This window comes from Hypanus sabinus, chromosome 18 (genome assembly GCF_030144855.1).
Source record: "Hypanus sabinus isolate sHypSab1 chromosome 18, sHypSab1.hap1, whole genome shotgun sequence".
Lineage (NCBI taxonomy): Eukaryota > Metazoa > Chordata > Chondrichthyes > Myliobatiformes > Dasyatidae > Hypanus > Hypanus sabinus.
Genome location: NC_082723.1, coordinates 30,562,387 through 30,691,044, shown reverse-complemented (window position 1 = coordinate 30,691,044; position 128,658 = coordinate 30,562,387). Strand labels below are relative to the sequence as shown.

General features: G+C 42.5%; 2 protein-coding genes across 2 annotated transcripts; one reads left to right on the top strand and one right to left on the bottom strand.

The window, feature by feature from the left end:
- Positions 1-26,737: 26,737 nt before the first annotated feature.
- morn5 (MORN repeat containing 5) lies at positions 26,738-59,885 on the bottom strand. The gene is made up of 5 exons (XM_059993967.1): positions 59,784-59,885; positions 43,161-43,308; positions 41,049-41,157; positions 40,193-40,324; positions 26,738-27,951 (listed from the first exon to the last, which is right to left on the bottom strand). The coding sequence occupies exons 1-5, from the start codon at positions 59,879-59,881 to the stop codon at positions 27,842-27,844; spliced, it is 597 nt and encodes a 198-aa protein (XP_059849950.1). The 5' UTR covers positions 59,882-59,885; the 3' UTR covers positions 26,738-27,841.
- A 353-nt stretch (positions 59,886-60,238) lies between these two features.
- On the top strand, positions 60,239-78,844 carry ndufa8 (NADH:ubiquinone oxidoreductase subunit A8). Its single transcript, XM_059993965.1, has 3 exons — positions 60,239-60,513; positions 67,027-67,192; positions 78,576-78,844. Exons 1-3 carry the CDS (start codon positions 60,302-60,304, stop codon positions 78,711-78,713), a joined length of 516 nt encoding a protein of 171 aa, XP_059849948.1. The 5' UTR covers positions 60,239-60,301; the 3' UTR covers positions 78,714-78,844.
- The last annotated feature ends 49,814 nt before the right edge of the window (positions 78,845-128,658 follow it).

The following is a 128,658-nucleotide window of genomic DNA, read 5'->3' as shown; positions in this document are numbered from 1 at the left end:
AGTCACCTTAAAATTATGATCCCCTGTATTAGCCATTTCTGCCCTGGGAAAATGCCTCTGGCTGACCACTTTAATGGAATAAATTGTGGGCTTGCTAGTTTATAAACTCATGACTGAGCCAAATCCACAGAACTCCTACAAGTTCATGAATTATTCATCACTGGATATTTTTAGTGAACCACAAACTTCATTTCCTGATGTTTGCTCAGAATCAGAATCCTGTTTAATATCACGGGCATTTGTCGTGAAATTTGTGTTATGGCCTCAGTGTATTACAATAATTAGACCTATATAAATTAAATAAGAAATATATATTAAAAATTAAATTTAATAAGTAATGCAAGAAGAGAACAAAAATAGTGAGGAGGTGTTCATTCAGAAATCTGATGGCGGAGGGGGAGGAAGGAGTTCCTGAAATGCTGAGTATGTGTCCTCAGGCTCTTTGTACCTCCTTGCTGGTATCAATGAGAAAAGGGCATGTCCTAGATGGTGGGGTCCTTAATGGTGGATGCTGTCTTTTTGAGGCATCTCCTATTGAAGGTATCCTGGATGCTGGGGAGCCTGGTGCCCATGATGGAGCTGGCTGAGTTTACAACTTTCTGCAGCTTTTTTCCAATCCTATGCGGTGGCCCCTCTGTACCAGACAGTGATGTAACCAGTACATCTGTAGTAATTTGCTAGTGTCTTTGGTGACATACTAATTCTCCTCATATTCCTAATGAAACGTAGCCGCTTTCGTGCCCTCTTTATAATTGCATCAGTATGTTGGACCCAGCATAGATCGTCGGAGATGTTGACACCCAGGAAATTACAGCCGAACGCTGCCCTGAATTTCCGGATGAGGCGACCACATTCCGAAGTCTCAGTAGGGTGGAGCTCGCTGCAGAGGAGGGACAGAAAGTGTTTCAGACAGTAGGTCGAATGCCACTGTCTAATTTGTCCTGCAATGTATAATTCATGTGGTACGAATTAGCGTCTGTGTAGAGAAAGAAGCCTAAATTAAATGCTTCCATCTGTTTGGTTCATCATGACAGGAGCATGATGAGGGAGCTTCCCCAGTGGGAGAGTGGGGTTACCCCGAGAGAGAGGATTGTGGGAGGCCTCTGTTGTTATTGACAGACACCACAGATCACAGGCTCGTGCACTGTGGTGGTCTCCGAAAGGGCAATGGTGGGAATCTGATATTCTCCCCGAGGTGATCTAGTTTTAGGATGAAGGAATGTTGCTATAGACTGCTCCCTGTAGGGGAGGAGAGCCCAAATACCTGGCGCACACTTTGCCCACAGTCACCGCATTATAAGTGACCCAAAAGGTTCTGCAGTTGCTGGAAATCTTAGGCAACACGCACAAAACGCAGGGGGAGCTGAGCAGGTCAGGATGCTCCCAGACCTGATGATGGATCAGGGCACAAAAGTCAGCTGTTCATTCCCCTCCATAAATGTTGAGGTAACTGAGCAACACACACATTGCCGGAGGAACTCAGCAAGTCAGGCAGTATCTGTAGGGGAACTGAACACAGAACGCTACAGCACAGAATAGACCCTTCAGCCTAGAATGTTGTGCCAACATTTTAACCTGAGCCAAGGTCAATCTAAACCTTCCCTGCTGGATTACTCTCCACTTCTCTATCATCCATGTGCCTAGCCAAGTTTCTTAAATGTCCCCAATGTATCTGCCTCTCGTGCATTTCACTCTTACCTCTCTGAGTAAAAATCTCACCTCTGACATCCCCCCTATTCTTTCCTCCAATCACCTTGTATTTTTGTCCCCTCGTATTAGTTTCCTGTTGATATTTTGGGCCAAGACCCTTCAGTAAGACTCTTTAAAAAAAGTAACTGGGCATCCGTAGTGAGAATGAGGCAAACCGGACCAAGGATTGTAGTTAGCATGAGCGTGTGAAGTGTCACAGATTTTGGAAGGGAGGGACTGAACCAAGGGAGGACTCTCACAAGAAATGCTGGGGCAACTCAGCAGGTCAGGTAGCATCTATTTCGGGCTGCGACTTTTCCGGCGGGCCCCTTGTCTCTGCCTGCTCCTGCCCCACTGAACGTGTGTCCGCGCACCTCAAGATTTCCAGCATCTGCAGAATCACTTGTGCTTGTGAGTTGCGGGGTAAATTGTACCACCCCATCACCAAGAATGTAAGTGAGTCACAGAACAGGGCTGAATTGATGGGAAGGTGGGTGGGGGGGGGGGTGGTAAAACAAAAATGGGATCAGTGTGCACGGGAATCTGATGGGTAGCAGGAGCTTGATGGACCAAAGGGCCTGCCTCTATGCTCAATGACTACAAAGACTCTATAAAGCATTAATATCTGATGATCTGATAACAGATACAAGTTAACGTTGTTTATCAGCTACAAGAATAGGGGTCAGGAACCTATGTATGATGCGAGACAAATCACTGGAGGCCACGGCAGGATACTTGTGCCAATTTGTATCCAATCTGTGGGGACTGAAATCATTTAAAAGGGCCTCTGAGTAATGAATCCCATCAGCCTCTAAGCACAACTAGCTGTGCCCAAACAGCCATGGCTTGCTGGTTCCATCCAAGTATCCGCTCTGTAGAAACAGATACAGAACAACGGCAACGGGGGGGGGAGTAATACCGACCTGGCCCTGAAACAGCACATTAAACATTGTAGGATGATGTATTTTGTTTTAGCAGGGAAAAGCGGGGGTGGGGGGGGGGGTGTCATTCTGTCACAACAAGAATGTGCACGTTTTGAGTTCATTGGCTCAGTTTTGCAGGAGTCGTGTTGGTAGGTCACTTTGAATGGATTACTGGCAGACAGAATCAAACTGGGTTTCTTCTCTTAAATGATGTGAAGTGTGTTGTTTTGTGTCAGCAAAGATATAAAAGCACTATAAATCACAAAATAAATGACGCAGAAAGAAGGAATAACGAGGCCAAGGGCTCACGGGCCACTCAGAGGCCTGATGGTGGAAGGGAAGAAGCTGTTGATGAATCTTTGAGGACTCCTCTATCTCCTCAGTGATGTTGGTGATGAGACGAGGGCATGTCCCAGATGGTGAGAGTCTTTAGTGTGATGTTGTTTTGAAGACGAAGGTGTGCTCGATGCTGGGGAGGTTTGTGACCATGATGGAACTGGCCGAGTCTACAACCCTGTGCATTGCAGCCTCCATGTCAGACTCTGGTGCAGCCAAACAAAATGCTCTTCACTGAACATCCACAGAAACTCTTAAGTCTTTGGGGACACGCCAAGCCTCCTCAAACTGCTGAGGGAGAGATGTCCCCAGGGGATTTACTCAAACCACTGAGAGAGCTGTCTCTCAGTTTTGCAGGAGTCGTGTTGGTAGGTCACTTTGAATGGATTACTGGCAGGCAGAATCAAGCTGGGTTTCCAGTTTGTTCTCAGGGGATTTACTCTTTCACCCCAGGTCATTGCAGAACTAAAGATAAGCCGACAACCAAGATATGAATGTTCAAGCGGGTTGTAAATTCTCATATCTCCATGCAAATTCTTCAGCAGAAGACTTGCGTCTTCAGTTGTACCCTGACTAATGGTACGCAAGTCATTCTGTGCTTCACTTCTTGACTTACCTGTGCACCAGGAGTTAAGTTTCCATGGTCTTAAATTCATTTTTCAGCCTTCACTATCAAGGTCAGGAGTAATCGCCTGTCCTAAGAGCACAGCGGCTCTGAGCCTGTACTCATTGAAGTTTAGAAGAATGGGAGGGGGGTGGGGAATGTCATTGAAACCTGTTAAATATTGAGGAGGCTTGATAGAGTGGATGTGGAGAGGATATTTCCTACAGTGACCGAGCGTAGCATCAGCCTTACAAGAGGGAGATATTCTCCTCTGACCTCTCTCATTAACAAGGAGTTTTTGGCCACAGAACTACTGCTGACTGGATGGTTTTTGTTCATCACACCTTTCCCTGTGAACTCTAGAGGCTGCTGTGTGTGAAAATCTCAGGAGACCAGTGGTTTCTGAGATACTCAAACCACCCTGTCTGGCACCAACAATCATTCCTTGTTCAAAGCCACTTAAATCATAGTTTTTCCCCATTCTGAAGTTTGGTCTGAACCTCTTGACCATGTCTGCGTGCTTTTATGCATTGAGTCGCTGCCACGTGATTGGCTGGTTAGATGTTTGCATTAACGAGCAGTGTTTCTAATAAAGTGGCTGCTGAGTGTAAGTTACAATAAAATATATGAAAGTGCAAGGGAGGAACAATGTGGTAGTGTTCGTGGACTGTTCAGAAATCTGATGGCAGAGAAGAAGTTATTCTTAAAACATTGAGAGTGTGCCTTCAGGCTCCTGTACCTCCTCCCTGGTGGTAACAATGAGAAGAGGGTATGTCCTTGCTGGTGAGAGTCCTTCATGATGGATGCTGCCTCCTTGGTGCATCACTTTTTGAAGAAGTCCTTGGTGGTGGGGAGGGCAGTGCCTGTGATGGAGCTTGCTGAGTCTGATGCTGCTGGCAAAATAACATTATATGGAACTCTTACTCATTGCTTTGTGGAGCAGGGATACTGGAACTGGAATTGGAATTGGTTTATTACTGCCACATGTACCGAGAGACAGTGAAAATCTTGTGTATAGTTCACACAGATCAAATCATTAGACACAGCATTGAGGTAAAACAGGGTAAAATAACGGTGTGGAGTTCTTCTTAAGCCCATCACCCCTACTGGGACATGGGCCACCTACAGTAGCTCACCAGAGTTCTTTGTCCTGGGCCGAAGGTTGATCAGCCTTGCTTTCACTACACAATTTCAAATGCCTTCTAGGTGAAGATCCTTGCTCTCCCAGGGAAGAGATCTTTGGAGCTTCTGCTGGTGCTGCTGTGGCTCTGGGTTTGTACAGGATGGGATTGCTGGTCCCATGCCCCTCCCCACCTTTTCCAGCCAGGCTTGGGATGGTGCAGTTAGAATGAAGTGTTACAGAGAAGTGCAGTGCAGGCATACAATAAGATGCAAGATCAGAACAAGATCGATTGTGAGCTCGAGAGTCTACCTAATGGTAGTCAGGTAGAAGTGACACATATAGTCCAAATTAGGCCTCACCAATGCCCTGTACAACTTCAACATAACATCCCAACTCCTGTACTCAATACTCAGATTTAAGAAGCCCAATGTGCAAAAGCTCTCTCTATGAACCTATCTACCTGAAGCCTTTATCATGTGGTACACACTCCTCCAAACTTACCCTCACCTCCTTGATGGAAGATGGCAGCATCCATCATTAAGGACCCTCATCACCCAGGACATGCCTTCTTCTCAGTGCTATCATCAAGGAGGAGGTACAGGAGCCTGAAGACACACACTCAACATTTTAGGAACAGCTTCTTCCCCTCTGCCTTCAGATTTCTGAATGGACAATGAACCCATGTACAATGCCTCACTATTTATTTCTTTCATTTTGCATTACTAATTTAATTTAATTTTTAATATATATTTATTTTATTGTAATTTAGTTTTTATTATGTATTGCCACATAGTGTTGCCACAAAACAACAAATTTTGTGACACATGCCTGTGATATTAAATCTGATTCTGAGATTTTAGCTGATATTTCTATGTATCAGATTATGTCTGATGTTCCTCAGATCTGTGGTTATCCTGTATTTGACCTAGTGGTGGTGAGTAAGAGGATGGAGAGTGACTGGGCGGTTCGGGCAAAGAGGAAATAACACAGGCTTAGTATTAGCCAAGGTCCTTGTCAGCACTTCACTCATTTTGCCTTAAAGGAAATCCGTCTATCTCAACATTTCACGTTCAAGTTTATTGTTATCTGACTGTGCATATATATAAAACCAAACAAACAACGTTCCTCCAGAACATGGTGCACCGACAAAACATGTATTGCACACAGCACATGGATGAAAATATTACCATAAATACTGTAAGTTAAAAATATACTTCAAAGTGCATACAGTGCACAGCACAGGTAAACAGTGAACAGCTCACTAACCTAGTGATGAGACCTCAGTGGTGGCAGGATATTCATTAGTCTCTCAGCCTGAGGGAAGAAGCTGTTATCCAGACTGGCAGTCCTCGTCTAATGGTCCTGTACCTCCTTCCTGACGGTCGTGGGTCAACGAGATTGTGGGATGGGTGGTAGGGATCCTGAACAATGCTTCAGGCCCTTTGTATACAATGTTCCTAGTAAACGTCACAAGTAGGAGGGATGGAGACCCTGGTGATCCTCTTGGCAGTTTTTACTCTCCTCTGTAGGGTCTTTTGCCCAAAAGGTTCATAAGGAATTCCAGCAAAGAATTTATCAAAACTTAACACAGATTTAACCCTGCGACATTTAATGAATTGTTGTACCTCATTTAAGCGGGGTTTGCAGCTTGTCACACTACATTTAAAAAAAACACAAAGTTTACACAAAACAGGAGCAGAGAACTACAAAATTAATTTGTTTCAGCAAAAGGATGGAGATTGTTCGTCGTCTATAAAGGAGGTTTCACCAAGCTCATGGATTACACAAGCATAGACATGTCCTGTCATACAGTATATGTTCTTGTACATAGATGTTTAAAGCGTTTTTAATCCAAATTTGTTTGTTTAGCATGTGATGATTTAACATGTCTTGGCTTTCAACAATTACCATTACAACATGGATGCTACTTTTAAAATGTCAAGACACTGTTAATCAAATATTTATTGTAAGATATAAACTTCTGTAAGCACTTTTCAGTTTTTGTAACATTTATTGTCGTGCATTGTTAATGTATTATTTGTGTGATTAAACACAATAAAAAGTTTTATCACAATAAAAGAATTCAAGTTTCCTGACCATTTCAAGTTCAAGTCTATTGTCATTCAGCCATACACATGTAAACAGCTAAACGAAGCAATGGTCCTCTGGACCAAAGTGCAAAACACAGTACGTATAACTCTCACACAAAAATCACATTAAGTAATATTACCATAAATAAATAATAAGGAGCATTTATGATACAAGTTAAAAAACAGTATAACCCTACTGTCACTTCGTACATAGTGTGACCTGGGTGGTGACGGGGAGTTCAGTGGTCTCACGGTCTGGGGAAAGAAGCTGTTTCCCATCCTAGCGGTCCTTGTCCTAATGCTGTTACCTCCTGCCTGATAAGACCATAAGACATAGGAGCAGAATTAGGCCATTAGCCCATTAAGTCTGCTCCCCAATTCCATCATGGTTAATTCATTATCCCTCTCAACCTCATTCTCTTACCTTCACTCTGAAACTTTAATGCCCTGACTAATCAAGAACTTACCAACTTCTGCATTAAATATATTCAACGACTTGGTCTCCACAGCTGTCTATTGCAATAAATTTCACAGATTCAATGCCTTCTGAGTGAAAAATATTCCTCCTCACCTTTGTTCTAAGAGGATGCCCTTCTAATCTGAGGCGGTGCCCTCTAGTCCTAGACTTCCCACTATAAGGAACGTCATATGCACATCTGCTCTATCTAGGCCTTTCAATATTCAATAGATTTCAATGAGATTTCTTCTCATTCTTCTAAACTCCAGTTAGTACAGGCCCAGAGCCATCAAACACTCCTGATGTTAAACTTTTCATTCTGTGAATCATTCTCGTGAACTTCTCCTGGACCCTCTTCAATATGGGCACAAAACCGTTCCCAATACTCCAAGGGCAGTCTGACTAATACCTTATAAAGCCTCAGCGTCACATCCTTGCCTTTGTATTCTAATTCTCTCAAAATTAATTGTCCAGGATCCCTCCTGTCAAAGTGATCGTTGGACAGGTGGGAGGGATCCTGGACAACGCGAGGCACTCCAGATAAAGATCTTGGCTGGGTGGAAGAGAGACCCTGATAATCCTCTCAGCAGTCCTTGCAACCCTTTGTAGAGTCTTGCAGTCAGATGCCTTGCAATTCCCATACTTGGACGGTGATGTGGCTGCTCAGGACGCTCATAATGGTGCTCCTGTAAAAATTGGTTAGAATGGCGGGTGGATGCCTCATGCACCTCAATCTGCTCAGGAACTGGAGACACTGCAGTGCTTTCTTGACCACAGAGGTGGTGTTGAGGGAGCCGGTGATTCAGATTTGTCTTTAATTCATCGACATGAGAGAACAGGTCTCCAGCTGCTTGACAGCATAAGCTGAAGATGTGGAAGGATAGGCTGGCTGATAGAGCCTCAGCTCCTTTCAAATCCCTCTACCCGTCTCTGTGAGGGAGCCTCTAGCCTGTGGCTGGAGATGATGAAATGTGATAATGTGATATAAAGGAAGAGCACACTTGGAACACTGTGTACAAGTCTGGTTGCCTTACATAACAGAGGGATATGATTGTCATAGATCTAAAGATTGACTGAATTGGTTCATGGGATGATGGGTTTGCAGTGAATCAGAATCATTGATATACTGTTTGCTGTGAAATTTTAAATAAGCAGTGCAAAAAGAGAGGGAAAATAGTGAGGTAGACTACGTGGTCGCACCATTGTGCACCATGGTAGCGTAACAATTAGCACCACGCTGCGACACCCCGGAGTTAGGAGTTCAATTCCGGCATCATCGGTAGGAGTTAGTACATTCTCCTGTGTGCTCTGGTTTTCTTCTACAATCCACAGATGGGCAGGTTAGTGGGTTAATTTGCCACATGGCTGTGATTGGGTAGCTCATGTTCATTGGGCTGGAAGGGCCTGATACCGTGCTGAATCCCGAGATAAAGATCATCTTAACAGGCGGCCCTCATGCCTTGGTGAGATATGGACACACCTGTCCTAGCTTGTAAAGTCCTTTCCAGCAAATGAGATCAACAATGAGATCTATTTTGTGTCTGCAACATTTTGTGGACATCATGGTTATCCACTGCAACTACGGAAGAGTTCTACATGTAGCACCGGACCTGGACTTGGAGATCGAGAGAGTGGAACTGCCCCGGTGCAATGACTTTCTCACCTGAAAACTCTCTCACACAGGTATCGTGTCATTTTTGGATACCGTGGACAACCAACTGCTCTAAATAAGTAACTATGCACAGTGGGACAAGCAGCATGGAAAATTGATGTTTTGGGTCAAGCCCCTTCATGGATTGGGCTTAGTAGTCTAAGGGAGGACATTCCCTCTGACTGACGAGTCTGGAACAAGAGGTTAGATTCTCAGAATAAGGGGAGGCCAGTTAGAACAGACATGAGGAGAGGCTTCTTCATCCAAAGGGTAATGGAACTTTGAAGGCTCAGTTATTGAATTTATCCAAAACAGAAATCCATAGATGGACATTGGACATCATCTTAGAGTCATGGAGCACTATAGCACAGAAACAGGCCAGCTGGTCCATCCAGTCCATGCCAAACTGTCATTCTACCTAGTCTCATTTACCCACACCTGGACAATAACCCTCCGTACTCCAAACATCCGTGTACGTATCCAAACTTTTCCTAAACATTGCAGTTGAACCTGCATCCACACTTACGCTGGTAGTTCATTCCACACTCTCACCACCTTCTGAGTAAAGTGGCTCTCCCTCAGGTTCCCATTAAACATTTCACCTTTCACCCTTAACCCATGACCCCTAGTTCTGGTCTCATCGATCCTTGGTGGTAAAAGCCGGCTTGCATTTACCCTATCTATACCCTTCATAATCTTTATTCCTCTCTCAAATATCCTCTCAATCTTCCACATTCTAGGGGATAAAGTTAGGAATGACATGAATAAGATTGCAAGAGTGCAGAGAAAATTTATGAGGATGTTGCTGGGAGTGGAGGACCTGAGTTATAGGGAAAGGTTGAACAGTTTAGAACTTTATTTACTTTAGGTGGGACTAATTTTAGATCAATCCAGCTGGCAGAGACTTGAAAGGCCAAACAGCCTGGTTTTGGATGCTAAAATTCTAAGGATTCAGTTCAGCTATAGAGTTCAGAAGAAGTTGGAGAGGCCTAATTTTGTGTACTGTGTGTAGTTTTGGTCACCCACTACAAGAATTATATCAAAAAGATTGATAGAGTGCAGAGAAAATTTACAAGGATTTTATCAACATGTACAAACACGCTGGAGGAACTTAGCAAGTTGGGCAGTATCCGTTGAAACGAGCAGTCAACGTTTCGGGCCGAGACCTTTCATCAGGACTGAAGAAGGAGGGGACAGGGGCCCTATAAAGAAGGTGGGGGGAGAGTGGAAGGTGCCAGGTGAAAAACCAGTAAGGGGAAAGATCAAGGGGTGGGGGAGGGAAAGCAGGGAGGGGATAGGCAGGAAAAGTGAAGAAGGAATGTAAGGGGAAAGCACCATGGGTAGTAGAAGAAGACAGAATCATGAGAGAGGTGATAGGCAGCTAGAAGAGGAGGCAGAGTGAAAGTGGGATGAGGGAAGGGAGAGGGAGGGAATTACCGGAAGTCAGAGAACTCAATGTTCATACCAAGGGGCTGGAGATTACCCAGACGGTATATGAGGTGTTGTTCCTCCAACCTGAGTTTTCATATCAATGAAAAACTGCACACAAAGGGACAAAAAAAATGCAAAAGGGAAACTGTGCTAATATGAAAAAAGAAACAAATAATAATAATAATAATAATAATAATAATAATAATAATAATAAATAAATAAATAAATAAATAAATAAATAAATAATATTGAGAACGTCAGTTGTGGAGTCCTCGACAGTAAGCTCATAGGTTGTGGAATCAGTTTGGAGTTGAGGTGAGTGAAGTTATCCAGACCACAACCCTTGGCAGGCATTTCATGGAGCCTTCACTCTCTGTGTAAAAAAACCTACTTCTGACATCCTTTCATACTTCTCTCCAAATACCTTAACATTGAGCCTGCTTGTACAGGCATTAGCCATTTCCACCCTGGGAAAATTTCTCTGGTTGTTCACTCAATCTGTGCCTCTTATGAGTTTATACCCCTCTATCAAGGTATTTACCTCTGATAAACAGCATTAAATACTGTTTGAAATATTCCACTGTCAGTGAGGTTCATGCGTTGGCAGTTCAGCTCCATCTATACTCGTGAAATAATCTCTTTGGCTTGCAGATTTAAAATCATAGTCTATCAGGATGGAGGCTACATGTCATCCACCCCAGGACCACCAGATTCCAAAACAGTTATTTTCTACAAGCAGTAAGGCTGATCAACACATCCACCCACTAACCCACTCCTCCACACCCCCAATCACCACTACTTTATCATTTCCTGTCAGAGTCACCTTATGTACAGACACTCCTGTGCCTAGTGTCACTTAATGGACATACAATCAGTCTATGTATATTAGCTATCTTACTTGTTTATATTTATTGTGATCTTATTATCATTGTTTTCAGATATGGAATAACAATTATTTTGTTCTCCTTTACACTGTACTTAAAGTGACATTAAACAATCTTTAATCGTGAATCTAAATACTGTTTTGAAATTATCCACCGTCAGAAAGGTTCATGTATTAGCAACTCAGATCAGCCTTTACTAATCGGATTCATCTCTCTGGCCTGCAGGTTTATAATTCAGCTTCTCTCTGAGAGACAGAACATCACCGGTTACTAGGTATTTATGCCTGATAGAAGTCTCTTCTTGTATTTAATTTGCCTCTGTCAATTCACTGAAGTGGAAATGGTTAACTTTACAATTATTAGAGACTATTATATAATCATGTTAAAAGAGCTTTTTAATAATTGACACTTAGTCAATATGAGATATGTTTTGCACAGACTGACAGTCTAGCATCAGTCTCCAGGCTTCACACCGCAGTGTAAAACACTCCAAAAGACAAAATAGCCAGGCTATTGATTGGTGCATTACACCTGATTGTCATTAAATGTTACATTATTATTATCATCGCAATATTAGCTAGAGTGCTTGCACATAAAGCCACATTGATCATCATATTGATTGCTTGGTTTAAAAGGTGAGATTAGGGTCTGTTTAAATGTCTATAGTTCACAATGGGCACTTCAGTCTGAGAAAGATTATGCCGTCAACGTTAGACTAAAATGGAGCTCCAGGTCACCTACCCTCCAAGTGCTTCCCGCCTAGTCACTTTTTAAATAATTTTCCCAGCATTGGTTAAATTAACTACCACAACACTAAAACTGCATAAATGACAGAAACGTAGCAAACCTCCAGAACAATACAGGCCCTTCAGCCAACAAAGCTGCGCCAAACATACACTTACTTTAGAAATTACTTAGGGTTACCCATAGCCCTCTATTTTTCTAAGCTCCATGTACCTATCCAGGAGTCTCTTAAAAGACCCTATCAATTCCACCTTCACCACTGCCGCTGGCAGCCCATTTCATGCACTCACCACTCTCTGCATAAAAAACTTAACCTTGACATCTCCTCTGTACCTATTTCCAAGCACCAAAAGACTATGCCCTCTCATGCTAACCACCTCAGCCCTGGGAAAAAACTTTTGACTATCCACACAATCAATGCCTCTCATCATCTTATACACCTCTATCAGGTTTCCTCTCATCCTCCATCGCTCCAAGGAGAAAAGGCTGATTGCACTCAACCTATTCTCATAAGGCATGCTCCCCAATCCAGGCAACATCCTTGTAAATCTCCTCTGCCCCCTTTCTATGGTTTCCACATCCTTACTGTAGTGAGATGACTAGAACTGAGCACCATACTCCAAGTGGGGTCTGACCAGGGTACTATATAGCTGCAACATTACCTCTCGGCTTTTAAACTCAATCCCATAATTGATGAAGGCCAATGCACTGTATGCTTTCTGAACCACAGAGTCAACCTGCGCAGCAGCTTTGAGTGTCCTATGGACTCAGAGCCCAAGATCCCTCTGATCCTCCACAATGCCAGGGGTCTTTCCATTAATACTATATTCTGCCATCATATTTAACCTACCAAAATGAACCATCTCACACTTATCTGGGTTGAACTCCATCTGCCACTTCTCAGCTCAGTTTTGCATCCTATCGATGTTCTGCTGTAACCTCTGACAGCCCTCCACACTATCCACAACATTCCCAACCTTTGTGTCATCAATTACTTTTTAAAGATGCTTATGAATTTTGTGATCCTTTATCCCACACAAGCTTGTTTCTTTTCCCCCTGCACTTCTTCCATCACTTGGTGCTGGTAGGAGATGTTTCCAGCTGAATCTAAGCAGTCATTTGGGAATATCTGAATCAGAATCAGGTTGGTAATGACTAACATGTCCTGAAATATGTTGCTTTGTGGCAGCAGTACAGTGCACACATAAAATACGCTGTACATTACAATAAGAAATAAATTCTTCTTCACCCCTTTTTAAGAAACTCCTTGGTACATGGATGATAGAAAAATGGAGAGGCATGTAGGAGGGAAAGGTTAGATTGGCCTTAGAGTAAGTTAAAAGGTCGACACAACATTGTGGGCTGAAGGGCCTGTACTGTGCTGTACTGTTCTATGCTCTATGATACAAGAACCCTATCACCCTCTTTTACTGGGGCACAGCCCACAAACAGCAGCTCACCAGATCATCTGTCCTGGGTCTGTCTCTCAAGTTGCCCCCAGGTGTAGCCCACCCTCGTACATCTTCTAGATGAAGATCCTCCTTCTCCCGGGATAAGCTGTCCAGAGATTCTGTTGGCATTTCTGCCACGGTGGCCACGGTCTGACCCTGTGTTGCAGAAGGATGGGACGGAGAAGAGCTGTCATCATTGGAGACTCTATAGTCAGGGACGCAGACAGGAGATTTTGTGGAGGTGAGAAGGACACCCGCGTGGTTTGTTGCCTCCCGGGTGCCAGGGTCCGGGATGTCTCTGACCGGGTGCATGACATCCTGGTACAAGAGGTCATGATACATGTTGGGACCAACGACATAGGCAGGAAGAAGGATGAGGTCCTGAAGTGTGAGTTTCCGGAACTAGGCAGAAGGCTGAAGAACAGGACCTCAAGGGTGGCATTCTCAGGATTGCTGCCAGTACTACCTGATAGTGATGGTAAGAATTGGAGGAGATGGCAGTTGAATGCGTGGCTCAGGAGTTGGTGCAGGGGGCAGGGTTTTAGATTTTCGGATCATTGGGATCTCTTCTGGGGAAGGTGGGACCTGTACAGATTGGATGGGTTGCACCTGAACTCGACGGGGAGCAATATCCTTGCTGGTAGGTTTGCTAGCATGGTTCGGGAGGGTTTAAACTAATTTGCAAGGGGGATGGGACCCGGAGCAATAGGGCAGTGAAAGAAGTGCATGGAGTAAAGCCAGATCTAACATATAGAGAGGCTTTGAGGAAAGAGCAGCAGAATAAAGGGTATAAAGGTAGTAAGGTAGAAGGGCTAAAGTGTGTGTACTTCAATGCAAGAAGCATCATGAACAAAGGTGATGAACTGAGAGCTTGGATACAATCATGGAATTATGATGTAGTGGCCATTACTGGCTGGCACCAGGGCAGGAATGGATTCTCAATATTCCTGGATTTCAGGGCTTTAAAAGAGATAAGGGGGTGGGGGAAGGGGAGGAGGGGTGGCATTACAGGTCAGGGATATTATTACAGCTGCAGAAAGGGTGGGTAATGTAGCAGGATCCTCTTTTGAGTCAGTATAGGTGGAAGTCAAGAACAGGAAGGGAGCAGTTACTCTACTGGGGGTATTCTATAGGCCCCCTGGTAGCAGCAGAGATACCAAGGAGTAGATTGGGAGGCAAACTTTGGGAAGGTGCAAAAATAACAGGGTTATCACCATGGGTGACTTTATCTTCCCTAATATTGATTGGCACTTGATTAGTTCCAAGGGTTTAGATGGGGCAGAGTTTGTTAAGTGTGTCCAGGATGGATTCCTGTCACAGTATGTTGACAGGCCGACTAGGGGGAATGCCATACTAGATCTAGTATTAGGTAACGAACTGGGTCAGGTCACAGATCTGTCAGTGGGTGAGCATCTGGGGGACAGTGATCACCGCGCCCTGACCTTTAGCATTATCGTGGAAAAAGATAGAATCAGAGAGGTCAGGAAAATTTTTAATTGGGGAAGGGCAAATTATGAGGCTATAAGGCTAGAACTTGCAGGTGTGAACTGCAATGATGTTTATTCAGGGAAATGTACTATGGACATGTGGTCGATGTTTAAGGATCTCTTGCAGGATGTTAGGGATAAATTTGTCCCAGTGAGGAAGATAAAGAATGATAGGGTGAAGGAACCATGGGTGACAAGTGAAGTGGAAAATCTAGTCAGGTGGAAGAAGACAGCATACATGAGGTTTAGGAAGCAAGGATCAGATGAGTCTATTGTGGAATATAGGGTAGCAAGAAAGGAGCTTAAGAAGGGGCTGAGAAGAGCAAGAAGGGGGCATGAGAAGGCCTTGGCGAGTAGGGTAAAGGAAAACCCCAAGGCATTCTTCAATTATGTGAAGAACAAAAGGATGACAGGAGTGAAGGTAGGACAGATTAGAAATAAAAGTGGAAAGATGTGCCTGGAGGCTGTGGAAGTGAGCAAGGTCCTCAATGAATACTTCTCTTCGGTATTCACCACTGAGAGGGAAATTGATGACGGTGAGGACAATATGAGTGAGATTGATGTTCTGGAGCATGTTGATATTAAGGGAGAGGAGGTGTTGGAGTTGTTAAAATACATTAGGACAGATAGGTCCTCGGGGCCTGACGGAATACTCCCCAGGCTGCTCCACAAGGCAAGGGAAGAGATTGCTGAACCTCAGGCTAGGATCTTTATGTCCTTGTTGTCCACGGGAATGGTACCGGAGGATTGGAGGGAGGCAAATGTTGTCCCCTTGTTCAAAAAAGGTAGTAGGGATAGTCCAGGTAATTACAGACCAGTGAGCCTTACGTCTGTGGTGGGAAAGTTGTTGGAAAAGATTCTTAGAGATAGGATCTATGGGCATTTAGGGAATCATGGTCTGATCAGGGACAGTCAACATGGCTTTGTGAAGGGCAGATCATGCCTAACAAGCCTGATAGAGTTCTTTGAGGAGGTGAGCAGGCATATAGATGAGGGTAGTGCAGTGGATGTGATCTACATGGATTTTAGTAAGGCATTTGACAAGGTTCCACAAGGTCAGAAAGTCAGAAGGCATGGGATCCAGGGAAGTTTGGCCAGGTGGATTCAGAATTGGCTTGCCTGTAGAAGGCAGAGGGTCATGGTGGAGGGAGTACATTCAGGTTGGAGGGTTGTGACTAGTGGTGTCCCACAAGGATCTGTTCTGGGACCTCTACTTTTTGTGATTTTTATTAATGACCTGGATGTGGGAGTAGAAGGGTGGGTTGGCAAGTTTGCAGATAACACAAAGGTTGGTGGTGTTGTAGATAGTATAGTGGATTGTCGAAGATTGCAGAGAGACATTGATAGGATGCAGAAGTTTGCTGAGAAGTGGCAGATAGAGTTCAACCCGGAGAAGTGTGAGGTGGTACACTTTGGAAGGACAAACTCCAAGGCAGAGTACAAAGTAAATGGCAGGATACTTGGTAGTGTGGAGGAGCAGAGAGATCTGGGGGAACTTGTCCACAGATCCCTGAAATTTGCCTCACAGGTAGATAGGGTAGTTAAGAAAGTTTAAGTTTAGATGGGGTGTTAGCTTTCATAAGTCGAGGGATAGAGTTTAAGAGACACGATGTGATGATGCAGCTCTATAAAACTCTAGTTAGGCCCCACTTGGAGTACTGTGTCCAGTTCTGGTCGCCTCACTATAGGAAGGATGTGGAAGCATTGGAAAGGGTACAGAGGAGATTTACCAGGATGCTGCCTGGTTTAGAGAATATGGATTATGATCAGAGATTAAGGGAGCTAGGGCTTTACTCTTTGGAGAGAAGGAGGATGAGAGGAGACATGATAGAGGTGTACAAGATATTAAGAGGAATAGACAGAGTGGACAGCCAGCGCCTCTTCCCCAGGGTACCACTGCTCAGTACAAGAGGACACGGCTTTAAGGTAAGGGGAGGGAAGTTCAAGGGGGATATTAGTGGAAGGTTTTTTACTCAGAGAGTGGTTGGTGCATGGAATGCACTGCCTGAGTCAGTGGTGGAGGTAGATACACTAGTGAAATTTAAGAGACTACTAGACAGGTATACAGAGGAATTTAAGGTGAGGGGTTATACAGGAGGCAGGGTTTGAGGGTCGGCACAACAATGTGGGCCGAAGGGCCTGTACTGTGTTGTAATATTCTATGTTCTATGTTCAGTGGTTTTGTGTTTTTACAGGATGAGGTTGTTAGCCCTATGCCCAATCCTCTTTCTTTTGTAGCTAGGCTTGGGACTGTCCATGGAAAAGTTAAGAAATATATACTGTATATAAAAAATCAATTTAAATAAGTGGTTCAAAAAGACTGCAAAAATACTGAGGTGGTGTTTATGGGTTCATTGTCCATTCCGAAATCTGACAGCCGAGGGGAAGAAACTGTTCCTAAGACGTTGAGCATGTGTCTTTGGGTTCCTGTACCTCCTCCCTGATGATAGTAATAAGAAGAAGGCATGGCCGGGATGATGGGAATCTTCAATGATGGATATCGCCTTTTTGAGGCATTGCTTTTTGAAGATGCTGTGGAGGCTAGTGCCCATGATGGAACTGGCTGAGTTTACAATGCTCTGCAGGTTTTTTAGATCCAGTGCATTGGCTCCTTCACTGGGGTCTTTACATAGAAGTCCAACCTAAATGTTTAAGCAGGGACACCTGTTTCCATCAGTGGGCATCCTTGCACAAGGCCTCCTTGACAATCAAATCTGAGCAGGGATTTTTCAAGACTCTTTCTATGCATAAAAACCATTCTTAACCTGTCTCACCAAGGTATTGGATAATAAATCCAGTTAACCTTTGAGGTAAACTCAAGGACAGACATCTGATTTATGGGAGTGCAATGTTGTGGTAGAAAGTGGTGGGGGTGGCACTATGATAGTGTAGCGGCTAACATGATGCTATTACAGTTGGGGCATTTGGAGATCAGACTTCAGTTCCAGCGCAGCCTGTACATTCTCCTCGTCACTCTCCGGGTGCTCCAGTTTCCTCCCACAGTCCAAAGATGTACTGGTTAGTAGGTTAATCGGTCATTTTAAAATGTCCTGTGGTTAGGCTGGGGTTAAATCAGGAGTTGGTTCTCAGCTCATTTCACAGGAAGGGCCTGTTCACGCTGTATCTCTAAATAAATACTGTAACTGAATAGTTAAATAAGTAAACAAACATAAAAACAAACCAGACAAGGTTTTTATTTTATTTTAATGATACAGTGTGGAGAAGGCCTTCCCAGCCCTTTGAGCCATGCCCTCCCCCACCCACAGCTTCCCTGACAAACCCAATTAACCCTAACCTTATGAGGAGACAATTTACAATGACCACAGGGGGTCATGTGATTGTGACTACCTCAGGAACATTTACAATTTTACTGGGCTTGGCAGTTGGAGGTACTCACTATAGTCATGATTATGCAGGCTGTGGCTGACATCAGAAAAATGTCTTGATAAGGGCATAATTTTAAGGTGAGTGTTGGAAAGTATGGTGGGGGGATGTCAGAGGCAGGTTCTTTACACAGAGAGTGATGGGTGTGTGGAACACCCCGCCAGGGGTGGTGGTAGAGGCAGATACATTAGGGACGTCTAAGAGACTCTTAGATAGGCACATGGATGAAAGCAAAATGAAGGGCTTTGTAGGAGGCAAAGGTTAGATTGATCTTGGGGTAGGTTAAAGGGCTGGCACAACATTATGGGCTGAAGGGTCTTACAGAACTGTAATGTTCAATGCTCTGTATTTAGTATTCCTCTCTATAGATGCTGCCTGACTTGCTTGGTTCCTCGAGCATTTTATGCATGGTGCTCGTATAACTTGCAAGTTGGCTTTGCGATGTGGGAAGGTGATGGAGCATCTGGTAGTCACAGGGAGGATGTGCAAGTTCCAGGGGTCAGGACTGAACCTGGGGTGCTGGGTTTTGAGGCAGCAGCTTTAAGAGATTCTCAGATAGGCACATGGGTGATAGACAAATGGCGAGCTGTGTAGGAGGGAAGGGTTAGGCTCACCTTAGAGTAGATCAAAGTTTGGCACAACATTATAGGAAAAGGGCCTGTACTGTGCTGTACTGTACTGTACTGTTTGATGTCCTATGAAACATCAACTGTTTCACCTCCGTAGGTGCTGTCTGACCTAACGAGTTCCTCCAGTATAGCTTTTAATATGTAGTGCAAAGCAAGGTGTCAGGGGCAGCCATTATACCATTGGGTAATTAAGTGCAGAAGATTGGCAGTGTAATTTACTGCTCCTGTGAGTGAAATCTGCTCTGTGATTCCTCAGTATACAGGCCATCAATCTTGCTACAAATCCAGTGATATCACTCTGATGTTCGTATGTCCACTAAGTTGCTGAATCCTCTCTCCATTGTTTCATGAAATTTCTTACAGATTCAGTAGAATAATTGGCTAAAAAACAGCTATTAATAAGACCATGGACATGATTCACACAAATTTCTCTAGTACTAAGTTACCACAAATGATATTTATAAACCAGTGATATTAAGACCATAGCACATAGGAACAGAATTAGACTTTACAGCCCATCAAATCTGCTCCACCATGTCATCATGACTGATTTATTATCCCTCTCAACTCCATTCTCCTGCCTTCTCCCCATAATCTTTGATGCCCTGATTAATCAAGTTTAATATATGGACCTATTTCTTCTAGAGCAATGACCCCTCTCCCAACCCCTGAGCACTACGTACTGATCAGCTGTCTGTGCATGCATATTGTTCTCTCTCTCTCTTATTGTGAATATAATTGTGAATATTGTGAATATACCAATTGAAGTAATCTCCCACGTGTATGTTTTTATTTAATTGATACGTAGTTGTGCACAGACACAACCAATTGGTGACAAGTATGAACCTGAATGTCAGTACTTTAAATATCACGAACTGCACTAACAGCTACAAGATGAAACAGCGGGAGTTAAACAGCATGAGAAAGGCGAAGGACCCATGAGTAACAGTGAAAGACGCGCTGAATTTAAAGTGAAAATAATGTGGTGATGGCTTCAGTCAAGAAAGATAATGAATTTGATAGTGCTAATGAAGGCTGGGAGCTGTATATTGAGGGGGTTGAACTGTATTGCAGTACGAACAACGTGGAGGTGTAAACGAAAGCCCTAACACTTCTTCGCTTAATGGGTACAAGAATGTACAGTCTCTTATGCTACCCAGTAACCCTGCAAAGTCAGCAAACAAGACGTTCGATGAAACTGTTACAATCTTACAAAATTACTTGGGCCCTAAACCACTGGCAATAGCTAAGAGATTTAAATTTTACAAAAGGAACCAGCCAAAAGATGAAAGCATTTGTGAATACATTGCAGAACTGCGCAAACTCTCCCAGTACTGTGACTTTAGAGATGGACTTTCTGATGCATCAAGGGACAGGCTTGCATGTGACATACACAGTCAAAGCACTCAAAAGAGGCTACTGTCCAAGAGGCCTAACCTTAGAACGGGCATTGACTATTGCAATATCATTAGTGACTGCAGCAAAGGATGCGGCAGAACTACAGAAAAGGAAGTTAGAATGTGAAATGCACAAAATGTCCCTAAATAGTGCAAAAGGCCAAAGGTATTACCGATGTGGCAAATCCTCCCATAATGCAATGACTATTGATTCAAAGAAAATGTCTGGAGGAAGTGTGAATAGAGTGTGTGCAAGGCAGACAAAAAGCACAACTGAATGATAAGTCTCAAACACAAAATAAGCAAATGCATAAAGTTACTGAAGGTAAAACAACTACCACCAGTTTCTCCCAAACATTGCTACAGTGCTGCACCCACTGAATGCACCGTTACAGACAGGAGCAAAGTGGGAATGGTCAGAAAGATGTGAACAAGCAATCAAAGAACAAAGAGACTAATAACATCTGATGAACTGCTCACCCATGAAAACCAATTGCTGTTCATCAGACTAGCATGCGATGCATCTGCTTATGGCATTGGAGTTGTTTTGTCACACATTATGAAAGATGTATCTGAACACCCAATTGCACTTGCTTCAAGATAACTGACAAGCGCAGAACACAACCAGGTACAAATCGACTGTGAGGCCCTCAGCCTAGTATGGGGAATAAAGAAATTCCTCAATGGACAAAAGTTTATGCTAGTGACAGATCACCAACCCCTTGTGTCCATTTTCAATCACAGGAAGGGAATCCCAGTGCTGACAGCTACCTGGTTACAACATTGGGCACTGTTCCTAGGAGCCCACTCTTATGACATAGAGTTCAAGGGTACCAAACAGCACAGCAATGCTGATGGTTTGTCACGTCACATCTTCCACTATCAGCAACTGAAGGAGAAAGTCTTCATATTGTGACCCAACAGAAGTGTTCCACACCGCACCAGTGGACTAGCTGCTGGTAACAAATTCCAAAACACACAGGGAAACAAGAAATGACCTGACATTGTCAAAAGCCCATGAAATCATCATGCAAGGGTGGCCAGCTCGTAGTAACCTATGTTTTCAGGGTTCTCAGTGAGACAAGACCAACAGTTGATATGTCAAAGAACAGTGATGTGTGGATTTCGTGTTGTGGTTCCCTCTAAACTGCGCACCAGAGAGCTAGAAAATCTGCATGAAGGACACCTGGGTACAGTTAAGATGGAATCTCACCTACAGCTATGTGTGGTGGCCAGGAATAGATAAACATATTGAAGACTTGGCCAAAAGCTGTTCAGGATCCCAAAAGGTTCAAAATGCAGCCTCACCCATGGGATTGCCTTTCATCACCATGACAAAGAGTACAGATTGACTTTGCTGGGCCATTCATGGACTCCATGTTTCTGATTGCTGTGGATATTCACTCAAAGTGGCTGGAGGTCACAGCAATGAAGTCAAGCACCTCAGCAAAGACTGCCCTAGCGCTGAGGACAAGCTTCACTGGAAATGGCTTACCTGAACAAATTTTAAGTGATAACAGACCACACATCAGAAGAATTCTGACTGTTCATGAAGAAAAATGGCATCAGACATTTCAAGTCAGCTCCTCACCACCCAGCAATGAATGGGTTAGCTTAAAGGTTTATCCAAAACTATAGGAAGTCCATTAAAGCGAATTACAAGGAGGACATTCCTCTACAGCACAAGATGGACAACTTCCTTTTTCTGTATCAGAACTCTGTTCATGCGATGACAAATCAAACACCTGCAATGCTGTCCATGAACAGGAATCTGAGATCTCACATAGACCTCCTGAAACTAGATCTATGGAGAGAAGTGCAAAATAAATAGTTCAGCTAGTTGCCAAGTGAAACAACAAGGAGCTTCAAAATTGGACAGGAAATCCTAGGGTGTGGACACTTGGTAGGACAGCTACAAGAACTGGAACACTGATGTACACAGTGAAGATGTACACATAGTGATCAGACAAGGAGACGTCTTGTGGACCAGATACTGGATGCTCAACCGAAGAACACAACTGAGTCAACTGCATCCAACAAAACAGACATATTACAGCCACTGGACTTATCTCTCAGTGAAGATGTCACTGACAGCAGCATGACACCGGAAACCAGGAACGTTGTCTTAGACAAGACTGATGCCAAACCTGTTGCCACTCCACAGGTCCAGAGGTGCCATCTAAAAGAAACAGAACGCCATCTAAAATCCTGAATCTTTACAACTGTGAAGTTGGTTATGGACTGTTATTGTGGAAGCATTTTTATTTGGTTACATGGGTTCACGGAAAGGGAAATTGAATGTTTTATACATATATAGTTTTATGTTGCATTAATCTAAAGGGGGAGGAAATGTAATGCATGGGTCTATTTCTTTTAGAGTAATGACCACCCTCTTAGCACTACATATTGATCTGTTGTCTACACATGAACATTGTTCTCTCTCTCATGCACTCTCTCTCTGATAGCAATGTGAATACACCAGTTAAAGCTACCTCCCAGCTGTGTTGTTTTTATTTAATTGATATCTAGTTGTGCACAGACACAACATCAGGAACCTATCAACCTCAGCTTTAAACATTACCAATGAACTGGCCTCCACTGCTATCTGTGGCAATTGAATTCCTCCCTCTGGCTAAAGAAATTCATCTCTATCTTAGGGTTCCATATGATGACATATATGAACTTTGATCATAAATTTACTTGGAACTTTGAAGTTCTCCCAGGGTTAGCTACCTTGATTCAGCAGATGCACTGCACAGCGTTAAACTCACAGCGCACTGTGTGTGCAGCATTATTTTCTCTCCAGTTGCACAAAGCATAAAAAGATTAACATCATTCACTTGTCACAGCCAAATGCAAATCCCATGGCCCATTCATTAGAGCAAAGCATGGGCTTAGGCAAGTGTAGTACTAGTGTTAAAGCAGCTAGAAATGGTCAGGTCTTTCAACCGCTATTCAGGTGGACTGGTGAAAGACCCTGGTCAAAAATGTTTATTTTTCCATTCTTTAAAGCACCACATTTTCAGATTTTATTTAAAATTTGAGTACTTTTTTCATTCAGCCAAAGAACTTGTTGACTGTCAATTACATGCACAAGAGATTCTGCAGATGCTGGAAAGCTTGATTTTTAAAAATGATTATGTATTGCAATGTGCTGCTGCTGCTGCTGCATAACAATAAATCTCACAACACATACCAGTGATAGTAAACCTGACTCTGATCAGGGCAGATAGGGTTCATCAGCCACAGTGGCAGCTCATCTGGGAGAAAGAAAACTCTGATCTCAAACTTCCGCTGCCTTGTGCCTATACCCACTTATAAGGAGGGCTTCGAGAGTAAAGCACAGGGAAAAGTCTGAGTTGGGGTCCTACATGGAGGCTAATGCTGACTGGTGACTCCAGCAATGCCACTGGTGCCAAACTATATCAGCCTGTGCCATTCCTTTGGATTCAGCAGCTGCATGGAGTGAGGGAGCCTGCTGCATGGACAACAGTTTGCTCTCTATGTAGTACTGCCCCAACTTGCGTACCGGCTTGCTAATCACATAGACAGCTAGGACGCAACATCCATGGTCAACCATGACCACCAGAGGGCCTCGGTGATACTGATTCTGAACTCAGCAGGTCAGGCAGCACCTGTGGAGGGAATAAACAGCAAGTTTCAGGCCAAGACCCTTCATTTGCACACAATTATTGTGCATGTTTAGTGTTAACTAGCCATGTTCACTGGGATGGACTACCAGTTCTGCATTGACTGATGAATTGTCATAGAAGGTTCACGAGAATTACCGCATGAATGAAAGGGTTAACGCATGAGGCGTGTTGGATGCTTCTGAGCCTGTGGAGAGGAAGTTTCCTAAAGTGACAGAGTCTAGGACAGGGGTCAGCAACCTTTACCACTGAAAGAGCCACTTGGACCCGTTTCCCACAGAAAAGAAAACACTGGGAGCCGCAAAACCCGTTTGACATTTAAAATGAAATAACACTGCATACAACGTTTTTTTTGCCTTTATGCTATGTATAAACAAACTATAATGTGTTGCATTTATGAAATTGATGAACTCCTGCAGAGAAAACAAAATTACATTTCTGCATGCAACAAAAACATTTTGAACTCCGAAAAAAAGACGTTGGGTTGAAAGTTACTTTTAAGTAAAATATTCAATGTCTATTTGAGTCCTTCTTGTATTTATGAAAAACGCCGAACTTAAATTTTCCGCCAGCAGCAAACCAAAAATAACGTCAGCCAGCTGTCATCCTGAAAAATGAAAGGACTATTTCACTGAACAATGAAAAAATATGAATATAAGTAAAATAATAGGCAATTAAAATATTTATCATACTTGGTTAATGGGATTTCTGCTCCTGGACCTCAGCGCACAGCGTCTGCACATCAGGGCTGTATGATGTCACCTTCATCTTTACACAGGATCGCAAGCTGTCATCTGTGAGGTTTTCAATATCACTCCATTTGTGTTTCTGAGCAAGAACGGCCTTCTGACGGGCAACATCTTCAAGGTCTGCTGTCAAGCGTCTAAACTTGGACACCCATATGTCTTTGTCGGCTATGTCGGCCAGTTCCATCTCAAGATCAGGTTGACTCACACCTGCCAATGCAGTCGTATTCAGTAGGGAAGGATCGATGCTTAAGGGAGTGACCGGGAAGGATAATGTGTTTTTTTCCTCTCTGAACTCACAGAAGCGTTTCCCAAACGATGTTTGCATTGCGATGATTGCAGAATGTAAATACTCCGAAATTATCATGTCGTGACCTTGTTTGAACTCTCTCAAATTGGGGAAGTGAGACAAAGTGCCTTTCTGTAAATCTCTGGCAAGCACTGTCAACTTGCGTTCGAATGCCAAAACATCCTCCAACATGTGCAGGGCTGTACGTCCTTTCCCCTGAAGAGCTGTGTTCAGCGTGTTCAGGTGCGCTGTCATGTCTACCATGAAGTGTAGCTTTTCCAGCCACTCTGGCTGCTTCCAGACACGCGACAAAGCGTTTCAGCACCTTCCGTCTGGACAGCCAGCGATAAAAACACGTTGTAGCGGTGTCAGTAAACTGCAGTCAAAGATAGCTTTATTCGAACTAAACAGCCTTGCTTTTAAGCCTCCCTCAACCCAGCCCCCATGGACGCAGATGCTGCAAAAGACGCGTACTCACAAACCCCCGTAGGCTATCTCCCTTAGCCGGAATGCTGGCTAATTGTGAGCCGTTTCGGATGTGGCAGGAAATGTGTCGCTACACTTAGGTTGTACAAGATCACCATAATTACATTTCAAAAGCTAACAAACTAACATAAAATACATTTTAATTAAATACTGACCAATTATTTCCCAAAGCCACAGGGAGCCGCAGCACAGAGGTGAAAGAGCCACAAATGGCTCGGGAGCCGCAGGTTGCCGACCCCCGGTCTAGGATCAGAGGGCACAGCCTCAGAATGGAAGAACATTCATTTAGAACAGAGAGGAGAAATAATTTCTTTAGCCAGAAGATGGGGAATCTGTGGAACTCATTGTTACAGCCGGTTGTGGAGGCTAAGTCACTGAGCATATTGAAAGTGGAGTTGGGTAGGTTCTTGATTAGTAAAAGCATCTAAGGTTGTGGGGAGAAGGCAGGGGAATGGGTTTGAGAGGGATAATAAATCAGCTAAGGTGGAATGGTGAAGCAGAGCAAATTTGGCGGACCAAACGCTTCTATGTCTAATGAAGGCCAATACACCATTGCCTTCTTAACTATCCTACCAAGTTGTGCAGCAACTTTAATGGGTGTATGCTAAATCTAGCAATCACTAATTGTAATGTAGTTCAGAGCAGTGTGTGACCAGCTAGTCTGATCACATCACCAGTTGCTCAGTTAGTGCACCACTCCTAAACTACTGCTCTGCTTACATAACCCCTTCTTTGTAAAGCTGATTCTTTTATTATTTTGTAATTAAGCATAATAGATATTGTATGGTGAGTTCAGGGAGGGGTAGACCTCTGGTGACGAGGCTTGTTGTGTCAATTCTGAGGCAGCTCACTCACCTTTGGTCCCCACTGTACACTCAGCTCTCACCTGTGGCTCCAAGTAGCCATTTGAATGTGGCAGCAGCCCCACCTTGGTAGAGTGCTTTGTCAGGTGGGCTAAATCCCCATGAGATACAGACGTGCCTGTCCTAGCATGTGAAGTCAGCTTCAATGGACTAGGCATTCTGCAACAATTTGTGGTGAGCAAAAAGCATAATAAGGCATAGAAGTCACAGTTATCCACTGCAATCAGGAAAAAACCCAGTTGTGATGGCTGCTCGTACCACTGGATCCAGGCTTCCACATTCAAGACAGTGGACCTGCCCCAGTGCAACAGCTTTTACACTTTAAAAACTCTCCCAGATTTCTTTAAAACTGCACAAACCTGTCAGCGTTGGATGCGACGGACAACCAATCAACAGTCAAATATTGAGATGAATCGAATGCAATCTCACATAGTCACGAGCCCAATAGGAACACTTCAGTGCTTGTTTTTCACTTTTATTTCCAAAATAAGACCGGCAAGGCGTAACCTCCTGCCTTAAAATCAATCTATAGATAAAACCCATTTATAGATCTCATTCTAATTTTGTAACAACCATGAAGCATAGCATGTTTAAAATATAAATGATTTCAGTCAGATACAAGGTCCTACAAAATCCAGGACTAAAGAAGGCTGTATTGCATTTCTTGCACAAGTTATTTTTGTAACCTTTTGTTGAGGTACACAAGAATAGTGTGTCCCAAGAAAAAAGTCCTGAAATTCATTTTTTTCTTGACTTTTTATAAAGGTGTTTAAATAACTAGTTTGCATTTATCAATATTTATCAATACAATTTAGTTGGCAGAATGAGTGTAGAACACAAAAAGCCCAATTTAACATTTAAGCTTACAAATTAATAAATATATTTCTATATTACCAACACTTCTGTAGATTGTTTGTGAATCAACAGTGTTTCTACTTCCTAGTTGTACCAATAAAACAGGATACAAATCCTCAACTAATTCCTCAAAAGCTAACACAATGACAACATTTCAAACCAAATTGGAAATCTACTTCATGAATCACTACAGGTTTAAAAGACAACTCATTCAGACAGTGTTCACCTTCAAGTAGTAATCCTGTAGTGACAAGGCACCCTAAGCTAACCAAAATGGGTATCAATTATTACTTGAGGAAACAAGGTTTATACTGAAGGATGTATTTAAAGTAGGCAATATAGGGACACCAATAATAAAACTCCTCTATTTACTTATAGGACAGCTGTTAGTCAGCATGTACCAGATCAAAACATGCTCAGCACAATCATCAGGGCAGAAAATTGTGAAAATGAAAAAATTGAGTCATAAGGTGTATGCCAACATAGGAAATAATTCTAACTAATTCTCTAACACTTCCCAAAACAATAAATCATAATTTGTGAATTAGTTGTGTTTTGTGAGAAGGATTGAAAGTTGACCATTTCAGCGAGATTCACTATGTAATGTAAAACACAGCCTACACTGAAGGAATGAGGACTAGCTGTCGCAACTACCACGGAACTCAAGCGCAGTCACGAGGGGTATCTCGGCAGCTGTTGCTGGTGCAGTTCAGGCCGGTATCCTGTTATCTGGTCCCAGCCCTTCCGACAGGTGCGAACGATCCACTCGTGCTCATCATCATCTGAAAAATACAGGCAGAACATTTTCTTGTAAGTCGTCAAATGGAAATGGAATTTTGCCAGCAAAGTTCAGACTGTTGCCTGCTGCAATTAGATTTAAATTGACTCAATCCTTCAGTGGCAAACATTTGTATTTCTGCATGTGCAATCAGGAAAGGTTCCAATAATACACCCTTTGTTACTTTATGACTTAGAATGGGCATCATGTCAGACCACCACCTCATTGTTACATCAATCACATCTGCTTATTCGCATGTTTTGTTGCACGCACCATTCTTCTCAGGGTGGCCATCTACCATATTATAATGGCGGATGATAAACATATTTCAACTTCAGCAGAGCCTGGGTAGGATAATTGCAGGAGATTTTATGGCTAATTGGAATCACTGCAGCTGCAACCTCTTCAGTGGTAACCCATGGAACAAGATGAACTGGCCCATTGTTGTGAACAAGGCTTAAATCCTTCCCTGATTGTTGGTAATTGGTGACGATGGCCTTAACAACCACTTGACTAGCCTTTTCACACTCTACCTGGCTATACGGTCACCACATTAAATCCCAGATGCCCAGACTGAGTCCTGCCAGCTGCATGGGAACTAACTACTTTCCCTTATTCTCTCTCACCCTGTGACACTGGGTCAAACTCAAGAAATACATTTTATCACTTTTTAAAGCGCAATTAATGCTTGTGGCTTCATTTGTACCAGCGACCAGCCAACTATAATTAGCATTGAGCTTAACGGCAATTGTTTATAGATGGTAATTAAAGCTTAAACACAGAGCTTAGATGCTCTACATCTTCTCACCTTTTATATAATTTACTCTTTAGATAGCAGCTACATTTTCCCTTTTTAATATAACCCAACTCTGTAATCAACTGGAAATTGTTATTTGGCTGGAAGTTGATCATTGGCAGAATCTCAATCTTACCATCCTCACTCTGCAAGGAACAGATTATTTGATATTTTAATACATTTTTTCAACATTAGTAATAGGTAATCATTTCATAGAAAATGTGGTTTTACTACATTCTTATATTTGCTCTTTGTAATGTGTACATTTCTTAAAACAGGGTCTGACAACAAGAAAAACACATTTTGAAATAAATAAATAAATAAATAGATAAATAGGCAGATAAATAAATAGATTAAAATATATCTAATATACACATACACGCGTACATTCCTTAAGGTTGTCATGGTAAGGGGAGGGCAAGGTTGAAGTGGGGATAAGCTCTCAGTACCTATTAAATGTTCCCAATGGCGTGTGTCCCAAATAGCCTCTGACAACCAAGTCTAGCTCCTGATGTTCACATGTGGCTTAGCTACTAAGCCCTGTCAGAGAAAGGGGCAACTGGTGCCTGAAAGCCAGTCGCTTTGGGCAAATGGGGCTCAGCAACAGTGGCTGAAAGAAACTCTGATCTCAAACTTCCATTGCCTTGCAGCTATACCCACTGATGGAGAAGGCTTGGGAAGTAAACCCTGTGGAAAAATGCGAAGCTGGAGTCCTTAAGGCAGTTCTACGTTGAGATCCACAGTACAAATCCTGCGACACCACTGATGCCAAATTGTAGCAAGCTCTGCAGTTCCTGTGGATTTGTCAGCTGCGTGGAAAGGGGAAGTCTGCTGTGTGGGCAACACCTTGTTCTTCATATAATATTGTCCTGGCTCCGTAGACAGCTAGGGTGCAACATCCATGCTCAACCTTGATCAATGGAGGGCCTACACACACACACACACACACACACACACACACACACACACACACACACACACACACACACACACACACACACACACACACACATAAACACACACAATATTACTGTACTCAGTACCAATACAAATAATTTTCATGTCTAGTAATCTTAGTGATACATTGTAATTTTATGTTCCTACTTATTCTAATACTAGTGATAGGAATAAAGTACATCCACTGGTATGAAAGTAAAAATAAAACTGCATTAGATGGAATTGTAAAATAAAAAAAGAAAATGACAGAAATACTCGGCAGGTCAGGCAGCATCTGTAGAAAGAAAAGCAGAGTTTATGTTTCAGATTAGAGATCTAGTTTTGTAAGAAACTGTATCCCTCCTAAACAGAGCAAAAGGAATCATTGTTGAAAGATTTTATTAGATCATTACAAATAAATGATTTTTTTTAGAGAGAGAGACAGTATGCAACAAGCTCTCCAGCTCAATGAACCGCACCACCCAGCGACCCACCTATTAACCCGAGCCTAATCACAGGGCTATTTACAATGACCAAATTAAGTCAAGTCTACAGTCATTTAACTATATACATGTAAACCGTCATACAAGACAACGTTTCTCCGAACCAGGACGTAAAGCACAGTAATCCACATAACACATATGACACACAATAATTTATAAAAGTAAGTATAAAATCTACAGATAAACCACATAAAAATGACAAACTAAAATGCATTTAGTAACGTACAGAACAGATTAACCAGTGACACTTCAAATATGATGCCACAGGGAGTTCAGAAGCCTAATGGCCTGTGGGAAAAAACTGTTTGCCATCCTGACCATTTCTGTTTTTATGTAAGGGAATCTCCTGCTTGATGGTAGAAGGTCAAAGATTATGTAGGTGGATGGGTGGGATCCTTAATAATAGTAAGAGCTCTGTGTACACAGTACTCCTGATAAATGTCCCCAACTTCCAGTCCTACTTCCATACCAGATGGAGATGCAGCTTGTCAGGACGCTCTCAGTGGTGCTCCTGTAAAACACAGCTAAGATGGGGGCTGGAAGCCTTGCTTGCCTCAATCTCCTTAGGAAGTGGAGGCACTGCTGTGCCTTCTTGTACAGGAAGGTGACATTAAGGGACCAGGTAAAGGACTCTATGGAGGAGCGAGTTAGGTACACCAATTAACCTACTAACCGGTATGTCTTTGGACTGTGGGAGGAAACAGGAACACAAAGAGGAAACCCACACATTCACAGGGAGGAATGTACAAACTCCTTACAGCTGATGTCAGAATGGAACTCCGATACCCTGAGCTGTAAGTGTCTCACTAACCATTATGTTACGGTGTGCCCTCCTCTATTCATAAATCCTCACATTCGTAAATTAAATTGTCCCTCCTCTATTCATAAAGGTTGGTAATAAATTAAGTTCTGGTCACCGAATTATAGGAAAGATTTCAACAAAATAGAGAGATTACAGAGGAGATTTACTAGAATGTTACCTGGGTTTCAGCACCCAAGTTACAGAGAAAGGTTGAACAAGTTAGGTCTTTATTCTTTGGAGCATAGAAGGTTGAGGGGGGACTTGATAGAGGTACTTCAAATAATGTGGGGGATAGATAGAGTTGACGTGGATAGGCTTTTTCCATTGAGTGTAGGGGAGATTCAAACAAGAGGACATGAGTTGAGAGTTAGGGGGCAAAAGTTTAGGGTAACATGAGGGGAAATTTCTTTACTCAGAGAGTGGTAGCTGTGTGGAACGAGTAGAGGCAGGTTCGATATTGTCATTTAAAGTAAAATTGAATAGGTAAATGGACAGGAAAGGAATGGAGGATTATGGGCTGAGTGCAGGTTGGTGGGACTAGGTAAGAGTAAGCGTTCAGCATGGACTAGAAGGGCCAAGGTGGCCTGTTTCCGTCCTGTAATTGTTATATGGTGATGGTTATATAAATGATTATACTACCACATAAAAAGTTTATTTCAGGCCAGTGAATGAGACAGCAACCAGATTCTACAGCTTCCATGAAAAGCAAATGCAAAGCTGATATTTTAGAATTCAAGATTGTTTAATGTCCTTTCCAGTACACAACTGTAAAGGAGAACAAAATTATTGTTATTATGGATCCAGTACAGCATATAAATATCATACTAAGATAAAGAACACAGTAATAATAAAAACACAATAAATATAGAACATAGAACACTACAGCACAGTACAGGCCCTTCGGCCCACAATGTTGTGCCGGCCCTCAAACCCTTCCTCCCATATAACCCCCTACCTTAAATTCCTCCATATACCTGTCTAGTAGTCTCTTAAACTTCACTAGTGTATCTGCCTTCACCACTGACTCAGGCAGTGCATTCCACACACCAACCACTCTCTGAGTGAAAAACCTTCCTCTAATTTCCCCCTTGAACTTCCCTCCCCTTACCTTAAAGCCATGTCCTCTTGTACTGAGCAGTGGTGCCCTGGGGAAGAGGTGCTGGCTGTCCACTCTGTCTATTCCTCTTAATATCTTGTACACCGCTATCATGTCTCCTCTCATCCTCCTTCTCTCCAAAGAGTAAACCCCTAGGTCCCTTAATCTCTGATCATAATCCATACTCTCTAAACCAGGCAGCATCCTGGTAAATCTCCTTTGTACCCTTTCCAATGCTTCCACATCTTTCCTATACTGGGGTGACCAGAACTGGACACAGTACTCCAAGTGGGGCCTAACCAGAGTTTTATAGAGCTGCATCATTACATTGTGTCTTTTAAACTCTATCCCTCAACTTATGAAAGCTAACACCCCATAAGCTTTCTTAACTAACCTATCTACCTGTGAGGCAAATTTCAGGGATCTGTGGACATGTACCTCCAGATCCCTCTGCTCCTCCACACTACCAAGTATCCTGCCATTTACTTTATACTCTGCCTTGGAGTTTGTCCTTCCAAAGTGTACCACCTCACACTTCTCTGGGTTGAGCTCCATCTGTCACTTCTCAGCCCACTTCTGCATCCTATCAATGTCTCTCTGCAATCTTTGACAATCTTCTACACTATCTACAACACCACCAACCTTTGTGTCGTCTGCAAACTTGCCAACCCACCCTTCCAACCCCACATCCAGGTTGTTAATAAAAATCACAAAAAGTAGAGGTCCCAGAACAGATCCTTGTGGGACACCACTAGTCACAACCCTCCAATCTGAATGTACTCCCTCCACCATAACACTCTGCCTTCTACAGGCAAACCAATTTTGAATCCACCTGGCCAAACTTCCCTGGATCCCATGCCTTCTGACTTTCTGAATAAGCCTACCGTGTGGAACCTTGTCAAATGCCTTACTAAAATCCATGTAGATCACATCCACTGCACTACCCTCATCTATATGCCTGCTCACCTCCTCAAAGAACTCTATCAGGCTTGTTAGACATGATCTGCCCTTCACATGCCATGCTGACTGTCCCTGATCAGACAATAATTCTCTAAATGCCCATAGATCCTATCTCTAAGAATCTTTTCCAACAGCTTTCCCACTCAGACGTAAGGCTCACTGGTCTATAATTACCTGGACTATCCCTACTACCTTTTTTGAACAAGGGGACAACATTCGCCTCCCTCCAGTCCTCCGGTACCATTCCTGTGGACAACGAGGACATAAAGATCCTAGCCTGAGGTTCAGCAATCTCTTCTCTCGCCTTGTGGAACAGCCTGGGGAATATTCCATCAGGCCCCATGGACTTATCCGTCCTTTCCATCAGGCCCCATGGACTTATCCATCCTAATGTATTTTAACAATTCCAACACCTCCTCTCCCTTAATATCAACATGCTCCAGAACATCAACCTCACTCATATTGTCCTCACCGTCATCAAGTTCCCTCTCATTGGTGAATACCGAAGAGAAGTATTCATAGAGGACCTCGCTCACTTCCACAGCTTCCAGGCACATCTTCCCACTTTTATCTCTAATCGGTCCTACCTTCGCTCCTGTCATCCTTTTGTTCTTCACATAATTGAAGAATGCCTTGGGGTTTTCCTTTACCCTACTCACCAAGGCCTTCTCATGCCCCCTTCTTGCTCTTCTCAGCCCCTTCTTAAGCTCCTTTCTTGCTACCCTATATTCCTCAATAGACCCATCTGATCCTTGCTTCCTAAACCTCATGTATGCTGTCTTCTTCTGCCTGACTAGATTTTCCACTTCACTTGTCACCCATGGTTCCTTCCCTACCATTCTTTATCTTCCTCACTGGGACAAATTTATCCCTAACATCCTGCAAGAGATCCTTAAACATCAACCGCATGTCCATAGTACATTTCCCTGCAAAAACATCATCCCAATTCACACCTGCAAGTTCTAGCCTTATAGCCTCATAATTTGCCCTTTCCCAATTAAAAATTTTCCTATCCTCTCTGATTCTATCCTTTTCCATGATAATGCTAAAGGTCAGGGCGCAGTGATCACTGTCCCCCAGATGCTCACCCACTGACAGATCTGTGACCTGACCCAGTTCATTACCTAATACTAGATCTAGTATGGCATTTTCCTTAGTCGGTCTGTCAACATACTGTGACAGGAATCCATCCTGGACACACTTAACAAACTCTGCCCCATTTAAACCCTTGGAACTAATAAATACATAAGATAGCTTATATACTAAATATAGATTGATTGTATGTCCATAAATTGATGCTAGGCACAGGAATGTCTGTACATAAGGTGACACAAGGAAATGATAAGGTAGTGGTGGTTGGGGGTGTGGACGGGAGGGTTAGTGGGTGGAAGTGTTGATCAGCCTTACTGCTTGGGGAAAGTAACTGTTTTTGAGTCTGGTGGTCCTGTCATGGATACTACGTAGACTCCTCCCTGATAGGAATGGGACAAGCCATCCATGAGCAAGGTGTGTGGGACCCTTCATGATATTACTGGCCCTTTCCCAACACCTTTCTGTTATATGCATTGCTCATGAATTGCTCCTACTGAGGATGCTGAAACGATTACTATCGAGCTAAAAACACAAATCACCTACCATCTGGAACAAAAATATTTAGAGTTACACTAACACTGGGAGAAAAACATCATGGAAAATTAACAGACAAGTATTTCCCGTTTATTGGTAGGAAGCTGGAGTACTGGACTATATTTGAAATAGTTGAGCATCAAGTCCCTCAGCACCCTTCATCCTCTGATGCACTACCACCTAATGCATATACCACACCTCATATGCACCGACACTGACACAGTCACTGTCCTACTGTGATTTCACCTGCTCTGCAGTTACTTAGAAAAGTTTTTCTTAGCAAGAGTCACTGTCATTTTATCATTTCCTGACAATCACCTTATGTTCAGATACGTCACTTATATACCTACAGTCTATGCATATAAGCCAATCTTATGTATATACAGCCACACTGTTATTTGTACATTGTGTTTTATAGGATTGTTTTTATACTTATAGCTATTGTGTTTTTAAAAAATATTTATTGTGTTCTTTATGCTTATTGTGTTTCCATTCCGCATTCCCATTTCCCTCTCTCAGCTTATCTCCTTATCTACACTCATAACCATCCCCGGTGCCCCTCCCCCTTTCTCTTTCTTCCATGGCCTTCCCATCAGATTCCCCCTTCTTGAGCCCTGTTTCTCTTTCACCAACCACCTTCTCGTCTCTTTCCTTCACCCTTTCCTTCCCTCCCGGTTTCACCTATATTGTTGCGTTTCTCCCTCGCCTGCCCCTCCTTTTTACTCTTGATCCCTCATTTTTATTTCTCCAGTCCTGTAGAAGGGTCTCAGCCCGAAACGTCAACTGTTCTCTTTTCCACAGATACTGCCTGCTGAGTTTCTTCAGCATTTTGTGTGTGTTTTTTAAATGTTACATGAAATCCAGAATAGCAATCATTTTATTCTCCTTTACTCTCGTGCATTAAAGAATGAAAGTAAACAACCTTGAATCAAAACTCTTGGCAAATCAATGTAAGTGATTAGCATTCAAGCTGTGTATTAGACAAACATCTTTGACTCTTTGCTACATAATACTATTTTAATCAGAATTCATGCCTACTCTGAATTAATGGAAAATAACTGAGACCTGCTGGTGTGGGTTACCTCACACTGAGCTGCCAGGATGGCATGTGCATGCTTCCCACTTTCCCACCTCGTTGTTAGGTGTGAACTGATAACACAAAAGCAAAACCAGCAGGGTATCTGGATGCTGCTGAATGAAAGGGCCAGCAGACTATTTAACCAGCCAATCGCAATCAATAATTGACAAAAAACTCATAGAGAAGGATAACAAATGTGGGTGCCTGTAAGAAGGTTAAAAACAGATACTGATGAGAAATAAAGAGGGACAAAAGACTGGATGAGAAGTTAAAAGTAGTAAGGGCAGTTAGGAATTGCATGCAGGCAAGACACACCCCAATTCTGAACACTCGGAGGAAAGAGAAGTTGTTTGTTAGTCACTCAGTTTGTTAAGGCATTTGGAGTATTGGCTTTCTGTTTAATGAACAATAATGTACATATAGAGCAACTTACAACTCAGAAAATGCAAGGATGGCCCTGGGAATGAAAGGGTTATTGTATGAGAAGAGTTTGATGCTTCTGACCCTGTACTGATCGGAGTTTAGAAGATTGAGGGAGGATCTTATTTAAACTGATTAAAATATTGAAAGGCCTAAATAGAATTGATGTGGAGAGGATGTTTCCTATAGTGGGAGAGTCTAGGACCAGAGGTCAGAGTCTCAGGATATAAGGACATCCCTTTAAAATACAAATAAGGAGGATGGTCAAAGGCTGGTGAATTTGTGAAATTCATTGCCACAGACAACTGTGGAAGCCAAGTCATTGGGTATATTTAAAGCAGAAGCTGATAGGTTCTTGTTTAGTAAAGGCATCAAACATAAAGAGAGAAGGCAGGAGAATGGGGAAGAGACTCGATGGGTCAAATGGCACTCCTATATCTGCTGGTCATTTGTGGCAATTGGGTATCTCTTCCCAGCTAGAAATCACTGGCTGATTAGCATAGTAATATCCTTGACATCACTTCTCAAATCGACAAACTCAGATGCTGTGAAGAGTGAGCATTGTGAACCCTGACAACACCACAGTTTCCACCAATGATCCCACTGAGCTGCGCAGTAACTGAAATGCTCCTGTGCACATAGCCTTTGTTACCGTGCAGCTGAAATTTTCTTTTATATAATGTTAATATAAAGTGCCGCACAGTTTTTGGGCCACATAAAAATGTCCTGCTCAGAGCAATGGTTGGTCCGTGCAGCTGTAAAACTGGCCCTGCCCCTCCTAGCCAAGCACGATCCTGACTTGGGAAAGTGCCACCAGTCCTCATCATCCAATTCCTGTCACTGGGTGCAACTTGATCAGGAGAAATGCAAGAAGATATATTTTGACCATTTTTTCCAAAGGTAACTAGGGACGGTCAATAGATGCCAGCCTGGCCAGTGATGACTGTGTCTCATGTAAGTATAAAATAGAATGATGTGCCATTCAAACGTAGACTTTAGGGCAATCTGTCTGAACCAATACACCTTCTTGTTTTAATCCTGAATATAGCATGGAAAGATACTTTATAATCTCACTTGCATTTAAAGTCATAATATCATTGCTGCCAGCGTGGTGGTAGAGGCAAATACCTTACAAACATTTAAGAAACTCTTAAATAAGGCACATACTGCAGATGAAAGAAAAATGGAGGGCTATGTAGGAGAGAAAGATTAGGTTGATCTTAGATTAGGTTGGTTGGCAAAACATCATAGGCCAAAGGGCCTGTATTCAAAGAAGGCATGACAGTGGGTATATTTTATTAGGAGTTTGCAATTTCATAGTTCACCAAAGACTAGCAAGTTCCTACAGATCTAACTGGCTGCATCACTGTGTGGTATTGGTGGGGGGGGGGGGGGCTCTGCACAGGATTGGAAAAAACTGCAGAAAGTTGCAAACTTAGCCAGCTTCATCATAGACACCTGCTTCTCCAGCATCGAGGACACCTCACAAAGGCAGCATCCATCATTAAGAACCACCAACACCCAGAACATGCCCTCTTCTCATTGCTACCATCAGAGAAGAGGTACAGGAACCCGAAGTCACACCTTCAATATTCTAGCAACAGTTTATTTTCTATCATGTTTGCTGTTGTGTGCTGGGGCAGCAGGCTGAGGGTAGCAGACACCAACAGAATCAACAAACTGATTCGTATGGCCAGTGATGTTGTTGGGGTGGAACTGGACTCTCTGACGGTGGTGTCTGAAAAGAGGATGCTGTCCAAGTTGCATGCCATCTTGGACAATGACTCCCATCCACTCCATAATGTACTGGTTAGGCACAGGAGTACATTCAGCCAGAGACTCATTCCACCGAGATGTAACACTGAGCATCATAGGAAGTCATTTCTACCTGTGGCCATCAAACTTTACAACTCCTCCCTCGGAGTGTCAGACACCCTGAGCCAATAGGCTGGTCCTGGACTTATTTCCACTTGGCATGATTAACTTACTATTATTTAATTATTTATGGTTTTATATTGCTATATTTCTACACTGTTCTTGGTTGGTGCAGCTGTAACAAAACCCAATTTCCCTCGGGATCAATAAAATATGTCTGTCTGTCTGTCTGTCTCTTTCTCTCTGACATCATATTTCTGAATGGACAATGAACCCCCATGCACACGACTGTTATTTATTTTTTTTTGCAGTCTTTTTGCATTACTTATTTAATCTTTTTATATGCTATATATATTTTCTTGTTGTTATTTATATTTTTCATTATTTTGCACTGTGCTGTTGCCACAAAGCAACAAATGGCTAGTGATATTAAACCTGATTCTTTACTCTTCTATGTGTATATTTTATGTTCTGCCTATTAGATAAAAAACTACAGTTCTATATTGAGGCAGCTATGCAGCCCATCAGAAAAGTTGTCTCTTTCCCTGCGAGGAGCAAATTAAGTACTGTAGTGTCAAAGAGCAGTGGTTGTACACCCTGTTTATCAGCGAAAAAACACCAGTCTCTGCAGAGTACAGTTAGGCGGGTAGGTTAAAGGTTGAGGAACCTGTGCATCCTTTAAAGCCACTCCCAGACCAATGAGAGAGACAGCAGCACTCTATGCAAACCTGTTTGGTCTTTGGAGTTGAGCTAAGAGCTTCCTGAACGTTTCCTACCATCTGCTTCTGTCAGCTGCAAGCTGTGGCCAGAAGCCTCCGTGTTTCCTGTCCCTTGCTGCAACGTCCACACAGAAGGAGCTTGAGGTCTGTCTCTTTCATCCCACCCTTTTTCCTCGGTTCCTCCTGCCCACAGCTGTTCTCTTACTCTTCCTCTACAGTGCTGGCCTTCTGGCCCATACTATCTCTCTCAGGGGAATCCAGTTCCTCTGCACATTGGACACCAACCGCCTCTCAATTGTGTTTTTATTTTCCTTGAAGGAAGGTTGTGGCAGTATATCTTTTTGAAAACGCCCTGGCTATGGGTTTGACTGAACAAGCTGAAGGCAGTTTGATGTACAAAATTAATCAATCTTGTCAGGCAAAAACGGAATTAGGTAGAAATCTATTTAAGAGAAAGACACACATCAGAGAGAAAAACTTGCATCTTAACAATCCAATATTTTACTTTATTTAGAGATACATTGGGGAACTGGCCCTTCTGGCCCAACGAGCCACACTGCACAGCAACCCACTCATTTAACCCTGTCCTAACCACAGGGCAATTTACAATGACAAATTAGCCCACTAACCGGTCCACCTTTGGACTGTGGGAGGAAACCGCAGCACCCGAAGGAAACCCATACATTCAATGGGGAGGATGTACAAACTCTTTACAGATGGCACTGGAACTGAACTCCAAATCTAAACGGGTCAAGCTGTAATAGTGTTGCGCTAACCACTATGCTACCATACCACATAGTTTTCTGTTTAAATATTGATCTTTATTTAAACCACAAACTAGTAAACTATGACTACTGTTTATTTTGTTAAAGGGTGGCACAGTAGCATAGATGTTAGGGCAAAACTGTAAGATTGGCATTCAATTCCCACTACTGTCTGTAAGGAGTTTGTACATTCTCCCCATGACTGCATGGGTCTCCTCCAGGTGCTCTGGTTTCCCTTCACATGTGTTTAGGATTAGTGAGTCGTGGGAATGCTACAGTATGGTGATACTTGTGGACTGCGTAGCACAATCCTCACCAATTTGATGTGACGCAAATGAGACATTTCACGGCGTGGCTCGATGTACAAGTGACAAATAAAGCCAATACTTAATCTTTAAATTCTGCAGTATGCTTTATTGGACTTAAAAAGTTGCTTTCATTTAGAAACATTATTTGGTATAGTTCAATATTCTTTCCAAGTACTGATCTAAGGATTGCAATGAATCATGAAAAACTTGATTGAAAAAATGTGGGATGGAATAAGTGTTTACACAAGAGACAAGAAGCCAGTAGCCAAAATTTAATTGAAAGATAATTGTTGAATTCCAGAGTACTGATAACAATAGAAAACAATAAGCACAACTGGCTGGATGTGTTTCTGAGAACCTACCTGCATTACGAAGAAATTCACTGTTGTAATCAGTGATAACTCTTGTTTTTGGGTTGTAGAAGCCATCACCGCAGTCGTAACAACCAGCTGGAATTGTTCTTGGAGGATCTCGGTTTGTGAGCTGGGATCGACCTGACCAAGTGCAGAAACATCAGCATATTACCACAACTTCCATCTTTCTGGTATGCAGTATTACAGAAGGCCAGTAGCAAATTTAGCTTTAATGCAGTTGTCTAATTCTGAGATCAAAGGTTAACTGGTTTATGTGTTTATTTCTCAGCCTAAATAAATCCTTCATAGAGCAGGTATTTGTTATTAGGATGGGAAACAGCTTCTCACCCTGACTGTGAGCCTACTAAACTCCCTGCCACTACCGAGGTCTTATCACATATGAAGCACCAGCAGCATTAAACTATTTACTTTTTATCCCATAAATCATGTATCACACACAGCACATAAACCAAAATTTTAGCATAAATGCACCTTACGTTAAATGTAAATCTTCTAGAATATATTTATTAATTATTATTTCTTAATTTATTTTTGGTAATATTACTTTGTGTTTAATGTGAGTTATATGCTCTGTGTAGTGCACCTTAGTCTAGAGGAATATTGTCTTGTTTGACAGTATACATATGTACAGCTGAGTGACAATAAACTTGAACTTGAACTTTATAATTTTCTTTTTGGTTTAATAAATGCACAGAGCATTTATTTTGGCAATGATGTGATAGAGCATGTGAAATCAAGCATATAATAAAGAGTATCATAATTTTTATACAAGGCTCTACTTGTAGCACTCATTATTTGCTGTATGCAATGTAAAGTGTACTTCTGATGCTTTCAAGTAAAATACCTGCTGGTTTCAATCCGTTACATATTTCAGTATAAAAACGTCTGTCATAACCATCACAGTAGTTCCAGTATTCCTCGTATACTAAGCCGTCTGCAAATATATAGCTACCCTGAAAAAGAAAGCATAGCTAATTACCAAGTGCCAGAGATAGTGCAGGAGAACTGTTGCGTGTTTAATATTGAAGATTATTGCGTGGTATGGAAGCTGCAAGGCATCGGACTATAAGACCCTATAGAGGCCACTAAAAACAGTAGAGGAGGCCATGGATAGACATATCAGAATGGGAATGGTACGTGGAATTAAAATGTGTGGCCACTGGGAGATCCTGCTTTCTCTGGCAGACCTCTACTGTCAAGATGAAGCCACACTCAGGTTGGAGGAACAACACATTATATACCGGCTGGGTAGCCTCCAACCTGATGGCATGAACATTGACTTCTCTAACTTCCATTAATGCCCCTCCTCCCCTGACATATTTAGTTGTTTGTGTTTTTCTCTCTCTCTGCCCATCACTCTGCCTGTTCTCCATCTCCCTCTGGTGCTCCCCCTCCTTCCTTTCTTTCTCCTGAGGCCTCCTATCCCATGATCCTTTCCCTTCTCCAGCTCTTTCGTCAATCACCTTTCCAGCTCTTAGCTTCATCCCACTGCCTCTGGTCTTCTCCTATCATTTTGCATTTCCACCTCCCCCCACTACTTTCAAATCTCTTAGTATCTGTCTCTTCAGTTAGCAGGCTGAGGGTAGCAGACACCAATAGAATCAACAAACTCATTCGCAAGGCCAGTGATGTTGTGGGGGTGGAACTGGACTCTCTGACGGTGGTGTCTGAAAAGAGGATGCTGTCCAAGTTACATGCCATCTTGGACAATGACTCCTATCCACTCCATAATGTACTGGTTAGGCACAGGAATACATTCAGCCAGAGACTCTTTCCACCAAGATGCAACACTGAGCGTCATAGGAAGTCATTCCTGCCTGTGGCCATCAAACTTTACAACTCCTCCCTCGGAGTGTCAGACACCCTGAGCCAATAGGCTGGTCCTGGACTTATTTCCACTTGGCATAATTTACCTATTATTATTTAATTATTTATTGTTTTATATTGCTATATTTCTACACTATTCTTGGTTGGTGCGACTGTAACAAAACCCAATTTCCCTTGGGATCAATAAAGTAGGTCTGTCTGTCTGTCTGTCTGTCTGTCCGTCTTAACAACTACAAGCTCAAGCTATTCAGTCCGCTGTAAGTCATCCCTACAATCGCCAAGATCATTTTCCATAGTGAATACTGAAGCAAAGTAATCATTAAGTATCTCTGCTGAATCCTCTGGTTCCATACACACTTTTCCATTGTCACACTTGATTAGTCCTATCCTCTCACATCTTATCCTTTTGATCTTCACACATGCAAAGGAACTTGGATTCCTCGTGCAGGATTCCGTAAAGGTTAACTTGCAGTGGTAAGTGGTAAGGAAAGCAAATGCAATGTTCGCTTTCATTTCAAGAAGACTAGAATATAAGAACAAAGATGTGATGCTGAGGCTTTAAGGCATTGGTCAAACTGCAGTTGGAGTATTTTCAGGTTCCTTATCTAAGAAAAGATGTACTGGCATTGGAGAGGCTCCAGAGGAGGTTCATAAGAATGATTCCGGGAATGAAAGCATTATTGTACGAGGCCCTTTAGATGACTCTGTGCCTGTACTCGTTAGAGTTTAGAAGAATGATGGGTATCTCATTAAAATCTATCGAATATGTAAAGGTTTAGACAGAGCGGATGTGGAGAGGATGTTTCTACAGCGGGCAAGTCTTGGACTGGAGGGGACAGCCTCAGAATAGAGGGACATCCATTTAGAACAGAGATGTGAAGGAATTTCTTTTGTCAGAGGATGATGAATCTGTGGAATTCACTGCCATTGTAGAGTCAAGTCATTGAATATATTTAAAGGTTTTTGGCTACTCAAGGCATCTAAGGTTATGGGGAGAAAGTAGGAGAATGGGGTTGAGAGGGGTAATAAATCTGCCATAAGGGAATGGAGGAACAGAATGGCCTAACTGCGCTCCTATGTCTTATGATCTTATAATACTCTTTTCCATAAAATAATTTTCAAATCCCACCTTTATTACAGCTCCAGAGTCCCAGGTGGCAACATATTTGCTTCCATTGGGAAAATATAAGGTTCCATGACCGTGAAACATGCCATCTTTCATTTCTCCCTCATATCTAGTTTCAGTTGGGAGGGTATACTCCCCATATCCTTCCATCCTGAGGGAAAATAGAATAAGATCAATCTGTCAGGAGTTCACACTGGCATAGTACGTAGTTATAAAACATAGAATAGTACAGCACAGTACAGGCCCTTCGGCCCACAATGTTGTGCCAACCCTTAAACTCTGCCTCCCATATAACCCCCCACCTTAAATTCCTTCATTTACCTGTCTAGTGTTCATTAGTGTATCTGCCTCTACCACTGACTCAGGCAGTGCATTCTACGCATCAACCACTCTCTGATAGTATAATAGTGTTTCCTGGCAGATACCTTTTTGTAAATATCGGCAGTTTTCGCTATTTTCGCTAATTTTTCTAAGTTGAATTTTTGACACATTGAATAAACACCCTTGCACTGTAGGACTTTTCTTTGGTCATAACTCATGTATTATAATGTATTTTATAATGTGTATTATAACCCACGCGTCATTCTGGCTGCGGGAGCAGTGGACTGCAAGGAGATTACTCAAAAGTGGAGCTTCATGGGCATTCAGTGTCATTCTGGCAGCCCAACCAGCTCAGGAGCACTGCACAGCGAGGAGGTTACTTTCAGGTCAGCGGCACTCATTTAAAAGGTCAGCTTCATGGGTGTTCAATGTCATTCAGGGGGCCAGTCATTGGCAGGAGTGCGCACAGCAAGGAGGGTACCTGAAGTCGGTGGTACTCGTTTAAAAGTAGAGCTTCACGGACATTTGGTGTCATTCCAGTGGTCCAATCAACAGCGGGAGCAGTGCAGAAAGGAGTAAGTCAAAGTACAGAAGGGATTAGCAGAGCAGCCATTGTTGGGAGCGGGAGTGTCAGGCTTTGGCTCAAAGGAGGTGTTCCACAGGGGCCAGTGTTGGGACTGCTTCTTTTATGCTGTATATCAATGATTTAGATGATGGAATAGATGACTTTGTTGCCAAGTTTGCAGATGATATGAAGATTGGTGAAGGGGCAGTAATGTTGAGAAAACAGGAAGGCTGCAGAAGGACAGATTAGGAGACTGGGCAAGAGAGTGGCCAGTCATGGTCATACACTTTGGTAGAAGAAATAAATGTGCAGACTATTTTCTAAGCGGGAAGAAACTCCAAAAATCTGAGATGCAAGGGGACTTGGGAGTTCCTTGTGCTGAACACCCTAAAGGTTAACTTGCAGGCAGAGTTGGTGGTGAGGAAGGCAAATGCAATGTTAGCATTCACTTCAAAAGGTCTAGAATATAAGAGCAGGGGTGTGATGCTGAGGCCTCACCTTGGGTATAGAGAACAGTTTGGGGCTCCTTGTATAAGAAAAGATGTGCTGGCATTGGAGAGGGTTCAGAGGAGGTTCACAAGAATTATTCCAGGAACTAAAGGGTTATCATATGAGAAACCACAGGCAGCTGTGGAGGCCAGGTCGATGGGCGTATTTAAGGCTGAGCTTGATAGGTTCTTGATTGGCCATGGCATTAAAGGTTAGGGGAAGAAGGCCGGGGAGTGGGGCTGAGGAGAGAACAAAAAAGGATCAGCCATGATTGGATGGTTGAGCAGATTCGATGAGCCAAGTGGCCTAATTCTGTTCCTATGTCTTATGGTCTTATAATACCTGCTATTTTTCTCTCATCCATGTGCCCATCTAAGAATTTCTTAAATGTCCCTATTGTACCACCACCTCTGAAAGCATGTTGCATGCACCCATCACTCTCAGTGTAAAAAAACTTAACTCTGACATCCCTCCTATACTTCCCTCAAAACACCTTAAAATTATGCTCCCTCGTATTAGCCTTTCTGCACTGGGCAAAAGTCTCTATCGATTTTATCAATGCCTTTTATCATCTTTTGCACCTCCATCATGTCATCTCTCACCTCCTTCATCCCAAAGAGAAAAGCCCTAGCTTTCTCAATCTATCCCCATAAGACATGCTCTCTAATCTAGAAAGCATCTTGATAAATATCCTCTGCGCCCTTTCTAAATCTTCCACATCATAACTATAATGAAGCCACCAGAACAAAACACAATATTCCAAGTGTGGTCTAACCAGAGTTTTATAGATCTGCAATATTACCTTGTGGCTCTTGAATTTACTATCCCAACAAGGCCAACACAAAAAGTGCTATCTTAACCCTTGATTTCCTACCAGGTTAATTTCAGGCAGAGGAAGATTGGAAACAAAAGAGGCTACATAAGTAATGCTTTGTTAGTTCTTCTGTCGAGCCAGGAAAAGTAGGAATGTTCTTGGGCATTGTACAATGAATCTGAAGGCCACCGTTCCCCAGCTTCCTCACCATGAGGATCAGCATCACTCCAGGAAGCTAGCCCACTGCACTCCACTGCTGGAAAGTTACGAAAAACTGTATGAATCTTCTCACTAGCACAGTCAGGTGCATGTAGAGTGGTTGCTGCTGGAGATTATTGAGGCTTCCAAATAAAAATTACCTTACAAAAGAAGCAAAATAATCCCTGCAATAAATCCACTGCTAGCTGAATTCCCCTTTTCCTCTCTCTAACATAGTCTCTCCTTTAATCTTATGCTGAATTAATGGATTGGGAATCTTACAGTCACAATGTCATGGAAACCGGCCACGGCTCACCTGGTTCCCCACTGACTCATGGGCACACATCCATATTTTAATCTCGTCTTCCACCACGGCTCATAGCTTTCTATGCCTGGGTGCTTATTGGGCTCTATAGACACTTCTTAAATACATCACCAACTCTCCTTGCACCACTCTCTCAGGCAAGGACAGAGGGTGAAAAAGGACCCTCCAACATTTCAAGTTTATTGTCATCTGTCTGTACATATTTATAACCAAACAAAACAATGTTCTTCCAGACCATGGAGCACCCCCAAAACATAAATCACGCTAATCTAGTGAAGGGCACTTCTCTCGACGATATGGTACCATTTATGAAGATGCTCTTGCTCAGTTTAAGTTGCCTTACATTCAACGAACAAAAAGAAATGGCCAATGGATGGAATTTGTTATAAGGGAATGTTACATGGGAAGTTTGGACTGTATTTTATGAAACACTTCATTGTACATTCTGGTCCAAGCTAACGTTGAAGATGTGAATGACCCTCAGTCACGTGGGTCTCTGAGGTGAAATCCTATTGTTAACAACGGCCCGAAACATCGACAGTGTTTCTTCCTATGGATGCTGCCTGGCCTGCTGTGTTCCACCAGCATTTAGTGTGTTAACAACACTCTCTGGTGGATGACTAAAATAAAAATGAACTCTATACTTGATGTCAATTATACTCATTTTACAGATACTGCTTGTTACTATGGTACTTGGTGTGGATCACAGAGAGAAAAAGTTATCCTTAAAATCCTTTAAAAAAGACATTGCTGGCATGAGAACTATCAATAGACTCTGCTGTGCTGTTATTAAAGTTTGACAGTATTGAGTATTATTTTTGTTATTAATACTTATTTTGCACAAATAAAATATATCATGTGTCCTACTTTCTTCATTTAGCCACTGTGACTGACTGAGAAAAGGCAGATAAGGTTTGGAGAAACTACATTATTGTTAATTTCCATTAATACTCATCAGAACTAATTTTCTGATCTCCAAACATTTCATGAACATAAAAAAATCAAATGAATGGAAAACCAATATAAAGCAAAGATTATACCAATAATTCAAAAAAAAAGTTGTTCTAAATGATCTAAGCTACAAGCACCCAACATTACTTATATGGAAATGTGACATAAGCATTTGCATCCACACGGAACTGATTGTGGTAATTTCATTGTTTGAGATTACCTACTCCTTTGAAAACTGTTAGAATAGAACAAAATTACCTGATTCACCTATATAGCAGACTACATGAAATTCCTGTTCTTACCTTGAAAACATGTCTAAGCCCTTCATTCCACTCCAATCTCAACTACCATCATGGAACCTCCTTATGATCAAGAATTAACTAAATAGTTCTGGAGTCACTTTCCCTCCTGTATTATATTTTATACATTTTACATACTATAGATTAAAATAATAATGATCTAAGCTACTTGCACTGATATAGACAGCTCCCTCTCCTTTTTAATCTCACTTCTTTAATCTATTCATTGTCTCCCTTGCAGCAAGATTATGACTGACATTTCTGGGTGTATGCTATTGTTGAACTGCTCTGCAAGAGGATTAGTTGGGGAGAATGCAGAGCTGGTTTTCATACAGATCCTGGTCGTCCTGTAGAGGGAGCAGTGTTTTCTTCATTGGTTGACAGGAACCTTCTGCACACTAATAAGTGAAAAGTGCAAGGGTGCGCTGAGGAAAGGCAAAAGGTATTTGCTTTCCACCAAGTATAATATCAATAAATAGGAACGGGCACAGAAAGGCTTCCAATAATCTATGATTACTATCAGAAATATTAAAAGGATCAAACATTCATCCAGGTGTCCATATTAGTTAGATTGCTTCTACTCAGTTCTCGTATGTTAGGTTTCACTCATCACTATATAAAGCATACATCAGTGGACTTAAACACTGTCATTCCAGGAAAGAAGATGTAATGACCTTCAAAATTATGGAGTTCATCAAAATTATTTGCACCTATTTTATAGAAAAAATGTAAGTGAAGAGAAAGGGTATTTGGATCTGCTAATGCCCTTTATGTTGTACAGCAAGGAAAAGTTTGTGTAAACAAAATTTATCTTCAGTAGATGTCTCTGACATAACTGAGAAAGGATATTTTAGTGGTGCAAAGAAGGATGATCAGCAATGGGAAGTCGGGAGACACACAGCAATTGTCATTGAGGGATCAACAATGGAGAGGGTGAGCAGCATCCCCACCAGCTATGGAGGCTTCAATACACAGGGTTGAAAAGAACAGAGGGTTGTTGACTCAGCTGGGCACAGCCTGTCCACTATCAAGGACATCTTCAAAAGGTGGTGCCTCAAAAAAATGCAAAATCCATCATTAAGGACTCCATGATCCAGAACATACCCCCTTCTCATTACTACCATCATGGAAGAGGTACAGGAGCCTGAAGACACACATTCAATGCTTCAGGAACAGCTTCTTCCCCTCCTTCATTAGATTTTCTCAGAATTATGCTTCCTGAGTATTATGCTCTGTTTTACATGATTTATTTTTCTATTTCTTATTGTAACTCACAGTAATTTTCATATATTGCACTGTACTCCTGCCACAAAACAACAAATTTCAGGACATACATCAGAGATAATGACCTGATCCTGATTTTTCTCATTCAGAAAAAAATAAAAAACACATCCCTTTATTTCAATAAGGTAAAAAGGAAACTCCCAGACACAAATCCAGCTTCAAATCGTCAGATCCATGTCACTTTATGAATCCTTAACTTTGGTGGAGCAGGGGTGGGGGTAGGTGTTGGTCTGCAGCAAAGAAGCAGGTACTCCCTGGTTTTAACCAGGGAATTATAGACTGGTTAGTCTGATATCGGTGGTGGGGAAAATGATAGAGTCATTTATCAAAGATGTGATAACAGCACATTTGGAAAGAGGTGAAATCATCGGACAAAGTCAGCATGGATTTGTGAAAGGAAAATCATGTCTGACGAATCTTATGGAACTTTTTGAAGAAGTAACTGGTAGAGTGGATAGGGGAGAACCAGTGGATGTGGTATATTTAGATTTTCAAAAGGCTTTTGACAAGGTCCCACACAGGAGATTAGTGTGCAAACTTAAAGCACACAGTATTGGGGGTATGGTATTGATGTAGATAGAGAATTGGTTGGCAGACAGGAAGCAAAGAGTAGGAGTGAACGGGACCTTTTCAGAATGGCAGGCAGTGACTAGTGGGGTACCGCAAGGCTCAGTGCTGGGACCCCAGTTGTTTACAATATATATTAATGATTTAGACGAGGGAACTAAATGCAGCATCTCCAAGTTTGCAGATGACACGAAGCTGGGCGGCGGTGTTAGCTGTGAGGAGTATGCTAAGAGGATGCAGGGTGACTTGGATAGGTTAGGTGAGTGGGCAAATTCATGGCAGATGCAATTTAATGTGGATAAATGTGAGGTTATCCACTTTGGTTGCAAGAACAGGAAAACAGATTATTATCTGAACAGTGGCCAATTAGGAAAAGGGGAGGTGCAACGAGACCTGGGTGTCATTGTACTCCAGTCATTGAAGGTGGGCATGCAGGTACAGCAGGCGGTGAAAAAGGCAAATGGTATGTAGGCATTCATAGTAAAAGGATTTGAGTACAGGAGCAGGGAGATTCTACTGCAGTTGTACAAGGCCTTGGTGAGACCGCACCTAGAATATTGTGTGCAGTTTTGGTCCCCTAATCTGAGGAAAGACATTCTTGCCATAGAAGGAGTACAGAGAAGGTTCACCAGATTGATTCCTGGGATGGCAGGACTTTCTTTCATATGAAGAACGACTGGATTGACTAGGCTTATACTCACTGGAATTTAGAAGATTGCGGGAGGATCTTATTGAAACGTAAAAAATTTTAAAGGGATCGGACAGGCTCGATGCAGGAAGATTGTTTCTGATGTTGAGGAAGTCCAGAATGAGGGGCCACAGTTTAAGGATAAAGGGGAAGCCTTTTAGGACCGAGATGAGGAAAAACTTCTTCACACAGAGAGTGTTGAATCTGTGGAATTCTCTACCACAGGAAACAGTTGAGGCCGGTTCATTGGCTATATTTAAGAGGAAGTTAGATATGGCCCTTGTGGCTAAAGGGATCAGGGGGTATGGAGAGAAAGCAGGTACAGGGTTCTGAGTTGGATGATCAGCCATGATCATACTGAATGGTGGTGCAGGCTCGAAGGGCTGAATGGCTTACTCCTGCACCTATTTTCTATGTTTCTATGTTTCAGTAAAATGGGAAATTCAGGTTTCTGGTAGCAGCTGTAGGACATTGCACCAATAAAGTCTAAGGTCATCAGATCATCAAAGCTGAACAATGCCTCTCTGTACAAGATTTGTTATAAAGCAAAATTTGTATTAGCTTTCCTTTAAGTGTTAAGAGCAGTATTTAGGAATATAATAAATACCCTGGAATCAAGTGGCTTTATGAATTACTTGTTTGATTTAAGATAGCTTCTGAATGTCTTAAAATTCTACAGGCTCACTCTCAGAATCAGAATCAGGTTTAATAGCACCAACATATGTTGTGAAATTTATTGTTTGGCAGCAGCAATACATGATAATAAAAACTGTAAATTACAATAAGTATATAATTTTAAAAAGTTAATTAAAAAAGTAGTGCAAAAAGACAAAAAAAGTAGTGTTCATGGGATCCATATCCATTCAGAAATCAGATGGGGAAGCAAAGAAGCTGTTCCTGAATTGCCGAGCGTGTGCCTTCAGGCTCTTGTACCTCTTTGGTAACAACGAAAAGGGGGCATGTCCTAGGTGGTCCTCTCAGTTTTCTGTTATTACACATATAATCCAGATGATTTCTTGTTTGGTGAACTAAGATTGAGTTCTTCATTGTCGTGAAAACACTTGTTTAGGCAACTTCAATTCTCTGATTTAAATCGATTGTAGAATTCAGGAAGGGGAAGTTGAGGGAACACACACCAATCCTCATTGAGGGATCAGCAGTGGAAAGAGTGAGCAGTTTCAAGTTCCTGGTTACCATTATCTCTGACGATCTATCTGGGTCTAACATATTGATGCAATTACAAAGAAGGCACGAAAGTGCCATATTTCATTAGGAATTTGAGAATTGGTATGTCACCAAAGACTCTTGCAAATTTCCACTGATGTACCTTGGAGAGCATTCTAACCAGTTACATTACTATCTGGTATGGAGGGGCTGGAAAAAGCTGTGGAAAGTTGAAAACTCAGCTAGCTCCATCATGGGCACTGGCCTCCCCAGCATTCAAGACACCTTCAAAAGGCAATGCCCAAAAAAAGCAGCATCCATCAATAAAGACCCCCATCTCCCAGGGCAAGCCCTGTTCTCATTACTACCATCAACAAGGTGGTATAGGAGCTGAAGGCGCGCTCGCGTGCACACACACACACATACACGTTTCAGGAACAGCTTCTCTACTCCACCACCAGATTTCTCAATGAATGCTACCTTGGTATTTATTTCCTCTCTTTTAATGCTACTTGTTTAAATAATCTCCTTTCTTTATATATACTTATTGAACATAAGGACATTAGAAATAGGAGCAGGAGTAGGTCATTCAGCCCATCGAGCCTGCCCCGCCATACAATAAGATCATGGCTGACCTGTCGGTAAATTGAGCTCTATCTACCTGCCTTTTCCCCATAACCCTTAATTCCCTTACTATATAAAACCTAACTAACTGTTTCTTAAACATATTTAGTGAAGAAGCCTCAACTGCTTCCTTGGGCAGAGAATTCCACAGATTCACCACTGTCTGGGAAAAACAGTTTTTCCTCATCTCCATCCTAAATCTTCTCCCCTGAATCTTGAGGCAATGTCCCCTAGTTCTAGTCTCACCTACCAATGGAAACAACTTTTGTACTTCTATTTTATCTATTATTTCAAAATTTTGTATGTTTCTATAAGATCCCCTCTCATTCATCTGAACTCCAGAGAGTATAGTCCCAGGCGACTCAATCTCTCCTCATAGGTTAACCCCTTCATCCCCGGAATCAACCTGGTGAACCTCCTCTGCACTGCCTCCAATGCCAGTATATCCTTCCTCAAGTACAAAGACCAGAACCGTACACAGTACTCCAGGTGTGGCTTCACCAGTACCTTGTATAATTGCAGCATGACCTCCCTGCTCTTGAATTCAATCCCTCTAGCAATGAAGGCCAACATTCTGTTGCCTTCTTAATAACCTGTTGGACCTGCAAGTAAAACTTTTGGCGATTTAGTGTCATCAGCAAATTTTCCTATGCTACACTCAGTCCCCTCTTCCAAATCATCAATGTAAATGGTAAACAGCTGTAGGCCCAGCACCGACCTCTGCGGCACCTCACTCACGACAGACTGCCAACCGGAGAAACACCCATTTATAGCAACTCTCTGCCTTCTATCAGTTAACCAATCCACTATCCATGCCAATACACTTCTTCCGATTCCATGCATCTGTATCTTATTTATAAGTCTCTTGTGCGGCACCTTATCGAACACCTTCTGGAAATCCAAGTATACGACATCCACCTGTTCTCCTCTAACCACTGCTCTCATTATGTCCTCAAAGAACTCCAGTAAGTTTGTCAAACAGGACCTGCCCTTTCTGAATCCATGTTGTGTCTGTCTAATGGAACCACTCTTTTCTAAATGTTTCACTATTTCTTCCTTAATGACAGCTTCAAGCATTTTCCTGACTACAGATGTTAAGCTAACTGGCCTATAGTTGCCCGTCTTTTGCCTACATCCTTTTTTAAAAAGTGGAGTGACATTTGCTGTCTTCCAATCTGCCGGGACCTGCCCAGAGTCCAGAGAGTTTTGATAAATGATTACCAACATGTCTACTATAACCTCCGCCGATTCCTTCAGCACCCTGGGATGCATCCCATCAGGACTAGGGGACTCAGGCCCTCTAGTTTGCTCATCACTGTATCTTCAGTGACAGTGATTTTATCGAGGTCCTCACCTCCCATTTTGTCCATAACATCCTTCTTTGGCATATTAGACGTGTCTCCACTGTGAAGACAGACACAAAATAGTCGTTCAATGGCTCAGCCATTTCCTTCTCACCCAATACCAATTTCCCCTTATCGTCTTCCAAGGGACCTACATTGACTTTAGCCACCCTCTTCCGCTTTATATATTTATAAAAACTTTTGCTATCTGTTTTTATATTTTGTGCAAATTTACTTTCATACTCTATCTTCCCTTCCCTTATTTCTTGTCTAGTTGTTCTCTGTTGGCTTTTAAAGTTTTCCCAATACTCTAGTCTCCCACTACTCTTTGTGACTTTGTACAAATGAGCTTTTAATTTGATACTATCTTTTATTTCCTTAGTTATCCAAGGCTGGCTCTCCCCACACTTACTGTCCTTACTTTTGACTGGAATATACTTTTGTTGAGCACTGTGAAAAATCTCTTTGTAAGTATTCTACTGTTCCTCAACTGTCCAGCCAAATAGCCTGTGCTCCCAATCCATATTCACCAACTCCTCCCTCATCCTGTTGTAGTCTCCCTTGTTCAAGCATTTTTACTATTATGCATTGTATGTACTGCTGCCACAAAACAAATTTTACAACATATGCCAGTGATATTAAACCTGATTCTGATTCTAAATTGTATTTTCAATACTTAACATTCAAATATATCATAATTTTACATCTCAACCATCAGGCCCTTGAACCAGGAGGAACAACTGCACTCACGCTAACAATAAACTGTTCCCACAACCTATAGGCTCACTTTCAAGGGCACTTCATCTTGTTCTCTGCTTATTGATTTATTTTGTTTTGTTTTGTTTCTTTATTTTTATTACAAATGCCCACATGAAAATGGGCTTGTGTTGTATATGTTGTACATTGATAATAAATTTATTTTGAACTTTGAATGGTTATTGAAGTGATATTAAGTTTTTTAGCACACTGAGTTATGCTATAATCATCTCCCTCAAGTTGAACCTAGGTAAGTAGCACAGAGAAACAGATTGAAAGAGAAGCTGATAGACTGAGAGGAGCAGAAGGCTGGCATAGAGCATAAAGGACAACATTTATCTCTTGGTCTGAATGGCCTGTTCCTATCCCTGTGTAATAAAGGCATCCATTGTACCTACCAGGATAAAGTGAAGCAGTAAGAGGACTTTCAGAAGTATCAAGTGCAGAGGAATCTGAGGTCTCAAACATAACTGCGTGACAGATTGTTGGAAGAGGATGTTCAACAGCTGGAATCACTTCCCAGAAAGGGCCTTGAGCCAAGCACAATACAATTTAACAAACATTTTCAATGTTTATCAGAGAATGGTACAACAGGTAGTTTGGATAGATGAACACAGACTTACTTCAGTTGTTTAAATTTATTTTAATGAATTAACGACATAACCCTGAGAACTAGTGGAGAGGATGCTTCCTAATGTGGGATAGTCTAGGATCAGAGAGCACAGCCTCAGAAAAGAAGGATGTCACTTTAGAACAGAGATGAGCTGAATTTCTTTAGCCAGGGGGTGGTGAATCTGTAGAATTTACTGCCACAAACGGCGGTGGAGGCCAAGTCATTGAGTATATTTGAAGTGGAGGTCGATAAATTCTTGATTAGTAAGTGCATCAAAGGTTACAGGGTGAAGGCAGGTGAATGGAATGGAGAGGGATAATAAAACAGCCATAATTGACTGGTGAAGAAAACTCAATGGGTCTATTGGCCTGATTCTGCTCCCAGGTCTCATGAAGGTAAAGAAAAAGACCATAACTTACTGTAAGAGTGGAGTTAGCTTTTCTCTTTAAGTATTTACCGCAATTTCAGTAAATTAAAATAATTCTTATGAATTAATTTATTTTCAGTTTATGTTGATTTGTTCAGAATGGTGAGAGGATACTGATAAATCTGTTGTGGAATAACACTGTCATGATTTATATGACTGCTAAGTAAGGAAGTTATACTGTGGTTATAAAGAATGTTAACAGCTTCAAGATGGATGATAAGAGTTAAATCTCTCATTTAAAAATTCCAAACATTTGACAACTGAAAATATATTGCAACTAGGTGGTAAGCCTCTGAAAGAGCAAAATGGGGTGAATATTTTCACCTCCCAATCTACTGAAGTTTTCTGCTTACAATCAATTGAGGAGTGTTTGATAGCTCTGGGCCTGTACTCACTGGAGCTCTGAAGAATAAGGAAGCACATCACTTTAAAACCTTTTGAATGTTGAAAGGCCTTGAAAGAGTGGATGTGGAATGGATGCTTCCTATAGTGGGGGAGTCTAGGATGGAATGCGCAGCCTCAGAATAGAAGGATGTCCATTTAGAACAGAGATAAGGAGGAATTTCTTCAGTCAGAGAGTGGTGAATCTATGGCATTCATTGCCTCACATCATTGGGTGGATTTAGTGCAGAGGTTTTTTATTAGTCAGAGCATCAAAGGTTATGGGAAAAAGGCAGGAGAATGGGATTGAGAGGGATGACACAGCAGACTTGATGGGCCAAATGGCCTGATTCTGCTCCTGTCTATGGGCTTACATCAAGATGCATCACAGTGTAATCAGGCAAAATTTGAAACTGATACACAAAAGTAGACTTTTAAAAGCCACTAAAAAATCTAGGTAGTGAGGCAGAGAATTAAGAAGTGAACTTTAGAGGCTAGGTCCTTGCCAACTGGAAGTATAGTTGCTATTAATATTGGTTGTATTCAGGAAGGTCAAAGAAGATGGAATGGAGGGTCATAGAGATTTTAAACAGAGGAGATTCTGCAGATGCTGGAAATCTGGAGTCACATTCACAAAAGGAAAGGAATAAAGAGTCAACTTTTTGAGCTGAGAGACTCCATCAGTTTGTAGTCCTGAAGATCAGTGAGTGTTCTGTGCATGGATTTCCTGCTGCTATTGTATAGAGTCTACACGAGTTTCCAGCCTGAGAATGCCAAACCTTGAAATAAAAGTAGAGAGCTTTAAGGCCTTCCTGATGGGTGATATCCCCTCTGTGTACCTATCCAAATCCTCTTAAATGTTGCAGCTGGACCCACTTCAACCATTTCTAGCATCTCATTCCAGGTGCTCACTACCTTCTGTGTAAAGAAGTGTCTCTTTAACTCACACTTGTACCCCTTAGATTTGGACCCACTAAACCCGGAGGAAAGATTACAACCATCCACCTTGTCCATAGCCCATCTGATTTTACAAACTTCGGTGAGGTTACCCTCCAAGAAATACAGATTTACCATGAACAAAAGAGGTTCTGCCGAGATTCACCATGGACAACCTCTCTCTATAACTCAGACCCTCTAGTCCAGCTAGAACCCTCACAAATCTCTTCTGCATCCTCTCCAGCTTGACAACGTCCTTCCATTAACTGGGTGACCAGAGCAGTATACAATATTCTAAGTGTGGCCTCACCAACAGTTTATATAACTGCAACATAACATCTCTACTCCTAATCTCAAAGCCCTAATGGATGAAGGCCAGCGTGCTTAATGCCTTCTTCATCACTACGCAAATTGTACTCCCAAGACTCTCTGATCCACAGCACTATTCAGTGAATGGCAGGGCACTGACAAATCCCAAGGACAGAGTTAAGTCACTTAAGATGTATAGATAGCAATTTCTTCTCCCAGAGCATGCTATCACGAAAAGCAGAATCAGAATCTGTATATCATCACAGACATATGTTGGTGAAATTTATTGTTTTGAAGCAGCTATACATTGCAGTACATAGAAATTACTATAGATTAGAGTAATATATAAATATTAATAAATAGTTCAAGAAGCAAAATTGTGAGGTAGTGTTCATGGGTTCATCAGAAATCTGATGGTGGAAAGGAACAAGCTGTTCCTAAAATGTTGAATATGTTGAAATGTTCAAACTCCTGTATTTCTTTAGACAAAGGGTGGTGAATCTGTGGAATTCATTGCCACAGTCAGCTGTGGAGGACAAGTCATTGAGGCAGTGGTTGATAGATTCTTGATTAGTCAGGGCATGAAGGGATAGAGAGAAGGCAAGAGATTGGGACAGAGAGGGAAATGGATCAGCCATAATGAAATGCTAGTGAAGCAGACTTGATGGGCCAAATGGCCTAATTCTGTTCCTGTACCTCCTTATTGATGGCAGTATGAGAAGAGAGCATGTCCTAAATGGTGAGGGTCCTTCATGATTGGTTCAGTCAAATCCAAATAATTTTATTTATATACAGTTGCAAGAAAAAGGTTGTGGACCCTGAACATTCTCCTGTAAAATATCTTGATACAATTTTGAATTCATTGTTCCCCCAACAATTGCAAGCTGTCCAGGCCCTGAGCAGCAAATAAGTCCCAAACCATGATGCTCCTTCCAGCATGATTCATGATTGGGTTGAGGTTTTGGTGTTAATGCCCATGTGTTAGTGCCCATTTTCCTTCAAAAATAGCAGTGCACATTTCTGCCAAAAAGTTTAATGTCTGCCTCATCTGTCCACAGAACATTGTCCCAGAGGCATTGTGGAACATCCATATGGTCTTCTGCAAATTTGAGATGTACAGCAATGTTTTTTTTTTGGAGAGCAGTCGTTTCCTCCATGGTGTCCTTCCATGAACACCATTCTTGTTCAGTATTTTTCTTACAGTGGACACATGAACAGAGACTTCAGCAAGTTCTAGAGATTTCTGCAGGTCTTTTGCTGTTATCCTTGAGATCTTTTTCACCCCTTTCAGCATTACATGCTGTGCTCTTGCAGGACGCCCACTGCTAGGGACAGTAGCAACAATACTGAATTTCCTCCATTTGTAGACAATTTCCCTTACTGTGGACTGATGAACACTCAGAAATGCTTTAGAAATGCTTTTGTAGCCTTTTCCAGTTTCATGTATCTCTATAATTCTTCTTCTAAGGTTAGCTGAAAGTTATTCTGATCAAGGCATAGTGCACATAAACAGCTCTTTCTTGAGACGAGCAGGCTCCATCAGTAACTTTGTGTATCTTTTTTTTTAAATAGGGCAGGGTACCTCTACAACCCACACCTTCAATCTCATCTCATTGATTGGAACACTTGACTCCAAATAGCTTTTTGTTGAAGGCATTATCCCAAAGGTTCACATATTTTTTGAACCTAGACTGTGATTGTACTTATTGACGAGAAGTACAATTGCTTGTGAGTTATTAGTTTAGGTTAATTATTATTATGACTTAGGTGAAGATCAGACTACATTTTAACTAATTAATGCCAGAAATCAGGTAATTACAATGAATTCACAAACTTTTTCTCGCAACAGTGTCTGTATATACATTCTGAAGGAGTTGGATATTTTTTCTCAGGGTAGAGGCATCGAGGGATATCAGAAGAAAGCTGGAAGCAGATACTGTAGCTGCATAATGTGTCAGAGTGGGATTGAGTGCAGCCCTGAAAAGCAAACGGTTGACTCCTAGAGATACAGAGCTACACACTTCTACAACTACAAACGTGTATTTTCACATTTCAAAATACTTTACAAATGATTACAGACAAGAAAAAATCTGCAGATCCTGGAAATCCAAGCAACACACACAAAATGCTGGAGGGACTCAGCAGGCCAGGCAACATCCATGGAAAAAAGTACCGTCGACATTTCGGGCGGAGACCCTTCATCAGTTCCTCCAGCATTTTGTGTATTGCTTACAAATTATTCATCACTTTTGACGTACAGTTAGATAGTGGGAAGAAGCACGCATCAGGCACTTTACAACAGTAGAAGCTCCTACAACAGCCAAGTGAGAACAACCAGGAGTTTTGGGGAATCAATATTGCTCATGACACGAGAGATAACTCCCCTGACTATTCTACAGATAGTATCATGAGCTGCTGGGCATTATGTAAGGCCCCCATCAGTCCCTTCCACAGTCTGGCATATTGTCCATCTGACCACACAGTGCTCCCTCACTGCTCTGACAGCTCGTCGCTGCTCCCAAGGGTGCGACGCACCCTCAGTTATGTTCCTCCCAGCGCGCGGCACTCCCTCAGTACTATTCATTCCAACATGCGGCGCTCCCTCGGTAATATTCGTTCCAACGCGCGGCGCTCCTTCAGTATTGTCCATCCAAAATGCAGCGCTCCCTCAGCGCTGTTCCTCACAATACATGGCGCTCCCTCAATACTGTTCACCCCAATATGCGACGCTCCCTCAGTACAGTTCCTCAACGCGATGCTCCCTCAGTGCAGCTCCTCTCAGAGTGCAGCGCTCCCTCAGTACCGTCCCTCTTAGCGTACGACGCTCCCTCAGTATTGTCCCAAAACGCGCGACGCTCCCTCAGTATTGTTCATTCTAAAGCACAGCGCTTCCTCAGTACTGTTCCTCCCAATACGCGGCGCTCCCTCAGTACTGTTCCTCAACGCGATGCTCCCTCGGTGCTGCTCCTATCAGAGTGCAGCGCTCCCTCAGTACCGTCCCTCTTAACGTGTGACGCTCCCTCAGTATTGTCCCCAAACGCGCGACGCTCCTTCAGTATTGTTCCTTCTAAAGCGCAGCGCTTCCTCAGTACTGTTCCTCCCAATACGCGGCGCTCCCTCAGTACTGTTCCTCTCAATACACGACGCTCCCTTAATACTGTTCCTCTAAATGTGTGGCGCTCCCTCAGCACAATTCCTCGATGTGCGACGCTCCCTCAATAATGTTCATTCAGCTCCCTCAGTACAGTTACTCCAAACACGAAGCGCTCCCTCAATAATGTTCCTCTCAATATGCGACGCGCTCTCGGTACTGTTCCTCACAACACGAGGCGCTCCCTCAATAATGTTCCTCAATGCGCGGCGCTCCATCAACACTATTCATACGAGTGTGGCGCTCCCTCAGCGTAATTCCTCTCATGGTGTGGCGCTCCCTCAGTATCGTCCCTCTTAACGTGCGACGCTCCCTCAGTATTGTCCCCAAACGCGCGACGCTCCCTCAGTACTGCTCCATCCGAAGCGCAGCTCTTCCCTCAACAGACTCCCTGAAAGCGCCAGCTCCCCCAGACCACAACCTGCCATTGCGGTAGTCCCCGACGTAGCTGCTGCCCGTGTACTCCATGGCACCATCACCTCGCCAGAACCCAGAGCCGCCGAACAACAACGTTACCATGGCAACACCGGTACCCTTTGACCCCCAGCCTCGCCGTCAGAAACGAAAATCTTTTATTTATTTACACAAAAAATAACAGTAAATTTTAGAAATAGAAATTAAAATGTGAATTTAAAACAAAAAGCGTTTTAGAACGTCATTTAATTTAAATTTTGACTTCGTTCACCAGCCAATGATGGACAGAACAGATTAACCAATCAAATATTAGCTTTGGAAGTGTGTGTCTTATTAACCAATCGTGGTAGACATTGTGCTATACCAGTTTGTTATCTGGTTGGAGTGTATGCTCTATTAACCAATCACGATGGATATCCGGCAGGATCAGCCTATCACCAGGCTAGGGTGTGCGGCGCATGCGTGTTATAGCGACCTTGGGCCGATTGGTGGCGGCAGCGGCAGCGGCCGGGTAGTGGTGGCGACATGGCCACGGTGGAGTTGCCGACGCTGCAGGAGCTCAACGTGCAGGAAGTGAACGTGTCTTCGGCCGTGCTGAAGGCGTCGGCCCACCACTACGGCTCGCAGTGCGACAAACCCAACAAAGAGTTCATGCTATGCCGCTGGGAGGAGAAGGACCCGCGCCGCTGTTTGCAGGAGGGCCGCAAGGTCAACGAGTGCGCGCTCGAGTTCTTCAGGTAGCCGAGCCCAAGGCTGCACACAGTGCTGGCCGCTGGATTTAACGCGGCTCCCCACCCGCCCATCCTCCCGTAGGTTATGAGGTGTTCGTGGTCGGACGTGGGGATGTGCAGGCAGTGCCGTGGGGTGACAGTCATAGAGTTAGCAAATTTGCTGATCCCATTCACTACTTTATCAACAAGATTATTGATACAGATGATACACATCAGACCCAGCATCAATCCTTGCAGCGCACCATTAGTCACAGACCTCCAGTCAGAGAGACAACTGTCTACTACCACACTCCGGCTTGTCGCAAAACCAGCATTGAATCTAGTAGATTACCTCCTGAATGCCAAGTGGTTGAACCTACCTCACATACGGTACTTTGCTTAAGTCCATATAGACATCCATTTCTGTCGTCAACCTTCTCGGTAACCTCCTTGAAAAGTTCTCTGAGATTAGATTGACGTTACCTGCAATGTTAACTATTTCAAATCAGCCACTGTTTATCCAAATAGTTATATATCCTGTCCCTTATAATATCTTGCAATAATTTGCCCATGACTGATGTCAGGCTTACTAATATGTAATTTCCTGGCTAAATCTTTCTTAAATGATGAAAGAACTTTAGCACCTCACCAGTGGATAAGGAGCCTTTGAATATCTGTTGGGGCCCCTGCATTGTGGACCATCTTCTGAGTGAAGGAATGTCTCTCTGGTTCCTGTTAAATGTTTTCCCTTTCATCTTAAATCTGTCCCCTCCAGTTTTTAGTTTTTTTTTTAACTGAGCAAAAGGCTGTACTTATCCTATCTATGCCCCTCAGACACCTTTATACCACAGGAGAAGGAAAACTAGATTTTAAACCTCTGCTGCCTTGTGGCAGTTTGATGTTTCAACTTCACTCTGGCAACCTCTGCAATGGGACTGGTGCCAAGCCGTATTGGCATTTGCCCTTCCCTTGGACTACATCAGTGACGTGGAGATGGGAATCACGCTGTATGGGCAACGCCAGGTTCTTCAAATCTTCCCGCTGAGGCTTGTGCACTGGAGAGGACACAGTCCACCAGAGGTGCAAATCCATGTTCTACTGGGATTGATAGCTGCCTACTCCTATGTACCATGGGCACTGCTCTTACAGCTTGTGCCATTCGTTCAGTTCCAGTGCTGTCTGTATGGAGGCTGTGTATGTTCTCTCCATGACTGCATGGGTTTCCTCCCACAGTCCAAAGATGTATTGGATAGGTTAATTGGTCATTGTAAATTGTCCTGTGATTAGGTGAGGGTTAATTGTGTTTGAGGATTGCTAGGGTAGAGTGTCCTGAAGGGCCTATTCCATGCTGTATCGTAGATAAATAATGTTATCCCTCATCCTCCTCTACTCCAATAATTAAAGTCTCAATTTCTCCATAACTCATTCTCAATTCCTGGCACCATCCTCTTCCAGTTAAGTTCATTGTCATGTACCTGTACTTCACCACACTTGTGCACATTAGAAAAATATTCCTTGCAGTAGTTTTCAAATATTTACCTGATTACAAATGTGTGGAAATTTACAGGATGTGCTGAGCATGTAATTAGTAAAATTAATGTGATACGGAGATTTAAAAGTAGAGGGGTTTGCATAAACAAGTTATGTGAAACCTGTATAAAAGTCTGGTCGGACACAACAGAAGTAAGATGTTAATGCTAATTGCCAACATGAAGGATAAGATTGTCCTAGGGATATATGGATTTGAGCTTTGTTAGACTGCAGGGGCCATGGTAGCATAGAGCTCAGCATAGCGCTGTCACAGCTTGGAGCACTGGAGTTTGGAATTCAGTCTAGTGGTGGTGTCTATAAGAAGTTTGTATGTCCTTTCTATGAGTGTGAGTTTCCTCCTGGTGCTGTTTTCTTTACACAATTTGAAGACGTACTGGTTAGTTGGTCATTGTAAATTGTCCTGTGATTAAGCCAGGAGGGTTAAATAGATGAGTTGCTGGGTGGTGCGGCTTGTGCCGGGAAGGTGTGTTCTGAGCTGTATCTCTAAATAAGAGAGCCAGGGTTTGTTAGTGAAATAAGGGTTGAGGACAAGTTATTGCAGATGCTGGAATCTACAGCAAAAGCAGAAAAGTTGGAAGCCTGGCTTGGAGTACTGTGTTCATTTCTGGTCACCTTACTACCAGAAGGATGTGGATACTATAGAGAGGGTGCAGTGGAGATTTACAAGGATGTTGCCAGGATTGCAGGGCATACCTTATGAGAATGGGTTGAGTGAACTTGGCCTTTTCTTGAAGTGATGGAGGGTGAGAGATGACCTGATAGAGGTGTATAAGATGATGAGGGGCATTGACCGTGTGGGTAGGAAGAGGTTTTTTCCCAGGGTTGAAATGGTTATCATGAGGGGGCATAGTTTTAAGATGCTTGGAAATAGGTACTGAGGGCATGTGAGGGGTAAGTTTTTCAGAGTGGTGGGTGCTGGAATGCACCTGCTGGTGGCAGTGGTGGAGGTGGATACAATAGCGTCTTTTAAGAGTCTCTTGGATGGGTGCATGGAGCTTAGAAAATAGAGGGCTATGCACTAGGAAAATTATAGGCAGTTTCTAGAGTAAGTTACGTGGTCAGCACAGCATTGTGGGCCAAAGGGCCTGTAATGTGCTGTAAGTTTCTATGAGACTTGGCCAGTATCTGTGGAAGGAGAAACCATTCACTGTTTCAGGTCAGTGGAAGGGTTGCTCACTGGATTACGTCAAACCAAGTCAAGTTTATTGTCATTTCAACCATAAACTGCTGGTACAGTACACAGTAAAAGCAAAACAATGTTCCTCCAGGACCCTGGTGCTACATGGAACAACACAAAACTACACTAGACTATGTGAGACAGCACCAGGCTACACCAGACTACGTAAAACAACATAAAAATTGCACTAGACTACAGACCTGCACAGGACTACATAAAGTGCACAAAATAGTGCAGGGCAGTACAATAATTAATAAAAAAAGACACTAATGGGAATGGTTTCACTCCATTTAATGGCTCAAGAAGCAGAAGACATGGATTGAAAAGATGTGTTTTAAGGAAAAAGTGGTCTTAGTGTTTCAATTGTTTGAATCATGGTATAGCTGCATTGTTAATGATTTTAAAAAAAGATTTAAACACATTTGTTAGTGATCTTTGATTACACACCTTGGAACATGGAACAGCACAATGCAGGCTGTTCCTCTAACTTAGTCCTCCATTTTCCCACATCTTAAATGTCCCTAATGCTACATACCTGACACTTAGTGAAACAAAACTGGTGCTGGAAAGTTTGAACTGTTGAGAATTTTCTTTCTGCATAAATATGACTTAAAATGTGATCAGATCTTCACGTGCCCCAAAACTAGATAAAGATAACCCAATTAAATTAATAACACATACACATCATATTTAATTTATTGAGAAAATGATCCAATATTTACATGTATTGGAAAAAGTGTGTGAACCTTTGTTTTTAGTAACTGGTGTGACCTCCTTGTACGACAATAATGATAACCAAACATTTCTGGTAACTATTGATCAGTCCCGCACATAAGCTTGGAGGAATTTTAGACCGTTCCTCCTTACAAAACTGCTTCAACTCTGGGATGTTGGTGGGTTTCTTTGTGTGGACTGCTTGCTTCAGGTCCTTCCACAACATTTCTGTAAGATTAAGTCAGGACTTTGACTTTGCCATTCTATAACATGAAATTTCTTCTGCTTTAGCCATTCTTTGGTAGACTGACTTGTTTTTAGGGTCATGTTGCATGAAGCTCTCTTGAGCTTCAGTTTACAGACATGCCCTGGCATTCTCCTGTAGAGTTTGCTGTTACAGTTCAGTATTCATAGTTTCATCAATGCTGGCAAGCATCCTGATCCTGAGGCAGCTAAGCAGCCCCAAACCATGACTCTGCCACCACTATGTTTCACAGATGGGATGAGGTCTCGTGCTGCATTGCATGCTTTTTGCCAGACATAAAGTTTCTCATTTAAGCAAAAAAATCTATTTTAGACTCATTCATCTACAGAACATTATTGCAATAGCCTTCTGACTTATCCACGTGGTCTTCAGCAAATTTTCGATGGACAGCAATGTTCTTGCACAGTGACAGCTTTCTCCTTGCAATCCTGCCATTCATGCCATTGTTGTTCAGTGTTGCCTGATGGTAGACTCATGAACACTGACATTAGCCAATGCAAGAGGAGGCCTGTACCTCCTTAAATGTTACCCTGGGATTCTCTGTGACTTCCTGTAATATTACATGCCTTGCTCTTGAAGTGGTTTTTGTTGATCAAACTCTCCTGGGGAGCGTAACAATGGTGTTGAACTTCCTCCATTTGTACACCATCTGCCTGACTGTGGAAAGGTGGAGCCCAAACACTTTGGAAATGGTTTTGTATCCTTTTCCAGCCCAGTGAGCATCAACAACTTTTTTCCTGAGGTCCTTAGCAATCCCTTTTGTTCGAGGCATGGCACATTTCCAAAATCCTGTGTGGTGAAGATCAGACTTCGATATTGAAGACCCAGGTTTATGTTCTTTAAATAGGCTAAAGCCTCTCACACTCACATCTGATCGTCATTCCATTGGTTGAAATACTTGACTCTTAATTTCCCCTTTAAATGAACTGGTAATGATGTACTTTTTCCAACATGTAATATTGAATCATTTTTCTGAATAAATATGTTTGTTTATTTAATTGGTTTATCTTTATCTAGTTTTAGGCCTCACATGAAGATCTGATCACATTTTAAGCCAGTTATGTAGAAATAGAAAATTCTAAAGGGTTCACAGACTTTCTAGCACCATGACCTCTAACTTGCCTTCAATATATACCTCCAACCATGTTAAAATTGTGTGCCTTTGTTGTAACCATTTCAACCCTGGGGGAAAAACTGGCTGTCCACTTGATCTTTGCCTTTTAGATCTATTGGGTTTTATATTCCAGTCAAAATGACCTTGATTTTGCATTTTTGTTGTTCATGTGCCTTGTGAGCTCTGCAATCTATGTAAAAACTGGATTAATGTATTCAGATGTATTAGTAGATTGCACCTTTGAACAAATTTTGATTATCATTAGTGTTTCAATCTGAAATTAATTGATTTATAAAATTTTTCATAATCAGTTTATGTTGCTGTTGAACTACTTTGGGGGAATATGTTATAATGATCAAGTGCCATATAGTTGGGATGATTTTAACTTCAGTGCAGAACAGAGCCAGCTCAGTCATACAGCAGTTATACCCCAACCTGTGCTACACCAGCTCTCCTATGGCTTTTGATTGAGGCTGGCGTTCTCTGCTCAGAGGAGGATGGGTAATTTGAGACTAGTTAAACGTATTATGTATAACATTTTCATTCTTTGTTCTAGATTAGGTTCAGTCCGGGTCGCTTTTAATAGATTCTAAATTTTGATTCTTACCTAAATGGGTATATTATATTTAACATACAGTTAAGGCAATCCTTGCTGACACAGTGGCCATATCTCTTTCGTTTTTTGCACATTCATGCCATTCCACGAGTGTCATGGATGACTGCTTGATATGTGTCTCCTGACAGTGCAACTCTGGTAGCCACCTCTCATTTGTAAAAATAAATGCCTCACACATTTTTCATCTTGCCTCTTTCTACTACTTGTACACATCACACTTGCATGTTAACCTGCAATGAATTATCTGTGAGAGCACACACGAGCTTTTTAAACATGATTTTTCAGTTTCTCACCCTCCATAAAACTTTAATTTTCTACTGAAATGGATCAGCTCACATTTTCCTAAATTGTGCTGATGTTGTTATCCACTTCCTTGGTGTGTCTATCTTTGACATGTGTGAATTAGAAAATAGAACACTACAGCACAGCCCACGATTTTGTGCTGATCTATCATCCATAAGAGTCTCTTAAAATTTATTTTCTTTAGTGATACAGCCCTTCCGGTTCTTTGCACTGCACCAGCAACCCCTCAGCCTGGTGGTCTAATTTGTAATGACCAATTAACCTGCCCATTACTAATGTATCCATCTCGCCCTCTACTCCTGGCAGTGTGTTCCATATACCCACCACCCTCAATTATAGAAAAACACCTACACTCCCTGATATCCCCGAACCCAAGCATTCCTCCAGTCACCTCAAAATCATGCTCTTTTGTATTAGGCATTTCTGTCCTAATACAGAAGGGTATAAGGGGATAAGTCACTAGCTGTCTATTCTATCTCTTATCTAATACACCATCTATCAAGCACCTGTCATCCCCCTTCACTCTAAAGAGAAAATAACCTAGCTCACTCAACCTAGCCTCATGAGACACACTCTCTAATCTAGGCAACATTCTGTAAAATCTCTGCACCCTCTCTGAAGCTTCCACACCCTTCCTATAGTGAGGCAATCAGAACTGTCCAGATCCAATTTGTTGGCTCTTTTATGTTGCAAAGCTTTTTATACTTCTGTATTTTTGTAACATCCAATTAGTATACTGCTTGTATTTATACTGGCTTATTTTTGCGAACAGATTACTAATGTCTACATTGTTTGTTTAGGAAGATAAAGAGCCATTGTGCTGAACCCTTCACGGAGTACTGGACCTGCATCGATTATACCAATCTGCAAGAGTTTCGGCATTGTCGCAAGCAGCAAGAGGCATTTGATAACTGTGTGCTAGAAAAACTGGGCTGGGTTCGTCCTGATCTTGGGGAGCTATCTAAGGTATAGTAGGTTAAAGAGCAAACATGAGGAAATCTGCAGATGCTGGAAATTCAAACAACACACACAAAATGCTGGTGGAACACAGCAGGCCAGGCAGCATCTATAAGGAGAAGCACTGTCGACGTTTCGGGCCGAGACCCTTCATCAGTCCTGTTGAAATGTCGACAGTGCTTCTCCTTATAGATGCTGCCTTGCCTGCTGTGTTCTACCAGTATTTTGTGTGTTGTACAGTAGGTTATTTCATTTTCTAATAATGCAATTTTGGAGAAATTTATTTTATTTAAAGATTTATTTCTGGTTATTTACAATATCTGCCAATTCACTGCAGCAACTGTATATTTATTTGAGTTATTAAATTAATATCAGCTTTGACATTAACATCAATTTCTCCAACATTTAGTAATTTTTCCCTACTCCCCCTTCCCTCTTCATTTTCCCACTCTGGCCCCTAACCTCTTCTCCGCACTGGCCTATCAACTTCCCCTGTACCACTCCTCCTTCCCTTTCTCCCATGGTTCACTCCCCCCTCCTATCAGATTCCTCCTTCTGGGAATAATATGTTTTTGTGACTTATTCATGGATAACTATCTCATTTTTATTGCCATATAAATCCTGTCTGTAACAGATGTAAGTCTGAGGTAGCTTCCTTGGCACACATGTTCTGGTCTTGCCCTCTTTTGGGAAAATATTGTAAAGATATTTTTGATACTATTTCAGCAGTTTTGCGTATTGATTTACAACCTCATCCTATTACTGCAATTTTTGGATTACCAGTGATGGACTCTGGTCAGTTATCCCCTTCAGTTTGCCGTTTGATTGCATTTGTTACATTAATAGCCAGAAGATCCATTTTATTTAAATAGAAAGATTCTAATCCCCCTACTACATTTCAATGGTTTTCCCAAACTATAACATGTTTAAATTTGGATAAAATTAGGAGTGGCACTATCGACCCTTCGGTTAAATTTAAAGAAACTTGGAGACCATTTATTTAACATTTTCATGTGATGTTAGCTGACCTTTTCTGAATCCTTAATAATTTTTTTCATGTATAGAGGAGCAGAGTTAATGACAACGATTTTAACCAATGAAACAAGGCAGCCCAGCTTTTGTTTTGTTTTTATTGTTTTTTTTGTTTAGGGGGATTTTTTTTTCTCTTGTAACAATCTTTTTTTCTTTGAATCTTTCTCATGTTTAGTTAATAAGAGATTGGGAGGTTTAGATTACACATGTCACTCGGAGTCTGTTTATGTATATGTTAACCATTATTAGTGTAATCCTGATCTCTTTGTATTATTATCATTATGTTTATCTATTTGAAACTCAATAAAAAAGATTGATAAAGAAAGAAAGGTTCCTCCTTCTACAGCCCTAAGCCTTTTCCACCTATCACCTCGCTTCTTCATCCCCCACCTACCTAGCTTCACCTTTCACCGTCTAGCTTGTCCGCCTTCCCCTCCCTTCACCTTATTCTGGCATCTGTCCCCTTCCTCTCCACTCCTGATGAAGAGCCTTGGCCTGAAACATTGACTATTCATTAATTTCCATAGATGCTGCCTAACTTGCTGAGTTCCTCCAGCATTTTGTGTGTGTTACTCTGGATTTCTAGAATCTCAGGTTTAGCTTTGGTACTTTTTGCCTCTCTAAAGATGGTAGGGACTTGCTACTTACAGTATACAGGTGTCCCCCGCTTTTCGAACGTTCGCTTTACGACAACTCGCTGTTACAAAGGACCTACATTGGTACCTGTTTTTGCTAACCAAAGAGGATTTTCGCTTTTACAAAAAAAATAAGCCCGCTTTATACGTGTGTTTACCCTGAGAAAGACTACAATGATCGTGAAGCCTTGTGCGGGCAGTTGTTCGCGCATGCGTGTACGTGCAGATTTTTTTTTCCCTCCAGATCGATTTTGGCTTGCTGTCTTCCTGATTTTGATAAGTAAAACTACACCATACATACAATATTTCTACTTTATATAGGCTGTATATTTATCATATCATTACTGCTTTTACTATATGTTAGTGTTATTTTAGGTTTTGTGTGTTATTTGGCATGATTTGGTAGGTTTTTTTTGGGTCTGGGAATGCTCAAAAAATTTTTCCCATATAAATTAATGGTAATTGCTTCGCTTTACCACATTTCGGCTTACAAACAGTTTCATAGGAACGCTCTACCTTCGGATTGCAGGGGAAACCTGTATTGCTATATACACCCATAGTGAGAAGCTGTTTTGATGTTTCTGAATAGATTATTTGCTTACGTTATTGGAATCACTGATCTGGTGACAAAACTGTTGTATCTTGAAGCATGTACCTGGAGTTGCACAAACAGCACCCTCTGGGTGGAAGGAATTCTTTCTCAGAGCCATTCTAAACCTCATAAATCTATGCCATCTACTTTTAGTCACCACTCTTTCAATCATGGCATTGATCTTTCTGCCCCCCGCTCCCCCCCGGCTCGTACTCCTTCCCTTTCCCCTGCCCCCCCACCTTATTCTGGCTTCTGTCCCCTACATTTCCAATCCTGTCGAAGAGTCTTAGCCAGTCAGGCAGCTGCTTTGGAAATGAATAAACAGTTGATGCTTCAGGCTGAGTTCTTCCAGCGTTTTGTGTGTGTTACTCCGGATTTCTAGCAGCTGCAGAACCTCTTGTGTTATTGAGGATTGTCTCCTTCATTGCTATGGAATTGAACTATGCTTCTAGATGCTGTATGAGGAGGATGTGGCTTTGATGTAAAGCCTTAGAACCTTGCTCACTTTCTGGGTTTGTACATAGGAAGTTGTGAACTATGCATTTTCTCTATTACTGCATAAATATGATCTAAAATGTGATCAGATCTTCACTTAAATCCTAAAACTAGATGTTACATGTATTTGTGAACCTCTGGGGTAATGCCTCCTACCATAGCTGTTTAGAGTTAGGTGTCCCAATCAATGAGAGGGGATTGGAGATGTGGGTTGTAGAGGTGTGCTGCCCTATAAAAAGGACACACAAAGTCAGGCTACTGAGAGTGCCTGCTCTTCTCAAGAAGGTGCATTTATGTGCACCATGCTTTGATCAAAACAACTTTCAAAGGAACTTAGGAGTCCCGCAGAAGTTGTATGATGCATTGTAGCGACGCAAAAAGCTGGAAAAGGCTTCAAAAGCATTTCTAAAAACCCGAGTGTTCATCAGTCGATAGAAAGAAATTGTCTACAAGTGGAGGAAACTTGGTACTATTGCTACTCTGTGTAGGAGTGGACATCCTGCAAAGATCACAGCAAGAGCAATGCTGAAAGAGGTGGAAAAAAAACCCAAGCTTAACAGCAAAAGACCTGCAAAAATCTTAGAGCTTGCTGAAGTCTGTTCATGTGTCTACTATAAGAAAAACACTGAACAAAGAATGATATTCATGTAAGGATACCATGGAGGAAATTACTACTTTCCAAACAAAAATATTGCTGCACGTCTCAAGTTTGCAAAAGACCACCTGGATGTTCCACAGCACTCTTGGGACAAAGTTCCGTGGATGGATGAGACAAAAGTTGAATTTTTTGGCAGAAATGCACACCACGATGTTTGGAGGAAAAAGGGCACTGCACACCAACAACAAAACCTCGTCCCAATGGTGAAGCATGGTGGAAGGAGTGTCATGGATTGGGGTTTATTTCCTGCCTCAGGGCCTGGACAGCTTGCGGGAACAATGAATTTAAAATTATGTCAAGACATTTTACAAGAAGATCTCAGGGTAGCATTCCATCACCTGAAACTTAATAGAAGTTGGATTATGAAACAAGACAGTGACCCAAAAGACAAGAATAAATCAACAACAGAATGTTTATTTTTAAAAAAATGTGGTTTGAATGGCCAAGTTGAAGTCCAGACTTTAATCCAATAGAAACATGGAAGCACCTGAAACAAGCAGTTCAACCAGATGAGAGGCATTGATCGTGTGGATAGTCAGAGGAGATGTCAGGGGTAAGTTTTCTTTCTGCGGAGTGGTGAGTGCGTGGAATGGGCTGCTGGCGACAGTGGTGGAGGCGAATGTCCTGGACGGGTACATGGAGCTCAGAAAAATAGACGGCTATGGGTAACTCTAGGTAATTTCTAAGGTTTGGCACAGCTTTGTGGGCCGAAGGACCTGTATTGTGCTGTAGGTTTTCTGTGTAAGGAAGCCCACCAACATCCCAGAGTTGAAGCAGTTTTGTAAGGAGGACTGGCCTAAAATTCCTCCAATCCAATGCTAACGTATCACTGGTATCACTCTTGTGAACTTCCTCTGGACCCTCTCCAATGCCAGCACATCTTTTCTTAAATAAAGGGCCTAAAATTGCTCACAATGCTCTTAAGAGCAGTCTTACCAATGCCTTAAAAAGCCTCAGAACTAAAAGTATGAAAAGCTGTATGACCACCGGTGTGTGCTATAAGCATTTAAATCTTAATTGAACACAGATTTAATGTTCAGGACCCTTGGACGTCTCTGTAGTGCACTTACCAAGTATTTTTCAATGACTTTAACTTGTTATTAAACCAGAAGCCACAAAATTCTTTGTGGCTAAAATATTCTTTATGGTTTACAATTTTTTATAGTTAAATTCCACAGATTCACTACTCAGATTAAAATTTCTTTAGTCAGAGGGTAGCGAGTCTGTGGAATTCATTGCTGTGGAGGTCAAATCATTGAGTGTCTCTAAAACAGAGGTTGATGGGTTCTCAATTTGTCAGGGTATCAAAGGTCAAGGGGAGAAGGCAGGAGAATAGGGTTGAGAGGGAAAATAAATCAGTCATGGTAGAATGGCATAGCAGACACAATGGGCCAGATGGCCTAATTCTACTCCTATGTTGGATGATCTTAAATATTATTCAGCTGTACCATTAAGTCAAATTCATAATGAAGTTCTCAGTATTCAAGATGATTCAACATGTTTTTATGCTTGTGATTCTCATATCGCAGATGGATTCTTATGGCAGAGATTTTGTTCAGCTTAAACTAAATGTTAACATTTGCAGTAAACTTATTGTCAATGTACGTGTCACCGTGACATTCTAAACTGGCATTTTAAGACACAAAGTTTTTTCAAACGTGTGGATTACAAAATAAAAATTCAAGATTTGTACACAAGGTTAAAAAAATTAATTTCATCAATCTTCTAACAGTAGTTTTCATCATTTGACCAGTATAAATTGCCCATTTGGAGCAGTGTTTTGTTAGTTGAAATGAGATGGCTTGCTTTCAGTTTCTGGTCCTCTGTACCTCCTAAACTTTCACTCAAAAAATAATAAAATTCTTTTGGCGTAGTGCAGGCTCAGATATTTATTTAGAGGTACGGTGCAGAACGGGCACTTCTGGTTCAACGAGCTCCCTGCACAGCAACCCACCTACTTAACCCTGGCCTTATCACGGTTCCTTAAAGTTGGAGGGGGAAGCAGTGTGAAGAAGCTCCTTCTATCTAATTAAATGCTCCCAATGGAATTCTGGTAGCCTCTGCTAACCAAGTCCAGCTCCTGACCTTCACATATGGCTTAGCTACCTAGCCCAGCAGAACTGTTTCTGCTGTTAAGAAGGGGAAAGTTGGGTTACTGGTGAATTAAAACCGATCACTTCAGGCAGAAGGGGCCAGCCAGCTGTGATTAACTGCTCATCTAGAAGGAAAACTGATTGCAAACCTCTGCTCCCTTCCTTGCGGCTATACCCACTCATGGGGAAGGCTTCGGGAGTAAATCCCAAAGGAAAAATCCGGAGCTGGAGTTCCTAAGGCACTTCTACATTGCGTTCAATGATGATTGGCAATTCTTGCAACACCACTGGTGCAAACTGTATTGGTCTCTGCTATTCCTTTGGATTCATCAGCTGCATGAAGATGGGGGAGCCCACTACATAGGCAACAGCTTGCTCTCCATATCGTAGAGCCCTGGCTTGCATATTACATAGGCAGCTAGACACAACGTCCCATGTTTGACCCCGGCCAATGAAGGGCCTCAAATCACTGGACAATTTACAATGACCAATTAATCTAGTAATTGGTATGTCTTTAGACTGTGGGAGGAAGCCCGTGCAGTCATGAGGAGAGCATACAGACTGCAAAGGGAATTGAATTCTGATACCCCGAGCTGCAATAGTGTCGCACTATCTGCAGTGCTACGGTGGCGCATTGAAGGTGCATGTTAGGCATTTTGAATTGAAGTTGTTTTCTGTTAAACTAATAGTCACTATGGCACTGCACCGACAGCCTCTATATACATCCTAGTCCAGGTCTTTCAGCCAGCATGTCTGTCATCATCCAGCTCTACATACTAAAGCTGAATTTTCACGTAGTGCTTGCCAATATTCTCTTCCTTAGAGAGCTGAACCTGATGTTAATGGCATAAAGCTGCATTTCTCACAGCTAACAGCGGGCATCAAGCCAATGACTTGCTTCATTTCATCTTGCTAAGCTTTGCCATTTATATTTCATGTTCATTTTAGTGAGATTGTTTTGGTAATTTGATTTTATTTTTAACCTTTGGTAAATGGTGGAAGTTAGATTTGAATTTTAATGAGTGGCAGGTTCAGTTATCCCTCTGGTAGAAGGACTTGTGGCTATTCTGGGGTAGTTCAGTCACCTTTGGTCCCCACTGGACACTCAGCTCTCACCTGTGGCTCCAAGTAGCTGTTTGCAAGCAACACTGCTTCAGCAGGCGGGCTAAATCAGGTGAGAGTAGCCAATGGATCTCGTACCCCAGTGAGATAGAACATGTCTGTCCTCGTATGTGGACTGCTCAAGCAATCTCCTTCAAAAGATCATTAGCAGGTCAGCTTTTGTGAGCAATACTCCTAAACTGTGGAATTCAGTACCTAATACTATAAGGGATGCAGATTCAGTTGACACTTTTAAACACCAACTCAGAACCTATTTATTTACCTTGCTTTTAACTAACATCTTTTTGTCTTATTTTCATGTTTGCATTTTATCCCCTTGTAAAGCACTTTACAATGCCCTGTATGTACTTCTGTCTTAGAAAGCAGAAGACTTCCTATTTGGCAGGTATTTAAATTTGTGAATTTTTGCTCGAGGACAGTTTCCATTTGACTGAGATCAATGCAGAGATCGTCAGTATCAGACTGCCTGAGCAATAACTCTGGGCTTTCAGAAGGGGAACTATTTATCCAGTGCAAAACCATAAGACATAGGAACAGAATTAGGCACTCAGTCCATCAAGTTTGCTCTGCCATCCCATCATGGCAGATTTTATTATACCCACAACCCTATTCTCCTGCCCTCTCCCCATAACCTTTGATGCCCTGACTAACCAAGAACCTATCAATCACCAGTTTAAATATACTCAGTGGCTTGGCCCCCTCAGTCATCTGTGGCAATGAATTCACCAGATTCGGCATCATCTGGCTAAAGAAATTCCTCCTCATCCCTGTGTTTTGAGGATTGCCCTCTGGTCCTAGACTCGCCCACTAGTGTTGAGAATGGGGATCTTGCCATCTCAGGACACAAATTAAGCATAGATGCATTTGAGGAGCAGGAAAGGGTTAGATTGATTTTGGAGTAGGTTTAAAAAGTCAACACAGCACTGGGCTGAAGGGACTGTACTGTGCTGTGGTATCTATGTTCTAAACGTGTGACCTGCAAGGTACAGATAATTGTACCATTTGGCTTGATGTTCTGGAGGTGTACACAAGGTGTAGTTTGCAACCTCTAATAAATTATCCTCAAACTTTTGCTCCACCAATGACAGTTTTGAAGCTTGAATTTTTGGACGATGCTTGCTTTAGGTTGTTATATATTAAGCTTTTTCACTGGAAAATGGGAAACCTGTGCCAAAATGTAATCAGTGGTTCTGAATGGAGAGAGATTTCTATCTATTGGACCTCTGGCTGCAACCAGTCATTGTGTTAGCAGTGTGTTCTGAGTAACCATGAAAAGCACTTGTGGAATCCACATCCCCTAATTATCTTTTCCACTTAATGTAGGTCTGAGATTCTGCTGATGCAGGGCCGTTTCACTGGTAGCATTCTCTCAATGCCAGAATGAGTGCACTTCCACAATAGTTATCATTGCTTTAAATGATTAAACAAATCTAATCCAAATCTGGAGTTGTGACTATTATTGGATGATAGTCAAGCCGAAGTTGTACTGAATGGGTTTTCTCGTTGAAGTTTTGTTCTATGACATTGCAGCGATTTTTAGGTCCATGTTTGTTGTAAAGCTCAGGTTAGTGAAGTGGGAACACATTGCTTTCCTTGGAGAGTGAAGGGTTTGTACTTGTAAAACTTCCAACCAGCTATGGAGATCTGTAAACTGCACAAAATGTAAACTCTGACAGTGTAATTCACAAACATCAAAGCCAGTGTTAAATTTTCATTTTCATGCTGTGAGCGAATGTCAAGGTAGTATATGGCGACACAAACTCAGTGACCATTTTACTAGGTTCAGGAATAGAATCTGGTGTGGTCTCCTGCTGCTGTAGCCCGTCCACTTCAAGGTTCGACATGTTGTGCATTCAGGGATGCTCTTCAGCACACCACTGTTGTATTGCACGATTGAGTTAGCATCATCTACAGTTAGCTTGAACCAGTCTGGCCATTCATTAACAAGGCATTTTTGCCCACGGAACTGCCACTCACTAGATGTTTTTTGCACCATTCTCTGTGAACTAAAGATTGTGTGTCAAAATCCCAGGAGATCGGCTGTTTCTGATATGCTCAAACCACCCTGTCTGGTGCCAGCAAAGTCACTTCAATCACATTTCCTCCCCATTCTGATGTTCGGTCTGAACAGGAACTGTACCCTTGACCTTGTCTGCATTTGAGTTGCTGCTTACTGACTGGCTGATAGGATACTTGCATTAATGAGCAAGTGCACAGTACATAATAAAGTGGTCACTCAGTGCATATGTAATCCGATAATTTACTTTGGGCTGTGAAATTAAATTTTTCACCTTGCATTGTCAATCTGTAACTGTAGTGTTTAATTTTTGTTTTCATTTACTGAACTGCCTCACTCAGTTTTTATTGTTTATCCTTATGGTGGTGTTTTACACTGTACGGTGTGTTGAAGGTGCTGCCATTTGAGGAATGGGAAGATTCTGGGACTTCCAGTGAAGATGAAGGTTACTGTGTATAGGAGAGTTGCATCTGCCCATTTGCCATGCGCTGGGGGCAGCCCACAAGTAACGTGCCCACAACTTACTAACCCTTACTAACTCGTACATCTTGGAAGAAACCCAGGTGATTGTAGGGAAAACATGCGAACTATTTACAGACAGCGACGGGAATTGAACCTTGATCTTCCGATTGCTGGCACTGTAGAACGTTATGCTAACCACAGCACTACTGTGGTCATTGGTTTATTACTGTCACGTGTACTGAGGTGTCATGTGCCAAAATGTGTGTGCCATCCAAACAGATAATTTACAACAGTACATTGTTAGTACAAAGAACAATGCAAAATAGTGTTAGTTACAGAAAGTGTGGCGCAGACAGTCGTGTTCATCCCAATATTGTTTTGTATCCTATCCAGAGTGAATTTAAGGAAAACAATTATGAAGGAAGCTTTAAAATTGGAATGGGCTTTCTTTGCTAGATGGCATCTCCACTGGCCACACATGTAAGGCACGTTATTATTTAAATACAGCGCAGAATAGGCCCATTCCAGCCCTCCAAGCCGCTCCAGTCCTACAGGTGATATTGGGCAGAGTTGAACTCTGAACTCCGTCCTGTGTCACACTAACCGCTAAGCTACCATGGTGCCTTTGTTGTTCAAAGGGAAATATGTATATATATATATTAGTTATGACCAAGGAATATCAATCGACATACTGGGGGAAATCGGAAGCTGAATTTTTGGTGAAAATGATTAATTTGGCCATGTTTTAATATTGCTCACTATAATCGAAAATTACGTTGATTTTCTTAAAGCTACATTTTTCAATAAATCGCAGTATATTCCACCACAGCTGTGATAAATGTATGAGGTCCTCTGGGGATGTTTCTAGTGCATTAAATTTGTTACTTTGATATATTTCAGTTGGGCAGAAATTTTTTGCAATACCTTGGCACAGGCCCATGATTTATACATTGATATGCAAGAGTTCTCTCAACTCTTGATAAAATTTAATTAATTTGTATGTTTATAATAAAGATGTGACTTATTTTGCATTTGGTTATATATCAATCTGTTAAAAAGCCACAAAGATATTGTCAAGTTACTGTAATATCTTATGGTAAAATTCAGTTTTCTAAACAAATTTGCCTTGGAATGTTTGGAGATTTTAATCTTGCACCACTGTGGTACTGGCTTGTATGTTTTCTTTTAAAGGGTTCCAAGATTGTTTACTGTTGGTCTGGGTGTTGGAATGGCTCGTACACAATGTTCATATTAAGTGACTTTCAACCTTGTTAAGTATGAAGTGGTTCATTTTGGTAGGTGAAATTTGAAAACAGGATGTATTAATGGCAAAAGGTGTATAAGATGATCGTGTGGATAGCCAGAGGCTTTTCCCCAGGGTTGAAATGGCTGTCATGAGGGGGCGTAGTTTTAAGGTGCTGGAAGCAGGTACAAAGGGGATGTCAGGGTAAGTTTTTCACACAGCATTGTGGGCCGAAGGGCCTGTAATGTGCTGTCAATTTCTACGTTTCTAACTGTCTTTCTCGGCTCTGAAGGCTAAAGGACTGGATCATATTTAATAATCTTGACCTACTCATAAATAAACACAGACAATAATGTGGGTTTCTATTCCTATAATGAAAGTCTAGGATCAGAGGGCACAGTCTCAGAATAGAGAAGCCATTTGGAGCAGTTAAGGAGGAGTTCTTTAGCCAAAGGGTAATGTATCTGTGGAATTAATCGCCACAGACTGTTGATTGAGGCCAAATCATTGGTTATATTTAAAGTGGAGGTTGATGGGTTCTTTATTATCTGGGAATCAAAGGTTGCAGGGAGAAGGTAGGAGAATGGGGTTGACAGGGATAATAAATCACCTGTGATGGAATGGTGGAGTGGACTCAATGGGCTGACTGGCCTAATTTTGCTTCTATATGTTATGGTTTTGTAAACTTGTGTGTGGACAGACTTCAACTTAGAATGTAGTGAGTGAACTTTCCCTGGAGGCTGCTCAATATTAAAGGAGTCTGGTTTTGAGAATACTAACTTGTTATCTCCAGCAGTGATCCTATCTCCTGAAATCTGACTGACATGGTATTACAGTTTGGCATTGTGTGGGGGCAATGTAACTGTCCCAAGTCTTAAATGAATTTCGTATAGGTTGAAATATGAAGGTGCAAGAACATGTATTTGGAAATGTTTCCAGCTTGAGTTCTCTGAAATTATTTAAACGGTTGATGCTTTCTCCTGGTACTTTGCCGAGTGTTTTGTTTCTCCAGGTGAAGTCATGGCTCTCCTTTTATTTCACAGGTTACCAAGGTGCAGACAGACCGGCCAGTTCCTGAGAATGTCTACCACTCCAGGCCAAGGCCAGATCCTAACCCGGTCCCTGAGGGAGAGTTGCAGCCCGCCAAATATGGCAGCAGGTTGTTCTTCTGGAACTCGTGAAGGATGAAGCTGCCCCGGAATGAGAATATTTAGTTGTGTTCATCTTCAGTAATACCATGAGCCAGTTGAACCATGGACTTTTGGTGCAGAAAAATGTCATTAACAATAAAAAAAAAAGTAATTTAACCATGCCTTGCTTCTATTTTATTTTTATTTTCAATATGAGCAACATCTCCCTGTAGTGTGGACACCACCTAACACCAGCCTATTGCTTTCTTCTGAACCTCTGCAGACTTAATAAGCACAACATTCTAAATACTTTTTGTACTTCCATTGGTCCATTGCACACTTGATTCTCCTCTTCAAAGATGTCTGTTTATAAAGATTTATGGCCATCTACTCAATATTTAGAGACACATACAACAGATTGAAATATTTTCACATGCAATGGCTTTTTCACTGAGGAATTTTACGAAATGGTACCGGTGTTGAAATTTTTGAACCAAATAGATAATTTGACATTTTATACAAGTTTTATTTAAATATGGAAATGTTTTTGAAAGTGTTCACCTGAACTGCTTGCAGACAGGTTCAGGATACTTTCAAAAGATTGTGCCTCAAAGTTGTATCCATCATTGTGGACCACCCAGGATGTGCCCTCTTCTCAATGCTACCATCAACGAAGAGGTACAGGAGCCTAAGACTCAAAAGTTTTAGGAACAGATTTTTCCCCTCCATCAGATTTCTGAATGGACAATGAGCCATGAACAGGACCTCAGTGTTTTTCTTGCTGTTTTTTTGCACTAATTTAATTATATATTTTTTAATTTGTTTTAAATTATAAAAAAAAGTCAACCCCCTACCAACTACCAAAGAAAAAAGCTGATGGATGACAATGGATAATTATTAAAAAAACATTCACTTAAGAAGAGAAGATAAAAATATACATAAAAGTCTGTGCACTGTTAAACTTTATAAATTGGAAAAGTAATTTAGGAAAGGTCCCCAAATATCATAAAAAGATTGTTTCAAATTTAAGACTGAGCAGCGGATCTTTTCTAAATTTAAATACGACATAATATCATGTAGCCATTGAAGATGTGTAGGAGGGGTAGACCTTCCATTCAAGCAAGATTGCTCCTCTTGCTAAAAGAGAGGTAAAAACTAAAACCTGTAGGTTAGGAGTATTTAAAGTTATATCTTCATTTGCAATAATACCAAACAAGGCAGTAAGGGGATTTGGGTCAAATTGGACCCTAAAAAGTTGAGAGAAGGTATGAAATACTTCCTGCCAAAACTTTTTAATTGTAGGGCAAAACTAAAACATGAATTAAAGAGGCATCAGCAGAGTTGCATTTATTACAAAGTGGAGAAACATTTGGGTAAAAACTGGAGAGCTTCTGTTTAGAAATGTAAGCTCTATGAACCACTTTAAATTGTAGAAGAGAATGACGAACACAGAAAGATGATTTATTAACCCGTTTAAGAATTTTATTCCATCTATCATCAGAAATCTGGCAATTTAGGTCATCCTCCCAAGCTTTTTTTTGTTTTATCTAACAAGTCTTGTCTAGAATCAATCAACAAGTTATAGAACCATTAACAAAAGGTTTTAAATTTAAAAGATCATCCAGTAAATTTTTATCAGGACCTATAGGAAAAGTAGCTAATTGGAAACGTAGAAAATCTCTAATTTGAAGGTATATGTAAAAATGTGATTTTGGGAGTGCAAATTTATTTGACAATTTGTCAAATGAAGCAAGAGATCCTGAGATAAACAGGTCCCAAAAACACTTAATACCTAATTCATCCCAATCTTTAAAGACTTTATCAGTCATGGAAGGGATAAAAAAATAATTAAGGAGAATGGGAGATGATAATGAAAAATTTGCTAAACCAAAAAATTTTCTAAATTGAGACCAGATCCTTAAAGTTTGCTTAACAATTATGCTATCTGTTGTTTTATTTGCTGAAAAGGAAGAGTATGATCCAAGAAGAGACAATAGAGGAATTTTTTACAGAATTAACTTCTAAGGAGACCCATGATGGGCAATCTTTACGATAAATATAATAGGACCAGAAAGTAATATTCCTTATATTGGCAGCCCAATATTAGCCAATCGCTTAAAATCATTTACAGTTAATCGTCAAATCACAGAAATTTTTAAAGATAATGGAACTAAGACATCTGACCATTCTGAAATTAACAATGTATTTAAAGACTTTTACCTTAAGTTGTATCAGTCTGACTCTTCTTCAGATGATACCTATATGAATGCTCTTTTCAGTAATATCAGCATTCCTACATTGTCTGCTGATAGTCTCACATAGTTAGATCAGCCTATTTATATATATTTTAATTTAGTTTTTATTAACATATTGCAATGTACTGCTGCCACTAAACAACAAATTTCACCACACATACCAGTCTGAAACTGTGGGCCTGAAGTTATATTTTGTAATGTATCCCTGTGGTTGGGTAATGCATTTACTGAAAACTGGTAATTCAACTTGTGATTTAAACGTTAAAGTTAATTTTAGAATGGCATATATTAAACACACATGGGGCTTTTCAGACCACATTACTGCTAAATGAAGAATAAAAGTTTAGACAAGTATTTGACAAACGTCTATCATTAAGCCTTTAGGTCAGAATTTAAAGTACAGAAGTTGTGAAGACAAGGTTTTGAGACTTGACGTTAATCTGTTTTACGCAGCCTTTTGGCTTTTAGTTCAATGTTCATAAAGCTGCTAGCCCTGCAGCCTGAATAAATATAAGATTTGATATTATGAGGGACAAGCAGTACTTAACAAAAAAGCATTTATTACTGTTAGTATAAGAAGTCACAAACCACAAGTAGTTTAATTGTGATAGTACAGGTTTCTGGGATTTCCTGAACTTTGTAATAGTTGGCAATTGGGAACTTTTTAAGAGTTATGGTAGAGAATGAGCACTTAACAGTTTATACCAGCCCTTTTTTTTTCCTGTTCAAATATCTTTTCATCATTCCCATTCACTGCAGCTGGAGAGAAAATAATCTGACCCTGCAATTAGTGACCATTTTCGATCAACATGAGACCCCAGTGAGAAGGGAGTGCTTTTACCTCTTCATTCTTCTACCTGCAATGTTTTATCTAAGCTTTCAGAGTCAGGGTTATCACTGACATATGTTGTCCAATTTGTTGCTTTATGGCAGCAGAACAGTGAAATACATAAAATTTACTAATTACTCAAATTTTTATACATTGTAATTTATAATGTAAAAATAGTGAGGTGCTATTTGTAGGTTCCATTGATAATCACAGTGTGAAGTCTTGTTAGAATGGCTACAAAGTGTATGCTGGCTGATTCCGCAAGGTGCATGTGTGATGGAATGGACAAAAATAGAAATAGATGTCCTGCAGCGGGGTCTCAACCTGAAACATTGACCGTTTTACTACATGGATGCTGCTCAGCCCATTGAATTTCTCCTTTACTCCCAATTTCAACACCAGCAGTCTTAGGTGTCACCAAATGCTGGAAATAGGTAATAGAGCAGCACATTTACGGTCCTGATGTGGGTAAATGGACAAAGGGTTAGCAGAGAGGTGGTGGGCTGAAGGGCCTATTGCACTGTACAACTTCAAATGAGAGTCCTTGGGTTGGGTGGCATCTCTTGAGAGAGAAACAGTTTCAATGGCCAGTCCTGACAAGAACTGGAAAGGATGATTACATATAGAACTGTTAACTCCATTTCCCTCTCACCACAGATGCTGCCGGGCCTCCTGAGTATTTCTGGCATTTTCTGTTACTTTTTTTAGATTTCCAGCATCTGCAGTTTTTTATAAGACACTGGTTCCTGTCATAGTGTGGCGGGATCAAGTTCAAGTTTATTGTCATCTGACTGTATATATACAACCAAATAAAACAATGTTCCTCTTGAATCTACAGTGCACTCACTAAACATATGTCACACATAGCACATAAACCAAAATATTACCATAAATAAGTTAATTAACTATAATTCAAAATATCATCCATGCAGGTAGTGTGCAGCACAGGTAAACAGTAAACAGCTCGCTGTCCTAGTGATCAGACCTCGGTGGTGGCAGGGTATTCGTTATAGTCTCTCAGCTTGAGGGAAGAAGCTGTTACCCAATCAAAAGTCCTATTCCTGATGCTTTTGTACTTCCTCCTTAATGGTAGTGGGTCAAAGAGATTGTGGGGTGAATAGTAGGGATCCTCAAGATGTGCACATGATCTCCCTGATGGTAGCAATGAGAAGAGGGCATGTCTTACTATTTTACATTTATTCTTTGTAATTTCTAAAATTAATTAATTAATTAGACAGATAAATAAATAAATAGATAGATAAATTTAAAAAAAAATAAGAGGGCATGTCTTGGGTGATGAGGGTCCTTAATGATGGATGCTATTTTCTTGATCCCATAGCACCATGTTTGAATCAGCTAGCAAGATCTGGGCCTCAGATGGTCAGGGTCGACCATAGATACTGCATTCCAGCTGCCTATGTGATCTGCAAGCCAGGGTAGTACGATATGGGCAGTAGCAGTTGCCCATGCAGCAGCCACCCCTCTCTGTCCAGTTGACAGATCTAAAGGGACGCCAGAGACCGATACAGTTTGGCTGCAGCGGCATCAAATCAGTTGCCAGTCAGCATTGAACTCAGTGTAGAGCTGCCTCAGGGCCTTCCACCCCAGATTATTATTTGGAGTTTACTCCCGAAGCTTTCGCCGTGAATAGGTTTAGCCAGTCATAGACAGTGGAGGTTTGAGATCGGAGTTTTCCTTCTAGATGAGCCGCCAATCTTGGCTGACGAGCCCCATCTGCCAGAAGCGACTGGTTTTAAAGCACCAGTAACCTGCCTTTGGATTTTCTCTTGTCAGTAGAAATAGTTCCACCGGGCCTAGTAGCTAAGTCACATGCGAAGGCCAGGAGTTAAATTGGTTGTTGGAGGCTTTTTGAGATGCACGTCATTGGGAACATTTAATAGGTAGTGGGAGCTCATTCACCATCTGGGCCATGCCATCTTCTTAAAGCTACAATTAGGCAGAAGGTACAGAAATCTGAATCAGGATCAGATTTAATATCACTGGTATATGTCGTGAAATTTGTTGTTTTGTGGCAGCAGTACAGTGTAATACATAAAAAAAAAGCAAATTACAATCAGAAATAGATATACGTAGAAATAAAATTAAATAAGAAGTGCAAAAGGGGAGCAAAAAAAATAGTGAGGTAGTGTTCATGGGTTCAGTGTCCATTCAGGAATCTGATGGTGCAGGGGAAGAAGCTGTTCCTGAATCGTCAAGTGTGTGTCTTCAGGCTCCTGTACCTCCTCCCTGATGGTAGCAATGAGAAGAGGGCATGTCTTGGGTGATGAGGGTCCTTAATGATGGACACTGTTTTCTTGATCCCATAGCACCATGTTTGAATCAGCTAGCAAAACTCTAATCTCAACAGTTTGGCAACACAATGACTATTTTGATCACTTGGTAATAAAATTAACTTTTTACACTAATTGAGCTCTTATAAAAAATCTGTATGTTTAATTTGTTGTCTTGTGAATGCTGCTTATCTGATGCTATATGCATGTGATGCTGCTGCCAGTCAAGTTTCCCTTTGCACCTGTATATAAATGTACTTGTGCAGAGGACAATATACTCAACACTGACTTCTTTATAATCAGATTAGAAGGCAGGAGTGTCCCCATCATCAAGGACATCTTTAAATGGCAATGCCTCAAGAAGGCAGTATCCATTAGAAAGGGCCCTCACAGCCGGACACAGAATTTTAAGGTGATTGGAGGAAAGTATAGGGGAGATGTCAGAGATTGTTTGGACAGAGGTGCATGGAAAGCGTTACCAGTGGTGGTAATAATAATAACACACCTTCTATACATGGATGATTTAAAGTTATATGATCACTCATCAGTAAGGCTAAAACAATTAATTCAAATAGTAGAACATGAACTTTGGACAAGATAAGTGCAGAACATTAAACATAAAGGAAGATGCAATTGAACTAGTAAAATATAAAGCAGAGCAGCAGGATAGAGTACAACCGATGGATGAATATGAAAAGATAAGTATCAACAAGCAAAGTAAGTCATAGTGCGATAACGGGAAAACCTTTGACAGAATTTACTTCCAGGCTTAAGAAAGTCTGCCAAACAGAGCTCAATAGTAAAAACATAACAAAGTCAATAAACACTTTCGCTATACCCAATTTAACCTACCCTTTTGGCATAATATTTTGGTCTGAAACTGATCTGGAAAATTTACAAAGAAGATGACAAAATTTAGAAAACACTGTGTGCACTCGAATGCACTTACATTAACACCACCGAGGAATGAAGGTGGAAGAGGAATAAAAGACATTTTATAAAATTACACAATAGATTAAACTTCTAAGATATATTTTCATCACTGAAAACGGGATTCAGCGCTCCACACAAGGATATGCGATCCTGAAGAGAAGTACTGTACACACGAATAAACGTAAAAGAAAATACAACCCGGAAAAAATTATCATTACAGAAGAAGAAGTTAACCAATGGAAGAGTATGAAGTCATCCCCACGATCTGAACAGACTAAACGTCAACAAGGAAGCATCAAATGCTTGGCTCAGAGTTGGGGACCTCTTCCCAGAAAGAGAGGAGTTTCCTGGGGTTGTAGAGGACCAGGTGGTTAACAGAAAAACTATTAAAAGTATATAATAAAAGGCCAACAAATTCAAGATGATAAATGCAGAAAATGCCCTGAGAAACCAGAAACAATCCAATACATTACAGGATCCTGCAGCAGTTTAACTCAATCTGATTACTTATACGGGCACAATGAAGAGGCAAACATTATTCACCGAAACATTGCTTTAAAATACAAATTTATGAAAAGACACCATACCTTCCAATAAATACAATCCTAATCCAGTTTTGGAGTAAGAGTCCCACAAATGATATTACAACCGATCCATTATTACAGATAGACAACCCATAATAACCATCCGGATATAATATTACAAGATAAATAAGCAAGATCAACTTACTTAATTGATATAGCCATTCCAAACAAATCATTCAAACAAGCCATTCCAAATCAATAAGTGACCAACACCAGAAATACCAACATTGTCTCGATACAACTGATAGCATCCCAATAGCATCAAACAATTAGGGCTACTCAGTAACAAGTAGGTAAATCTTCAGAAAGCGACAAGATTAAACACCACCAGAATAGTCTGACAGTTCCTAGTGATTGAGAAATGAGGGTGCTTGGCTCTGCCCCCACCTCAGGTTTCAGCAGTTGAAGCTCAGAAAAAAACTAAAATACAGTAATAAAATAACAACTTTGTTTATAGAGCACTTTTTATACAGACGGTGTAGTTCAGAGTGCTTTACAATGGGATGAAGTGCAAACAGGAAAATTAAACAAAAACAAGATATTAGTTAAAAGCACAATTCAATAAATAGATTTTGAGCTGGCGTTCGCAAGTGTCAACTGAGTGTCATCTCTTAGTTTTATTGAGATTTACAGGTTTGGAGCGTGGTTCAAAAGAAGCTGCCAATTCTTTTGAGGGCGATTGTTTAAAGTGCAAAGACTTCTTAGAGTAGCTTCAAAAGTCGGCACGATGTCAGTAGCCGGCAGAGGGTGACTGCGGCCGGCTGGAAGGACTGGACTGCAGGCTGGGAAGACCTGGCATTAACGATGTCAACAAACAAGGTGGACCACCTGCTTTCATCACGTACCCTGCTGACAATGGAAAGAAACAGCTGCTTTGCATTTCCTGTGAATATTTTAGCAGCTTCAATAAAAATGCACGCCAGGCAACATTGCAGCGCCTGGAGGTTTGGCAAGCCGATCAGAACTGTACTCACACTTGCTGTGAATTATTTTGACACATCCACTTTCACAAGGATGTAAACACTGGGCGCCGATTGCGTCTCTGAAGTCGTCAAATTAATGTGCTTAAAAGCCACACGTTCCACGATCTTTATAGTGAATCACGCAGCGTGTCCTATCCAATAACCCTGATGGTTACTATACTTGGAAAACTTCATATTCCTTCACATAATGCCCCGTTCTGACTTTACAGTTTTTTAAAAAACGCTACCCTATAAGCAATCCAGTTTTTCGAGGACTTACAGGATAGGAAACCGGCCGAGGGGATCAAAGGGGTCTCTCCCCCTATTTGTGACATTTACCGGGAGCGAAGGGTCTCTCCCCGAAACGTCGACAGCGCTTCTCCCCATAGATGCTGCCTGGCCTGCTGTGTTCCACCAGCATTTTGTGTGTGTTGTTGTTTGAATTTCCAGCATCTGCAGATTTCCTCGGGTTTGGCCTGAAGTATTGTTGAGGATCCCTACCAGCCATCCCACAATCCCTTTGACCCACTGCCTTCAGGTAGGAGGTACAGGAGCAGCAGGACTAGGCCTGTCAGACTGGGTAACAGCTTCCTCCCTCAGACTGTGAGACTAACGAATACCCTGCTATCAGGAGGACAGGGAGCTGTTTACTATACTGTTTACTTGAGCTGAACACTACATGCATTTTGTATTTTATTAATGTCTATATGGTAATATTTTGTTTTATGTGCTGTGTGTGATATGTTTTGTGGGTGCACTGTGGTCCAGAGGAACGTTGTTTCGTTTGGTTGTATATATGTACAGGCAGATGACCGTAAACTTGAATGAAATCAATGCACCATGCCCATGTCTGAGACTCCATCAATTCCTTAACACAGAATTATACAGATGCAATTACTAACAAGAGAAAATCCGCAAATGCTGGAATTCCAAGAAACACACACAAAATTCTGGAGGAACTCAGCAGGTGAGGCAGCATCTATGGAAAAAAGTACAGTTGACGTAGGACCGGAGGTAAAAGCTGAAGGGTAGATTTGAAAGGTGGGGAAAGGGGAGAGAGAAACACTAGGCATTAGGTGAAACTTGGAGGGGGAGGGGTGAAGCAAAAAGCTAGGAAGTTGATTGGTGAAAGAGACAGAAGACCATGAAAGAAAGAAGAGGGGGGAGGAGCACCAGAGGGAGGCGATGGGCGGGCAAGGAGATGCCATGAGAGAGGGACAAAGGAATGGGAAATGTTCGGGGGGAGATGGTGATATACAAGTTGCAATGGGTCCAGGTCCTTGCTGAGGCAGGAGATCAGTCGAGTCATGACCAACCTCTCAAAGCATTTCATCACTGTCGATGTGGGTGCTTAGGCACTGGTATAATTGTTGCCTTTTTGAAGCAAGTGGGAACTTCTGCCCATAGCACTGAGAAGTTGAAAATGTCCTTGAATACTCCCGCTAGTTGATTGGCACAGATTTTCAGAACCTTACTGGATACTCCATTGGGACCTTCTCCCTTGTGAGGGTTCACCCTCTCTAAAGACAGTCTAACATCAGCCTCTGAGACAGAGATTACAGGGTTATCAAGTGCAGCAGGGATCCTCATAGCTGTAGTTAATATTCTCCCTTTCAAAGCGTGCATAGAAGGCGTTGAGTTCATCTGGTAGTGAAGCATCACTGCCATTCATGATATAGGGTTTCGCTTTGTGGGAAGTAATCTCTTGCAGATCTTGCCAGAGTTGTCGCACATCTGATGTCATCTCCAACCTTGTTCAAAATTGTCCTCCGCAAATCATACCTGGTTTTTCTGTACAGGCCTGGGTCGCCAGACTTGAGCGCCACAGATCTAGCCTTCAGCAGATGATGTACCTCCTGGTTCATCCACAGCTTTTGGTTTGGGAATGTACAGTAAGTCTTTGTAGGCACACACTCATCCACACAGGTTTTAATGAAGTTGGTAACACCTGCAGCATACTCATCCAGATTCGAAGATGAATCCCTGAATACAGTCCAGTCCACCGATTCAAAGCAGTCCTATAGGCGCTCCTGTGCTTCCCTTGTCCAAACCTCCTTGGTCCTCACCACTGGTGCAGAAGTCCTCAGTCTCTGCCTATACTCAGGGGGAAGAAGTACAGCCAGGTGATCAGACTTCCCGAAGTGAGGGAGTGGAATAGCATGGTAGGCATTCTTGATGGTGGTGTAATAATGGTCCAGTGTGTTGTTTCCTCTAGTGTTGCAAGTGATCTGTTGATGGTAACTGCTTAGTGATTATTTCAGACTGACCTGGTTAAAATCCCTCAAAACGACGGTGAAGGCATTGGGGTGTGCTGTATCGTGCGTGCTGATCCCATTGCTCAGATCATCTAAAGCCTGATTGACATTGGCCTGAGGTGGAATGTATAGCGCTACCAAAATGATCCCGGAGAACTCCCATGGTAGGTAAAAAGGACGGCACTTAACTGCTAGATATTCTGAGTCTGGTGAGCAGAATTTGGACAGCACTGATATATTTGTGCACTAAGAAGAGTTGATCATGAGGCATACTCCTCCACCTCTGCTTTTGAGTGATTCTATAGCTCTCTTCTGATAGTGTATAGTAAACCCACCGATCTGAATTGCTGCCTCCAGTATGGAAGGGGTTAACCAGGATTCTGTGAAACAAGAGACACACGTGGTCCTAATATCCCTCTGATTCAGCACCCGAGGTCTGAGATCATCGATTTTATTCACCAGGGACTGCACGCTTGCTAGCAAGATGGTCGGTATTGGGAGTTTAAAACCCCGTTTCCTTAAACGCACTCACATCCAAGGCCTGCAGCCACGTTTCCTGCGTGGAATCCTATGAGGACAGATCTGTGCACAATCAGTATTGTTTCCGTCAGTTTTAACTGTGATAGTTCGTTTAAACGTATTAAGACATATTTGTTGACTGTACTGACCTTGGAAGCAGTTGTGCTTTTAACTGTATCAGACTGAAACAAGAATATTTAATTGTATCCAGTGAGAGCTCTGCTACGACACGGGTTTCCCCTAGGCACCCCAGACTAAAGATTTAAACCACTCAGAGACCGTTTCCACTGCTCGAGTTTAAAGTAAATTAATTATCAAAGTATATATATGTCACCATATACTAGCCAGAGATTCAATTTCCTGTGGGCATTCGCTGTAAATACAAAGGAACACCATCGAATCAGTGAAAAACCGCACACAAGACAGGCAGAAATCAATATGCGAAAGACAACAAACTGTGCAAATACAAAAAGAAAAAATCAAATAAAATAATAATAATAAATAAATAAACAATAAATAAATATTGAGAACATGTGATGAAGAGTCCTTGAAAGTGAGACCATAGGTTATAAGAGTTTAGTGATGGGGCAAGTGAAGTTGAATGAAGTTTTCCCCTCTGGTTCAGGAGCCTGATGGTTGAGGGGTAATAACTGTTCCTGAACCTGGTGTGTTGGATCCTGAGGCTCCTGTACCTCTTTGTGATGGCTCTAGAGAGAGTTTCAGAGACTCTCAACCTTCCGAGAAGAGGTTTCAAAGACCCTCACCTCTATACAGTCGGCCCTCCTTATCCGCGGATTCCGCATGTGCGGATTCAACCAACCATGGATCGGGAAAACCCGGAAGTTCTCTCTCCAGCACTCGTAGTTTGAGCATGTACAGACTATTTTTTCTTGTCATTATTCCCTAAACAATACAGTATAACAACTGTTTACATAGCATTTACATTGTATTGGGTATTATAAGTAATCTAGAGATGATTTTAAAGTGGAGGCAGTCCCCGGGTTATGATCGAGTTCCATTCCTGAGTCTGTCTTTAAGTCAGATTTGTAGTCGGAACTGGTACATCCGGTATTATTTAGCATCAGTTAGTCAAACATTTGCCTTAGTATATAGTATATATTTTACCTTTCAATGCATATAAAACACTTAAGATACATATGTATTTCAATAATTAAACCACTGTGTTGCTGAGTAATAATTGTAGCTTTCATTGGGGTAGGGCCTTTCACATGCTCCATTATTCTCATTTTATCCTTTAAAGCTGTTCTGATCATTGACTGACTGTAGCCTAACGCTTTTCCAATGACTGATGGTGTTTCACCTCTTTCTGATTGCTTTATTACTTCCATTTTATTTTCAATCATGATCGTCATTATTTTCATGAACAGAAACACTGCAGATTCAGAGCTGCACTGCCAGGTCCTGATGTCCACCGCACTGAGACAGGTTAAGTAAGGTCCGGGGTTCCACTGGATACTAAAGACCACGGCACCAAGACAGGTTAAATAAGGGACTTGAGCATCTGCATTTTTTGCTATCCGCGGGGGGTCCCGGAACCAATCCCTCGCGGGTAAGGAGGGTCAACTGTATTAAGTGGAAGTCCCCTACTTCTGGATTGTCCCAGGAGATGAAATATCCCCTCCACGTCCACCGGGGAAGGACCCCTCAGTATGCTAATGAGTTTCAGATGTCACTCCAATGACATATATGTTAAAAATTGCTTCATAAAGTATCTTCTAGGCTGTGCAAGGTGGGGTGATAATGTATAAACCGCGAAGGAAGGCTAAAGATTCCTGTTATTCTTGGATCTGATGTTGTTTTATAATTCAGCCAAATAGCAACATATCTCACCTCTTTATTTCTCCAATTTTCGAACTTTCCACCTCCCCACAACTTCACATTTTCCTCTTGCCACACCTCACCTCTACCTTTCTCATCTCCTACTTCCTGCAGGATTTGCAGTGATACAGCCAGTCAATATACTCTTCACTGCACATCTAGAGAAGTTTGTCAAAGTTTTAGATGTCATGCCAAATCTTCGTAAACTCACAAGGAAGTAGAGGCACTGCTGTGCTTTCTTCATTACTGCAGTTATGTGCTGGGCCCAGGGCAAGTCCTCTGAAATGATAACACTCAGGAATTTAAAGATGCTGACTATCTCCCCAGACGAGGACTGGCTCATGGACCTCTTGTTTCCTTCTCCTGAAGTCAGTCATCAGCTCCTTGGACTTGCTGACATTGAGTAAGAGCTTGTTCTGTCTTCACTTAGCCAGATTTTCAGTCTCCTTCCTATTTGCTGATTCATCACCATCATTAATTTGGCCAACGTTTTTGATGTCATCAGCAAACATGAATATGGCACTGGAGCTGTGCTTAGCCACACAGTCATAGTGTAAAGCAAGTAGAGCAGAGGTTGAAGCACACAGCCTTGTGCACCTGTGCTGACGGAGATTGTGGAGAAGGTGCTGTTGCCAATCCAAACTGATTGGCATCTGCAAGTGAAGAAATCGAGAATCCAATTGCACAAGGAGGTATTGAGGCCAAGATCTTGAAGTTTATTGATTAGTTTTGAGGGGATGATATATTGAATACTGAGCTGTAGTCAATAAAGAGCATCGTTGCTGTAGAGTTGTTCTGAGGTGGAGTGAAGAGACATTGAGATGGCATCTGCTGTGGACTTGTTGCTCTGGTAGGCAAATTGGAGTGGATTCAAATTGCCTGTCAGCCAGGAGTTGGTATGGTTCATCATCAACCTCTCAAAACACCTCATCATTGTGGATGTATGATAGTCATTGAGACAGGTTAGGACATTCTCCTTGGGCACTGGTGTAAGTGAAGCAGGTTGGTACCACACACTACCAAAGGAAGATCTCAGTGAAAGCTCCAGCCAGTTTGTCAGCGCAGGTCGTTAGTACTTGGCTGGGTACCCTGTCTGGGCCAGGGTTCACCCTCCTGATGGATCCTCTCATGGCAGCCTCAAAGACTGAAATCACAGGGTCATCAGGGGTTGCGGTTCCTCCATGCTTTGATGGTCAAAGCGAGCATAGAAAGCTCACCTCGGAGTGAAGCCTTATTGTCACCAATATCACTTGATTGAACTTTATGAGAGGTGATAGTACTCAAGCCCTGCCACAGCTGCCAAGCCTCCTTCATTGACTCAAGTTTAGCCTGGAATTGCCACATCGCCCATGCGGTGGTTTTCGGGAGATTGTTCCTGGACCTCTTGTAACTTTCTTAGTTGCCTGGTTTGAATGCGTCTGATCTGGCGCTCATAGTTCACCCGGGGTTTCTGGTTGGGATAGACTCTGAATGGTTCTGTGGGGACACACTTGTCTAATAAAGTCCAATACAACCACGCTTTGCTCATTCCAATCTACAGATGAGCATGACCCAGTCCACCAAGTTGAAGCAATCTCGTAGCCACTCCTTTGCCTCTTTGTTGTCCTCATCCCTGGGGCTTTGCTTTTTAGTGTCTGCCTGTATGTGGGTAGGAGGTAGATTTCCAAAAATGCAGTCTGGGCAAGGAACGGTAGGGATTCCTTATCTTAGTACAACAGTGGTGTAGTGTGTTGGGACCCTGGTGCTACAGGTTATATGCTGATGGTAATTGGACAGAGTTTCCTTCAAACAAGCCTGATTGAAATCGCTGACTATGATATGACGTGTGTTGGGGTAGACTGTTTGGTGACTGCATCATGCAGTATCTCAAGCACTTAGTCAGCTGCGGCTGGTATATAAACTGCGGTCAGGATCACAGGGGAGAACTCTCTTGGTAAATAAAATGGTCGGCATTTGTTCATTAGGTGTTCGAGGTCATGAGAACATGAGTATGACAGCTTCTATGTCTTATGGTCTTAAGATTTATGGACCATTCAGAAATCTGATGGCGGAGGGGAAGAAGCTGTCCCTAAAATGTTGAGTGTGTGTCTTCAGGCTCCTTTAACTTTGATTGTATCAATGAGAAGAGGGCTTGTCTTGGGCGACGGGTTGTGGGGGGAAGGGTAAGGGCTTAACGATTGATGCCCACAAAAGGTTGATTTGCAGGTGCAGCGAGAAGACAAATGGAGTGTTGGCCTTCATTGCTAAAGGGTTTGAACTTAAGAGCAGGGGGGTTATGCTGCATCTGTACAGGGTACTGGTGAAACCTCACCTGGAGAATTGCTCGCAGTTCTGCTCTCCTTACCTGAGGAAGGATATACTGGCTTTGGAGGTGGTGCAGAGGAGGTTCACCAGGTTGATTCCCGAGATGAGAGGGTTAGACTATGAGGAGAGATTGAGTTGCCTGGAATTTAGGATGGAGATGATTTAGGACGGAGATGAGGAGGAACTGCTTTCCCCAGAGAGTGGTGTATCTGTGGAATCCTCTGCCCAATGAAGCACTGGAGACCACCTCAGTAAATATATTTAAGACAAGGTTGGATAGGTTTTTGCAAAGTAGAGGAATTAAGGTTATGGGGAAAAGGCCATGATCTTACTGAATGGTGGAGCAGGCTCGACGGGCCTGATGGCCGACTCCTGTTCCTATCTCTTATGCCACCTTTCTGGGACATCGCCTTTTGACGATGTCCTCCCTGCTGGGCAGGCTGGTGGTCCATGACAGAGCTAGCTGAGTTCTCTGCCACTTTTCCCGATTCTGTGCAAGATGGCAATGCAATCAGTTAGTATGCTCACACGTTACATCTGTAGACCTTTGCTAGGGTCTTGTGTGTTCCCGTGCGCAAGCGTAGAAATGCACCACCCAACTCACCAGCATTTCTGAAGGTGGCCATCACCTTGAAGTGGCCAGTTTGCATGTCAAGTCCGATTGGAGTGAGGATTGGATTGACAGGAGCAGATGAAGGATTCTGGCCCAGAGAGTTCAATACTCACAATGTGAAACTCACACAGTGGGAGGCGATAAATTTAGCTACACTATACCAGGAGCATGAAACTAGGCAAATCTCTCTGCAAACACTGATTCTTACTGAAATCAGTTGATATATGTTATTATATCAGTCAGAAGGGAAAAGAGAAATTTAAGTAGCAATTTGTCAAATGCAGGATAAAGAAAACGACAGCGCAAGGAATATCTTGCACATCTTGCAGTTTAATATTGCAATTACTGTGTCCAGGGAGGGGTATCACCTCTGGTGAAGGGGCTTTTACGTACAGACTGGAGCACTCAACTCTCACCTGTGGCTCTAAGTAGCTGTTTGCATGTGAGAGTGGCCAAACCTGGGTGCACCGCTTCGACAGGTGGGCTAAACCAGGTGAGGGTAGCCGGCAGACCACATACCCCAGTGAGACAGGGACTCGCCTGTCCTAGCATGTGAAGTCAGCTCGAGCATGTTGGCTGGATGAGATCTACAGTGAGATCCAACGGCCAGGAAGGAGGTTCTGTATCACTCTGTGGAGAGCCAACGGCATGACAAGGCACAGAAGATGCCTTGTACAGGGAAGACCCCAGTTTGTGATGACCACTTGTACCACCGGACCCGGACTTCCGAGGTTGACAGAGTGGAACTGCCCTGGTGCATGGAAAAGACGGTCAACAGCTACCGCAGTGTTGCCACCGAGAGATTGGTCAGACACAATTGACGTAGCTTTTTCACAAAAGCTGTTGTTAAGTTTTGCCTCCATTTCTTAAAACAAATGTTGCGTCTCAGTTTTTAATCAGCAGTCGGATTCTTTGCCACATGATTGAGTAAGGCCATCAGAGGTTACGGGGAGAATGAGCTTGAGAGGATGACCATGGTGATGTGGCGGTTAGCATGATGCTATCACAGCTTGGGCCAATCCCCAGTTCAGGTTTCAATTCTGCTGCTGTCTGTGAGGAGTTTCTCCGTTCTCCCCGTGATCATGTGGGTCTCCTCCCACATTCCAAAGATGTACTAATTAGGAGGTCAATTGGTCATTGTAAATTGCCCCGTGCTTAGGCAAGTGTTAAATAGGTGGGCTGCTGGCTGGTACAGCTCTTTGGGCCGGCATGGGCCATCCAGTGTTGTATCTCTAAATAATATCAGCTATGGCAGAGCCGCTTCAATGGGTCGAATGGCCTAATACTGCTTTTAAGTCTTATGGTCCACATAGTGTGCCTCCAGTATCTCCAATAGGGCCGTACTGATGGCTATCACAGGGCAATATCCTTGTTCCTACAGATTGTGTGTTCTCTTTGGGGTGACATTTGCAACTGTTAATAACTTTTCAGAGTTCTGCCTCATGAATAAAACATTTTGAACCAAAGGTCTTAATTTATTGACAGTTTAATAGTCTGGGCCAGATTCCTGGTACCTGGAATGTGACAGCCAGCACACTGAGTTGTCATCTTGATGGGACTGAGTGCGTAGTTGCAGATTACCCCCTTGCAAATTGTCTGCTCTGATGTAGGGAGATTTATTCAGTTAAAATAAACCCACGGGCCTAATTATTATTGGAATGTAATCCCAAAAACTCCACTGAAATCTAATTGAAATGTAATCTGACAACATGCCTTGGTAGAAAACAATGTGCCTACTGACCTGTGCACACTTTTCATCTTAAAGCATTTAAGCAAAATGTATATTAAAAAAAACTCTTCCACACATGCAACTTTCTTCTTTGTATCACTTATGACTTCTTAACTGGATTCCTTTCTTGCTCCTTAAGTGATTGCCCAAGACAGCAGACGACTGATGTATTATAATCCCAGTGATTAGACATGGAGTCAGATTTCATCTGGACTCTTTCACAAAGGCTCAAATAGTAACTTAATTTCCAAACTAACTTCCATCTGAAGTTGACTCTGCATGACATCACTGTGAGAGCAAACTGAATTCAATCATTTTGATATTTATTTATGTAATAGTCATAGCCAAGGATGCCAAATTAATCAAGAAAAAAATGACTTGAAAGTTGAGGCATGAATTCAGACTTACTTATGTGTACAAGTATTTAATTGATCATCCAGATCAGGGTAAAGATTTCTTAGCTAATTTTATTTGATTTTTATTTAGGACTAGGACCACCAGACTGGGTAACAGCTTCTTCCCTCAGGCTGTGAGACTAACAAATACCCTGTCACCACCAAGGGCTTAGTCTTGTCATTAGGACAGTCAGCCGTTCACTGTTTACCCGTACTGTGCAATTATACTTTATTAACTTATTTATGGTAATATTTTGTTTTATGTGCTGTGTATGATATACAGTGTGTATAAAAAGCATTTACCCCCTTTGGAAGTTTTCATGTTTCATTGTTTTACAACATTGAATCACAGTGGACTTAATTTGGCTTTTTTGACACTGATCTAGAGAACTGCAATGTGGGAAAAGATTTGTTTTCCAGCAACACAGTGACCCCAAGCATCAAGCCAAAGCTACACAGGAACGGCTTAAGAACAAAGTTAATGTCATAGAGCGGCCAAGTCTGAGTCCAGACCTCAATCCAATTGAGAATTAGTAGCTGGACTTGAAAAGGGCTGTTTACTTATGTTCCACATGCAATCTGACAGAGCTTGTGCAGTTTTGTAAAGGGAAAACATTGCAGAGTCCAAATGTGCAAAGCTGTTAGAGACCTATCCACACAGACTCAAGGCTGTAATTGCTGACAAAGGTTCATCTGCTAAATACTGGCTTGAAGGGGGTGAGTAATTATGCAAACAATTATTTTGTGCTTTATATTTGTAATTAATTTAGATCATTTTGTAAAGATCTGTTTTCGCTTTGACATGAAAGAGTCTTTTTCTGTTGATCAGTGTCAAAAAAGCCGAATTAAATCCACTGTGATTCAACGTTGTAAAACAATAAAACATGAAAACTTCCAAGGGGTGAATATTTTTGACAGGCTTTGTATACTTTGTGGGTGCACTGTGGTCCAGAGGATCAGTGTTTCATTTGGTTGTATATATGTACAGTAGCAGTTAGCGCTAAGGTATTACGGCTTGGGGTGTCGGAGTTGGAATTCAACCTGCCATCATCTGTAAGGAGTTTGTACATCATCTCCCAGTGGAATGCGTGGAGTTCCCCGGGTGCTCGGTTCCCTCGCACAGTCAAAGACGTACCAGTTAGTCGGTTAATTGTCCTGTGATTAGGCTGGGGTAAAATCGGGGGTTGACGAGGCGCCGGGGTTCGGATCACAGGACTCACTTTGGATCGGAATGTTGTTGTTCACTTTAATTGTTTGTGTGGTTTGTGTATTTTTATTTTCGGGTGTTGGTTGTGTTTTGTTTCTTTAATCGGGTTCCTTCAGGTCTCTCGCTTTGTGGCTGCCTGTGAGCAAACAAATCTCAACATTCTTTGATAATAAATGCATTTTGAATCTTTTAATTGAATTGGTTTGGTACAACACTGTGGGCCAAAGGACCTGTTCCTATTCTGGGTATTACAGCAACAAACAAGCTTCAACTGTTGAACTCAAGCTCATGATTAACAACAAAATGCAAAGGTTTGTGAAGAGATTGAGCTATTTGCTGTGAACTCCCGCAAGAAAATGCATCTCCGGGTACTATGTAGTGACACCCAGTACTATGCAAAAGTCTTAGGTACATATATATAGCCAGGGTGCCTAAGACTTTAACACAGTACTATATTTGTCAACGTGGCGCAGAGGGCAAATTTGTAGGAGCAATTCTGGAAGGAGCAAACCATGTTGGGAATGGTGAGAGTGGTGCGCTGTGGGAGGGGTGTGGGTCAGATGGGGGTGGCATGGGTGCAGGTGCAACCAGCCCTGAGACACCAGGCAAGGTAATCTGATTCTCAACAATTGGTTTATTGATCATTACAGAATGTCTCTCTGGTGCTTCCTGCTCCCTCCCCTCTCCCTTCCCCTTTTCCCAACCATGATTCTCCTCTTCCTGACCCCTTCCCACTCTCAATCGATAACAGAGACCCATATCAGAATCAGGTTTACCATCACTCACATATGTCATGAAATTTGTTTTTTTTGTGGCAGCAGTACAGTGCAATACATAAAATTACTACATTACTGTAAAACTCTGAGGCACCCTAGTGAGGTTTTTCCACAGTAATTTGATCAAAAGTTTACTTTGACCTGTGACCTTTGTTGTGCTGAACATTGTGGGCATGCAGTGTTGGCACTGGAAAGTGCTGTGACACCTGCCGGTTGTCCCCAGCACATCACATTTCACTGTACGTTTTGAGGTACGTGCGATAAATAAGTGAATCTGATCTGATCTCCCATTGGAAAGGTTCATCTGCGTTCATTCACAAAGGCAAGGGCATTTTGTGGATTGGTTTGGACCAGGGAAGGAAAAATATTCCAGATTTATTTAAAAATGCTGAATATCAGATGAGTTCATGCATTCCTGATACTCAAACCAGGATAAAGCATGCTTCAAGAAATGCAAATTTACTATTTGTGAGAGGCAGAGATTCTTTGAGCCTTTCTTTGGTTACACTGATCTATCACACAGCTGGTGAGATGTCTAACGACCATGTCACAACCACAGGTACAGCCCTGGAGTCTGGGCGCTCTCGCAGGCAGGCAGCTGAAAGAAGACAGCAATCACACACGTGTGAATTAACACATTCTAGCCAATTAGGGTTTATTTGTGATTGTATTTAATTCTCTTCCTTTCTGTCAGTCTTGTCATGTCTGAATCAAAGCACAGGGACAAGTTAAATACTGACTAGTACTCTACAATGCCGCCCTCTACTCTACAATGCTGTCCTCTACTCTACTGTACTGCCCTCTACTCTACTGAGCTGCCCTCTACTCTACTGTGCTGTCCTCTACTCTACTGAGCTGCCCTCTACTCTACAATGCCGCCCTCGACTCTACTGTACTGCCCTCTACTCTACAATGCCGCCCTCTACTCTACTGTACTGCCCTCTACTCTACAATGCCGCCCTCTACTCTACTGTACTGCCCTCTACTCTACAATGCCGCCCTCTACTCTACTGTGCTGCCCTCTACTCTACTGTGCTGCCCTCTACTCTACTGTACTGCCCTCTACTCTACTGTGCTGCTCTCTACTCTACTGTGCCGTCCTCTACTCTACTGTGCTGCCCTCTACTCTACTGTGCTGCCCTCTACTGTGCTGTGCTGCCCTCTACTCTACTGTACTGCCCTCTACTCTACTGTGCTGCCCTCTACTCTGCTGTGCTATTAACAAAGCCGTGATAATTTAGTTCTAGATTACTGCTTTTGAGCTGTAGTGATGGCATTAGGTTTTAGTTAGTTTGACAGTTTTTAAACTATCAGCCCTCTTTGTCTGGCATTTATGATTTTCCTTTGTTCTGAAGCTCTTATTGAACCTCAGCGTACAGTTCATTCCATGCCTGTGTCTCTCTCTTCACTTGGGCCATCACTGAATGCCTGTCTAGGAAGGAGAACTGTAGTTAGTAAGCAACATTTAGACCATGAGACCATAAAACACAGGAGCAGAATTAAGCCATTTGGCCCAACAAACCCACTCTGTCATTCCATCATGACTGACTTATTATCCCTCTCAACCTCATTCTCCTGCCTCCTCCTCATAACCTTTGAGCCCCTGTCTAATCAAGAACCTATCAACCTCCACCTAAATACATTCAATGACTTAGCCTCCATCGTCATCTGTGGCAATGAATTCCACAGACTCTCCACCCTCTGGCAACGAATTTCCTCCTCATCTCCGTTCTAAAGGGACATCATTGCATTTTGAGACTGTGCCCTCTAGTCCGGACTCCCCCACTTAGGAAACATCCTCTCCACATCCACTCTAGCCAGGCCTTTCAAAATTCAGTAGGTTACACGCCTTTGTTAATAGCACAGTAGAGTAGAGGGCAGTACAGTAGAGTAAAGGGCAGCACAGCACAGTAGAGGGCAGCACAGTAGAGTAGAGGGCAGCACAATAGAGTAGAGTAGAGGACGGCACAGTAGAGTAGAGGGCAGCACAGTAGAGTAGAGGGCAGTACAGTAGAGTAGAGGGCAGTACAGTAGAGTAGAGGGCAGCACAGCACAGTAGAGGGCAGCACAGTAGAGTAGAGGGCAGCACAATAGAGTAGAGTAGAGGTCGGCACAGCACAGTAGAGTAGAGGGCAGCACAATAGAGTAGAGTAGAGGACGGCACAGTAGAGTAGAGGGCAGCACAGTAGAGTAGAGGACGGCACAGTAGAGTAGAGGGCAACACAGTAGAGTAGAGGGCGGCATTGTAGAGTAGAGGGCGGCATTGTAGAGTAGAGGGCAGCACAATAGAGTAGAGTAGAGGACGGCACAGTAGAGTAGAGGGCAGCACAGTAGAGTAGAGGGCGGCATTGTAGGGTAGAGGGCGGCATTGTAGAGTAGAGGGCAGTACAGTCCCGGGACATGTACCCGGAGCAGTCTGGAGGAAAGGTGTTTCCAACATTGGGTTTGCTTCATGCATGCCTACAACTGACTGTGGACGATAATAGTCAAATAGCAACGTGCAGGTGGCAGGTGGGGCTTTCCTCTCCTGCCTGTGGGGTTCAATCTCTTCCTAACATCTTCCAGGCTGCCATGGACAGTATCTGATGGCTGCTTGTGTCAGGATGGTGTTCTGAAAACAACGCAGGGGCTCTGGATGGCTTGCACATACGTCATATAAAATGAACCAGAAGCCAATGTCTTTCTAAATCAGATTCCAAATCTGAATCAGAATCAGAATCAGGATTCACGTCGCCGGCATACGTTGTGACATTTGTTGTTCTGCGGCTGCAGTACATAATAATAAAACTATTCAATTACAATAATAAAATATATATACTTATTTTGTCACTTATAGCTTTTATGTATATTATATATACATAAATTTATATATTTATTTGTATTTTGAATTAGAATTTATTTAAATCTTACATCCATCCCACAACATGTGGGTGTAAAAATCCTTGCATTATGACTTTGTTGCAATGTACAATGGCTTGTGGAAAGAAGCTGTCCCGTAGATTGTTGGTCCTGGCTTTAATGCTGCAGTACTATTTGCCAGACGGAAGCAGCTGGAACAGTTTATGGTTGGGGTGACTGGTCCCCGATGATCTTCCAGGCCTTCTTTACACACCTGCTGCTGTAAGTGTCCTCAATGGAGGGAAGTTCACATCCACAGATGCACTGGGCTGTCTGTAGCACTCTCTGCAGTGCTCAGCGATCAAAGATGGTGCCAGTCCCATACCAGGCAGTGATACAGCCAGTCAGGATGCTCTCCATGGTGTCCCTGTAGAAGATCTTGAGGATTTGGGGGCTCATGCTGAACTCCTTGAGTCACCTGTGGTGGAAGAGACGCTGCTGTGCTTTGTTTTTTGCCACAAAGCCGGTGTGTACAGTCCAGGTGAGATCTTTGCTGATGTGTATACCGAAGAACTTGAAACTACTCACCCTCTCAACTACAGTCCCATGGATATTGATCAAGGTGAGCCTGTCTCCATTCCTCCTGTAATCCACAAACAGCTCTTTTGAATTTTGGACATTGAGGGAGAGGTTGTTATCTTGGCACCACTGTGTCAGGGTGTCAACCTCTCCTCTGTAGGCTGTCTCGTCACCGCTAGAAATAAGCCAATCAATGTCGTGTCATCTGTAGATTTGATCAGCAGATTGAAGCTGAGTGTGGCAGCATAGTCGTGGGTGTAAAGGGAGTAGAGAAAGGGACTCAGAATACAACCCTGGGGGCACCTGTATTGAGGGTCAGAGGGGCAGAGGTGAGAGAGTCCATCCTTACCACCTGTTGGCGATCCGATAGGAAGTTTAGTTGCCAGCTGCACAAAGTGGGGTGCAGGCCTAGATCTCTGAGCTTCTTTTCAAGTCTAGAGATAACTATGGTGTTGAATGCTGAACTGTGATGCAGGAACAGCATTCTAACATATATTTCCCTCTTCTCCAGGTGAGTGAGGATGGTGTGTAGTGCTGGTGCTATGCTGTTATTGGTTCAGATGGTAGGTGAATTGTAGGGGGTCCAGTATGGGGGGTAGAACGCTACAGTCGTAGTCTTTAACCAGTCTCTCAAAGCATTTGCTTATAATTGAGGTGAGTGCGACAGGGAGCCAATTGTTCGGGCATGCTACCTTGGTTTTTTCCGCTACAGGGACAATGATGGACAATTTGAAACAGGAGGGCACTGCAGATGGGGAGAAAGAGAGATTAAAAATGTCGGTAAACACGCCAAACAGCTGTTCAGCACACACTTTTGAGGATGCGCCCTGGGATGCCATCCAGCCACGCTGTCTTGTGGCTGTTGACATATTGGAATGTCCTACATACTTCAGCCTCAGAGATGTACATATTTTATATATAAAATGATTAAATTAAATAAATAGTGTAAATAGAAAGCAAAAAGTAGTGAAGTAATGTCCATGGGTTTATTGTCCATTCAGAAATCTGATAGCAAAGGGGAAGAATGTGTTCCTGGAACGTTGAGTGTGTTTATCTTCAGGCTTCAGGTGAGATGGTGTGTGTGTGTGTGTGTGTGTGTGTGTGTGTGTGTGTGTGTGTGTGTGTGTGTGTGTGTGTGTGTGTGTGTGTGTGTGTGTGTGTGTGTGTGTGTGTGTGTGTGTGTGTGTGTGTGTGTGTGATTTATAGTTTGTAAAAGGAAAATTAAAGGCCATTTAACCTGCTCAGAAACCCGAGAATGTGTCTGAGTTGAGGTCATTGTTGAGGTTGGTGCAATGTTACATGTTTTCCACCAGATCTGGCAACGGTCCTTTCATCACTTCAACACTCGATGAAGAAGGATGTGCAGTGGATGTGAGCGAAAGTGCGACAGCGTGCCTGACGTGTGCAAGGCGTTGCTCGGCTCAGCTCCTTCACACTTCCCCTGGAGAGAGGTTCTCCCTTCGTGCTCCAGTCCCGGATCAGATTCAGGATCCAGTTTAATACCACTGACATCCGTCAGGAAAGTTGCTGATTTTGCAATGCATAAAAATGAGTGTAATTTACAAAAACTAAATTGTGTAAAAGAGAACAGTGAGGTAGGTTCATTTGCCATTCGGAAAGCTGATAGCAGGGATAAAGGATCACTGAGCGTGGGCCTTCAGAACCAGACAGGTTTAATATCGCTGGCATATGTACTGAAATGTGTTGTTTGGTGGCAGCGGGACAATGCAATACACAATAATAAAAAGTTGTAAATTACTATTAGAAATATGGGTATACAGTATAAAATTAAATTAAATAAATAGTGCAAAAAGAGAGCAAAATAGTGAGGTAGTGTTCATGGCCAGGTTCATTGTCCATTCTGGAATTTGATGGTGGTGGGGAAGAAACAGTTTCTGAAACATTGAGTGTGTGTCTTCAGGCTCCTGTACCTCCTCGGGCATGTCCTGGGTGATGAGAGTCCCTAATGATAGATACCGCCTACCTGTGGCATCAGCCTTTGAAGGAGCCCTTGATGCTGGGGAGGCTGGTGCCCATGACCAGGTTCCTGGTTCCGATCTCTTCAGTGAGAGAACCATTCTCCCTGTGTCCAGCTGGGAAGATCTGTGACTGCGTCAGTGGAAGTCTTGCATGTTTTATATAAGAGGACATGAATGTCAAGACATGACAATAAAGGGATACTATTCCCCTTTGATCCCAAACATCTCTGAGTTGACTCACAGAACGTAGAACAAAGTGGAAGTTACTGACAGCAACACAATGTGACATTTCCATCAGGAGCCTCAGGACCCGCACCACCAGGTGCAGAAACGATTATTACCCCTTAAACATTAGGCTCCTGAACCAGAGGAGATAACATCACTCACCTGTTCCCACGATTTCTGGACTCACTTTCAAGGACTCTTCATCTCACGTTCTCAATATTAATTACTTAATTATCCATTAATATTTCTTTTTGTATTAACACTGTGTGTTGTTTTTTGCACATTGGTTGTTTGTCCTGTTTTAAGCGGTCTTTCATTGTTTTTTATATTTGCTCTGACTGCCCACAAGAAAACGAATCTCAGAGTTGTATATGGTTACATTTACGCACTTTGATACTGAATTCACTTTGAATTTTGACTTTGAGGATGCAGAACAAAGTGAAAGTTACTGACAGCAGCGCACTGTGACATTTTTACAGAAAGAAATTGTGTCGGAGTGTCTGCTTTGCACCGTAAGTTTCCCAGGTGTGGTCTGTGACTGAGGAAACTGCTGACGGATATGCCTGACCTCAGCACCAAGAAACGGGCCAGGGAATGTTGCGCACTGCCCAAGGCGTGACTGTCAGGGCTCGTGGCTGTCTGCTCTTTGAGGCACTCAGAGGAAGGCAGAGGTCAGCCTCAGTGACAATGACAGGAAGCTTACTTTGGCAAAGGAAAGGCTTGGGGAGTGTGAGGCCACAGCGGCTGCAAAACAGCCAGCCAAATCTTCTAATTCACACTTCAGACGTAAACATTTATCCCTCTGTTCTGTTTAGCTGTTGTGGTATTAAAAGACAATAAAGACACATTTCATATTCATCTCTGGTCACTTAGTCCCCTCTGGAAGTAATCAGAATCAGAATCAGGCTGAATATTGCCAGCACATGCTGTGAAATCTGTTGTCTTTGTGACAGCAGTGTAATGCAATACATAATAATAAAGGAAAGAACTGCGGATTACAGTAAATAAATAGTTACTTACTTAAATTATATAGTTAAATTAAATAAATAGTCCAAAAATAGAAATTTTTAAAATGGTGAGGTAGTGTCCATGGGTTCATTGTCCATTCAGAAATCAGATGGCAGAGGGGAAGAAGCTGTTCCTGAATCACTCAGTGTGTGTCTTCAGGCTTCTGCACCTCCCTCCTGATGGTAACAATGAGAAAAGGGCATGATCTGGCTGATGGGGGTCCTTAGAGATGGACGCCGCCTTTTTGAGGTATTGATCCTTGAAGATGTGCGGGATACTATGGAAGCTAGTGCCCATGATGGAACTGACTGAGTTTATAACTCTCCGCAGCTTATTTCAATCCTGTGCAGTAAACCACCCACCACGCCCCCCCAATACGAGACGGTGATGCAGACAGTCAGAATCTGTAGAAATATGCGACTGTTTTTGGTGACATACCAAATCTCTTCAAACTCCTAATGAAATATAGCCACTGTCGAGCCTTCTTTGTAACTGCACCAATATGTTGGGTCCGGGATAGATCCTCAGAATATTGACACCTCTAAGAGGTTCTGAGATATTCTGCTGCTCTGATGTTTAATCACAGAGTAACACACACACTAGGAATGCTGGAGGAGCTCAGCAAGACAGGCAGCACCTATGGAAAAGAATAAAGGGTCAATGTTTCAGGCCAACCCTTCATCCGGACAGGCCCGAAAGATCAACTCTATTCCTTTCCGCAGATGAGTCCAGGTAAAAGGTCTTGGCTCAAAACTCGTTTCTGTGGATGCCGCCTGACCTGCTGAGTTCCTTTAGCATTTTGTGTGTCACTCTGGATTGCCAGCATCTGCAGAGTCTCTTGTGTTTATGTTTAAACACAGCAGGCTCAAACCCTTACCCTCAATGAGTCCATGTCAAACAACACCACAGACGAACTCCCGTTCCAAGGTTCAAGCTCAATATTTCAGTGTATTTATCACCTGTACATGGTCTCACGCTGTTAACGTCAGTGAAATGCGCCATTTGGGTTAACGGCCAACACACTGGGGGCAGCCCACAAGTGCGGCCACACATTCTAGTGCCAACATAGCATACCCACAATGCTCGGCAGAATAACACTGAATAACAAAACAAAACAACAACAGTGAAACAAGCCCCCATCCTTCCTCCAACCACAGTGTAGGTCGTCTTTGGCCTCCAATGGACCCTGACTCCCAGATAATGGGCTTTCAATGCCCACCACAGACTCACAGAGATTCACAGACACAGAACTCTGAGCAATGGGCCTTGACTTCCGGAATCCTAACTCAGCCCTTGGAAATGATACCATTGACATTGACCATTCTAACACGTCTGTCCATGGCTTCCTCTACTGTCATGATGAGGCCACATTCAGGTTGGAGGAGCAACACCTTACATTCAGTCTGAGTAGCCTCCAACCTGATGGCATGAACATTGATTTCTTGAACTATTGGTGATTTCACCCCCTTCCTCCTTCTCTCTTTTCCCATCCCCCATTCTGGGTTCCCTCTCATCCCTTCTCTTCTCCTCACCTGCCCAACACACTCCCTCTGGTTCCCCCCCCCTCCTTCCCTTTTCCCAGGATCCTCTCTCCTCTCCTATCAGATTCTTTCTTCATCACCCCTTTACCTTTCCTGCCTATCACCTCCCAGTTTCTTATTTCATATTTCAGAGGCGTTCAGGTTAGAGTTAGTGAGTTGTGGACATACCATATTAATGTCTGAAGCACGGTGATATTTTGCAGGCTGCCCACCCCCCCCCCCCCCGGCACATCCTCCGACTGTGCTAGAACAGACATGAGGAGGCGAACCTCTGTGAAATTCATTGCCACAGACAGCTGTGGAGGCCAAGTCATTGAGTACATTCAAGGCAGAGATTGATAGGTTCTTGATTGGCTGAGGGGGTTAAGGGTTACAGAGAAAGTGGTTGAAAAAAATCAGTGATGATTGAATGGTGGAACAGACTCTATGGGCTGAATGGCCTAATTCTGCTTCAGTGGCACATGTTCTAGTGGTCACTGGAATATGAAAGGAAATCACAGCACCGGGGGGGGGAGGGGGAGAGTTCAAGTTCATTGTCGTCTGACTGTACATATATACAAACAAAACAATGTTCCTCCAGACCATGGTGCACCCACAATAACACATATCACAGAGAGCACATAAAATATGATCATAAATAAATTAATAAAATAGAGCTCAAAATGCATCTAGTACAGTGCAGCACAGGTAAGCAGTGAACAGCTCGGTGACCTAGTGTCGGGGGTGGCAGGGTGATGCACCATCAATAACTCTCAGAGACGTGAGGCGAGATATAGGTTTTTATTCGCTGGAAGAGAGCAGTCAGCAGCAAGTGATCCCCATACGACATCCTGGAGACTGAGGGAGGAGCCGTGCCTCCAATCGCCTTTATACAGGGGTCTGTGGGAGGAGCCACAGGAGCAGTCAGCGGGGTGGGGGGGGGCATGTCCAGACAGGTATAGGTAGTTCACCACACAGGGTCTGAGGGAAGAAGCTGGAGGAACATTCCTAGTCCTAGTCCAGATTCTCCTGTACCTCATTCCTAATGGTAGAGGGTCAAAGAGCTTGTGGGATGTGTGGTTCAATGCTTTGGCCCTTCGTCTCCAACTCTCCCGGTAAATGTCACCAACAGTGGGGGGGGGGGGCCCATGATCCTCTTGGTAGTTCTTACTGTCCTCTGTAGGGTCTTGCAGTTCGATGCTTTGCAGCTCCCATACCCCACAGCCCGCAAGGTCACAAGGAAAGGTCACAGTGGGAGTGGGATGTTGAAATAGTGATTCAGTCTCCCAGTCTAGTCTACTGCATTTGGTTTCCACACCGTGGTCTCCTCTAGGTACAGTCTGGGTGGTCAGTGAGCAGAGCACCAGTGATCTTTAGTTCCACACCCAACTCCCGGGTGACTTCTCTGTCTGTGGAGTTCTGCACCACTGCCACAGGAGACAACACAAGGTTAAAAAGCCATGCTTCATTTTCCGTCTGGGCACAGTGCAGTTTTCCCGATTCAATGTCAAACTCTCCCAGCACCCTGGTTTCCTCCCACGGGTTAGGGTTAGTGAGCTCTGGGCATGCTGTGCTGGTGGCAGAATCATAGACTGTCCCCAGCACAATCGTTGCTGTTTCGATTTGGCACGTACACTGTAAGTTTCAATGCACATGTGACACATAAAGCCAATCCTATCTTTCATCAAAGACACAGAGGTTACAAAAGCCTGAAAGCGCATAGAACCAGGCTCACGGATCGTTCTACCTCACTGTTACAAGCCTATCAAACAGACCTCTCATACAGTAAGACAGACTCTTGGTCTCACAATCTACCACACAATGTTGTTGCAGATTATTATTCACCTGCACTGCACTCTCTCTTTAACTGTTACACTTTATTCTGTTATTGTTTTACTTGTTCCACCTCGATGCACTGTGATCTGATCTGTATACGCGACATGTTTTTCACCATTTCTCAGAAAACATGACAATAAAAATAACCAATATCATCTGCCATGTTTGGCCCACCATTGCCCCAACCCCCTCCAATCCTTGCACATACCTAAATGGTTTTTAAATGTTGCTAATGTGGCCTCTTCAGCCCCTATTTCTGGCAACTTCTTCCATTTACACACCGCCCTCTGGGTCACGGATGTTTCCTTTAAATCTCTCGTCCCTAACCTTAAACCTATGTTCTCTTGCTTTTAGTGCCCCTTCCTGGGGTATTATGTGCTTTCGCCCTGTCTATTCCCCTCATGATCACCCCTCTATCTCCTACATTCCATGGAATAAAGTCCTAGTCGACACCATCTCTCCCTGTAGCTCAGGTGCCCATGTCTAAGCAACACCCTGGCAAATCTTCTCTGTATTCTTTCTGGTTTAGTAACATCTTCTCCCAAGAATTCAAATCCAGAATGACAAGAGGGAGGAGATGAGGGCTCTGGGTGGCTGCGAGGTCGGAAGACCATTGCGATATTGAGTATGTAATCAATGAAATGAAACTTTGACAGGTTTTCAACTTCTACTCTTGCATCAAGGGGTACATATGAGAGTAGAAAGCTTTCAATACAACATCTGAGTACACAAAGGTATAACAGAGGTACAGAGGCTAAATAACAACTCAGACAATTATTCCAAGTACTTCAGTCAGGATCAAAGGTGGAAAATAAGGAACGCATGACACAAACTATTTGGCGGGAAGCGTGCAGCCTTCCCTTGCAAAGTTCTTTTACATTACACTAATTGAGGCTGGGGATTTAGGAATTTGATCCTAGCAACATCATTAAAGAAGCACAATTTAAAACCACATTTTTCCTCTTTGCCTTTTGTTTGTTCTCATTCCAGCTCTGCATGTGTCTCATGTCCTTCATACGGTCGGTTCAGATGTTTCTGAAAATAATGTCCCAGTGACAGATGAGGCCTGTGTGAGAGTGATGGGACTGAACCGGAGGATAAAAGTCATCCAGAAGTCTGGGTTTAGATCTTTATCTTTTGGAGGCACTGGGTGGGTTTTCTGGAGATGCATCAAATGCCTTGTGTTTCTACAGAACTTTAACCTGTTCACAGAATTGCTACAAAGCCTCTGACCCAATGCTTGGTCCAAACATAGAACACAGAACATAGAACGTAGAACATAAAACAGGGTGAGGGAATCATAGTTGGGGAAAGGAGAAGGGAGAGAGGAGGGAGCTGGAAGCACCAGAGAGACATTATCTAATGATCAATGAATCAATTGTTTGGAATCAAATGGCCTTGCCTAGTGTCTCATGACTGGGTGTGTCTGCACCCGTGTCAAACCCCTCCCCTGGCACTCCTTCTCTGCCACCTGTTCCACACGCCTCCTGCGGTGTTCCACCCTCACCATTCCCAAAATCCTTTGCTCCCACCATATTTACAGACTCATTCTCTGCTCCACGTTGACGAATACAGTACTGAACAAAAGTGTTAGGCACCCTGGCTATATATGCGCACTGATGCACCATCAATAACTCTTGGAGACGGGAGGCAAAAGATAGGCTTTTATTAGCAGCGAAAGGGACCACGACACCTCGGAGACTGAGGGAGGAGCAGTGCCTCCAATCGCCTTTATACAGGGGTCTGTGGAAGGAGCCACAGGAGCAGTCAGTAGAGGGGCGTGTCCAGACAGGTATACACATAGTTTATCACACGCGCGTAAGACTTTTGCACAGTACAGGCTCTGTTCTGGTCATCTCATTATAGGAAGGATGTGGAAGCTTTAGAGAGAGTGCAGAGGAGATTTACCAGGATAGGGCCTGGATTAGAGAGCAGGTCTTAAGAAGATAGGTTGAGCAAGCTAGGGTGGAGGTGCCTTGATAGAGATGTACTAGATGCTAAGAGGCATAGATCGAGTAGACAGCCAGAGACTTTTTTCCCAGGATGGAAATGATTAATACAAGGTGGCATAATTTGGGGTGCTGTGGTCGCATAGCAATTAGCACAATGCTATTACTGCTTGAATTGTCAGAGCTTGGCGTTTATTCCCAGCATCCTCTGTAAGACATCTCTGTATATCCTCCCTGGGTTTTCTCCAGTTCCTCCACATTCCCCCAAAGTCCAAAAGATGTATCACTTAGAGGGGTCATTAGTTATTGTAAATTGTCCTATTGTTAGGCTAGGATCAAATCGGGGCTGTCAGGGGGTTGAGACTCTGTGCCGTACCACTAAATAAATAATTTTAAGTTGATTGGAGGAAACTACAGGGCAGATGTCAGAGGTAAGTCCTATGCTCTATATTCTAACGCCAAAGGACATCTGGTCAGTGCTGGAAGCTGTCTGATTAATTCAGACTCTGTAAGAATAGGAACAGTTATTACTTCTCAACCACCAGGCTCTTGAAGTAGAGGGGATATCTTCGCTCAATTTCACTCATCCCAACACTGAACTGTTCCACCGACCTATGGACTCATTCCTAATGATTCTTCACCTCATGGATTTGATATTTATTGTGTATTTATTAATAATATTTCTTCATTTGTATTTGCATAGCGTGTTGTCTTCTGAACTCTGGTTGGATGCCCAACTGGACCATCTTTCATTGAATCTAGTATGGTTATTATTTTATAGATTTATTGAGTATGCCCACAAGAAAATGAATCTCAGGGTTGTATATAGTGACTTATATGTACTTTGATAACACATTTACTCTGAACTTTGAAGAATATATCAATAATAAGTAAAGCAGGATATCAGTGGATGTGTTTAATATTAGGCGCTACAGAAATCCACACTTGCAGCAGCCTAACATTTTGTCATCATTCAACAAGCAACAAATCCTGCAGATTTGAACAAGCTGTCTCCTGCCTGGGGCCAAAATAGACAATATTCTTTTTAATCTTTTTGTGAAATGTTTACAATAATTGTAATTTAATACACAGTGGAAAAGGAAACAATGAACGTGGACTTGATGAGTGTCCCTTCAGTTCCTGAGGAGAGAGGGGAAGGGCCTGCATGTGATTGATTACTGATGGCCCAGAGAGAGCTTCCAAGCTGGCGCCATCAAAACTAATCAGATTTGAGGCTTCGTCTGGAAGCCACATGACCAGTACAAGTTACTCCAAGCTGGGCTAACATGGTTGTGCAAGAGGTTGCTTCAAGTCTCCTTTCGGGTGCCTTTAACGTAGGCCAACAGTGACTTGGATGGGATTCAGAGAAACAATTACTAAATGAATGAAGGCATTGTGTGTGTGTGTGTGTGTGTGTGTGTGTGAGAGAGAGAGAGAGAGAGAGAGAGAGGGGGAGAGAGAGAGAGAAGAGCTGGGAGGTGGTAGATAGAAAAGGTAAAGGCCTGAAGAAGAAGGAATTTGACTGGAGAGGAGTGCGGACCATGATAGAAAGAGAAGGAGGAGGAGAACCAGAGGGAGACAATGGGCAGCAGTACATACATTGCAATACATAATCATAAAACTATAAACGACAATAAGTATATATATATATATATATATATATATATATATATATTTTTTTTTTTTTAAATTTCACAAATTGTGCAAAAAGGGAGCAAAAACAGTGAAGTAGTGTACATGGGTTCATTGTCCATTCAGCAATCTGATGGCAGAGGGGAAGAAGCTGTTTCTGAGAGTGTGTGTCTCCATGTACCTCCTCCTTCATGGTAACACTGAGAAGAGGGCATGTCCTGCGTGATTGGGTCCATAATGATGGATGTTGCCTCTTTGAGGCATTGCCTTTGGAAGGTGTCCTGGATGCTGCGTGCCCTTGATGGAGCTGGCTGAGATTACAACTTCCTGCATTTTTTTCTGGTCCTGTCCAGTGGCCCCTCCACATCAGACAGCTTTAAACATAGACTTATCAACAAATTTCATGACATATGCCAGTGATATTAAATCTGATTCTGACTTATTGACACTTTCATGTTTCAGTATGGTAAGTCTGGTTGATGATGTGGAAGAGTCTCTTCTCAGCTGGACAATTGCTTCTGAGGTAGCGGAGAGAAAGCAAGTGAATGTTTCGTGTCGGAACCCTTCATCAGAGCTGGGACAGGGAATTCTGGTGACAGAGAATGGAGGGAGGGAGATGGATATTATAAAGTGAATATCCGTGATAGGGTGAGACCGAAATGTGGCAATTAAAGAGCAGTTGAAATCAGATTAATTTTCTTTGTTTGTAGGCCAGTATCCATTGCCCAACTTAGTGCCAAAGAGAAATACAGCATAGATAGAGGCCTTTCAACCCATCCAGTCCATGCCTACCATGGTGTCCATAAGACCATAAGACATACAAGCAGAATTAGGCCAATCAGCCCATCGAGTCTGCTCTGCCATTTCATCATGGCTGATCCCGGATCCCACTCAACCCCATACACCTGCCTTCTCGCCATATCCTTTGATCCCCTAACTGATCAGGAAACAATCCACTTCCGCCTTAAATATACCCACGGACTTGGCCTCCACTGCAGTCTGTGGCAAAGTATGCCACAGATTCACTGTTCTCTGGCTAAAATAATTCCTCTTTACCTCTGTTCTAAAAGATCGCCCCTCAATTTTGAGGCTGTGCCCTCTAGTTCTGGATACACCCACCATAGGAAACATCCTCTCCACATCCACCCTATCCAGTCCTGTCAACATTCAGTAGGTTTCAATGAGTTCCCGTATTCTTCTAAATTCCAGTGAGTACAGGCCCAAAGCTGCCAAACGCTCCTCATATGTTAACCCCTTCATTCCTGAAATCATCCTTGTGAAACTCCCGTGGACTCTCTCCAATGACAACACAACCTTTCTGAGATATGGGGCCCAAAACTGTTGACAATACTCCAGGAGCAGTATGACTAGTTTCTTATAAAGTCTCAACATTATCTCCTTTTATATTCTATTCCCCTTGAAATAAATGCCAACATTGCATTTGTCTTCTTTACCACAGACTCAACCTGTAAATTAACCTCCTGGGAGTCTTGCACGAGGACTCCTAAGTCCCTCTGCACCTCTGATGTTTGAACCTTCTCCCCATTTAGATAATAGTCCACACTAATGTTCCTTTTACCAAAATGCATTGTCATACATTTCCCAACACTGTATTCCATCTGTCACTTTTTTTGCCCATTCTTCCAATTTGTCTAAGTCCTGCTGCAATCACGTTGCTTCCTCAGCACTACCTAACCCTCCACCTATTTTTGTATGAGCCACTAACTTTGCCACAAAGCCATCAATTCCATTATCCAATTCATTGATAAACTATGTGAAAATTAACAGTCTCAATACTGACCCCTGCGGAACACCACTAGTCACTGGCAGCCAACCAGAAAAGGTCTCCTTTATTCCCACTCACTGCCTCCTGCCTGTCAGCCATTCCTCTATCCATGCCCTGTAAATCCATCGGATTTTATCTTGTTAAGCTGCGTAATGAACCTCAGAAAATGCCTTCTGAATATCCAAGTAAATGACATCCACTTTATCTACCCTGTGGGTTACTTTCTCAAAGAACTCTAACAGATTTATCAGGCAAGATTCAGAAACCATGCTAACTTTGGCTTATTTTATTCTTCAAGTCTCCAAGTATCCCAAAACCTCACCCTTAATAATAGACTCCAATACTTTCCCGACCACTGAGGTTAGGCTAACTGACCTATAATTTCATCCTTTAGCCTTCCTCCCTTTTTAGAGTGGAGTGACACTTGCAAACTTCCAGTCCTCTAGGACCATGCCAGAACCAAGTGATTCTTGAAAGATCATGATCGATGCATGTGTTACCCGGTTAGTCCCAATCTCCTGTACGTGGCTCCTATCCCTGCAAGTGTCTCCTCTCCATCTACCAAACCTAGTGCATCTTCAATGATACTATTGTGCCTGCCTCAACTACTTCTTCCGGCTTGTTCCATATCCTTACCATCGTCTGTGTGGGAAAGTTACACCTTAGTTTCTTTTTAAACCTTTGGCCTCTCACCCTAAATCCATACCCCCTAGTTTTGGACTCCCTTACCCTGGGGAAAAGACTTCTCCTGTGTGCTTTATCTCCGCCTTTCATCACTCTAAAGGTTTCTGTAACATCTCCCATCATTCTCCTGTGATCCACCTGAACTGGCCAACCTCTCCCTAGAACTTAGGCCCTCGAGTCGTAAAGCTCTTCTGAGCTGTTTCCAATTTAACCAGCAGTCTGTGCAGCTGCCAGTTCTAATAAAGAACCAGTTCGCTAAAGGTGGAATCTGAATTGGTTTATTACTGTCATAGAACACTACAGGACAGTGCAGGCCCTTCATTCTGACCTTTAACTCTCGTAACCCTCCAATTTTCTACCTTCCACATGCCTGAGGTCCTTTAACATTTGCCGGACGATGCTGAGGATGTTCTACGAGTCTGTGGTGGCCAGTGCTATCATGTTTGCTGTTGTGTGCTGGGGCAGCAGGTTGAGGGTAGCAGACACCAACAGAATCAACAAACTCATTCGTAAGGCCAGTGATGTTGTGGGGGTGGAACTGGACTCTCTGATGGTGGTGTCTGAAAAGAGGATGCTGTCCAAGTTGCATGCCATCTTGAACAATGTCTCCCATCCACTCTATAATGTACTGGTTAGGCACAGGAGTACGTACAGCCAGAGACTCATTCCACCGAGATGCAACACTGAGCATCATAGGAAGTCATTCCTGCCTGTGGCCATCAAACTTTACAACTCCTCCCTCAGAGTGTCAGACACCCTGAGCCAATAGGCTGGTCCTGGACTAACTTCTACTTGGCATAATTAACTTATTATTATTTAATTATTTATAGTTTTATATTGCTATATTTCTACACTATTCTTGGTTGGTGCGACTGTAACGAACCCCAGTTTCCCTCGGGATCAATAAAGTATGTCTGTCTGTCTGTCCTATCTTATGAGTATCTTAAATGACACCGACTTATCTGCCTCCACCCCTGGCAGCGTGATCCACATCTGCACCACCTTTCTTTACCTATGATATTCCCCAATCTGCTTCAAATCGTTCGCCATTTCCACCCTTGGAAAAGTCTCTGGCTGTCCAGTTGATCTATTACTCTGATCTTGTACACCTCTATCAAGTCACCTCTCATCCTTCATTCTAAGAGAAAAAGCCTAGCTCACACATCCTTTCCTCATGGGACATGCTCTCTAATCCGGGGAGCATCTTGGTAATCTCCACTGCACTCTCTCTAAAGCTTCTGCATCCTTGCTGTCAGACTCTGTCAGATGCTTGAACAGGCCTTTCATGCACTAACGATGAACTCTTAATCTCCCAATCGACCACGTCCTGACACTATATCTTGCATTCTGTTTTCTCTTTACTCCCTTGATGTAAATACATGTGGAATGATTCGGCCGGGCAGCTCAATACACAGAGTTTTCATTGCATAGCCAACACCCTTTTTTCCAGAGTGGAAATGGCCAATGCGAATGGGCAAAATATTAAGGTGATTGGAGGGAAGTGTAGGGGGGTGTCAGGGTAGGATGTTTTACTCAGAGAGTGGTGGGTGCATGGAACATTAGGACTTCTAATAAATGGATGATAGAAAAATGGAGGGACCTGTGGGAGGGAAGGGTTAGATTGATCTTGGAGTAGGGTAAAGGTTTGACCTTCCATTGTGGGCCAAAGGGCAGTAATGTTCTATGTTCTAAATTCTAACATTCTCACAGCCATGAGATGTAGGAGCAGAATTATACCATTCGACCCATCGAGTCTGTGCACCGTTCCATCATGGCTGATTTATTAACCCTCTCAACTCCATTCTCTTGCCTTCTGCCCCGCCTGCTTCCACAGTCACCTTCAAGGACGTTCAGAGAACCGTCTAAATGCCAGCTTCTCCCCGTTCTCTCTGAACAGCCCTTCACCACCTTCCTGCACTCACTCGGTCGTGAGGAATCCACAATGCACGACGCCGTGCAGGGTGCTCTATCGCCAGGATGAAACCCTAGGAAAACAACAAGAAATTAATTGGATCACATTTAAAAGTTCAGTAAATTGAACTGAACATGTCAGAATTAGTAGATTTATGAACAATTTCAAAATAAACTTTGGAAATGATTTTACCCAATATGTTTATTCAATTCCTTTAAAAACTCTGAAAAGAAGAAGCTATAGATCTTACAGTCATTGGCATGATTGTCATAGAATCATAGAACACTAGAGACAGAAACAGGCCTTTGGCCCATCTAGTTCATGCTAAACTATTAATCTGCCTAGTCCCATGGACCTAAACCCGACCATAGCCCTCCATACCCCTCCCATCCATGTACCTATCCAAACTTCTCTTACATGTTAAAATCAAACCTGCATCCAACACTTCCAATAGCAGCTCATTCCTCTTCTCACCACCCTCTGAGTGAAGACATTCCCCCAGGAGTTTGTTATAAACATTTCACCTTTCACCCTTAACCCATGACCTCCAGTTCTTGTCTCACCCAACCTCAATGGATAAAGCCTGCTTCCATTCACCCAATCTATGCCTGTCATAATTTTGTACACATCTATCAGATCTCTCCTCATTCCCCTGCACTCCAGAGTATAAAGTCCTAATCTTTTCAACCTTTCCCTATAACTCAGGTCCTCAAGTCCTGGCAATGTCCTTGTAAATTTTCTCTGCACTCTTTCAATCTTATTTATATCTTTCCTGTCAGTGGGTGACCAGAACTGCCCACAATACTCCAAATTAGGCCTCACCAACGTCTTGTATGTGATGTTTTAGCAAAGATCACTGCTCAGTTCTTCAGATTCTCTCTCATTCTTCTAGCAGCCACTGTATGACTAGATTTCCATTGATTTTCTGTCAGGCACATCCTTTTTTAATTGGAGATTTTTTCCAGACATGAAATCAGTTGATAGAATGCAACCTTGCTATTCTTCTTCTGCAATGTTTGTTTATTTAGAGACACAATGCGGTATCAGGCCCTCCCAGCCCACACCACCCGATTTCACCCTTGTGATCAATGAACCCTCTCACTTGTACATCTCCGGAATGTGGGAGGAAATGCATGCATCGCTGTGGGTACGTGCAGACAGTGGCCAAATTGAACCTGGGTCGTTTGTGCTGTGATAGCATTACACGAACCGCTACTCTATTGCACTGCTTTGAATTTCACCCGAATTCTCATGTTGTTGAAAGTACAGGGCTGTGTAAAAGTATATATACCTAGGGTGCCTAAGACTTTTGAAAAGTTCTGTAGTAACTTTGGGGTGGCAAGATGGAGATCCTTCCTTACCAAAGAAGCTGTAAGGCATTCCTTCCTTCCTCTAGTCAGCAGGGTCACCCTATGGCAAGTTGTAGCACCTGCTTAGCACCCCCATCCCAAGCAAGGTCTCATGAAGCCATGGGAGGAGGTGGTGGATGGTCGTGTGAGCAGCTGGTGCAGATGACATGTCCTGATGTGACCACTGACACCAGGCAGGCAATCTCTGAAGAGTATTGATAATGGTTGGGTCACCCGTCTCGTAAAGACCCTGCTGAGGAGAAGACAACGGCAAACCACTTCTGTAGAAAATTTGCCAAGAACAATCATGGTCAAGAGACCAAGATTGCCCACGTCATACAACATGGCACATAATGATGACAAATTTCATGACATATGTGAGTGATGATAAACCTGATTCTGATATGGGTCTCTATTGTGGACTGAGAGCGGGAAGGGGCAGGGATGGGGGAATCGTGGTTGGGAAAAGGAGAAGGGAGAGGAAAGGGGGCTGAAAACACCAGAGAGACATTCTGTAAAGATCAACAAACTTGTTTGGAATCAAATGATCTTGCCTGGGGTGTTCCTGCACCCATGTAACACCCCCCCTTCCCCTGGCACTCTGCCACCTCCCGCGGTACTCCAGCCGCACCGTTCCCAACATCATTTGCTCCTGCTAGATTTACAAACAATGCAAAAGTCTTAGGCAGCCTTGCTAAAAGTATTCAACCACCCCTCCCTTGGAAGTTTTCATGTTTTATTGTTTTACAACATTAAATCACAACAGATTTAATTTGGCTTTTTTGACACAGATCAACTTTCACTGTGTCAAAGTGAAAACAGATTTCTACAAAGTGATCTAAATTAATTACAAATGTAAAACACAATTGATTGCATAAGTGTTCATCCCCTTTAATATCATCAAATCATCACTGGTGCAGTCAATTGGCTTTAGGAGTCAAATGATTAATTAAATGGAGATCACCTGTGTGAAGTCAAGGTGTTTCAATTGATTGTAGTAAAAAGTCAGGAGATGGATACAAGAACATTTCCAAGTCTGTGAATATCCCTTGGTGTACAGTTGTCAGTTATCAAGAAATATAGCACAGCTGTAAATCTACCTAGAGCAGTTGTTCTCAAAACCTGAGTGACCGTGTAAGAAAGGGTTAGTGAGGGAGGCCACCAAGAGACCTATGACAACTCTGGAGGAATTACAAGCTCCAGTGGCTGAGACTGTGCATACAATAACTGTTGCCCGGGTGCTTCACCAGTCACAGTTTTTTGGAAGTGTGGCAAAGAGAAAGCCATTGCTGAAAAAATACTCACGTGAAATCTCAGCTGGAAGAAGGTTCTATGGTCTGATGAAACCAAAATTGAGCCTTTTGGCCATCAGACTAAATGTTCTGTTTGGAGTACGCCAAGCATCACACATAATCAACAACACGCCATCCCTACTGTGAAGCACGGTGGTGGCTGCATCGTGCTGTGGGGATGCTTCACTGCAGCAGACCCTGGAAGGCTTGTGAAGGTAGAGGGTAAAATGAATGCAGCAAAATACAGGGAAATCCTGGAGGAAAACCTGATGCAGCCTACAAGGAACTGTGACTTGGGAAAGGATCTGTTTTCCAGCAAGACAATGACCCCAAACATAAAGCCAAAGGTACACAGGAATGGCTTAAAAGCAAAAGAGACAATTGAGAATTTATGGTTGGATTTTAAAAGAGCTGTTCACTCACAATCACCATGTAATCTGACAGAGCTTGAGCAGTTTTGTAAAGAAGAAAGGGGAAAAATTGTAGTGTCCCGATGTGCAAAGCTGATAGAGGCCAAAGGTGCATCTACTAAATACTGACTTGAAGGAGGCGAATACTAATGCAATCAATTATTTTGTGTTTTATATTTGTAATTAATTTAGATCTCTTTGTAGAGATCTGTTTTCATTTTGACACAAAAGAATCTTTCTCTGTTGATCAGTGTCAAAAAAATCCAAATTAAATCCACTGTGATTCAATGTTGTAAAACAATAAAACATGAAAACCTCCGAGTGGGGGGGGGGGGGAAACTTTTTATAGGCATTGCATGTGCCTAACACTATTGCACAGTATTTTTTGTCTGCGTAACAGCCCCAGTCATGTGGTAGAAATATTACAACACAGTTACCTTCCTGCTGTGCGTGTTGCTTGTCAGCGACAGTGGATGGTTGAGGTCAGTAATTTGTCAACATGTTACATTGTCGTCAGAAGTAGGGAGACACTTGCAGGCTGCCCCTAGAACATCCTCAGACTGTGTTGGCTGTTGATGCAAACAATGCATTTCGCTGTATGTTTTGATGCACACATGACAAATAAAATAGTGTAAAGAATGAATAAAGATGTAGTGTTCCTGATTCAGACACTAAACAGCTTGGGTTTGTTTTCTTTGGCAGTTTCAGTATATACAATATGGAGAACTTTCGGTCTGGTTACATCATGGACTGGTTTGGAGGCTCCAAGACACCGGATTGCAGGAGGCTGCCGAAGATTGTCGAGGTGGTGCCTCAACAATGTGGCATCTGTCACTAAGCACCCTCCCTCTCTAGGACATGCCGCCTTCTCATTACTATCATCAGGGGACGGAAGACACACATCTAACATTTTAAGAACAGCTTCTTCCCCTCTGCCATTGGATTTCTGAACAGTCTGTGAACCCATGAACAGTATCTTATTATTCCTTTTTTTGATGTGTTTCTTTATTTTGTCATTGATAGTAATTTCATGTCTTGCATTGTACTACTGCTGCAAAGCAACAAGTTTCACATTAGATATCAGTGATAATGGAGTGGTTCCGATTCTGGACCCTCAGTGCTGTCTGTGTGGAGTTTGCAGGTTCTCACTGTGACTGGGAGCATTTCCTTTGGGTCATCCGGTTTCCCCTCACATCCCACAGGACTGATCGGTGAACTGGATGTAGTAAATTATAACCATATAACAATTACAGCACGGAAACAGGCCATCTCGGCCCTTCTAGTCCGTGCCGAACGCTTACTCTCACCTACTCCCGCCGACCTGCACTCAGCCCATAATCCTCCATTCCTTTCCTGTCCATATACCTATCCAATAAATGACAATACCGAACCTGCCTCTACCAATACCAAAATTGTCGGGTCTGTAGTTTTGGGGTAGAACCTGGTGAAGTTCAGACTCGGAATCAAAATTAGATTTAGGTTTATTATTACTGATACACTATTGTGAAATTTGTTTTGTGGCAGCATTACAGGGTGAGTTATAAAATATCAAAGGACGGATGGACAGATGGACAGACGGATGGGCGGATGGATGGACGGGTTTATGGATAGATGGATTCACGGATGGTGCAAACGAGGAATAGCGTTGCTGTGTTTATGGGTTCATGGACCAGTTATAAACGTGATGGCAGAAGGGAAGAAGTTGTTTCTGAATTGTTGAGCCTCCCACATGTCCTCCTTGATGGAAGTGCCATGAATGGGAAGGGGAGGGGAGATTAGTGTTGGTGAGAGACTGACCATCAGATTGTGCTGATGGGCTGAAAGGTCTCATTCGAATCCTTTGACAACCAGGCATTATTGGACTGATTCCCTTGTAGGAAGTTTCCTCCAAACGACTTTCCATGACACGATGATTTAGTGAGTCAGCCTTTTATTTTTTTTATTTATTTAGACCTACAAGCCCTTCTGACACAATGAGCTGCTCCAACCAGCTAGCCACCTATTTAACTCTAGCTCAGTCACAGGACAATTTACAATGATCCTGCTGAACGGTCTGTCTCTGGATTATAGGGGAGTCCAGAGGAAACACATGTTTTCACAGGGAGAACGTGCAAACTCCTTACAGGCAGAGGCGGGCGCTGAACTCTGAGCTCTGCAGCCAGAACCGTAATAGCGTTGCACTAACCAAGCTGTGCTACTGTTGCGCGCCGGGGTTGTCTTTCAAATGCTTACGACTACAGAACACTTTGCAAACAGTACCGTATTGCCAAATTTGCAAGGCTGAGTACTACCACAGAGCTCTGTCAAATACCCTTTGCAAGCAAATCGGAGGAAATTTATTTTTAAGTGCTCCGATTTCAGCAACTGTTTCAACATGTACAATTGGCAGAAGAGAATTGGCTCATTGTGAAAACTGCTATACATTGCTGTTTGGCAGCTCTCTGTAACTAGACTGCTGGAGGACCATTGCCCACTGACACACTTAACTAGACTAATCTAGTTTGGTTATCATGGCCAAAACAATTTAACAATACTAGATACATTGTTCTGGTTACATAAACACTGAGCTGCAGTTCTGGCAGAGGGCTCGGTCATGTACATAACCTAGGCTTTATCTTATCCTTCAGATCTCCAGAGCAGTTAATGTTTTTCACAATTTTATTTGGTGAAGTCTTGACCCATAGGTCTAAACAAATAAATGTTCTGAATGCATAGAAGGATATAAATCACACCTCCACACTGAACACTGCTAACATGTGGGACCAATTCGGATTCAACTGCCTGCCTATCCTTCTAAAGAGACTGCAGATCTTAGATTACAAATGTGCAATTCACAGAACAATGCAACGCAGAAGGAGGTAAATCAGCCCCTTGTACCTGTGCTCTGTGGTAGAGCGTTGTGACTGGTCCTATTGTGTGGCTCGGTGCAGTGATGTTAATCCCATCAAATCTTTATCCGGTTTTCACTGACAAGTTGCTACAATATTTCCAACACCCACTCTGGATCTCCTTTCCCAATCCCAGAAGCCCTCCGTTAGTCTGGTTCGAACGCAGATGTTGCGTCCAGACTGTCCCACAGCCGGTGTGCACAACAGGGTAGTTCGATCTGGACAGTAAGTTGTTGCCCACGCAGCTGATGAACCCACAGGAATGGCAGAGACCGGTACAGTTTGGCTCCAGCAGCATCGCAGGAGTTGCCAGTCAACGTTGAACTCAAAGCAGGACTGTCTTTGTAACTCCAGCTTCAGATTCCCACCCCCCCACCCCCCCGCCGTTTACACCTAAAACCTTCCCCATGAGTGGGTACAGCCACAAGGCAGCAGAGGTTTGAAACCTAGGTTTCCTTGACCTAGGTGAGCTGCCAACCCCGGCTGAAGAACCCCTTCTGCCCAAAGGGACTGGTCGTCCCTTCTCCTGTCAGTAGAAACTGTTCCGCTGCGTTCAGTAGCTAAGCCACACATGATGGCCAGGAGCTGGACTTGGTTGTCAGAGTGTATTTGAGACACACCCCAGTGAGGGCATTTAATAGGTAGTGGAAGCTTGTCCCCATAACGACCCTGCTCCTGCCTCCAGCTATGACAGCTTTAAGGTTCCAGCCACAACAACTTACAGTGTATAAGAATTTCCTTCAAGACACCCTGTTTCTTCCCTTCAGTCTATGCCTTCCTGTCACAGAAAACTTCCTTTCCCATATTTGCTCCATTTAAATGGTTCACAAATCTGAATAGCTTCATCAAAGAAGGATCGAGGATCAACTTTATTCACTATATGCTGTCCAGTTATTTGGATTGGGTACTGGGCGCAAAGCTAGCGTAGGGGTTAGTGTGATGTTATTACAGCTCAGGATGTTCTGGAGTTTAGAGTTCAATTCTGGCACCGTCTGTAAGGAGTGTGTACGACCTCTCCCAAACCATGTGGGTTTCCTCCTGGTGCTCCAGTTTCCTCCAACGGTCCAACAATATACCGGTTAGCAGGTTAATTGGTCATTGTAAATTGCCCTGTGGTTAGGCTAAAGTTAAATTGGTGGGTTGCTGGGCAGTGCGGATCATTGGTCCTGTTCTGCCTTGTATAAGATGATGAGAGACATTGATCGTGTGGATATCAGAGGCTTTTTCCAAGGGCTAAAATGGTTGCCACAAGAGGACACAGGTTTAAGATGCTGGAAGTAGATACAGAGGAGATGTCGGGGTAAGTGTTTTACATAGAGAGTGGTGAGTGTGTGGAATGGGTTGCTAGCAATAGTGGTGGAGGTGAATACGATAGAGTCTTTTAAGAGACCCTTGGATAGGTATATGGAGCTTAGTAAAATAGTAAGCCTAGTAATTTCTAAGCTAGGAACATGTTTGGCACAACTTTGTGGGCCGAAGGGCCTGTACTGTGCTGTAGGTTTTCCATGTTTCTATAAATAAATTTGTCTGCTGTGGTATGATGGTTAGGGTACGACATGCAACAGAAACAGCATTGAACAATTGTGAAGATAAAAAAACGATAACAAAATAAATCTAGAAGTTAAAGTATGGATATAGATAATTTATTTATTATTTTTTGTAATTGTGCAGTTTGTCTTCGTTTGCACATAGTTTGCTTGTCAGTTTATGCTTGTGTGAATTTTTTCATTGATACTATTGTATTTATTTGTTCTACTGTGAATGCCTGTAAGCAAATGAATCTCTGGGTAGTGAATGATGACATATACATATGTACTTTGATAATAAACTTACTTTGAACAGGGAGTAAAATGTACATAAATACGCAAATACCAGCTTGTATTTACAATGTAAACAACATTATAAACAATGGTTTACAGTGTTCATAGCACAGTGACAGGGATAATAGATAGAGGGGAATGGGGGCAAACTGGAATGGTTGATCAGATTAACTGCCTGGGGGAAGAAACTTCTAAAATGATGTGGTTTTTGTTTAATAGCACTGTAGCACTTTCCAAAAGGGAGCTTTTGAAAAGGCAGTTTACTGGGTGGGTTGTGCCCGCAATGACTTTTCCTGCTGGCTTCTTTGTCCACGACACACACACGTCCTGCAGTGGTGGCAATAAACTTAGAACATACAAGAGGTTCCACGGATAAAATCTTGAGCAACACACACAAAATGCTATAGGAGTTGAGGAAATATAGAAAATGTTGGAAACTCTCAGCAGGCCAGGTAGCATCTGTGGAGAGAGAAAAAATGTGAATATTTCAGTTTGGAAACATTTCATCGGAGTTGGGAATCATTGAAAAGGAAGGAAGTTTTAAATTTCAAAGAAAGGGAGAAGGGCAAAGAGATCAAAAAGGATGTTAGGCTGGACTTTGGGGAGAGTGAATGACGCATGTCAGATTATCTAGCTGAAACATTAACTTTGTCTCTCCACGGATGCTGCCTGTCTCACTGAGTATTTCTCACAATTTCTTTAACATCAGGTTTAACATCTCGGACTTCAACTACAACGCAGAGTCTTGCCACCTTCAGAAGTTTTCTGATGACTCTGCCATAGTTGGATGCATCAGCAAGGGAGATGGGAAACTTTGTCACATGGTGTGTGCAGAATCATCTGCAGCTTAATGTGAAAAAGACTAAGGAGCTGGTGGTGGACCTGAGGAGGGCTAAGGCACTGGTGACCTTTGTTTCCATCCAAGGGGGTCAGTGTGGACATAGTGGAGGATTACAAATACCTGGGGATACGAATGGACAATAAACTGGACTGGTCAAAGAACACTGAGGCTGTCTACAAGAAGGGTCAGAGCCGTCTCTATTTCCTGAGGAGACTGAGGTCCTTTAACATCTGCTGGACAATGCTGAGGATGTTCTATGAGTCTGTGGTGGCTAGTGCTATCACGTTTGCTGTTGTGTGCTGGGGCAGCAGGCTGAGGGTAGCAGACATTCACAGAATCAACAAACTCATTCGTAAGGCCAGTGATGTTGTGGGGGTGGAACTGGACTCTCTGACGGTGGTGTCTGAAAAGACGATGCTGTTCAAGTTGCATGCCATCTTGGACAATGTCTCCCATCCACTCCATAATGTACTGGTTAGACACAGGAGTACATTCAGCCAGAGACTCATTCCACCGAGATGTAACACTGAGCATCATAGGAAGTCATTCCCACCTGTGGCCATCAAACTTTACAACTCCTCCCTCGGAGTGTCAGACACCCTGAGCCAATAGGCTGGTCCTGGACTTATTTCCACTTGGCATGATTAACTTATCATTATTTAATTATTTATGGTTTTATATTGCTATATTTCTACACTATTCTTGGTCGGTGCGGCTGTAACGAAACCCAATTTCCCTCGGGATCAATAAAGTATGTCCGTCTGTCTGTACAGTATCTGTAAGAATTGATATTTGTATGAATGCCCACAACATGCACTTAATTGATTTCAAAGCAATTTTTTTTTCTTTTTGGTAATAGCGTATATATTTGTTTCCCTCTTAATAATAATTAATTTAGAGAACTGTGCAAACATCTTAGGCATGTAAACATAGCTAGAGTGTCTAAGACTTTTGCACAGTACTGTAGTAATTTTATGCATTGCACTGTACTTCTGCCACACACAAGAAAAAACAAATTTCATGACATACGTGAGTGAGGATAAACCTGATTCTGACATGGGTCTCTGTTGTGGACTGAGAGTGGGGAGAGGGGAATCATGGTTGGGAAAAGGGGAAGGGAGAGAGGAGGGAGCAGGAAGCACCAGAGAGGCATTCTGTAATGATCAATAAACAGATTGTTTGAAATCAAATGACCTTGCCTGGCATTTCAGGGCTGGCGGTGTCTGCACCCATGCCACCCCCTGCCCCTGGCACTCCTCCTCTGTCACCTCCTGTCCCACACCCTTCCTGCAGCATTACCATCCCAAATCCCACCAGGTTTACAAACTCACTCTCCACTGCATATTGAGAAATACAGTACGGTGCAAAAGTCTTAGACACCCTAATGAAATATATGTACTTAAGACCTTTGCACAGTACTGCATAATTAACTATAATGTACTGTTTCTTAGTTTCCTCGGTTCCTGTGTAGATATCCTGTTTCCCTCTTAATGAATCCTGAGGAAGGATTTCAGACTGAAACGTCAACTATTCATTCCCGTCCATAGATGTTGCCTGACCTGCTGAGTTCCTTCGGAATCTTGTGTCTGTTGCTGTGGATTTTCAACATCTGCAGAATCTCTTGTGTTTAAGTTCAGGTTTAATTGTCATTCAACCATACACATGAATACAGCCAAACGGAACAGTGTTCCTGTGGGGCCAAAGTGCAAAACACTGTACCTGCAGTCACACACAGCACACAGTACACATAATTATGATTGCAGAAAAGAATATAATTACAAAGAAAATAATATCTAAGATGATAATAATATCACCCAAGTCCTTGAATGTCATGCTCTGTAGATTGATTGTGCGTGGGATGTTGTCCTGGAGCCACGTTTCTGCAAGAACAAGTACATAACAGTTCCTCATCTCACATGAGCGCAGAGACAAACACAATGCAGCTTGTCTTCCATTGACCGAACACTGGAGGGCAGCACTAATGTGAGAGGCCAGCACAAACTCCAGCAACACAGCCCGCTTCCCACTTAATAATCATTAATTTATAATTAACTGTACTGTACACGAAATTTAGCAGCTCTTAGTTGCTGCAGTTTAGTGTTTCAATGGAACCCAGGCGCGATGAGACGATAAAGAGAAGAGTTTAAAAATCATGTGTTTCTTTCGGCCAAATTTATTATGTAATGCTAACTCTCTCTTTAACTTCTGAAAAATTAACCTCTGCCTTCTACACTGCATTCCACTCAGACTAGTCAATCGTTCTCTGCTGTTAACATAATTTTAAAATAATCCTTGTCCAGTAATTGTCTTAATTCCCAATAAAAGACCTTAGTTTTTATGTTCAATTATTTAAACGCTTTCATATGTGATTTATGTACCAACAAAAGTGAATGAGCCCAATGCCTGAGGAATCATAATCTTTTTATTCCTTATAGTTTTCGAGAAAACTTTTGTCGGTGTGAATCACTAGGGCAGGACATGGTGTTGGAAAAGATAGGAAGCATACTACCATAGTCACAGTGGTGTAGCGGTTAGTGCAATGCTATTACAGCTTGGAGCGTTGGTGTTTGGAGTTCAATTCTAGCGTCGTCTGTAAGGACTATATATGTTCTCCCCATGAACGATATGAGCTTCATCTAGATGTTCCAGTTTCCTCCAACAGCCCAAAGACCTACTGGGTAGTACGTTAATTGGTCATTGCAAACTGTCCTGTAATTAGGTTAGGGTTAAAACAGTGGTTTGATGTGCAGTGCAGATTGAATGGCCAGAAGAGCGTGTTCTGGGCTGCAACTCCAAATAAGTTAAATGAAAGACCAACTGATTAAATAACCATGTCATGGAAAGCTAGTCGGAGAAAACGTCCTACTGGCAGACCAGTACCGTAATGCCTGGTTATCATAGGACAGAGGTGAGGCCCTTCAGCCCATCAGTCCAATCTCCCTACATTCCCCTCCATCAGGGAGGAGGTTCAGGAGCCTCAACAATTCAGTTGAAGCCTCACTACTTCACTATTCCTCTTTTGCTCCTTGTATCTATCATCCATCCATTTGTCCATCCAACCATCCATCCATCCATCATACATTCATTCATTCACCAATCCATCTGTCCATCCATCCATCAATCATACCTCCATCCCTCTGTCCATTCCATCCATTCATCCATCTATCCATTCATCCATCATTCCATCCATCCATCAATCATACCTCCATCCCTCTGTCCATTCCATCCATTCATCCATCTATCCATTCATCCATCATTCCATCCAACTGTCCCTCTATCCATTCATCCATCTGACCATCCAACTGTCCATCTGTTCATCCTCCATCCATCCATCCATCCATCTATCCATTCATCCATCATTCCATCCATTCATCCGTCTGACCATCCAACTGTCCAACCATCTTCTGTCCATCCTCCATCTATTCATCCATCCATCCTTTGTCCATTCATCTACCCATCCATACATTCCTCCATCTATCCATCCATCAACTGTGCTTCCATCTGTTCATACATCCATCTGTCCATCTGCACTTATATTTGTTTCTTTGTTTTTATTTTTTGTGACTTAAAATGATACTTTATACCTTGGCCTGTAGTGCTGCCACAAAACAAATTTCACAATAGTGAGTCAGTAATAATAGACCTAATTCCAACTCCGAACCCGCTTCTGATTCTGATTCCCATTCCGAGTCTGAACTCCACCAGGTTCTACTCCAAAACTACAGACCAGGGGCAATTTACCACGTTCAGTTCACTGATCGGTCCTTTGGGATGTGAGAGAAAACTGGGTGACCCAGAGGAAATGCTCCCAGTCACAGTGAGAACCTGCAAACTCCACACAGACAGCACTGAGGGTCCAGAATCAGAACCACTCCATTATCACTGATATCTAATGTGAAACTTGTTGCTTTGCAGCAGCAGTATAATACAAGACATGAAATTACTATCGATGACAGA

What these genes read in the sequence shown, in the direction of transcription:
- morn5 (XM_059993967.1), bottom strand. Translation starts at nt 59,881, where the DNA reads ATGGTAACGTTGTTGTTCGGCGGCTCTGGGTTCTGGCGAGGTGATGGT. An exon ending in ACTCTGGAGCTGTAATAAAG is followed by an intron (nt 41,158 to 43,160) that starts GTGGGATTTGAA and finishes TTTCTTTTTCAG; the next exon opens with GGTAGCTATATATTTGCAGA. An exon ending in TAACGGATTGAAACCAGCAG is followed by an intron (nt 40,325 to 41,048) that starts GTATTTTACTTG and finishes GCACTTGGTCAG; the next exon opens with GTCGATCCCAGCTCACAAAC.
- ndufa8 (XM_059993965.1), top strand. Translation starts at nt 60,302, where the DNA reads ATGGCCACGGTGGAGTTGCCGACGCTGCAGGAGCTCAACGTGCAGGAA. An exon ending in TGCGCGCTCGAGTTCTTCAG is followed by an intron (nt 60,514 to 67,026) that starts GTAGCCGAGCCC and finishes TTGTTTGTTTAG; the next exon opens with GAAGATAAAGAGCCATTGTG. An exon ending in ATCTTGGGGAGCTATCTAAG is followed by an intron (nt 67,193 to 78,575) that starts GTATAGTAGGTT and finishes TTTATTTCACAG; the next exon opens with GTTACCAAGGTGCAGACAGA.